The following is a 140304-nucleotide window of genomic DNA, read 5'->3' as shown; positions in this document are numbered from 1 at the left end:
TAAATATGAGGCAACTCATTATTAAAAAAAAAAAAAAAAAAGGCTACTCATGTGAAATAAACAATACAATGTACATAAGAAAAATGAAGTACTAAGGCCAAAATTATTAATATTAAAATTGACAAAAAAGAATTGTTTATTAGTTGTGTTTAAAATTTCTAAAAGTAGTATACATTATATTACATTAATGATACATGTTTTTCTCAATAAAACTATACAACACACTTCCAAAAAAATAAGTTAAGGAGAATAACAAAAAAAAATAATAAATTAATTAAATTAAAGATGACATCATATATTATTTTAACGGGAAATTTTTTCATGACAGCTTGATATATGTCAAAAATGATGCAAGCATGTTCTGTTTTAGTATTAGTTAATAGATTTGTTATTAGTTGTGTATATTGTCTTGCATTTCAACATTTAGTATTGCACATTTTTATGGTGGGTAAAGTATGATTTGTGAATATTGCATAGCATAAAGGGGGAGTTGAATTGAATCTTTATTATATATGTAGTAATTGTATTGGGTTGGATAGGATTGTAATTGGGTTGTTGAAAGTTAAAGGTTGAAAGGCTAATTTTTAATTAGTATTATGTACACCATGGTGCACCTTGAAATAGGTGCACCACGTCTATTCTTTTCAACATTTAGTAAAAAAAAATTGAACATTTTACAGAAAATGAACATTTAGTAAAAAAAATATGAACATGTAACAAAAACTGAACATAAACATACAATTTTTATGTTCATATTTTTTAAAGAAATGTTCATTTTGTATACAGTAAATGTTCAGTTTATATTACAAAATTATTGAATTATTACGAGTCAGACAAACTTCTTTCAAAATTTGTTTGACTCGTAATAATTTAAAATTTGCGATTGTTCACATTTTTTGCTAAAATGTTCAAAATTTGTTATTGTTCAAATTTTTTTACTAAATGTTCAAAAGTATAGGCGTGATGCATTACAATTGTTCAGATTTTTTTAACTAAATGTTCAAAATTTGCGATGTTCAAACTTTTTTACTAAAATGTTCAAAATTCACGGTTGTTAAGATTTTTTTACTAAATGTTCAGAAGTATAGGCGTGCTACACCTATGTGCATCTTAAAATTTGCGCCTAATTTCTAGTGGAAGCCCAAAACAGATGGGCCAATAGCCCAATATGGTAGTATGTTTTTATGTTTTACATTTAAGAATGTGCTCCCTATTAAATAAGTTGTTCATCTCTAAAAATCATACCTAGTATAAACTTACCTCTCCTCTAAATAATTTTCTCACTCCTATAGAATTCGATTACCCCTTTAGAATTTGCTCACCCCTAAAATATTATATACAATTATTTAGCTAGGGGAAATCCAAGTAGTAGAATGTGATATTAACGATAATGATGGGGTTACGATTGTAACACCCTAGAAATTCATTTCTCTTAAAATACCTGTTTTGCCCTGTTTAAAACTTTAAATAGGAAATTCTAAGACATTACCGCCACCGTGAAAACGGCTAAGGCAATTATCAAAGACACACATAGCGGAAGACTCTTCTTTAAAATATTTAAAACGACTCAACTTAAAAAGTCAACCAACAAAAGTAAAGTTAACCAAAGTAAAACAAAGTCAAAACTACAACTTGAAACCATTGTAGTCCCTTAACAAAACCAAACCAAATTCAAAACTGTTGCATTAGTCTCACAAACAATAATATCATAAAATAATTAAAGCAATAAACATATCATAAACTTATGGAAACTAGCATGATTCGCACTTCGCTCATGCCCATCATGAATATGCTTCATCACCTGAAAAGCTTCTCCCTACTTGTTTCCACTACTCTCCATTAAAAATGGGTCATCATAGGGCCAAGGTAAAAACAAGGCCAACAAACACACAAATACACAATCAGCAAAGCTGAGTACATAAGTTTAGTTAAACACACTAACATGCTTTTACCTATTAACACACAACTTACCTTGTTGCACCTGTTTTCAAGCACACAACATACATCAAAACTTCTCAACTAAGTAACTATATAATTTATTTAGTTTTGATTACGCATTGAACGGATTTCCCCCCTAACCTGCCCCAATGAAGGGGTACTAACACGGGAGCTAGCTGTGCCAGTATAAAAGAACTACTCGTAAGTGGCGGAATTCCTGCGCATAATAATAAAAGGAAAATACAGTGTCCTGTACTCCCAGTAGAAGTTATGGTTAAATATAAAACCTCATAACTCCCCCCATATGTTCATACTGAAGGTATATACGTTCTAAGAGTTTTGGTGCGTAATCTCTTTCACTTTACTTATTTACATATTATTAAACTTGGTAATGACTCTCAAATCATAATAACATCAAACATTATAATTATTCAAACAATTAAACACTCCAATTTAATTCTTGAATAATTAGTGACTACATAATATTTAATGTTGAACCCTTTTTAAATATACCTCGGTGTCAAAGACGCCTTAAATGCTTAATGCGCCACAAATCCTATCCCTCAGTGTTAAAAACACCTTAAATGCACTAAGACACCAACATACAATTTATTCCTCGTGTACATAGACACTTACATAGCTCCTTTCCCATACTTATAGCATCAATAAAAATTATATGAACCATAATAAAATTCCCTTTTAATATTCCAAACCAAATTAAACATTTAGTTTAATTAAACATGCTTTCTATCATACCATAAATAAAAGTGTGGTTCATATTTGTTTAGGGTAAAAATTACCCTAGACAGGTGTTCCAATAAGAGAAAGCCACGTGTCAAGACCAGGCTGACCCAAGTGGTCCCCTAGCCATCTAACACGTGGCTCCTTCAGATAGATTCTGAAATGGCGGCCTTCAAGGGCCCAAATCCCAAGAAAACGCCGTAATTCAGTGCAGCCCACTAAAATCTAGGTCAAGTGACCTAGATAGGGGCACATCTACCAATGACCTTATAAATAGGGAGATATTTCCCCATATTGGGGACACATTCAATCATTTTATTACACCTACTTTCTCTCTCATCAGAGAAACACCTGAGCTTGGAATCCAAGCAGATCCCCACCTAAATTTCCGCACTCTTTATTCTCTTTCAAGTTACTAACTTGATCTTTGGAGGCGGAGCTCCCACCACCTGGAGTCTCCGTTGTTTTTGCAGGTACAGTCAGCCGGACCAGTCTTTGTGACGTAACTCTCCCGAGGGACAAAAACACCCAAAACATTTGGCGCCGTCTGTGGGGAGAGTACCTCAAGGATGTTTCAAGAGTCTGTACCACCTCCTGAGCGTCCGGCAGACCAACCGGAAGTCTTTACTGACCAAGAGGACGACGATCCTTAGGTCGAAACTTATATAGCCAGTGATGGCTCTCTAATAACCAAGCGCATCCGGCCCAGAGACACTCTGGAGCGGGGTGCCAGCCAGGCGGGTACAAACCGACCCCTTGGACAGCCGGAAGGGGAAACCCATACGACCAGTGGATCTGCTCCCGTCACTCGAGACGAACTCATGAAATTCATGACTAGTTTCAAGGGTGAAATTAAGGATCTGATCGCCAAGAGCCGGGCTGGCCCAAGTAGGGGTCAGTCGGCAAGGAAGACTCCTTTGGATAAGGGGAAGTCAGTTAGAGATTGGCATCCAACTCCGCATCCAAAGGAGAAGGCAGCCGGGACCATTGATTGGTCCAAGATTCTTCTGCCTAAGAGGAACACCAACAATACCCACCGGAGTGAACATCCGGTGGGAAACAAAAAATCACCTCTTGATGCCCGGGAGATCATCACCCGTAGGAGGAATCAACAGTTGTCTGAGTCAGCTTCTACATCAAGCTTTTCAGACAGCTTTAAGAATACATCTACAGGGAATGTGCAATCCTTGCATGAGAGCCATACAGGCGGTAATCCCGTCCATTATGGCCCTCAGATGATTGGGAATGCACCGTATGTGCCACCTATGGTCTACGGTCCGTATTCTCCTCATTACATGCAGCCGGCCCTCTTCGGAGGTTAGGTGGCATTCAGCAATGTCCAGCCACTGGACTGGCAGCTTCGTCTACTCCGCCTGGGTGAACAACCTTCTGCGTTCACCCGGGAAATAACCGAGGCGGCACAGCCGGCCAAGGTTAAAAATGTGTTGGTGGGTACTTATGATGGTACCTCCAACCCGGAAGATCACCTCATGGCTTACACCAACCTCATGTATTTACAGGGGTTGGATGATGCCACTTGGTGTCGATGCTTTCCGGCTACATTGAAAGGCATTGCCCAACAATGGTTTGGCAACCTGCCAACCGGCTCCATCGATAGTTTCAAGAAGCTTGTCTTCTTGTTTGCTTCCAACTTCTCAATGAACATCTCTGCGAAGAAAACAAGTCTTAACTTGAGCACCATTAAGCAGGGAGAGAAAGAAGGATTGCGCTCCTACGTCAGGCGGTTCAATCTGACCAGAATTCAGATTCAAGGACTGTTTGATGAGGTAGCTTTTACAGACTTCTTTAAGGGTCTGAAAGACGGGTCAACCTTTAAGTTCGACCTTGTTAGAAAAGGGGCTTTTACTTTGCAGGCGGCCCTGAGGGAGGCGGAAAGCTATATTCAAGCAACCGACCTCTGCTCGCCTGGTAGCCAGTCGGACTCCAAGAAGTCTGACAGGAAAAAAGACAGCCGGCCTGCTCAGCCGGCCAAGAAAAAAGACGAGAGCAAAAAGAGAAAAGAAGTCTGGGTGGTGAGTGATTCTGACCAGCCGTCCAAGAAGAAAAAGAAAGAATTTAAACCATACGTCCCCAGGTACGAGTTTAACAAGGACTGCAACTCCATCCTCATGGAGATCAAGGACCGACTGTCTCTAGAGAAGCCGAATCCAATGAAAAGTTCCATTCAATCAAGGAACAAAAATAAATTCTGCCAATACCATGAGGAAGTTGGCCATGACACTAACGACTGCTTCAGCCTTCAACGGGCGTTGGATCGTCTGGCTGACAAGGGGATGTTAAAGTCCTACATTTCTAAGTCCAAAGGGACTAATAAGAAGAACCCGGGGCAGTCATCTAAGACACCCCAGCCTGCTAGTAGTTCGGACACCGATAAGGAGCCGGTCTACACCATAGTAGGCGGGTTCTCATGCGGTGGCCCTACCATCCGGGGCACCAAGAGCCATCTTCGAAAGATGGACAATGATGATGATGATGATGATGATCAGGCGGCAGGTAGTTCCTCCTTCCCAGACGTACTGATCACTAAGAAGGACAGGGGCACTGTACGTCGTCCGCATGACGATCTGGTCGTCATTGAATGTAAGGTCGCCAACCAGCTGGTTGGTCGAATCCTTATTGACACCGGCAGCTCGTTGGAAATTATCGGTCTCCGGTGCTTGCAAAAGCTGAAATACAACCTCAGCAGCATGCATCCGGTTACCCACCCCTTGGTTGGTTTTGGGGGTGGGATGGTTTACCCAGTCGGTAGGATCGACTTACTTATCCGGCTGGGTGATAAAGGAAAAGGACGACACCTGGTCGTCAAATTCTTGGTCGTTGAGGAACTTACCGCCTATAACATCATCCTAGGCCGTCCAACCCTCAACGAAGCCAAGGCTGTAATCATCCCTTCTCTCATGCTCATTAAGTATGAGAGGGATGATGGCTTTGTTGGTTCCTTGAATGGGGACCAAAAGACAGCCCGAGAGTGCTACCTCTTAGCCGTCAAGGATACTGTGACCCTAGACAGCCAAGGGCAGGAACCAATAGACCTTGACAATGTCAAGGACGCCGGCCCAGCCCCACCAGCAGCCGGGAAGAAAAGAAAAGCACCGGCTCCTCAGCTGGTGGAGGTGAAGAAAGAGAAAAAATAGCAATCACTGACCGGGGAACGGTCAGATAAGCTCCGTCCCCAACCGGCTGGAGAACATATTGATATACCTCTGGACGACAGCCGTCCAGAGCGTACTGTTAAGGTTGGGACGACTGCTTATGCTAAGCTGGGTGCAAACCTACAACTATTGCTAAAAGAATTCAAAGACATTTTTGCCTTTGAAGTGGAAGAGATGCCAAGCGTCAGCCCGAATCTTGCTGTCCACAAACTCGCCGTGGATCCAAAAAAGAAGCCCATCCGGCAAAAGAAAAGAAATCACAGCGAGGAAAGAAGTCAGGCAGTTGCTGCCGAAGTAAAAAAGCTGCTAGATGCTGGGTTCATTCGATCATGTAATTTCCCCAACTGGGTGGAGAATGTTGTGCTTGTAAAGAAGCCGAATGGTACCTGGCGTATGTGTGTTGATTACACAGACCTCAACAAGGCATGTCCAAAGGACAGTTATCCGCTTCCAAAGATCGACAGTCTGGTCGATTCTACAGTCGGGCATGCCTTGATGAGCTTTATGGATGCCTATTTCGGCTTCCATCAGATACCCCTGTGGAAAAAAGATCAAGAGAAGACGGCCTTCGTCACGGATCAGGGGTTATTCTATTACACTGTGATGCCGTTTGGCTTGAAAAATGAGCCGGCTACATTCCAACAGATGATTAATATGGTCTTCATTAATCAAATTGGGAGGAATGTGGAGGCATACATAGATGACATGATAGTCAAATCCAAGCAGCAGGCGGAGTACCTTGCTGATCTCCGAGAAACCTTCACCACACTCAGGCGGCATAAGGTCATGTTAAATCCTAAGAAATGCGTCTTTGGTGTTGAGTCTGGGAAGTTTCTCGGATTCCTGATTGATCAAAGGGGGATAGAGGCTAACCCTGAGAAGATACAGGCGGTAATTGACATGAAGTCACCCCGCACTGTTAAGGAAATACAGAGACTAACTGGTTGTCTGGCGGCACTGGGGAGGTTCCTCAGCCGGTCAGGTGACAAATGCCTTTACTTCTTCCAAGCAATCAGGAAGAAGACCATATTTGAATAGGGGGATGATGCTGAGGCGGCCTTTCAAAAGCTGAAAGAACACCTGCACTCTTTGCCAAGGCTTGTTAGCCCTCTACCCAAAGAGACGTTATACATGTACCTAGCCGTCTCAGTGCTCTCGGTGCTGTTCTCCTTGCTGAGAGAGACGGCATCCAGCTCCCGGTCTATTTCATTAGCCATGTGCTAAAAAATGCTGAATTCCGATACCCCATGGTTGAAAATTTTGGCCTTGCTCTATATATGGCATTCAAGAAATTGAAGCCGTACTTTCTGGCACATCCGGTTGTAATTTACACCGATCAGCCCCTCAAGCGGCCAATGTCTACCTTGGAGTCATCTGGCAGAATGTTGAAATGGGCTATTGAAATGCAAAGTCTTGAAATCACTTTTGAACCCAGAAAGGCGGTGAAGGGTCAGGCATTTGCCGACTTCATTGTTGAAATGACACGACCGGTACCACCGGATAACATTGATCAGGTTTGGAAAGTGTATGTAGACGGGAGCTCGACGAAGAACGGCTGCCGTGCAGGAATTATATATGAGTCCCCTGAGGGGGACAGATTTGAATATGCACTGCGGTTTAAGTTCCAGGCCTCGAATAACGAGGCAAAATACGAAGCCCTGCTAGCCGGAATCCGCATGTGTAAGGCAGCAGGGGCAACAAAACTTGACACCTACTTTGATTCACAGTTGGTCGTAAGCCAGTATGAGGGAAAATATGAGGCAACTCATCCGGCTATGATCAAGTATCTTCAGGCAGTCAAAGAAGAGGCTGGGGCACTTGAAGAATTCTGTCTGAGTCAAGTGCCCAGGTCAGATAACAACCAGGCGGATGCATTGTCCAAACTGGCATCCTCCGCCTACTGTGATACGCCTCGGTCAGTCTTTTGGGAAGTTCTGGAAAAAAGAAGTATATATGAAGAGCCCATTGGAATCCTGGACCGAAGCTCTACCTAGATGTATGGCATACGGGCATATTTAACAGACGACATGCTTCCTGATTCACCACAGGAGGCAGACGTCATGAAGAAACGAGCAGCAAATTTCGAGATGAGAAATGGAGAGCTCTTCAAGGCGGGTTTCCTTAAACCTCTATTGAAGTGTGTTACCCCAAAAAAGGGTAAAGAAGTTCTCGAAGAATTGCATGCGGGATACTGCGCCTCTCATATAGGCGGCATGTCCCTAGCCGTCAGAGCCAGGCGGCACTATTTTTGGCTTACTCTTGAAGCAGATGCTAAAGAGTTGGTGAAAAGGTGTGACAAATGCCAGAGGTTTGGCAAGCTTATACACCGTCCGGCTACTGATCTAACGACAATCCACAGCCCAGTCCCGTTTGCTAAGTAGGGCATGGATATCTTGGATCCTTATACGCCTGCACCAGGCGGAAAGCGTTATATTTTGGTGGCTGTGGATTACTTCACTAAATGGGTAGAGGCTGAGCCGGTAAAGAACATCAAGACAAAGGATGTCATCTCTTTCATTTGGAAGAACATCATCACCCGGTTTGGGGTACCTATGTCTATGGTGTTCGACAATGGCCCTCAATTTGAAACGCCTCACCTTAAGACTTGGTTGGGAGATCAGGGAATCTTACATTATTTTGCATCAGTCGGTCGACCCCAAGCAAACGACCAAGTTGAAGCCTTCAACAAGCTTATCTCAGACGGCATATAAAAGAAAATTGAAAGAGCCGGTGGCTTATGGGCAGAAGAACTGATTCACGTCCTATGGGCCATCCAGACAAATGCCAAAGGGGCAACTAGTGAAACCCCATTTCTCATGGTGTACGGTGCTGAAGCCGTCTTGCCCATTGAGCATTATGAGTCGACTCTTAGAGTCATGCTTTCTGATGAAGAGGCAAATTGGGAGGCAATGCGGCTGGCATTGGACTCCCTCCCGGAACGCAGGGGCAATGCTGCCCAGCCTCATGAGATATACCGTCTGAGAATGACGATAGCCTACAACAAGAAGGTACGCAAGCGCCCTTTGAAAGCTGGCGACTTTTTGTTACGGAAAATGGAGGCAACCGGTAGGGCCAATGAGCTTGGAAAGCTAACCCCCAATTGGGAAGGCCCCTACCCGATCTATGAAGAATTCAGGGATGGCACCTACTGTCTGGAAACCCCATACAGCAGACGCCTACCTAGAACTTGGAATGTAGATAACTTAAAAAAGTACTACTTCTGAGAATTGTAAATTTTTGTAAACAAAGAGTCTATTAATGAGAAATAAGGCTTTGTTTTCAAAATTGTTTTGTTATCTTTACAATTACTTATCCGTCTGGGTAATACCCAGACGGCTTATTTGCTTAACCAACTAAGTTTGATACTTAGTGTTAAATTCAATGATCAAATAACACGCGGCCAATGGCCAGATTGAATAAACTAAGCACAAAAACGATTAGTAGCTATACGACCGGTCTCAAACAAGACCAAAGGCCAATGGCCGGATGGTTGCTTAATTTAAAAAATCGCCTGTCCCGACATGGACAATGGTGTCCGGCGACACCCCTCCGGGTGCAATCGTCGCAGAAAGCAGACTCTTTGTCAGCTCTACGTACCTATGCAGACGGCAAAGATTGAACGACCAAATTGGTCAACTCATAGCCGTCTGACCAGAGTAGTCTACAAGAACGATTAAGTTTCCAAATACCGGATGCCCTGAGGCATCAGTCGGTTACCAGCTGAAGTTCTTAAATTATTTATTCCAAAATTACACACTCTCTCCCAGTCGGGGCAAAAGAGTTTTGTGTAATGGCTATGCAATAATCCCAGACGGAATATTACCGCCTGGGAAAGAGGCTCGAAGCACCCGTTTTAATGGCCGGCTGTGCACTTGGTTTGGGGCAATCACCATTGTGATTGATTGGCCTTAAAACACCTCATACTTTTCCAAGTATCAAGTGTTTTCAAGCCAATCAATCAATATTGAAATGAAACCAACCACACAGCCGTCCAAGGGCAAGAACAGCCGGAATGCAAATTGCCGCATGCTTTTTTAAGTTAGGAAAAATATCAAAGAATTGCAGTATATACGCAAAATTCAAAAAAGCAAAAATTCAAACACAAACATGTATAAACAACCGACTGAGTCGGAATACTTCATATAAATATTAAAAATGGCACTAAGGCCATAATAACTGTTAACCGGAATCACATCCGGTGAGGAAGAAAGGAAATGATTGTTAACCCAACTCCACAATTGGTAAAATAACAATATACTCATCTTACAAGCCGGAAAAGAAAGAAACTAGGCATACTGCCGCTGAATTTGGGGAAGCTGGCCTAAGGCTGAGGTGGAGGCTGCTGCTCCGGCTGGTTCTGACTGGTTGGGAGGGTTTCTGATTGGTTATCAGGCTGGCCGCCGTCATTCTACTCATCCTTCGCCGGCTCCTCCTCATTATCTGATACATCATATCCCAGCTCTGCAGCCCATTCCTTGAAGCGAGGCGGAGCTGCTTCTCCCAACACTTGGGCATCATACACCGCAGTGGCGTAATCATACCTAAGTTTATAGATTTCAAAGTCTATACCTGGATAGAGGAGACCCCAAGTGATCTTCAGGCGGGCTGCATTGTCCCGCTCATTCTCTTCCATCAGCCGCATCTGCTCCTTGGAAATTTCATCTGCATGTTAACTCCGCATGTTGATAATTTCCAGCCCCAACCGGATGACATCTGCCAGGAGCCTCGTGTTCTCTTTGTCAGCGTCTTCTAATGCCTTGAGTTCAGCCTTAGCATCCTTCAGTTTTTTTATCAAGGTCATTAGCCCGGCTGGTAGCTTCATCGTTCGCAGCCGTCAAACTCCGGATCAGCTCCTCATGTTCCAACTCTACTGCTTTAATCTTTAAATCACACATATAATTAGCATATTCAACAGATTTGAGGTTTTCAAGGGTCCTCCTTTCGGCGTCATTTACCTCTTCTTGTTTCCGCCTGAAGGGGCCCCGGAGCCCATCCACCCTCAGCATTACCTGAGAAAAGGGCAGCCGGATTATGAAACACTTGGTGAAAAAATAAAGAAAAAATATCAGAATTGAGTTGAATAATCTTTTACCTCAGCCAGTTGGCCCATTATCCGGTCAAAGTCCACCACCTACAGATCAGGTATGGAATTCTTCTCAGACCGGGTGAAGGTCCTCACCATCCGCTTGGTAAACCCGGGAAGATCCGGCTCATCGGATGTCAGATTTGCACCAAAAGAAGTACTTGGTGAGAGGGATGCAGTGTAATTGTCGGCTGCTGACTGAACCCCCTGAAGGGTCAACCTTAGTCTTGACTCTTATAAAGTCAAGTGGCCAAGGTATTTCAATCTTGTTCTTACCTTGGGTCTCCGGATGGGGCTTAGAGGTATCCTCCTCCCCATTTGTTGCAGCACCGGTAGCAACATTGGGTGGCTGGCCACCCTTCGATGCCGTAGAGGCATCCGGCGCTTTCTTCTGCGAGCGTTCTGAGCTTTCGCTCAGAATTTTCAGGGCAGAAGGGGACTTGCCACCAGTCGTAGGACGATCCGGATTGGCAGTAGGAGTTGTCTGGGAAGGATTCCTTTTGGCGACCTTGGCAGTCGGAGTTTTGTCCAGCTCCTCCCCTGGCCTTTTGAAAAGCTTGGAGACGGAGCGTGGAACACGTTTAGCGGCATCTTGCAAATCAAGAACCAAATGTTATCAGCCGGCAAAAAACTTTTGCAAGAAATTTAAAGAAAAACTGAAGTCAGGCGGTCTTACCCCGCCTTTCTTGGCCTCAACGGCTGCTCTCTTGGAGAGCGCACTTTCCTTGTGCAGCTGCGCTGCTGACTTAGCCTGAGTCTTAGCCGGGTCAACCATTCTCAAGGCGTCGGCTGCAAGAAGAAAACAAAAGGTTGAGAAAATCATAAAAAGTTGGAAGTACAAAATAAAAACTACAGAAAAGCCGGATGCAAGTGGATCTACCCTTGGGAAACATGGGGCTTAACCCACAGGCGGACAAAAAGCATTCATCTTTGAAATAGTCCAGGTGGGGGATCTAGTTCTTTGGAACAATAATGTGAGTCCCATCCCCCAAGGGCTTAGTAGTGGTTTCGAAGAAACCCGGCTCCATTATTTGCTCCCGGGCCCTAGTAAAGAGTGCCGGGAGAGGGCATTTCCTGCCAAAGAGAACCAGTTCTTGATTATACCGACGCAGTGTCCGGTTGTGTCTCGGGGTTGGTGAGGAGATTAAATAAAATTTGTCCTTCCACCCAGATCACTTGGACACCTTGTCCAAGGTCATCAAATATTGTGGCAAGGTGGTAATAGTATACCATGCCCCATGACCGCCTGGTGTCTTGCTCAAATAGTGCATATGAGCAAAGGCAGAGAAACTGGGAGCAAGGTTCTGGAGCTTGTAGGCGGCAATATAGCTTAAAATGTTCACCCACGAGTTTGGGGTGAGCTGCCAGACTCCCAGATCATACCCCTTTAGGATTTTCCTAATCCCAGTATGGAGGGGGAACCGGAGGCCGGCTTCTATTACCGCCTCGTAGCAGACAAAATAGTTGTCTGCGTTTTCTATTTTGTCGTCCCAAGCCATCACTGCGTCCCCAGGCGGAACGATAATATCCCACCCCTTTCCAAAGGGATGCTTTTCTTTAAAAGCCCTGAAACCACTCTTCAGCAGGGCTATGTCACCCGGAAGCATCCTAATTTTCTTCAGGTCAGGGTTGTCAGCAACTTTCGCCGGCTGCTGATAGTCAGCCGCGAAATTATCTTAATCGGAGCTAGAAGCCTCGGCTCCTGATCTTTCAATGGCCTCAGTACCGCCTGATCCTTCCCTGGATCCATTAGAGGAGGCGGCCTCTTCACCGTCTACCTCTCGTACGCTTGAGCTCCCGGAAGAATAGGGAGCCTCTTTATCAGAATTGCTGCTCTCCTCCAAACCCTCATGTTCCGAAACAACCTCGTCGGCAGGCACTTCCATAGTGCGCCGGCTCCTAGACCTTCTGGCCGTCTGTTTGACTCTGGCCATTGTGTCCTACACAGACACAGAGAGGGAGGAATTCGGGGATGAGCACAGCAGTTCCGACAGTCCAGAAAAGGCACCCCCTGTTCTAAACTCAGCCGTTCCGGGAGACCGGCTGAGTGTCCTAGGCAGTGCCGAGTGTGTGGATTGAGAGCTCATTTTATTCTTAAAAACTATGTATACAGACGGAAAAAAGAATGTATACAAGCTGAAAAAGAAAAGCTAAAAATGGTACAGGCGGTTACCTTGCGTTTAACTCTGGAAACTCTGAAAACTGCTACAAACGGTGACCGGGTGTTGCAAGGTTAGCACACGGAAATCTTGAGAATTTGATGCAGACAAAATCAGAGAATCTCTCTAAAAAATCTCTCTTTCTCTCTCTAGAAAGTCAAATGAAAATGAAGTGAGAGAAGGGGGGGGGGGGTAAACTTCTATTTATAGAAGGTGAAAACGGGGGCATCCCATTTGAATTTTAAATTTTACTAGCTGTTGTTACTGTTCACCTTTGATAGGTGGACACGTGTCACAAGTCCCACGTGACATCCACGTGACCCCTGTGAGGGGCAAATGTTTAGGGTAAAAATTACCCTAGACAGGTGTCCCAATAAGAGAAGGCCACGTGTCAAGACCAGGCTGACCCAAGTGGTCCCCTAGCCATCTGACACGTGGCTCCTTCAGATAGATTCTGAAATGGCGGCCTTCAAGGGCCCAAATCCCAAGAAAACGCTGTAATTCGGCGCAACCCACTAAAATCTAAGTCAAGTGACCTAGATAGGGGCACACCTACCAATGACCCTATAAATAGGGAGATATTTCCCCATTTTTGGGACACATTCAATCATTTTATTACACCTACTTTCTCTCTCATCAGAGAAACACCTGAGCTCGGAATCCAAGCAGATCCCCACCTAAATTTCCGCACTCTTTATTCTCTTTGAAGTTACTAACTTGATCTTCACATGCGGAGCTCCCACCACCCGGAGTCTCCGTTGTTTTTGCAGGTATAGTCAGCCGGACCAATCTTTGTGACGTAACTCTCCCGAGGGACAAAAACACCCAAAACAATATTCAACATGCCAAACGATTATTTCCAATCAATAATCCATCACAAATAAATCATACTTCATAATTCAATCACCAATAACAACCAAATAAAATTTCCAATCATAACCTAGCATGATACTATTTGGAATTAATTAATCACATCTGGCATGCTACTACATCATCAAAAATATGCTAAGTTCGTGAACGTACCTTGAATACGATCTTAATATCGCCACGACTAATAGAAATCACTCACTTCAAAGTTTCCTACAAACCAAAATCATAATAGAGTATAAGTGTAATACCCCCGTATTTTTATACGTGTTTTATTTAAAATAAGTATTTTGTGGGGTATTTAAATAATTTGAAATGAATTATTTATGATATTTTAATTATTTATTTTAAACAAGTTTGGAAATATTTTATAAAAGGAAAGTTTTAATTTAAAATTAATTATTTTATTAAGTTGGAATTTAATTTAAGAAAGTTTTATTTTAGTAAAGTTTTATTAGGAAAGAGATTAGGAAAGATTAAAAAAGGGAAGTTTAGGTAAGAAGGGTTTTTAGAGAAAGGGGTATTAATATTCAACACTTTTGCCTAGAGTGGAGAAAACCCAAGGTAAAAACTTTTTCCCCCTTCTCCTAAATTTTCTTTTCTTTTTCTTTCTTTTTCCCCTTTCCCTTTTATTTTGCACGGCTGCCTCCACCACCACACACTACCGGCCGCCACCACAACCACCGGCGCAAGCGCCAGCAATCGCAGTGGCACCGGCAGGGCGCAGCAACAGCCCAGCCGTGCCGTGGTGGCTGCTATCTTGCGGACTGCCGAAAAAAAAAGTTAATCTTTGTTTTTAATTTTTGTTTAAACCTTAGATCTAATTATAAATCAAGGGTTTTGTGTTAATTTTATGATGATTGATATTATGTATGGTGCAATTTAATTTTCAGATCTTAATTCTAATTAAAAAGCCCCAATTTTAAAACCCTAGATTCATAAATAATTGATTATTGAAGGATTATGATTTAGGGTGGTTTAAACCTTTAATTTAAGTGTTTTAAAGCATAATTACAGCAAGTTTTTATTAATATATATTACTGGAATTTTCGGTAGTATACTAAAAATCAAGTTTTTTTAAGGAATTTTAATTACCCATTAATTGGGATTAAAGTAAGAGGTTTTAAATAAAATTTCAGCTTGTTTTAATTAAATTATGAGTGGTTTAATAAGAGTATATATTGCTGGAAATTTGTATAGGGTGGATTTTAATGCTTTATTATTATTTTAATTTGTAGGAGATTTTGAAGTGAGTGATTTCTATTAGTCGTGGCGATATTAAGATTGTATTCAAGGTACGTTCGCGTACTTAGCATATTTTTGATGATGTACTAGCATGCTAGATGTGATTAATTGATTCCAACTAGTATCATGCTAGATTATGGTTGAAATTGTGGTTTGGTTATTATTGGTGATTAAATTATGAAGCATGATTTATTTGTGATGGATTATTGATTTGGAAATAATCACTTGGCATGTTGAATATGAACTACACTTTTATTTATGGCATGATAGAAAGCATGTTTAATTAAACTAAATGTTTAATTTGGATTGGAATATTAAAAGGAAATTTTATTATGGTTCATATAATTTTTAACACCTGTTTTTAACACCGAGGGATAGGATTTTTGGCGCATTAAGCGTTTAAGGTGTCTTTGACACCAAGGTAGATCTAAAAAGGATTCAACATTAAATATTATGTGGTCACTAATTATTCAAGAATTAAATTGGAATGTTTATTTTTTTGAATAATTATTATGATTGTATGATTATAGTTTGAGAGTCATCACCAAGTTTAATAATATGTAAATAACGTAAAATGAAAGAGATTACGCACCAAAACTCTTGGAACGTATACACCTTGAGTATGAACATATGGGGGGAGTTATGGGGTTTTATATTTAACCATAACTTCTACTGGGAGTACAGGACGCTGTATTTTCCTTTTATTATTATGCGCAGGAATTCCGCCACTTACGAGTGGTTCTTTTATACTGGCACGGTTAGCTCCCGTGTTAGTACCCCTTTATTAGAGCAGGTTAGGGGGGAAACCTATTTGATGCGTAATCAAAACAAAATAAATTATTTAGTTATTTAGTTGAGAAGTTTTGTTGTATGTTGTGTGCTTGAAAACAGGTGCAACAAGGTAAGTTGTGTGTTGATAGGTAAAAGCATGTTAGTGTGTTTAAGTACGCTTATGTACTCAGCTTTGCTGATTGTGTGTTTGTGTGTTTGTTGGCCTTGTCTTTACCTTGGCCCTATGAAGACCCATTTTTAATGGTGAGTAGTGGAAATAAGTAGAGAGAAGCTTTTCAAGTGATGAAGCATATTCATGATGGGCATGAGGGAAGAGCGAATCATGCTAGTTTCCATAAGTTTATGATGTGTTATTGCTTTAATTATATTATGATATTATTGTTGCGAGACTAACGTAAAGATTTTGGAATTGATTTGGTTTTGTTAAGGGCCTATAATGTTTCCAAGTTGTAGGTTTGACTTTACTTTAGTTGGTTGACTTTTTAAGTTGAGTCTTTTTTAAATATTTTCAAGGAGAGTCTTCCGCTCTGTGTCTTTGATAGTTGCCTACGGTAATGTCTTAGATTTCCCTATTTAAAGTTTTAAACAGGGCAAAACAGGTATTTCAAAAGAAAGGAATTTCTAGGGTGTTACAATTAAAATCCACTCTACACAAATTTCCAGCAATATATACTCTTATTATACCGCACATAATTTAATTAAAACAAGCTGAAATTTTATTTAAAACCTCATACTTTAATCCCAATTAATGGGTAATTAAAATTCTTTAAAGAAACTTGATTTTTAGCATACTACCAAAAATTCCAGCAAAATATATTAATAAAAACTTGTTGTAATTATGCTTTAAAACACTTAAATTAAAGGTTTAAACCACCTTAAATCATAATACTTCAATAATCAATTATTTATGAATCTAGGGTTTCAAAATTGGGGCTTTTTAATTAGAATTAAAATCTGAAAATTAAATTGCACCATACATAATATCAATCATCATAAAATTAATACAAAACCCTTAATTTATAATTAGATCTAGGATTTAAACAAAAATAAAAACAAAAGATTAAATTTTTTTTTTTCGAGAATAGGGTGGCCGGACAGCAGCCGGCTGCAGCCAGCCTGCTGGTGGCGCCGCAGCTGCTGCCGGCTGGTACTGGTGACAGCCGGCGGCCCACCGGTGGTAGTGGTGGCCGATGGTGGTGATCCGAAAAAGGGGAAGGGGAAAATCGAAATAAAAAGAGAGAAAACTAAAGGAGAAGGGATAGAAAATTTACCTTAGGTATTCTCCACTCTGGGCAAAGTTTAATTTGCCCAAGTGTTGAATATTTATACCCCTTTCTCTAGAAACCCTTCTTACCTAAACTTTCCCTTTTTACTCTTTCCTAATCCCTTTCCTAATTAAACTTTACTACAATAAAACTTTCCTAAATTAAATTCCAACTTAATAAAATAATTAATTAAATAAAAATTTCCTTTTATAAAATATTTCCTAACTTGTTTAAAATTAATAATTAAAATATCATAAATAATTCGTTTCAAATTACTTTTATACCCCACAAAATACTTATTTTATATAAAATATGTATAAAAATACGGGGTATTACAACGATGTTATTTTATTTGGGCATATCGAAGTTGCTAAGAGTGTATGAATTTAATTTGTACAGTGATAATATGAACGGATGTTTGAAATTATATTAGGGACGTAAAATCATATCATATAACTATCATATCATAAAACTAATATATAAAGCTAAATTTTTAGCCAGGTCACGAGACAGCGACACTTGGCGTTCCAATTTTTCGCCAAGTGTCACGCCACATAAGCAATTATCATATTATACATTGACACCTCATGCTAGATAAGCAAATTTAAGATATATTTTTTAGGATAAAAAAGTTATTTAGAGTTTTATTTCTGATAGGATTTTTAATTTTTCATAGGAATAAAATAGATTGTAACTTTTAAAAAATATCTTATAAATAATATTTGATAAACAATTTTATTACTACTTCGTGGCCAGGCGGGATCAAACCTGGATCACCCGAATGACAGGCTTGGATACTTACTACTATACTACAACGACCATGATGAAGCTGTTAAAGACTTCAAAATAATTGTTGATGTATGGAAGTTTAACATTTCTCAAAGTGAAATTGAGAAATTAGTGTATAGTTGACTTTTTTTTTATTTTTTTATTTTTTTTATGGTAATAGTTTTCTTACCAAACCAATTTTTATGAAACTCGTGCAAGAAATAAGTGACATCATGTCACTATTAGCAAAACTGAGGTTAAGAATGTCTTTTTTTTAAAAGACTATGCTAAAGTCTGCACAACTGTACAAGCTATACTACATACTTAAAAATCATTAAGCAAGTTCATATGTCACGAGGGCTCATGTAACAATAATATTTCGTATGTACAAATTAAATTAAAACTTTCAATAGATAGTTTATAAGTCTGTTACAGAATATTTTTATATAATGAAAATTGTTTTAAAATGTCTTATCCTAGAAATATCATTCAATTACATGAAAATAGGTGCAACTCTAAATTGATTTCTTTAATTGCTTTGACTATGTTGTCTGCGTCATTTTCAAGAACTACCAGATGATTATTAATCCATGAGTAGAAAATTTGAATAATATAGATATTTTTTTTTATATAAAATGTATATTTAATTTCAATAATATATATTGCACACTTACAAAAATAAATGGTATCTTACGTTAAAATATACTAGATCAAAAGAAATATTTACCTTTTTTTTTTTTGAAAGAAGTAAGTGGACTTCCTTCAGAACCCCTAAAACTCATATACAATTACCTCTATATTTTTTTCCACCTCTAAATAATTTGCTAAACCTTGAAAAATCATAAAAATCACATATGATTACCCTACCGTTAAAAAAATTGCTCACCCCTAAATAATTTGCCCGCCTTTATAAACATACGAAGTATACAATTACCTCACTTCAAAATAAATTGCACCATCTTCACACTTCATTCATTTGAACGTTGATTTTTTTCCCCTTTTTTGATTTCTTTTGAAAAAAATAAAATGGTCACCGCCCCTTAATAATTTTCTCTCCTATAAATAATTTGATCACCCCTAAAAATCACATACAATTACCTTACTAATAAATAATTTGCTCAATCCTAAAAATACTATAGTTTTCGAAAATAACATGATTAGTGAGTTTGAATACTTTTCTAATCATATATTTTAAAATGAAAAACTGAAAATTGAAGATGATACTTGGAAAAAAATTGAAAAAAAATTATTGTAGTCGAATTGAAAATACGCAAATTCTATGCTACTCTTGGAGTACTGTGTGCATGGTACTCCAGGTTTATAAAATTTATGTTATTTTAATATGAATTTCTTGTTATTTTAATTTATATACATGTTATTTTAAAATAAGTATATGTTATGTTATATTTGCATGTTGTTTTTTTTTCAACATTAATCCTTTCAGTGTATTCTAGGTTTTTAAAATTTATGTTATTTTGATGTGAACCTCTTATTATTTCAATTTATATATATGCTGTTTTTCAAAAAAGTACATGCTATTTTTATAAATGCAATATTATTTTAGCAAAATAACACGAGGTTTTAAACAAAATAACGTAAGACTTAGGAACTGTTCACATTTACTGAACTGAGCTGAACTGAACTAACTGATTGGAGCTGAACTAAACTGAACGGAAATGAATATTTTATGAGAGGGAAATTAGGAGCTGAACTGAACTAAATTGATTGGAGCTGAACTGAACTGGTTAGAGCTGAACTGAACTGAAATGAAATTAAGTAAATGTGAACAGACTCTTAGGCAAAATTCTTGATTTACGGAGTAATCTTCTAGCTATATACTAAAACAAAGGGCGTCTAAATGCAAATTTGCAGTAGTAAGGCTTCAAGACGTTGCTTAGATTCTTGATTTACGGAGTAATTTTCATCATAAGAATAGATAAGTTTACAAGTTGTTTGACCAAATTAGAGGTAAACCATTACCTGAAAGAAGTAAAGAACCACTACAAATACAAGTAATTTGGTATATGAACACAAGTTTTTTTTTTTTTTTTTTTTTTTTTTTTTTAGAAAGGGTAAGAAAAAATTATTGATTTGTTTACAATTTTACCCCTTCATAAGTAAAATGATAAATTGGGACTTCCTACATAATTTGACGGTATAAGCTAAGATACTTTTCCCCAAACCCATTCAAAAAACCAATTGCTCAACTGGCTTGACTACTTATGAAGACTTACTGACTTTGCTTAAAAATCACTTTAAAAATAAACATAAAAATATACGTACGTAGGAAATTATATTAATCGTCCAGATTCAATGAACCTGAGCTAGATATGGTAGTTGACCCAGTGGTCTCATGCAAGGGTTGCAACAGGTAATTATGTCAAAGATATTGTGGTACAAAAGCGATTAATTACGCAGATAACGATAGATGCTCCATGCTACCCGAACTAATATAGACACAATCCATGTCTTGGTTCATTCATTCACTAATTATGTACTTTTTCTAATGATAATGAACAAGTCAAGGTAGTAGTAATACTCCGTAGCATTGTCCTCAATCTGCTCCTTCACTTCTTTCATCTCTTATTTTATGGTGTAGTTTGTGTACCTAGACCGTAACATACTAATATAGGAAATTACCAGGCTAAATTTGATTTAGTGGGATAGATTGCACGTTCTACTTCTAACCTTGAGGTTTGAGAGTTCAATTCCTACTTAAAATTGATTTTTAATTAAATATTTACTCTGTATGTATTTAAGATGAAGAGAACAAATTCTAAGTGATTTTCTAATGAAAATTTCTTACATTTGGTGAATAAAAAATATCTCCCTACTTTTAATCATTTGTAAACTAAATTACTTTGTGGATTGTATTATTTACATTCCCCATTTCATTTGGGGATGTTTAATAAACTCACACTATCACAATACTATATTACAACAATTGGCTCATTTTTATCAAAATTTAATCACAAGTTTCCATTAATATTACATTATTTATTTTGTTGGTATGTGGTGAGAAGAATTTTATGGAATGGATTACATTGATAAACATGAAATGATACACGAAACAACGTAACAATTTTAGTGCATAAACTACAAAAATGATCTTGGCGTGATATTCAACAACAAAAATTCACAAGTTGCATGATTTTCAAGATGAACTGACGCCAATTTAACAAGCTTATGATATGGCTCAAAAAGCCAGTTTTAGTGTTGCTTGGTTTGTTCCCTTGTCACACATCTTTTTATATACACCGGTTATTCGGGTGTATATAGAAATAAGTGCATCTAAAAGTGGTTTTTTATTTATTTGAATGTATTTTTTTTATATTAAATGAGCTAAAAAAAAATAGATACATCTTGTATACTATAGTGGTATAAGTAATTTTTTTTTTATGTCATCGTCATCCGTAACCTCTCCTTATATCCAAGATTCATGTGTCTTTGAGTTCCTCATTCGTTGGATTCTATATTCATGTGCCTTTGAGTTCCGCTCTTTCGTTGGATTGTCTTGGAATATTTCACGTGACAAGCTGCCTAAGAGAAGGTTAGCTTCAAAGACGTTGATCCATTTTGGCACTATTTGAAGACCCTCCTTTATTAGGAAAAAAAAAAAGTGTCAATGAAGATAAAAAAAAAAAAGTGTCAATGAAGATAAGATTAAGCCTTTCAATATATTTTAATCCACGTAGTGTTTTTCGTTGCATACAATAAAAATATTAGTATAATTTGTATTTGGCTTAACCATGCACTAACTGTTGTTTTTGTTGTCAGCTTGCAACAAAGTCTATTGCGTTACATACAAGTATATTGTAAGAATTGAATAAAAAAGAATGCAAGGACGTAATGTTACTTTCAAGAAATAATCAAGTACGAGTACTTTTAGACGTTTTATTTTATTAATATTTAATAATTTGGCCATTTCATTAAAATGTAAGTAGTTAAGAACCAAAAAAGAAAAAGAAAAAGTTAAGGTCGTATTTGAATTGGTAAATGCCTATTTGTCTACGTTCTAGCTAAGTTGGTGTTTAATACTCCTATATATTTTCATATGAAAATCAAAATTTGACATAAAAAAGTATTAAAAGTGTTAATATTTATTGAAAAAAGGTTGTCAACATTTTGATGATACGTTAATGAACATGTAACAATGTAACAAACGATAATGTTATAACATTGTACTGTGTTTATAAATATTTATAACCACATTATTACATCATGTAGCCGACACACTATTTCTACGTTTCTACGTAGTATAATTCTACCCCTTACTTGATCTTTGATCATAGCAAAATGTATAATGTAGTCTTCTAGATAGTTTAAGATGGTTTATTGGACTTTTTCTTTTTTTTTTTTTTTTTAATTTTTTTTTATTATTTTTTTTTCAGACCATCAATCATCTAGACTAAATATAAGTGCTCAATATTATTTGCATGCTTTAATTAAAATTACATAATCGTTCTATATTATAATGTAATTTGGTAGTATGGTGACTATTTTTTTTTATATAATTATTATTACTAATTTGATTGGTATGAAAGATTGATTTTTTTGGGTACAAAAACTTAGGGCCTGTTCTCTTCAGCTTAAATTAATTTCAGTTCAGTTTCTAATTTTCTTCTATCATAAACAATTTATTTCAGCTCAGTGCAGTTCAATTCAGTAAATGAGAACATACCCTTAGTTGATTAATTCACACGATCACAATGGCATGGCCAAAAAATTCTAACTTTTACATGAATATGTGTTCGATATATATTTTATTGAGTGTATATTTTTTTTATTGAGTGTATATTACACATGAGAGTGTATAAAATTCTAATACACATCAAACACTAACAAAAACAATTAACATTCATCAATATTTTTTAAAAAAATTTCCCAATTCACAAATTTGTGCTTCGTAATACAAACTAATTAATTACAATGCAGTTGGATAAAATAAATTTGACATGTAGAGAATTGATTTTCATATAAATGCTGAGATATATATATATATATTTCCATTCAACTAATTGAAGAAAAAAAACTTTATTTTACAATTTTTTCCTCTAACAATATGCACATTACAATGTATCTGGATTGATTTAACATTTAAGTACATCATAGTTTACACCTATTAACCCTAGATCAATCAAGATCTTTTTTCCTATTTTATCATAACAACCCAAGATTCAATGCAAGAACAACATTAAGAAAATACAAAGAAAATGAACCTAGACATTTACAATAAAAAAATCTCATATCATCCAAATCAAAATCTATTTTTTCCCATTTACCCCCATAACTACACTATGCCATGTCTATTTCTTTATTTATTCCTATACACAAGCTAAATTAAAATTATAATCAAACCTTATATTATACATAAATAAATACTCGTATATTCGATTTATTCAATATTAATTAACTAATTAAGTAACGTAATTTGACATATTAGACCTACCTTACCAAATACGTGTGCACGTGGCACAAACAATAAAAACCTCCTTTATTTTTTTCCTTTTTTTTTTTTGTATGTTTTCTAGTAATATAAATACTTGACCACCCCTGCAATATTTCCTCCTTCACAAAAAAACACCATTGCAGCGTAGAGAGAGAAAGAGGGTGCAAATCACCATTTTTAGAGAGAGAAACTTCAAGGGAAACCTATTTATTCGCTGAAATACGAACAAATTAGGGTTTTCCGTTTCTCTCACTCACAAATCCACTCTCTTTCTTTCTCTCTCTTCATCTCTAATCTGTTGCCCTAATTTACCGCTGATCAGATTTCAATTTGTTCGAATTTGATCGCATTGTGTTTCTCTGCTCATTTTCAGGTAATTTTTTTGAATTAATTTGAAATTTCGATCCTTTTTGTTTTTGATTTATAATTTTATTTGTTATTTTGATTGTTTTGATTTAGCTAGGTTTCTTCAGAAATTGGTTTTGTTAGTGTGATTTATCAATAGTTTTAAATTGCACCGACTATTGTTTAGTGTTATGATTATCATCGTCTTCTATAGATACAAAATCACGCGTCGATTAGTGTTATTAATGTTTTCGCTTTTAGCACCGAATCTCACCAAAACAACCGTTATTGCACCGATGATTTGATGGTTGTTCAAGGTATTGTATTGTGGGCCTGAAGTATTGAACCCTAAATTTCATGTGTATCTGAGTACTTGTTTAGATTCTCTGGAATTTTCCCCTTTACTTTGTAGTATTATTTTATTATTGATATTTTAATCTAATGCTAAAACGGTGTTGGGAGGTGTAAATTGTAATTAGGTAAATTGTTTTTCTATTTGGAGTCACGTGACAAGCTGTTGCTGGGTTTTATTTTTACATTAAAGAATTTTGTGTGGATATGCTAGTTGCAATTCTTGCAAAACCAAATTTATGTGAGTTGTTGTGGGGTTGATAGTTTTAGGGATAAGATTGCTTAGGTTGTGTTTGACTCAGATGTACACCTTTTGTGCGAAGTTCATGTGCACGAACTTTATAATTAGACGTTTCTATCAAAAAGTATAAAATTTTCACATTTTTGTTTGGTGAAATTGATGAGTGTAAACGTTAGTGGGTTCAAATGTAACGAATGTGATAGTAAAGTAGTATATTATAAAAGTTTCACTCTTTGGTTTGGTGAAATTGATGAGTGTAAACGTTAGTGGGTTCAAATGTAACGAATGTGATAGTAAAGTAGTATATTATAAAAGTTTCACTCTTTGGTTTGGTGAAATTGATGAGTGTAAACGTTAGTGGGTTCAAATGTAGCAAATATGATTGTAAAGTGTGGACTATTATGAAGTTGTGATCGATTATTGTATGAGAAAAATTCATATGGAATACTCAAATAGTAAGAGTGTTCTAGGGCCAACTGATAGGAGATGTGTGGAGATTTGTTCACCAAAATATAATGACTGAATATGGTCTTAGAAGTATTGGTTCATGGCTATTTTTAAGTGCTAGATATTTGTTTAGATAGTGTGATTAGATTGTTGTAAGGTAATATGATGACATTCTACATATTGAGATAAAGGGTTTACAATCTTTAGATAAGATATAGATTGCTTTGTTTCAGTTAATAGATTAGAGTTGTAGTCATTGTAAAACTTTGTGGTACTGAAAAGTCTACTTGTCTTCCCAATTAAGGAGGCAAATTTTGTACAACTCTAATTGTGAACAATCAATTAAATGTGTGTGTTTGTACCTGTTGAAAAATTATTAAGATGTTGAAAAGATAGAGTAAAAATTTCTTTTGAATATAAGAAAAACATGGGGATTGTATTTTTGTTTTAAGCATATTCTATTATTTTGAGGATGATACATGGAAAGATTCCTCTCTTTTAGTCCTTTTTAAGGACTGTTATAAATCATAAATGGGGTAACCACTCTTTAGTCTTTAATGTAGAAATTTTCATTTGAGTGTATGACAGAATTATAGACATAAGGAATGTATCAAGTTAACAACTTAGCAAGCCATAGAATTTGACATGTTATAGATTATTGTTACAATTCTTGCAAATACTATTAAAAATGGTCACCAAGCATGTGCAAAATGAGATGTCCAATGGGCCACATTAGTGGTCCACTTGACTCTTGAAAACTGTGTTGGTCATATTTGAACTATTCTTGTTGACACGCAAGGCCGGCCATTTTGACACCTTTATACAACTGTTTGCTTATAAAATGTTTTCAATTTTTCTTTTTTTAAAAGTTGGATCAAAAATTGTTTGCAATTCCTCTATCCCTCATTGCACCTTCTCTTTGCCACCCTTCCCTGTTAACCTCAAAAGGAATTGAAATTTAATATCCCGCAATCATTTTGATTGACTACTTTTTGTTATTAAGTTACATTTACCTTTTGTCAGATTATCAGCCATGGTGTTCTGGATTTTTGGCTATGGTTCATTGGTGTGGAACCCAGGTTTTCAATACGATGAGAAAGTGATTGGTTATGTAAAGGACTACAAGCGGGTATTTGATCTTGGTAAGTTATCTGTTGCACTCTAGTATTTTTGAGGTATAGACTATGATTCTGATTTTGCTTACATGGTTGCTAATATCCTGCAGCATGCATTGATCACCGGGGTACACCTGAACACCCAGCCAGAACTTGTACATTGGAATACAGTGAAGGAACTTTATGTGTAAGTGATAGCCGAAATATAATCATCTTAATCAATTTTAATGTTTCTATATTCTCTAGGGCGCTATTAGTATGTATCTAGGACATTGTCTAAAATTTTGCTGCCCGTCTCAACTGCTGTACTGTGTCAAAGTACTTGCTTTTGTCTGAATCATTGAACCACTACGTTCCTTTTGATGTAGTCAAGTTTTGGGTTCATAGCTGTATTAAACTGTAGTGTGAAATGTAGTGCTATTTTATTTGTATTTTGATGTGCAGCATCATTGATTTTAAATTTTATTCTGTGTTCCAGTGGGGGGCTGCTTATTGTGTAAGAGGTGGTCCTGAAATAGAAGCTGCTGCAATGCAGGTACTGTTTCCTCTTTATGGCTACAATATCTCTGTAGCTTAATGATTTCTTTTATCAATTTTGATTATGATATGTTTTTTTCCTGACCAATGTGCTGTTGCTATATGCAGTATTTGGAGCGTAGGGAGTGTGAATATGATCACAAGATAACTGTGGATTTTTACAAGGTAAGAGAATGTTTTGGTGGATTGCTTCTATAATCTACATACGTTTGTGGATTTATTCTGATGTGGAATTTTTTGGAGTTCAGGAAGGGGAGGATCTCGAGCCTCTAGTCACTGGAGTGATTGTGTAAGTTGCTTTTTTATTCAAGTGAATTGAGCATGGCTTCTTGAATCCATACTTCGGAGTAATAATTTTGTGTTTTTGAATCCTCTTTCTTTTCTTATGTATTGCAGCTTCATGTCCACTCCTGATCCAATATCTAATAAATACTATCTGGGGCCAGCTCCACTGGATAAGATGGCCTGGTAAGGAACCTTTTTTTTTTTCTTTATTCCCCATTTACAATATTAATTTTTGGGTACTTTGAAGAATGATGATGAATTGGTTAATGTGGTTTACCAATTTAGCGTGTGCTGATTAGTTTGTTTTTATAATGTAGGCAAATTGCAACTGCTATTGGGCCATGTGGTAACAACAGAGAGTATCTTTTCTTGCTTGAAAAGGCCATGCGTGAGATTGGTAAAGCTCCTTGAGCCTTTTGTCTAACTGCTATTTACAATAAGATACTGATGATTTTAAATGTTTTGGATATATTTTTCATTTGATTGAATAACTGATGTCTTTAAAAGAAAAGAATGACCCAATGGACTTTGGAGATATATTTTAGCCAACATTCGTAAAGGCAAAATAATGGATCGGAGTAATTTCTTGTCCAAAAAAAAAAATGGTTTTTTTTGCAAGTAATGAAGCTTCTGCTAGAGTGAATTATTGCTGCAATGGAATAAACTTTTAGGAGATTTTTGGTTCATTCCACACTTCGGTGATGGATGAAGAGTGCTTGTATGAAATACCAACCCTAATCCTAGAAGAATTTGACTACCAATACCCTCAGTAAAGTTGAAGTGATAATATGTGCATCTGGGAAAACATTAGTAATATCTTGCATTTAAGTGATAATATGTGCATTTCTTTCAAAAAAAAAAAAAAGGTGATAATATGTGCATATTATGCATACTTTTCCGTTTTAACATCTGTGTGATTCTATAGTAGACAAATGACATCTGCTTATAAGTTTACAGACAGATGGGTGAGTGAAATTACACGTGTGACTGAGCGTACTTTCGTTCTCTTCATATTGTTTGTTTTTGAAAGAGTTGGACACCATTTTATTCCTTCCTCACATGCAATTCTTATTCTTTTTGTCTGAGATGTTCTGTCCATTTCGTATCTTTGGATGTTGCCTATTGTTTTGTCATGACCGTAGCTTTCTTATCCATGTAATATGCTCTTTTACACCAAGGTCTAATATCAACTTTTGATTTCCTGGACAGATCATGAAGACGACTATGTAATTGAGCTAGCCAACGAGGTGAGGAAGGTACTCGACATTGTAAAAGGAGCTACCAAAGATACAAAACTCATTGCAGCACCACACGTCACTGTCAAGGATCATATACCATCCCTTCAACTTCTTCCACGCCAAGAAGCTGTAGCAATGGACTCATAATAACAAGACCCACAGGAAATAAATTGATTGTAGGAACTAAAAGGTGCTCTTAGTCTTCTCTTACTGTAGGCAAAGAGTTACTTGGTATCAAACCCTAACATGGAAGAGACATATTAGCGGCTCTGTTGTCAGTCTGTTAGAAGTGTTAGCCTTTTGCTTTGACCACAATGAGGCGATTATGTACTACTGTTAGACAATCGACATGGAAGTAATGTTTACCCAGAATTTGGGCTTATGAATTTTACATGAGTTAACTACATCATAGTTTAGTAACATTGCTAAAATTGTTTCATCTTCAGAGAAAATTGTGCTAACTTCTAAGTGATTAAATTTTTCTCTTATGATTTCGAGGAGCATCTTGAATTCTTGATTGCCTCTGAAGCCAACTTGTTGAGGGATATAAATTTTTTAATTTAGTCTTTATTCTAATTCCAGAAATTATAGCACAATTTTAATCTCTGTAGAAAAAATGTAGCCATTAGTATTACGAAGAAACCTTAATAGGAGGCAACTTTTTTCTATTCATGACAATTGCACCCTCTTCAATTTTATTACAAGAGGCCGGAAGTCCCATCTACATAGACGACCATTCCCTACCACTGATTTTAACCTATGCAATTTTCACATTGTTCACAAACACCATAGTGCCTAAGGACGGAGAAGAGGAACTAGGGAAGGAGCAAATAGGGGTTTAAACAAGTCGAACTGAAACAACTCTTTCCTTTATCTTTTCCACCTTGGTTTGTTTAGAAAGTTATGAAAGTTTGCCAAGTTATAAATTTTTTTTTCCCATAAAGAGGTTTTCTCATAAGTACATATGCGATTTTGACATTTGATTATTTCAAAAATGTCAAGTTCAAGCATAATACTCAAATCCTAATGTATTCTTATATGAAACCAAAGTAGTTTATGTAATTGTGAATAAATGGAGCTTTGAGCTTTTCTTATAAGTGAGCTTGTTTATGAACACACGTAAACAAGTTATTAATGAGCTTATTATATGAACAAGTATATCTATGTTCATTATTCAGTCCATTTATTAAATTAGATTAACTAATTGCTCGATCTCACTTCATTTTGTAATAAACGAACGTACATGGGAACCAACATCTTTGGAGTTTTTGGAAATAGTATACACATCGCAATTAGTGAATCAATACATATTCAAACTTAGAACTACCAAGTTCTTCATAGCAAAAGTTAAAACTCTCCACAACAATATTCATTGTGCTCTCGAGCATGAAATTAGAAACATTCATATTGATGGTGATAATCTCTAAGCAACCACCTCTGCTAAAGGCATTTGGTCAATCCCATGACAAGTTGAGCATATTATCATTAACATTTGATCTCTTCTCAACAAGTATTCTGAGAGACAAATTGAACTGCAAACTAGATTGTTAATGTTAGTCAGTCATTTAGTTAGTTATAGCATGAAAATTATACCTTGTAATGCAAATCTTCTTTAATTCTCATTTTCTTTTTCGGATGGATTAGAGTTTCCCCCTCATGAGAATATTTTAAGTATCTAACCTTTTTTTTTTTTTTTTTGAGGGAACCTAATTTTTTTTTCTTTAAAAAAACAAATTTATCTTTCTCTTACCTTTATCACAAAAAAAAAAAAAAAAAAAAAAAAAGAGCCCTAAAATTTTCCTATAGGACCTCTTATAGTACTAAGCAAAGGGGTTACACAAATTCTTGTATATGACTGGCCACACCGTGTGGCAAGCCATAATAGAGGTTATTTCATTAGTGTTATTGGGTTACTCGAATTGTGTATTTGTGTTATAAGGTTACTTCCTCAACGTTATAGCGGTTACTCGGTTAACGTTAAAGGATTACTCGGTCAATATTGTAGGGATTACTTTATTATTTTATGATCGATCATGATGAGGTCAACCATACACCAGAGTACCAAACGGGCTAAATTGGTAATTATGGAGTATATAAAATCAAATTAATTTAGTGCTAATCCAGGAAATAAAAAAGTTAAGTAAAAAAGTAGTCACATTTGCTTTTTCATACGTTTGTGCCTTGCTCAATAAGTCAGTGTTCTCTGCAATCTCCATCTATACTCTCCTCCTTTCTCACTTCCCCCCTTCACTTCGCAAAATCCACTGCAAATCTTTGTCTCTCTCTCCTCTTCATCCTTAAACAAAAATGGAGGATCTCGGTCTCAACTCCCCTCATTCTATGGGAACCACCATTATTGGTGTCACTTACAAGGACGGTGTTATTCTCGGCGCCGATTCTCGTACTAGCACTGGTAATTACTACGTTTCCGGCGATGATTTTCACGATTTCTCACTTACCCTAATCTTCATTTTGCATCAATTTTATTGGGTTTCATTTGATTTTGAATTTGAGGTTGTAACAAAATTTGGGGTTATTGATTCTAGGGTTTTAGCGAAATCAATTATGAGCTTGATTTTTTCTGCTGTATTTTGCAGGTGTTTATGTTGCGAATCGTGCATCGGACAAGATCACTCAACTTACTGACAATGTTTATGTTTGTCGTTCTGGATCGGTAATGCCATCTTAATTAAACTTTTTGTTTTTGTTTAAATTTTGATTCTTGTGTATAATATTAGCCTGTTTATATTTTCTGTTTGATGTATCATATGCTTTTTTACTACATTGGAGTTGTTTATTCTTTGCAATGCTTACATTTGGAGGACATTTCTGGGGTTCTAGTGGATAAATGTTTGTCAAATGACTGATTTTACTGGGGAAGTTTTGTGGCACTGTCGTTTATCCGATGCGGTTTTTGTTAAGACTTGTAAGCTCTTGGGCATGCTGCTTATGATTCTGTACATGGTAACAGGAATATTGGATGTGCTGTTTACTTGTGGGATGATTTTAGATTACATAATACGATAACTTTTATATGGAAATAGTTTGACATTTGAGTATGTATGGTAGGCTTGTTTAATCTGTGTGAGTTTCTAGTATTGGCTTTTGTGGATACTGGACTATTGCTTCAGTTTTCTGACTATTGAGTAATTGACTATGCCGTTCAAACTCCCTGTATATTATATTGCTGGTAGAAAGTGGGATCAGGACAAATTTGAGATTGTAACTCTTTTTTTTCCCTCCCGCTTCTTCATACCAAACGTGTAGTTATGGTCTCCAAAATCATCTTGTGAATGTTGAAATGTTGTTGACTATTAGTAAGATGAGTATTAACTTTGTGGATGTTTAGTCAGTTTATTTTTATTATGCTAGCTAGCTGTCTGATATTTCCTATGGTAATGTAAACATGTTTGACCATGTGCTGCTGGAAGAGCCTGGAACATGATGGAGGGTGTGATTTTTTTGTTAGAAAGACTTTTGTGTCTTAATCAAGATGTTCAATTTTTCTTAATTTGTTTAGACTGGGGGTGGGGAGGAAGATTTTTGTGGATGACTATATAGAATAATCACTTTTGGTTCATGTAGCCAACTCCACTTATGGGATTAAGGCTTTGATTGATTTATTGATTGTTTAGACTGGGGTGGGTAAGTGACTGCAGGGTAAAGGTAGTGTTCTTGGGGCTACTGTGAACATTTTCTCAGATGTCATTTCTTGGAGTATATCATTTGTGAAATGGTGGTGCTTTCATATTGGTTGGTGCTGGTTCAAAATGAGTTTTGGATATCCAATACAGTTTAGTTTTAAAAATATAGGGGTAATTAAGGTGTAAGGGTGTGGGGGCCTCTCCTTCCATGTTTTGGATGTCCAATACAGTTTATTTTCGTATATCATGTGAGTAAAAGGAATGTGGATGTTCCAAAAGTATGTGTTCGAAACCTGTTTTGGAGTATAAGCTTAGTTTTAAGCCCTTCAAAGAATGAGTGAATATACGTTATAATAGTTTATGGTGTAGATTTTATATGGTGTCATCTTTCTGCTTTAGCAGTGCACTACTGCAGTAGTTCTCTTTTCTGTTTCCGCTTAGAAGGTATTTTATTAAACTATGACGGAGCCAAGGAGTAAGAATGTTTTAGTACTCACTGTTTAATCAGTCACAGATAAGCAGCGATACCAGAGAATTGTTTTCCTTCTGTGTAGTCTCTTGGAGTTTTAGCTTTAGACTGTTAATGGAGAGTGTGTTGGTTATTCAGTTATAGCTGAATGAACTTTTAAATGCTTTTGTATTCCTGATGTGTAGAGAACTTGAATTGTGTTATTTTCTCTGTTCCGCAATAAATTATAAAAAAATATGAAAAGACAATAAGGGGATGTCATTCACTATATGCTAATATATGTGTTTAATTCCAAACTTAGCTATTCCTTGGTTTGTATGAATTGTATCTAGTGTCTAGTATTACTATTATGTATCCTAAAGCAATGAGTGTAGATGGAAGATGCATTGATGTTGCTGACGTGTTAATTCACTGATGTAAGTATGGGCAATTTGCAGGCTGCAGACTCCCAGATTGTATCTGATTATGTACGATATTTTCTTCATCAGCACACGTAAGGCTACTAATTCAACTTTTAGCTTTATGCTATTGTTTGTGGTAATTGAGGTCTTGGTAATTAGGAATTTTTGAACTTCATCAATGGTTTCCTTTTCTATTAGCCAGCATAAAATGCCAATAATATAATTTTTAAGCTTTGTGGATGGTGTTAATACACTATACTTGCGGGATGCTTTTAGAAGTGGAGCATTCGCATTCCCTATTGTCATAGTGAAAGTGCTATTATCTCTCTTGCTTTTGACGAGTGATCTTTCAGTTTCCTTTTTCTGCCTATGCCCAAGGCCCCTGACACTTCTGTAAAGGGAGACATCATTTTCTGCAAATATATCATGTTTATGCAAAGGCTCTTGCTCGTTTCCCGTTGCTAATTGAGTGTCTGCAATTCTGAATTTTAGAATTGCCGTGACTCCAACTGTTGTCAATCATTGCAAGCAATGCTTTAAAATTTTTGAACAAAGTTTTTTTAGCTTAGGAAAGGATCTATTTTATGAATCAAATTAAATTCCTACGGTGCTCTGCTGTTAATCATTCTCGTGCACTTCCTATAAGGGTACCTTTAATTTGTGATGACTGGTTTCATATAAGTGATAGTGGTGAGATATTGAAGAGTTGAGCTAAATAACCTCATCTTATCGAGGAAAGTTTTAGACCCCCCCCCCCCCCCCCCCCCCCAACCCCAATGATTACGTGGTTTTGACTTTTGAGTCTTTCGACACATGGACCTAAACATGAAGGCCAAGTTACGCACTGCAGAAGAGTGAGCCACATATATGATACTCTCTGTAATGTGCAAATAAAATAATCCCCCTGTGGGAGTAAGGCTTCAATTTTTCTGTTGTATAGTAAAATAATCCCTAGTTTTCCAAGCGAGGCTCCCACTTTTGTGGGGTGGGGGTGATGGAAATCTGATGTATGCACCCGTACCTTTAATCTATAGAGGCATTTTTCTTGATCTTCTTAAATATTGTTAATTTTGGCTCTGTTAGCTCAACTGGAATAGGAAAGGAAATAACATGGACAATAATTACAGTATCCTAAAGCCCTTAAGAGTAGTATCTTTGGTTCACCAAATTCCAACTCACGGAACAATTAATCCGCCAATAAAGAGCGTCTGCTACTTTCCTGTTATATCTCCTAATCTTCCTAAATTCCTAAATAATTTTTCTCATTTTGTTTGATGGGGATCAAGGGTAATTAAAACTCTTGTTGCATGATGTAGATTAGAACTTCCATTAGAGTAATAACGAAATTGTTTATCTTAATGGATAAGTAATAATGAAATTAAGGGGGTGTCACACTGTCACAGATTTAACATAATATTAATATTTAATGTGAGTCCTTTCCACCCATCTTTTCCTTTCTTTCTTTTTATCTTATGTTACTTAAAATTCTGTATTACAGGATACAGTTGGGACAGCCTGCTACTGTCAAAGTTGCTGCTAATCTTGTCAGACTATTATCATATGGAAATAAGGTTTGTTTTATTTTATAGTTTGTATGATTTGCATGTGTCCTATTCACATTGTCATACCTTGTATTGAGTATACTCTGACTGGTCATTTCAACTCTTAGTCTACCTTTTTTGAATTTTATTTGAGTCATCAAATCGAGCTTCTCTGCCAATCTTGTCTATGTAGTGACAAGACTGATAACCTTGTGTAAACTGTACACTTTGAATTCCCTTGAGTATGATATTGGAATGCATTTTCGTTTCCCCCCCTTTTCTCTTTCACCTGATAAATTAATGTGTGTGTGTGTGTGTGTGTTAAGGCAGATCTCGATTGGGGAGTTTAGAGGGAATTTATTTTTTCTATTACTTGGACTTTCAGCTGGTGATGTATAAATTATAATGTTAACCAACTAAAATTGTATATCGGTATACATAAGAAATTCATGAAGAGATTACCAAATGCTGGATTGGTGGTTCTAATTCGGATGAAAGTAGGTTTTTATTCCTGAGATGCTGGCTACAATAACCAGAAAGTACACCTTGGTTTTAATTTTTTATTTTCTATCTAGTTTTATTCTTGTGTAAATCTCTTAAAACCCCTATGAAAGGAAAAGGATAAAGTGCATAACTGAAAAGGAAACTTCTTCTCTAATAGGTTTATCATACTATGTATCTAGGCTCTCTGCTTTATCTTCAGTACTTAAGTATGAAAGAACATATATTATGAAATTATAGGGGATATTTTCATATCATCCTCTTCTCTCTTTTTTTAACTTAGATTATATGCAAATTTCATAGTATTCTATATCGTTTCTGATTGTTTCTATTTAAACCCAGGCAATGGATGTTACTATGCCTTTTATCTGCTTGTGACTTTTTTGTTTCCTGTCCATAATATTTATCATTTGTCTTATCATGCATCAAAACTTTTTAGATTGCTCTTGCTCTGTTGCTCCATGATAAACAAATATTTTTTGAACTTCTACAGGACATGCTACAAACAGGCATGATTGTTGGAGGATGGGACAAATATGAAGGAGGTAAAATATTTGGAATTCCACTTGGTGGAACAATCATTGAACAGCCTTTTTCCATTGGAGGTATGTCTTTTTTGAGCCAACTCTTCCATGCTTGACATTGAGCTTATACTTTTCCAGTTTTTTATACTTAATTATTACTTTTGTTGGTGTATCACTTGTCATAATGATTGATTTGCTGCTGCTTGCGACTAGTAATTCATGTTCATGAATTTCTTTTTTTATTAATGTTTAAACTTTTTTTTTGCATTGACAAATTTTGTGTGTAAGAATTTGTGGGTGTATAATTGTGGCCATGATCATTATGATATAATTCAAAATTTTGGTCACATGAATCTGTCTCTCATCCCCATTCTAGTAAGATGATTACAATAAGATTTTGATTTCTGTGTATAAGAGTCAATTGTTTCGTCATGAATACTGGAACAGTAATAGATCTATTTAGCAGAAGTTGCTATGCTGAAGGATGTGTCATTGTGATTTGTTGGAAGTCTTGGATATTCAAATTGTGTTTGTTGGATGGCTTTAGTATAGTTGAATTACTAAGGGATGGATGATGATGTGATTAATGTTGGTTAATCCTTACTGTAATTTTGGTTTATCGCCCTTAATTGAGTGGCGAGTTTCCCAAGGAAGGTTCTGAGAAAGTTCATCTTATTTTTCTGGCCAAGTGTTTCAGTCTTCCGACTTTCTATTATTGGTTATAGCTTCTTATGCTCTATACCTAGTGATCTTTAGGTTTTAAAACATGTCAAACATGCCCATGTTCTTATAAGTTTTATGCTGCCCTTTAGTCATGCATATGCTTAACTTGCTAAAGCATTCTCTTACAGGATCTGGCTCCTCGTATTTGTATGGATTCCTTGATCAAGCATGGAAAGATGGAATGACCAAGGAGGAAGCTGAGGTACTTTGAATTGTTGTGCTACATTCATATCTGTGTTACCTGCATTGAGGAAACTCTCTATCTGCCATCATGAATAAGTTAGAGCTTGGCTTTTTACTGATCTGGATTTACTTGGTACTTGGTAGTGCTGTTCTTTGAATAATACTTAGATGATAATTTATGCTCTGTTTGTTTCAGCCTATTTTGTCTTAAGTTATTTTAACTTATCTGAAATTATTTTGTGAGATAAAAATTTGTTTGTGATTTTGTCAAAAAAAAAAAAAAAAAAAAAAAAACTTATTTTATCAGAACTTAATATGTACGGTATAATATTTGTTGCACTAATCTAAACTTATTTTGTCTAGAACAAGTTAATTTAAGTTTAAATAAGATGAAACAAACAGATCCTTAGTTGAGTGTCTGGAATAAGTCAATGTAAGTTTAAATAAGAAGGCTAAGAGAGTAAGAATGCTTTGCTTTCTTCATTCCAACTCCATTTGCATCTCATTGCTTTGGTTGTATATGTGCATACTTCATCTATTCCTTGGAAATTGTCAATATTTTCATTCTTAATATAGTCTAAAAACGGAAAGAAACATTTGTGTCGTCTTACCATCATAAGACCACTTTTGTGAATCATGGTAAGCATGTGACTCTATCCCAATTTCTTTCTCCCCTTGGACAACACACCTACAAGGTTGTTATAACGATTAAACTGTCTTATTTAATAGTTTGTTAAAAACTGATCAATTGCATCTTATTAAATGATTTCCCCTGTTCTTTCCCCTTTAAATCTGAGATGTAGCTAGCATATGCTGTACTGTGAAGAGCCAACTATTTTGTTATTTCTTAATAAATTCTGTCAATCTTTTCAGGATCTAGTGAAGAAAGCAGTCTCCCTTGCCATTGCCCGAGATGGTGCCAGTGGTGGTGTCGTTCGAACTGTCATTGTAAGACCTCTTTCCTATTTTCCCCTCTCTTACATTCATTTTCTGCTGGTTGAGTAGAGTGTCCCATGTAATCTCATCACAAATACAGAATGCTAATGAAATCGAACTCTGAGCGTATTGTTTCAGATCAATGAAGAGGGAGTGACCAGAAATTTCTACCCAGGTGACCAACTTCCACTGTGGCATGAAGAATTGGCGCCACAAGATTCCTTGTTGGATATTTGGGGAACTGCTGCAAGCCCTGAGCCAATGACCACCGAATAGACCTAGCTTTAAACATTCATGCAAACTTAAAATTTCGAATGCCTAAATGTATGGGTTGACAGTTTGAAGTCTTAAAACAACAGTGTTTGTAGTATTCAGCCTTAACAGCTTTAGATTTGTTCAAAGGGTTTGGAAGCAAACATTCATCCTATTTGGTGGCCCTAGCTTATGGGTATGGCCCTTTGTTTTGGAAATGGGAAGCTCTTATATGCATGGATGTCTCTCCCTCTCTAAAGAATTACAGGCTATGCATACCAAACAATAGACTCCTCTCCTTTTCCTTCCATTACTAATATCAAACCAAAGTAACAAACATTGAACAATATAGTTTCTTTTCTTTCCTTTTCCTTTTAAGGTATTTATACTAGAAAATATAATACTTTCTCCGTTTCTTTTTAGTTGACACGTTTCTTTAGTTACGTTTGCCAATGCACAAATTCAATCATTCATATCTTAATTTTTTTTTTTTTTTTTTTTTTTTTTTTTTTTTTTTTTTTTGACGGGGAGCAAAAGCTCAAACATTCATAATAAGAGTATCCATGAGTACATAAGGAGAGACCTCATCCGGGACTCTATTTTCCCAAACTTGTTCTACATTAAAAGGAATAAAACGTGCAAGGTTGTGAGCTACTTCGTTCCCCTCACGTCGAACATGAGACCAAACAACTTGGTCGAAAGCTGTACCAAGCCTAATGGCGTCGCAAAGGATGGCATCAAGGTCCGTTAAATGCGAGGCCCCCTTAGACAACCTGTTAGTGACAATTTGACAATCAGATTCAATTATCACCCTTGAAAAACCAAAGTTTCTCCCAAGTTTAAGAGCTAGGATGATAGCTTTTGATTCCGCAACTTCGACCTGCCACCATGCTTTCCACCTCCTGCACGCCGAGAACAAGACATTGCCAAGGTTGTCACGAGCTACCACACCAACACCCACCCACCCTTCTTCAGTCAGAGATGCATCAGAGTTGATTTTCACCCACCCAGGAGGAGGGGGAACCCAGACCTTCGAGCTACTGCAGGGGGCAACAGCAGGGGACGAATATATTGCTTTATTATATTTCTCATTCTCCTCCTTCCACCTTAGAACTCTGGCAATTAACACTGAGTTTGGGGTGCTTTTACCCTGGAAAACTCTCACGTTTCGATCCTGCCAGATGCCCCACATAAGGTAGATCCCAAGCACTTTTTTCTCAGCATTGCATTTCCTCCAGCTTTCTATCAAGTTGCAAGCCGAGTCCATCTTCTCAAAAATCAGCAACTCACTACACTCAAGCTTTGACCATAACTCCTTCACTCTGTCACAAAGAAAGAAAGCATGTTTCCATGTTTCTTCCTCTTTCTCGCACCACGGACACAGGGCATCATCAGTCAAGTGCCGAAATTTCAGAAGGCTCCTAACAGGCAGTGTTTCAGTACAGAATCTCCACAGAAAATTGCGAGCTTTGGGACGGACATTAAATCTCCATATATCAACCCAGGCATTGTGAAAGGCATCTAGATCACACCCTTTCCCAATCATATAAGCTGATTTCACATCATATTCACCATTTTTCGAGAAAGCCCAAGTTAATTCATCCTTTATACTGCTCTCTTTCAACGGAATGGACAGAATACAACGCATATTGAAATTCTCTCGGATGACATCCATGTCCCAGTCTCCAGTCTCAGTGATGAGGTCGCTGACCCTTGAAATACAATCGTTCTGATCACTTGTAGCAAAACGGCCCCCATCATCCACTAGCCACGGCTCCGACCACACCTTAATATCATGACCATTTCCTACCCTCCAGATTATTCCCTCCTTAACAAGAGCTTTCGAGCTCCAAATACTCCGCCACGAGAAACTACCCCCTTGACCAAGATACGAATCAACAAAATCGCAATTGGGGTAATATTTTGCTTTCAACACTCGGCTGAGGAGAGAGGTGGGGTAGCGGATAAGTCTCCAGGCCTGCTTACCCAAAAGGGCCTCATTAAACACCGATAAGTCGCGGAAACCCATACCACCCAGGCATTTTAAAGTGCAAAGATACTCCCAGCTCTTCCAATGGATGCGCCTTTTTGCTTCACTGTGCCCCCACCAAAATTTGGCCATGGCCGAATGGATTTTTTGAATGACCTCACTCGGGAACTTGTACACCCCCATTAGGTACGTAGGAATGGCTTGGATGACTGCTTTCAAGAGAACTTCCTTCCCAGCTTGAGATAACAATTTTTCTTTCCAACCTTGCAGTTTTTTCCAGATTCTATCAAGAACGGCCTCAAAAATAACTCTTTTTGATCTTCCCAAAATATTCGGAATCCCAAGGTATTTCTCATGCTTATCAACGTGTCTTATATTCAAGATACTCAAAATCTCCTCCTTTTGCTCTTCCCGTACTCCTCCACTGGAGGACACTTCCGATTTTTCGTAATTAATTTTTTGCCCCGAAGCTACTTCATACTGGTTGAGAATGTCAACAATGACTGAGCACTCTGTTCGGTTTGCCCTAGAAAAAAGAAGGCTGTCATCTGCAAAAAGGAGGTGAGAAACACCCGGCCCATTCCTGCTAGCCTTAGCACCATGAATTTTACTCTCCGACACCTTATTTTGGATCATATGGGAAAAAGCATCCGCTACAATAATAAAGAGGTACGGAGATAGCGGGTCTCCTTGGCGTAAGCCCCTAGTTGGAGCAACCGAACCACCAACTTCACCATTAATGATGAAAGAATACCTCACCGAACTCACTAAAGACATCACCATATTAACCCATCTTCCATCAAATCCCATTTTCAGCATTAATTGTCTCAAGAAACCCCATTCGACCCTATCATAAGCCTTACTCATATCAAGCTTCATGGCCATGAAACCTTTTCGACCCTTACTTCTAGACTTCATGGTATGGAAAAGTTCCATTGCAATCAAGGCATTATCCGTGATCAGTCTTCCCGGGACAAAAGCACTTTGGTTTTCCGAAATAATATCACAAAGAATATCTTTCAATCTCAACACTAAGCACTTTGAAATCAGTTTGTAAATCACATTGCAAAGACTAATTGGTCGAAAATCAGCAGGAACTTGGGGATCTTTAACTTTCGGGATTAAAGCAATATTAGTCCGATTAATATGATCAGGAAGAGAGTTACCATTCAAGATACCACACACAAAGCTAGCCACATCATCACCTACAATGTGCCAAAATCGCTGGTAGAAGACAGCATGCATTCCATCCGGACCAGGGGCCTTACTCGGGTGCATATGCTTTAGAGCTACAAGAACCTCATCCTTTGTATATGGTCGAAGCAAGCTTGCGTTCATATCGCTAGTCACAGTTGTACTAACACATTGAAGCACTGGGTCAAAAGCAAGATAAGTGGGATTTGAGGATCTGAAGATATCATTAAAATGTCCACTCATAATTCCCAGAAAGTCTTCTTCATTATCATGCCAATTCCCAAAACTATCACGCAGCCCTTTAATGTTGTTCTTCCTCTGTCTTTGAGATGCTTTATGGTGGAAATAAGAGGTGTTCTTATCTCCATCTTTGACTTCAGCGACTCTCGATCTCAAGTGCCAGTATGCCTCATTTTTCTCGTTCAAATCATCAAGCTGACTTTCTAGCTTTGCACTCTCCTCACAATTTTCTAAAGTGCTTGGGCGCCCTTGGACCTCTTTGAGAGCTGCTTCTGTACTAGCAATCTGCTTACGAAGATTATGACAAGTTTCATCACCCCACTTTGCTAAGCTTCTACTAACAGCGGCCACCTTCGTTAGAACATCACCCCTCACTCCAGCACCCCAAGCATCACGCACAACCTCCTCGCATCCCTCCTCAAGCAGCCAACAGGTTTCAAATTTATACTCCTTCTTTTTCTTCTTCTTTTTTGTATTCTCAGGGGAACTAGACAGCAACAAAGGAGTATGATCAGACTTATATCTCAAAAGGTGCTCAACCGTTGCATAACGAAACATCGAACACCATTTCTCTGAGCCAAAGAAACGATCGAGTCTTTCACGCACCCGGGTTGCCGGGGTTCGTCCTCTCTCCCAAGTGTACCAAACCCCCTTATAACCCAAGTCACGCAAATCACACTCATCAACCACCCCCCTGAAATTTTCAAGTTCTCTTCTCTCTCCCTCCGCCCCTCCTTCTCTCTCATTATAGGCAAGAATCTCATTGAAATCCCCCCCTAATAAAATTGGTAACTCAGTGTCGCAAAGCTTTCTCATAAGCTCCCAAGTGCGAGCTTTCTCCTCAGTTTTAGGCCACCCATATACACCTGCAAATCGCCAACTCTCCTCACCATCCACCCAAACGCCACCACACACATGATGGTTAGAAAAAGAAACCAGCCTGAAATCAACATTATCGCCCCAAAACAAACAAAGTCCCCCAGAATTTCCTCTACTCGACACCCCAAAAGCACCCTCGAAACCAAGAGTACTTTTCAAATCCTCCATCGCCTTGCCATTCATCATGGTCTCCGAAAGAAACAGTAACCCAGGCTTATACTTACGACTCCATTTACGGAGTTCACGAACTGCACTGGGGTTGCCCATGCCCCTGCAGTTCCAGGTTAAAATATTCATTGGGTCCGGCGGGGTTGGTCATCTCCAACCTCCGCCAATGGTCCCACACCAATCAATGAAACAGGAACAATGTACTTTTTTGAAGCTTGCACCTCACCATCTTCTAGAGTAACATGCTCTCTGCCACGTTTCTTCACTTCCCCTTCAATATTAGTAACTTGATCGGATCCCCCTCCCTTTCTTGCAACTCTCTTCCAAGTACGACCCTTTGCTTGCTCTAACTTATTTGGCTCTTGCCCCACTTCACTCACATTCTGCGGCTCTGTTGTTACATTAATTTTATCATGAACACTTTCTTCCCCCTTCTCATTATTTGCACATGAAACAGGAGCTTGTGTAGTGGGACTTACAGTATCAGAAGTAGGATCTGAGAGACCAGGCTGGTCTCTTCTTATAGAGTCGTTCTCAATTGACACATTTTTTAACTTGTCTGCTACTTCAGTCAAAGAGACCTCCTCTACTCTCTTCCCCTGTTTCTTTGTAACAAACAAGCGCCTGGCTGCAGAATTACCATCTTCAGAATCACTATCATCTTTCTTAGTGGCTTTCCAGGGAGTCATAACTCTCAATTTTTCATTAAACTTCCTCGCACTATGCTCATCATCACAATCCTTTTCGCCATGGCCTAGCAAACCGCACCTATAGCAAAACACTGGAAGCTTCTCATACTTGATTGTCACTGCAATGCTTCCACCACTTGTTCTCAACTCAATTGTGGCTTGCAAAGGTTTTGTAACATCCAGTAGCACACGAAGTCGCAGGGATTTATTGATTCCAATAGCATCAGAGGAGTCCATGGCAATGAACGTGCCTATTTTGTCACAATTCTTCTCGCATTTGCTTCATTGTGTCTGCCCTTGAAAGGTAGGTCATAAACACGAACCCAAAAGGGGACCTTATTGAGAGGTAATTCTGAAGGTTTTACATTGCCTGAAACGTCCTCGAGGACAAGTACATGGTGATCAAAGTGCCAGGGTTGTGATTCCATAACAGATTGTTTGTCCTTCCAATGATGGAATTGAAAATAAAAGATTTTATTGCCGATGTCATTCGCTTCGCAACCATGTCTAGGGTTCCAAAGGTTTATCATCGTAGAAATTAGAGCCTTTGAATTAACATTGCGAGAAGTCCAAATCTTTCCAACTACTGCTAATTCAATTTGATCATCCACCTCCTCTTCCACATCATCAACCCAATCAAGATCGTCCTCGACTTCCTGTTGGGGTTTTTCGTTGCTCTCTTTATCGATAACAGCGATTTCTTTGATTTTTGAAGCCATTACACAAACTCAACCGAAAAAAAAACAAGCAAAAACTTCGAAATTGAAGCAGGAGACTAGCAGAACCGCTAGAGAGAGGCCCTCCCAAGTGCAAACCCTAAAGTCGCTCTAGAGGGAAAAAAAGTTTTTTTATTCATATCTTTAATTAGCGATAAGCAAAAATTATAAAAAGTTGATATTTGGAAAATATACATTGTGACGAATCTAACAAGATCTCACTTGACTATATTTTTATGCACATATAAATCACAAAATATAGTCAAAAGGAGATGTGTGAATAGTGCTAAACTCAAAACGTGTCAACTAATAAAAAACAGAGGTAGTAGGTTTTTTTGAAGAAAGATAATATCAAATTAAAGCTTCTAAATATACTCCCTAATATTTTATAAATTAACATGTCCAAGTTAATAATACCTTAGTGTGTTTTTTTTAGAAAGATAATATCAAATCTTCTAAATATAAAGTTAATATGGATAATACGGAATACTCTATATATCACAAACATCATGGTTTTAGAAAACTTTGGTTTTAATAATCCTAACTTTTTATTATTCTAGAATAATCTTAACTTTAGAGTGCGTTTTCTGCTAGTAGTCCTAAATTAGTCAACATAAGTCAACAATCTATTATACCAGATTACTTGACACTCATCAAGCCGTGATTAGTACAAAAAAAGAGTTAAAAAAAAAAATTAGAAAACCCCAGCCCCCTCCCCTTCTCCCATCGGACCACCCCAACATTAGCCCTATCAGAAAAACTTCCCTCCCCTCCCCATGCGGATACGACTGACCACCCTTCCCCTAAACCGGATAAAATCGGCCACCCTTACCCCATGTCGAAAACCGCCCTCCTTCCCTTCCCCTGCCTTTCCCCACCTTGGAAAACGACCCCCTTTCTTCCCAGGTGGGGAAAGGGAGGGGGAGGTTTCAAGGGTTTGGGGTGGGCTGGCTAGCCGTCTTTAAGGGCTAAGGTGGGGAGGTTGGCCGGTTTCGAGGCTTAAGGTGGTTGGCCGATCACGGTAGTCAAGGGATGGGGATGGGGATGGGGATGGGGATGGGGTTGGGGTTAGAAGATAGGGGTGGGTAGGCTTTTTTATTACCTTTTTTTTATTTTTATTTTTTTGACCAATTACTTTGTGATACATGAAATTGTCAATTATTATTATTTTTTGACAAATAGTTTATTTAAATTTTGATTTACTATACTTAATTTCTTTACTGCTAGAAAGACTAAGTTAGGAATTTCCTATGTTTAATCTATGCATCCTTTGAGTTATTTGAGTTATTTAATTACATGTCCTATGTTTGTGCTGCGATGCTGGTCATTTGAGTTATTTAATTACATTGCTCCATACTATTAATTCTATGTTTTTGCAAAAAAGAAATATTGTTAAATTAGAAATTTGGATGATCTAAAATATGAATGTGCCTTTAAATTTAATTAGAGTATGAGACTATCTTCTTAAATTTCCTATGAGACATGAAAAGTGACCCACCCCCCAATTCTTGAAGAAATCAAAATTCCCATGTTAATTTCTCTACGAATGCCTTATACATACCAACCTACGAAGTATCTAACAAGAGTGAATATGTAGTTTCCTAGGAAGTTACACGTTAAATAACTTTTAGTTAAAATTTTAATTCCTATTTGACTCAAAGAAACACTTGAAAGTTCAAAGTTCTAAAACATGCCTACAAAAGCATACCAAAAATTATACAAATTACAAAAGAAAATGCATCTAGTCAATGAGTAATTTCAGAAAGAACCAAAATTTTTTAGTAAGGTTGGTCTACCTTGTACAATTGCATGTGGCAAAAGAACAAGATGCTCGCTGGGTGCCTGCGTCAGTGAGGAAATAATTGAGATGTGGAATTAATTGAAACCCCATTGAAAGTTTGCTCCCCTCATTTTTTAATTGATACATTCAAGTAATTTCTTGCACGATTCACACTTATTATTAGATTTTTCTTTTACTTAACTATTATATTTAATGTTATATTGTATAATATGTTCATTTTGTTATAATTGATATTTTCATAATATCAATATGTATCATTAATTCATTATTGTTTCACGATTAACCCTTAGCGCATAGCTCCTATGGGTTTAGCAAACATATAAGATGAAAAATGTACCATTACATGTATAATAGGTGATAGGTGGTAAATATTTTGGGAGAAAATATTCAACGTATACGAGGGTAAAAAGTACCACTATATGCATAATAATACACAAAAAGTACCATTCAGACAATTTATATTTTAATAATACATTATACTTGCATAATGATACATTATAATGTACCAGCCTACTTGCACTTTCACATATATCAATTGGGTTGGCTTAAATTCTATGAACCTATTAAAAGTGAAAGTTCAAAGAAATTACAACTTACTGAATACTGATAAAACTGTCACCATTCATCAGTAATATCACTAGTGTGAAAATGAAAAAGCAACTTTAAACATGGAAAAGATGAAGCAATAACAACATGGGTGGTCAGTGACTTTATTATTTCAATAATTGAGATGTCAATAATATCAACCAATTATTGTACGGAACTTTGTTGAAATACAATTACTTGGATGGTATTTGGTTATCACCCCATTTTCACTCTTCTCTTCTCTTGCTCACACAAATTTCTGCAATCAATTCAAAAATGGACGTTGGAACAATCCTTTCTGTTGCTCAAACTTTGTTAGCAGCACTGGATTGTGATCAGCTCAAAGAGATCTGCTCCATCGCCGGCTACAAATCCCAACTTGACGGACTCCGTGAAACCGTCGTAAGGATCAAGGCTGTGCTTAAGGATGCTGAGTCCAAGCAAGAGTTGTCTGAGCAAGACCAGCTCTATATTGAACAACTCAAGGATGCTGTTTATGAAGCCGATGATCTCTTTGATGAGTTTGTCACTCTTGCTGAGCGCAATAAGCTCTCCAAGGGTGTCAAGGTTCGTGTCCTTTCTCTTTTTACCAAGTTTGGTACTGCTTACAATATGGCTCAAGGGGTTAAGAAGATCAAGAATGAGTTGGATGCTATTGCTTATAATAGTCAGTTCAGCTTAAATATTGATCCTAAGCCTATTCAGAATCGTAGGCTTGAGACCTGTTCTTATGTCTATGAAGCTGATATCATTGGAAGAGAGCTTGATTTAGAGAAGATTGTTGGTGTGTTGCTTGATTCTAATGTTCAACAAAATGTTTCCTTCCTTTCTATTGTGGGGATTGGTGGGTTGGGGAAGACGGCTCTTGCCCAGCTTGTGTATAACGATGTGAGAGTCACAGCTGCATTTCCGGTGAGGCTGTGGACTTGCGTTGCAGATGAAAATCAGGAGCCACTGGACGTAAAAGGGGTTCTTGTTAAGATTCTAGCTTCAACTACGGGGCATATGATGAATGAGGGTTATACCATGGATGGGTTACAAATCAAACTTCGAGAAAATCTTGCTGGAAAAAAATTCTTGCTTGTTTTGGATGACGTGTGGACTGAAAATCCTAATTGTTGGCATAATTTGACACAATTTTTGATGGGAGGTCAGAAGGGAAGTTGGATTGTAGTAACTACACGTTCTAAGGAGACAGCGAGAATTGTTGGAGATGGTTTAGTGCACGATTTGCAAGGCTTGTCAAAGGAAAATTCATGGTGTTTATTTAGAAAAGTAGCATTTGGATCACATCTCTCAGACCTTCCCGAAGACTTGGTCAAAATTGGTGAAAATATTGTAGAGGAATGTGCTAACGTCCCTCTTGCCATTAGAGTGGTGGGAAGTCTTCTGTATGGCCAAGATAAACAAAAGTGGCATTCAATTCAGAAGTTCGGATTAGCACAAGCTAAAGAAAGCCAAAACAGCATCATGTCTATATTGAAGCTTAGTTACTATAAGCTTGAATCTCCATTAAAGAGTTGCTTTAGCTACTGTGCAATTTTCCCCAAAGATTATGTGATGAAGAAGGATACATTGATAAGGCTTTGGATGGCACATGGCTACATTCCATTGAATGATCATCCGAGTCCAGAAGAGCTAGGTGAGGAATATTTCTCAATCTTGTTACGGAGATGTTTCTTCCAAGATGTGATGAAAGATGAAGAAGGTAATATTAGATCATGTAAGATACATGATTTAATGCATGATCTTGCTCAACAAGTTATGGGAAAGGAGATTTGCAGGGTGGAAACCATGAATGGGGTTGTACACAAAAAAGTTCGTCATCTCTCTCTTATTACTAATACAAATAACTTTTCTTTTACTAATAATAAGAGTCATCTACGTTCATTTCTTCAAGCTAATAATGTGCCTTATTGGGCTTTACAATTGAAGATGGATCAGCTTTGTGTGGATGCATTAGTAGGTAATTGGAAGTATTTAAGGTCATTGGACTTGCATGAGTCAAGAATCAAGAGTTTGCCGGGCTCAATAGGTGATCAGATACATCTGAGGTATCTAGACCTCTCATGCACTGGTATAGAAGTTCTCCCAAGATCTATTACAAAACTATATAATCTCCAAACTTTAAACTTAAGAAGTTCTAGAAATTTGAAAGAATTGCCAAAAGATTTGAGCAAGTTGGTGAAGTTGAGGGTCTTGGATTTATATGGTTCTTATGAGCTGAGGTATATGCCAAGGGGCATGCGTAAGTTGAGTTGCCTTCACACTCTCAATAGGTTTGTGTTGGGAGACATGAGTTCAAGTAAGAACAACTTACTTGAAGGGCTGGAAGATCTAAAATCTCTAAGTAACCTGAAAGGTTCTCTTGTTATCAAGGTTCGACATATGAAGACAGGTTATAAAACAAATGGTGGAAAGGAAGGTGGGTCCCTGGTGAACAAGGAACATTTGAAAGAAGTGATCATTGATTTCTTGACGAATGAAAGAAATGAGTATGAAGAAGCAGTGATGGAAGAGTTGCAGCCTCATTCTAATCTCAAGATATTTAGAATGAGTGGATATGAAGGTGTGAGAATGCCAAGTTGGGCAAGGGACAATTATAACTTGGCAACCTCTCTCCCTAATCTTGTTGATATATATTTTTATGAGTGTAAGAAATTGCAGCATTTGGGACAATTACGACTTCCTCAATTGAAAATATTTGAGTTGTATGATTGTCCAAACCTAACAGCTATATTGGAGTGTCCTGCATTGGAAGTGCTACGATTAAAGTCATTCAATGAAAGATTGAAAATAATAGCAAAATCAGGGGGAGAGGCCTCATCTTATGAAATTGGTCCCAATTTAAGGAAGGTTGAAATCGATAATGTGGCATGGCTTAATTCGCTGCCCATCAACTCTTTTCATGATTGTAAAGAATTGACAATTGGGGACAACAAGGTGGAAAGTTTGGGAGAAGCTATGGAGGTGTGTCAATTAATGGCTTCCCTGAAAAAGTTGACAATTAGAAGTTGCTCCAAATTGAAGAGTGTAGTACGTGGAGGTTTAGAGCATCTCTCTGCCTTGGAGGAGTTACTAATTATCAGTTGCAATAATTTGAGTGAATCAGAAGAAGTAGAGAGAGTATCCTTTTGTCAATCCCTTCGCAAATTGACATTGAATTCTCTTAGTGAGATGGTAGAAGTGCCGAATTGGATACAGTACTTGTCTGCCCTCCAAACCCTTCATATTTTCTTTTGCAAAAAAGTGGAAACAATGCCGAATTGGATGTCCAAACTCACCTCTCTTAGAGAACTTAAAGTCTGGTACTGTTCAGAACGCCTAAAAGAAAGATGCCAAGAACCAACTGGAGAGGATTGGCCCCACATTCAACACATTCCTTCCATTGAATTCTGATGATTGTTAGCTCCTCTGGTTTGATAATGATCAGGTGAACTTTTCAAATTTTTCATCTCTGTTGTGAAATTAGTTTAACCAATCAGATAATTAGTGTATTTTTAGACTTAAGGATTGCATTGCTTAGTCAGTTTGTCAATGATGAAGAATTACTAATTCCTGTGTCCTGTGATTTTCACTATCCTTTTTGCACACCACCTATTCGATGAAATGACTTTGTTTGCTACTAATTCCTGTTTCCTGTGATTTTATTACTCTTACGAATCTAGGATGAAATGGGTTTATTATATAGTCTTGAGAACTAACTTACCTAACAACAACATTGTTACCATTCTGAGTGATGCTCTTATGTTTTTGTTCTTTTTTTTTCTATTATTATTATTATTATTATTATTATTATTATTATTATTATTATTATGGTACTTGGGAGTGACCTGAGAATCTTCCTTATTATGTATTGATGCTCTGGTTTTTCTCAGGAAGGAAATGGTGTCCAGGAATCCTGTACTTACATCTCAATCAAGGACCCTGACTTGCTATGTAATGCCGTTTCTTGAAAACGGAGTTGCTACGCTACTAGAAAGCCATTCTCCTATCAGAAAATTGTAATGTTTTACTTTTGAAGTTTTGAATTATTACACTCAAATGTTCTTGAGATCTTTTCTTTTTTTCTTCTTTCCCGGCTAGATTGTATGAGATTATGTCACAATGTGTACTAAGTTTTCCACATGCACTCTTGTGTGATTATGAAACAGTTGAGATGCTGATGAATTTTATATTCTTCATGCTAATGTTGTCATTCTAGTAATTTGCTTCGACGTGTAGGGCTAACCCAACATATGTGCTGTTATCATTCATATACTACCTGAAGGTCCATGGGGTTGTTTGTTTCTGAACCACTAGACCTCGTGAAGAATTTTCATATATTAGATTAGCTTACATTGTTAGCTCCACCAGTGAAACCGAACCTCTACGGCTCTACCAGCTTTATTAGGCTGTAAGTGTTTCGATCATAAGCATCAGTCCTGCATTTCTTGTTATTTTTGAAATAAAAAAATAAAATAAAAAAAAAATAAATAAATAAAAAATTGACTGAGAAGCACATTGCACATATAGTTTACTCATACAACTGGCATTGAGAGGGAAGCAACCGTCCCTCCAACTGGCATTTAGAATAATTAGTGTATTTGTGTTCTAATTATGTTGCTCTACTAGTTTGTGATGAAGAAGAATCACTCAATCTTTGATTCCTGTGATCCTCACTTATCATTCAATATGTAATCTTAATCCAATGAAGAAATTAATTCTTCTGATGGACAAAAATTTGGTTGATGGCACTTCTATGATGTCAAATACACAAACTTTCATCCTAAAAATACCTACATGGTATGAGCAGCTTCTTAAGATGAAGTCAAGAGAAAATACTCAAACAAACAGTATAAGGATCGTAAGGAGAAAACTACATGACACTAGTACGCTACAACAAAGCATCCACAAACCCTATCACTGGCCTTCAGGTCTCCCTACCCCTCAGCACAGCTGAGTTCGTTAGCCCACCCTTATAGGCAAAGTGATAGCACGAGCATTACAGTAAAATATATAAATTCATTAAAAAAGCATAGCACGAAAAGCAAATTCATCAGCATTTTGCAACTATCTCAATCACAAAGACAATAAAATGAATATTCTACTTATCTGTCTATTGAATGAGCGGTAGAAATGGAATTCAACATCCTCACGCAGCTTCATCACTGCAATAAGGCGAGACAACGCTCTCCATGAAGGTCCCTACAGCACAGAAACTTTTCGGGATTCCATGAATTACAATATCCTTGAAAGTTCATCTTTCCAAATTGTACATTACAAAACTCTCATAAGTCATCTCCTCATTCTTAACCATCACCAGTTGCTCCTCTCCTACAAAGAGGCCTAAAATCTGAATAATCTGTGTTAAAGATTCTGATTTTAGTCCAAGACTTCTCGACACCATATTCCTTCATCATCCAAACATCTGCTGCATTACCGGCAAACCCGAACAACACTTACAACACTTAAAATACGAGCTGATTACTTTCACTGAAAGTCTGAAACCATTTACATTCCTACTGTGTTCACGTTGGTATGTTATTTAACTCTAACACATACGGAGTACTAACATTGAAATTACTAAACGTATTTAAATGTTTTTCTAAGGGTCTCTAATGGGGATTTAACCCTCAACCTCAAGTTTGTAAGGTACAATCTTTCTCATTAGACCAAACTTAGTTTGGTGTATTTAAATGTTTTTAGGTAGTTACTCGTATCAAATTGCTGAAAATTGGCCTATTTGCTAAATTACTATAGTAATATTAATTATTTATTTGCTAATCTCAAATCATTGTGAGACTAAAATTTGCATGTCGTGTGTTGTTTGTTTATAATTAATTTAATAAAACAAATTCAAAACATATTATACTAGTTCATAATCAAAAAAGCATGGATGTGTTGCAAGTTTGCAACGAATATAAAGTATAACAACATACTCTTAATTCAAACCCAAATAATATAGGGTGTTATCTTGACCAGATCCACCATCTAATTTGCAAGTCCTAATACTCCGTATTCTTTTTACCCTTAATTGTGCCCTTTTCATCTTCTACTTGTATGTCTTTATCTATTTATATTAATGTTACAGCTTGTAAGGAAAGGGAAAGGCTAATTGGCAGAGTTATCACATGTAAAGAGAAACCAGCTTGATGAGCAAAAGACCAAAAGTTGAGATTATTCGTGTAAAATTTTCATTTAAATTAAGATTAAAGAGTTCTTCAAGCTTCCAAGTGTTGGACTAATCATTGAGAGGTTAAATCATGTGGGAAGTTATCCCATTAACTACACAAACCATCATGTAAATTAAGCACTCTACTGAGATACAAATTGCCCACTACAAGGACCTATAATTACCGCGATTGGACTGATTGGAGGCTGATAAATTACTGCTACAAGTCCGCTTCAAAGTTCAAACCCTACAGATGCTCTCTATCTGCGTTAAGATTACGTCTACACTAGCATACAAGGCATGATCAAATGGAGTTACAATTTGGAGTCAGCAGTTCATTTACCCTTTCCTCTGCCTCTCCGTGTGTAACCTCTCGATTTTCTCTCCTTTTGTGTGTCCTTCACTTTGGATGCTGGGCTATCTCCTGCAACCGGCTGGCTAAAATTTTGTGACAGTTCCTCCTATTGCATGCTAGAGCTGTTTTGGGAACCATTAACCACACCGTCAGTAGGTATGTCAATAACCGGCTCCTCTTGAGGGTTTACGTTATCTTCCATATGAATATCACTTCTGCTTGGCTTGAATCAACCAAATTCCAATTCTCTCTTTCTGATGGCCTTGCGTCATTAGCAGTGTCCTGTGCTTGAGCCAAACTGCCCAAAAGATGAGGTATGAATATGATAAGGTTTTCTTTCCATTATAATTCTTTTTTGAACATAGATAAGTTTTTATCAAGAAAGTGTACAAGTTACGCCTGCCATTTTCTGCTGTTGTGTCCTTCAACTGCTTCACTTCATCATTATCATTCTGCATCAACTCTAACACATGTAGCATAACAAAAGAGTTAGCTGATGACAGACAACAGATTATCAATATTCTTCTACTTTAATAAGCATGGTGGACTGCTGTCCAAAAAAGGGGGAGTGGGAGAAAGTTTGAACCATGGAAGCAGCTTCTAAAAGCTAACATCCTTATCACAATATTATACCAGTTCCAAATTATAGTTAACGGAACTTTGCTACTACCAAATATACCAATACTTTTATCATTACATAAAATCTCATCACTAGTAGATTAATCGCACAAGTGAGTATGTCAGGAACAAGTCAAATGTCCTCATATGAAGATTGTATACAAGGGGTAAAAAGTCGGAAATTGTAAAACTGAAGGAGAAGAAGAAACCAAAAATAATCTCCTATGTCCTAACTTTAATACCTATAAGCACAACTACAAGATCATTTATTTCTCTCATAGAGGCTTTCAGAAGAAAATATCCTGATCCATCTAAAGCTGGAAATGCCAGACATAATGTTTATGCAAGTCCAAACTCAAGTTTAGAATGGAAATTCAAAGGAGCAGAAGACATATAGAGAAAAGATACTTCGCTATTAACTAGGCATTAAAAGAGAGACAGAGAGAGAGGGGGAGAGAGAGAGACTAGGATAGTTTAACATGAACATTTCCCAAAGGTATAAAGCTGTATTCAAAATATGGGTTGAGTACATAATTTTCTCGTAACAAGTTGCAATATCATAATTAAGGAAAGGGTATGATTTGGAGTACTTAAAACTACGGAAACAAAGATCTCAACTGAAGGTCAGTCAGCACAATGAAAAGGAGTTCAAACTCAAGTATACTCCATAATTAGAATAATGGGGCAAATGTCACTTGCCAAACATTGATAAGAAACTAGCCTACTAGGCATCAAATTTAATGAGGCCAATGGCGTAGACCTCCAACACCGTCCCCAAAGAGAGAAGAAAAAAAAAGATAATGTAGTCCCTCCTATTTCATATTCAGCATAACACACTAGGGATATGAAATATATAATTTGTACACCCAGCCTGAATCCATGTGTATAATTGTATAAATCTAAAGCACAAAATGGCAATCACTTGAGAGAGTAACCAGCAAGCAAAATGTTCTTAGCAAAAAAAATTAAAGATCATCAGCATCAAAAAAGAGAAAAACACCGCCACAAAATGAAAAATCACCCAAAGGAAAACCTAACAGCTCATTCTGTCTCTTCAAGCAAATAAAGTCACTCCTAAAGTATGAGAAATACAAGAAAACAAGATTATACAAAACATTTTCAAAATATAATAGTCAAAGTAGCAACATAAAGTAACTGGATAATGAGTACCTTTAAAAGAATCAGGACATTGAACAAAAATCTAATATATTACCCTCAGAACTGCGTAAAATTGAGATCAGTGTTTCTTCCTTGAAATGTAGCATGCCCAACGGTGATGAAGATCCAGCCTCAGCTAGCTTCAAAGTCGGAGATGCTCAGGAAGGAGAATTCTGCATATATGATCTTGCCATATCCGCAGAGGAGCCCTTCTCACTTCTGAGATCTAGTTCAATAAAAAAAATATGATAGCATGTTACCAATGAATGGCATATACATAGCCGGTATAAAAAATCATAATAACAAGCCTTAAAACAAGTTGTTGTGTGCTCATATAGACAGCCGATATAGTAATTCACATTATATAAGACAACATTCTGTCTGAGTAACATGTATAAAGCAATCCTCCAGACATCACAGCAGTTCCCCTCCTCCAAACTTGGAATGGTACTGACTACACAAACTTTTTCTTTAAGCCTGATCTTTTCTCCTGCTGCCATTTGCTGGCTTCCATAATTGCTGGGGTTCGCATTCTTGGAGTAGTTTCACCTTGAGGATATAAATCAGGGAAAAACAAAAAACAATTAAATCAGGCAATTAAATAGACATTGCTGTCAATTATCAGGATCAAAATTATGCAAAGCAGTTTACCAAAAGTTCCATTTCTGTCCACTGTAAGAGATCTGACAAGTTTTATCAATACATTTTGTTCCTTCCTGGTTAGAGAAAGCATCTACTGACATGAACATACAACTCCAGATTGAAATATAGCAAATTAGATGGTATGACTATCATCACAGAATTAAATGTCAAGCAAATTGATCAAAAGACTGTAGATGCCAGACAGCAAGAATGAGGAATAAGTTGATTCAGTTAATTGTTGCCCTGCAGCCACTGTCCAGTACCAATTATATATGTGATATGTGATATCCTTGAGTATGCTTATAAAGTAATTGCATTGCTATTTTGAGATAAACTTTTCTTAAGCTTGCTAATATAGTAGTGTTGTAGAACAAGTTCAAATGTTAGACATCATAGACCTAATAAAGGCAGTGAGCGGAAAAAAACAAAAAAAAACAAAAAATAATGAAAGAACAGGGAACTGTCAAGCCTAATCCAGTAGAGAATGATAGATTATGTTAATAATTTTTTATATTATTTAGTTTGTATATTACTAATGTACCCCTAACCCAAAAATCCTTTTGTAATCAATGAGCTGAGAAAGGTACGGCAAATAACCTCACATTCTTATAGAGAAGCATTTAAAGTCCCATAAGGCCAACAGAAAAATCACCATTTTAATACCTCAAAATATTGTAGGGAAGGCATTTTCCAAAACTTGTCAAATTTTAAAAAAAAAAAAAAAAATTATCAGCATTCAGTGGCGTGTACCAATGCAAAGAACAGACCAATCCATGATCCATTCGTCCACCATTAATGCTGTCCCTCTTATACTTCATTACATAGTATATCAGCACATACCCTTGAGCATACGTATAGTGTAAAGTCTAGCTGTAGGATCCTATGATGTCAACTCTAATTTATTGAGTATGGCCCTAAAACATTGGACTAAGTTATTTTATACTTGGCGTACATGGATATGAGTCAATGAAATGAAATGACCTTCAAAAAAGCTACAATCAAATACTACTCTCCATAGTCATACATAAACCACATTCACTTCATGAAGAACTTAATTGTGTCAGTAATAAATATGATCCTACTCACCAATTGAAATTAATAGATATTGTGGAAAGAAAGGGTGGGGGATAGAGGATAAATGAAGAGTGAACAAAAAGGGAGGTTAGGGCAGGAAGGATGTGAATTTACATATTTCTTCCAAATCTTTCCAGCATTAATATGATTTGGTTAATTAAAAAGGAAGGAAAATGGAGCCCTTCCAATTTTGCACCCTTCACCTTCCCTTCCCCTAAATCATTCCCAAAGGTCCCAGAAAGGGAAGATGAATCCCTCACTTTTGTACCCTCCCTTTCCCTTCAAATTATCCTTATCCAAACACTGTACATGTGGACAAAGAAGCTTCAGATAGAAAAATAAGCAGAATTCTACAAATTTTTAGTACCTTGAGTATGTCTCTTCAGTCATAACTGTTCTATTGCACACTTATTATCACTCTTGCTGGATGGTGACAACACCTAGAAATGAAATACAACACGTCACTCTCATGTTAGCCATAAATTTTAGTACCGCTAGAGGCTGCAATGCCTCATGAAAGGTAACAAGAGGCAAAATTAAGGACAGTAGAAGGCACCCATTCAAGTAGATGCGCACTATAGCTCAAAGTAAGCAAAGTACAAACCCTTACTAACTTGAAGCAACCTAAATTTGATTGCTAAATGTTGTGCCAAAACCTCAGCCAGAATATATGTATACCCTACCCCCCCCCCCCCCCCCCCCAAACACACACACACACGCACACCTAAAAAAAGTATGGGCAATTAAGCTCAAACCAGCATATGGATATATACAAAATCAAAGCGCGCTCGCACACACAAGGTGTCAATTTACAAACCTAATAAAAACATGGCCAATGAAACTCAAACCCCCATAAGGATATATATACAAAATCAAAGCTGTAGCTTTATCTAAATAAAGGCTGTAGCTTTATCTAAATAAAGGCTATAACTGCACAACCATCCTTCATAGGTTACAAAAATAGAAAAACTACCTTCCACTGTGGATGAAATGATTATTAGACAAGAACACAGCTTACATAATATATTTAGACAGCTATAAAAAAATTGAATCAAGGCTAATGACTTGCAAAAACAAAGGAATTAAACAGAATCTAACCTTATCTATTCTATCATCCTCTTGAAATCAGATGTCATTCGTCATCTGAAATCAAACAAACCTCATGGTTCTAATTGCAAATAATAGAGACAAAGAAAAACAATCAACTCCTCAAAAACTTCAGAATAAAATCACACTACTTAGCAGTTAGCACTAGTTAATGCAGAGAATAAGAAAGTAGCCGCCATAATGATATAGCTGCATCAATATGAAGACTGATGTACATAACAGTATATATGTAGCTTATACAATTATACTTATGCTAAGAGATTCAGGCATGCTTGGCCAGTAAAAAATTATAAAAAAAAAAAAAAGACTCCAATTTTACAGAACTGGAAGCCATAATCATTCAGAAGAATCAAAATGTAGAAAATATCAACTGGTGGAAGCATCAGAAAAATAAAAATAATTATAATAATCAATGCCTCTTTTATAATAAATGTACTTTGTTTGCACCAATTTAACAACATACGAGAAATTTTAAACAAAAGAATTGTTGAATAATTTAGAGTATTTAAGATAAATCCCATGTTGTTTAATTAATTGCTTAGGATATGGTGTTGTAATTAATTAAACAAAAAATAGAGCATGAACAAAGCAACGAAGCTCCATTGAAGCTCTCTCGATCGAGCTATAGCAGCCCGATCGAGCGCGAGAGTGAAGATGGAAAACGCTGATTCACCGCCCGATCGGGCCACCTCAATTCGATCGGGCCCGCGTGATGAACTGGAAATTACAGTCTCGTGGTTCGATCGGGCAGTCGTCATTCGATCGGGCCCGAGTGCTTGTGATTTCTGAGAAATGTATTCGCCCGATCGGGCGACTGTTAGCACGATCTGGCCCGACCAATTTCTGGGTTGGAGTTGCTTTGATGGACGGTTATTCTTGGTGGTTTCTTTACTCTATAATTATGTAATATATATAGGTTGGAAGTTGGGAATGAATGGGGACGTACAGTAACTCCATTTTCATTCTCATAATTTTGCAAAAGTTTTGAATTAATTATCATCACAATTCCAAAGGCTTATATACATTGTTTTGTAATCATCCTACTTGTGATTGCAATTGTTCTTCGTTGTATCTCCTTAGTAAATTTTCGTGACACCCGGTTGTAGTATAGGGTCGGAATTATACTATTGGAAAAGTGATTCCGTTCACGCCTCGAAAATTTTCCGTTCTAATTTGTTTGCTATTTTTGTGACCCTTGTTTATGCACAATTCCCCAACAATCCAAAAGTATAATTAACAAAGATGGCAAATGTTAAGGAATTGATGACCAACATTCAAAAGTTGGACAAATTCGAGAGAGTTGATTTCCGAAGGTGGCAGAAGAAGATGCATTTCTTCTTGACTACAGAATAGAGGTCAATGTTTACAAAAATAAATAAATACGACGTAATAATATATAGATTTGTCAACTGCAATAAAGGATACATTCAAGCATTGTTTAACAAATGAATTTTCCAATTTGGCCAACTTTAATGTTGGTTTCTGGGAATTATATTAGTGACATAATCATACATTCATAAAAATAGATAATACTTGAATACTCACTAGAATAGCCTCGTTGTCGAGTTAACCAACAACATATTGCTATCCTCGTCACAAACATTCAAACAAAAACTAAACCATCAAAAGGGTCGAACCAAAACAGTGATCACCAAAACAGAGCTTAGTAGCAAAAGTGGTAATTTCGTCGAACAGGTGGTGGGCATCATTCAACTGAGTAGAATACAGGTAATTGGATTCTTCAGAAACAAGGATTAGTGATTGTTGTTGGTTAGGAAGATGTTTGGTTCGATAAAGGTGGGTTTTGATGAAGTGGGGTTGGGTTAGAACTAAAAAGAGATTTCCATGGCCAATGGAGGTAGTTGTGAAAGTATGTCAAAGATGGAAAAAATTGGTTGTTTTACCGGTAATTTAAGGGCATGTTCGGCAAAATATAGCTGTGAAGGTAGCTGTTAACTGTGCAGGTAGGTGTTAGCTGTCAACAAACTGTTAGATGTGAAGATAAATAATTTAAATACGAGTGTTCGGTAAAATTGCGGTTGATTAGCTGTTACATATAAAAATTAATATTTTATTTTTAAAACTATAGATTAAATTCTCAAAAGCTACCTCTAATTTCAAAAGCTAATCTTTCTAACTTTTTATAAAAGCTACCTCCACCACTAAAAGCTATCCTAACCACTACTTTGCCAAACACTCGCATGTTTTGTTAAGTAGTGATTTGACCAAGTCAAACCACTAAAAGCTAACTAAAAGCTAGTGCCGAACACGCCCTAAATTGGGTGAGCTTCCAAGATTTTATACTCAGAATCTATAACTAATACTAAAGTAGCAACCGCTGACATCATTCATTTATCCATATTGTACACGTGTCAACTTCTCCTTTAATTTTTTCCCACCAAAACTTTTTTTTCTCTTTTACGTTTTTTTTTATGGAAATAACTAAATATTGACTACAAAATAATTTAATACATAATATTATACAAATAACTCTTCACAATTTTTTTTTCTTTTGAACGGTTTCACAATTTTTTTTAATAAACCTTTTGACAACCATTTATCCAATGAAATATTAATTTAAGTTTTTTTTTTAATAGAGTATTGTTTTATATAGCTCTTTTTTTTTGGTTTAAAATACACGTGTCACTGCATAATTTGTCTAAAATTTTAAATTAAAAAAATTTTGATTTTTTTTTAAAAAAAAGGCCAGCCACCCAGCCATTCCCTCCCCCAGCCCCAGCCACCGTGAGATCAGAACAACAACTGTGAGATTGAAGCTTGCGTCACCGTCACGCTATTGTGGGTAGTCTAGGTAGCCGAAATCGGGGGCGGGGGAAAAGGAGGAATGTTGAACTTGAGCGTTGGGGTTGGGGTTGGAGCCTGCATGGGTGGCAAGAGCCTCGAAGCAGGGGAGTCAGGAGTGGCGGGGTAGGGTGGCTAGGGCAGGTAGGTGGTTTTTAAAATTTTTTATTTTTTTTATTTTTTCTTCAAAAAAATTTAGCTTTTTTTATTTTATATCGTTGTATTTTATTTTTATTATTTTGACAAACCAAATGCCGACATGTGTTAAGTAACTTGTTATAACTTTTTTTTTTTTAATATCATTGTATTTTATTTTTATTACTCTCTCCGTCCCTTTATTTATTTTTCCCCATTTGACTATGCGTGGTCTACAAGACATGTGTTAATACATTTATATCTCCATTTTTATATGCGAAAAAATTATAAAAAGTTGATAATAAATTTAGGAAATTTTAGGAAATAATACCACAAATTTCTCAAAAAATGAATTATAACACCACAAAATCTCAAACATTTATTATAACACCATAAAAAAAATTAAAAAAAAAAAAAAAAAACCCCAAAATTGGATTTCACCACCATCTAACGGATTGTTAGATGGAATCCGTTAGTAAGGCCTATTCTGGACATGTGTCAATAAGACATTGGTTTAAAAAAAAGATAAAAAAAATTGAAAAAAAAAATAAACCCTAACCTAGCCCAGCCCCACCACCGGCAACCTGGACTCATACCGCCGACAGCCTAACTCCTGTCGCCGGCAACCCCAACCCCTACCATATCCGTCGAAACCAGCCGAAAACCACCCCAGCCACTTCGAACCATCACAAAAACCACGCAACCCCTCAACATTCTCGCACACAACCCACTGCAAACCACCACGAAACCACTGCATATCACAACCAATTCAAACCCAACCCACAATTCCCTAAACCCTAAACAACCAAAATCGCACACAACCCTCATTCCACCACCAAAAACGGCCACAAGCGGTTGAAATTGGTCGGTTTAGGGACCGAATGGTCAAATTTGACCCTAAATATAATACCCTAAATTTTTAAACTTAAGTTTCGGGGACAAAACTTGTTTTAAGGAGGGTAGATTGTAATACCCGTGTATTTGATGATTTTATAAAATATAAAATTATAGTTTTTATAAAATTTGAAAAACATATATATTGGATAATTTTATAAAACCCTGTATATCTTTCACGGCATACGAGTGCAGCCAAAATAAAAGAAAGAAACTTGTTTTTCTTATATTGATTTCTACAATTTAGAATTGCTTTTGCGCATCATTATCATCATCACTTATTAGCATTATGATATAAATGCTTTTGATTAATCTAAAAACCAACATTTTATGGGATGATATAGCAATTATGCAGATGTGTGGTCTTGTATTGCTATTTTTGTTAAGAGTGACCGTTTTTGCAAGGTAATCACACGACCTTAATTAATTTTTGGATTTGTTAATTGTACTTCGTATTTTTTTTGTGTAAATTTTATAATTTGTGAATTATATATGATCATGATTTATATATATACATGATTAGTGTGTGGTATAATATGATTCAAATTGCCGTATTATTTTTGTGGTTTTGATTGATTGTGTTATTTTTCTAGGGTTTTTAATGTTGTTGCTATAAGGAGTATTGTTTTATCAAGGTTTAGGGTTATTAATGCAGAGTATTATTTTGGGTTGAGAATTAACTAATTTTGGGTACTAGTTTGATTTTCCTAAGATCGAGTTGAGATATTTATGAATTGAATTATTATGTTATTTGGGAACATGTGTCATTGTTGAAATTTTATTTATTATCATGTAAATAGTTATTTGATCGATGTATGAGATCAAAAGGTTGAGAATTATATTTTATTCTTGGTTTGAGGCTCGGCGTTATAGACCTTAGTCCTTGGCGTGTTGGTAATGAGATGATAATCATGAGTTAAGAATGAGGTACAATCTTTATTATTTATTTTTCAATGGTCCCCTACAGTGGGATTTGGCCCGTATGTGGTCTGGTTTAAGGTGTTTTCATGTTATTGAGAATATTCAAGTTTTTACACTTGTTGGTTTGTTATTCGAATTACTCATGTCCAAGACTAGGTATAGAACAAAGAGCATGACACACTTATGCGATAGATGAGTTAATTGAGTAAAAGATCGTATTATTATTATTCGAGGTTGAGTCTGACAAAGGTCATTTTCAGAGTACAACATGTAATGTAGTTTTGAACTACATTGTTTAATTGAGCTAGTAATGTTGGTTATTTTGTTATACTATGTATTTTGATATGTGGTGATTACTCAGCCTTTTGCTGACGTGTGTGTTTGTATGTTGTGCTATTTGTGTTTGCGGCCATGTCTTTTTCTTATGGTGGCCCTGCGACGACCTATTTTGAAACTTGTCCTTAATGGTGAGTAGTCAAGATTTTCTAAGCAGGTTTAACAAGTGATCGTAGCTAAAGGAGCTCAAGTGTTTCGATTAGTATGCTGTAACGAGTTTGTAAAGTTGTACTAATGGCTCACCTAGTTTTTTGAGTTGTAATTATTGAGATTTTGTAAGCCTTAACACTTGACAGGTTGTTGAGTGTGGCGATGATACCTTCGATTTAGGTGTATACTTCCACAATTTTATTTAAAGGTTGTCTATCTTTCCTTTATTTATTGTTTATTATTAGTTAGTAAATCGGGGTGTTACACTAAATTGATCGATTTTGACCTCTAGCTGCTGTTTTATTTTTGGGAAGTCAAAAAACGGTGGTGGCTGTCGGTGAAGGAGGGGGGTTTCGGTGGCTGTGGGAATGTCGGAAGTGTTGTGGCTGTGGGTGTGTTGGAAGTGGTGCGGTGGCTGCAGGTGTGTCGGAGAGAGGGTTTCGGCGTGGAAGAAGGTACCGGGGGTGGGAATGGGGTGGCTAGTATCGTTTTGGGATTTTATTTTGTTTTTTTTTTATTTTTTAAAACCAATAATATGGTGATATGTGGCAGCGTGGCCCCCACTTAACGGATTCCATCCAAGAATCCGTTAAGTGGTGGTGAAATCCAATTTTTGGGTTTTTATGTGGTGTTATAATAAAAGTTTGAAAATATATGGTGTTATAATCCATTTTTTGAGAAATTTGTGGTGTTATTTTCTAAAATCTTAAATTTAAAATGAGACGAACCAAACAAGATCTCACATGACTATACTTCCTTTATAAACAATGAGAATTTATGGTCAAAGTTTATAAAGTTTGACTACATTTCGGCAATGGGGCAAAAAAAAAGGGACAGAGGAAGTACATGACCGATTGGGACCATTTTGAGCGAATTAGATATAAAGGTCGGATTATTTAAAATTAATCTAAAGGTGAGATTATTTTTAGCAGATGCCCCAAAGTTGAAATTATTCCGGGCAATTTTTCCTTATATTTTTTTAAAAAATTTACCGGTTTTTTATTTTTTTCATTGAGTTAAAATTATTCACTAAACTAGATTAATTTCTAGTTAATTTATTGTTTTAAGGTAAAGTAAACAGGACCTAATAGTTGTAACATCCTATAAATTTATTTCCATTAAAATACCTGTTTTACTCTTTTTAAAATACGAATCAGGAAAATCTAAGACATTACCGCCACCGTGAAAACGATTAAGGCAAATATCAAAGACACACAACGGAAGACTCTTTTCAAGACTATTCAAAACAAGTCAACTTAAAAGTCAAACCCAACAAAAGTAAAGTCAAACCAATGTCAAAAGTAATCAACCTACAACTTGGAACATCGTAGGCCCCTTATTAAAACCAAACAAATACTTAAAATCCTTTGCGTTAGTCTCTCAATCATAACATATAATAATAATAATTAAAGCGATAAACCACATCATAAACTTATGGAAACTAAACATGATTCGCTGTTCACTCATGCCCATCATGAAAACGCTTCATCACCTGAAAAGCTTCTCTCTACTTGTCCCCATTACTCGCCATTAGAAATGGGTCGTCGTAGGGCCAATGTAAAGACAAGGCCAAACAAACATACAATCAGCAAAGCTGAGTACATAAGCGTTAAGAAACACACTATCATGCTTTAGTCCTATCAATCACAGGACTTACCTTGTTGCACCTGTTTTCAAGCATACAACATACAACACGAACATTCGTTACATAACTAAATTATTTATTTAGTTTGATTACGCATCGAACGGGTTTCCTCCTAACCTGCCCCAATAAAGGGGTACTAACACGGGATCTAACCGTGCTACTATAAAATAAATCACTCGTAAGTGGCGAAATTCCTGCGCATAATAAAAAGGAATATACAGCGTCCTGTAGTCCCAGTAGAAATTATGATCAAATATAAAATCGCATAACCACCCCCATATGTTCATACTCAAGGTATATACGTTCCAAGAGTTTTGGTGCATAGTCTATTTCACTTTACATTATTTACATATTATTTTACTTGGTGATTACTCACAAACTATAGCAATAACCAAACATTATAATTATACAAGCAATCAATTATACCAAATTAATTATTGAATAATTAGTGACCACATATCTTTTAATGTTGAATCCTTTTTAATCTACATCGGTGTCAAAGACACCTTAAACACATAATGCGCCGCAAATCCTATCCCTCGATGTTGGAAACACCTTAAGTGCATATAGGCACCACGATGTAATTTAATCCTCGTGCCTTTAGACACTTAAATAGCTCTTTCCTCATGCTCATAGCATCAATAAAAATTATATGAACCATAATAAAATTCCCTCTTTATATTCCAAACCAAATTAATTAAATATTTAGTTTAATTAAACATGCTTTCAATCATGCCAATAATAAAAGTGTTGTTCATACTCAACATGCCAATATAATTATTTTCAATCACTAATCCATCACAAATAATCTATGCTTCATAATTCAATCACCAACATCAACCAAGTAACAAATTCCAATCAAAACATATCATGATACTACTTGGAATTTATTATTCAAAGCCTCATGTTCCTATATCATCAAATAAATACCAAGTACGCGAACGTACCTTGAATACGATCTCAAAATCGACACGATTACACAAAATCACTCACTTGGAAATCTCCTACAATCCAAAATTACAAAGAGGTATTAATATCTACTTTACACAAATTTCCAGCAATATATACACTCCTTAATTCACTCATAAATGATTTAAACAAGCTGAAATTTAATTTAAAACCCCTTATTTTAATCCCAATTAATGGGTAGTCAAAAATCCCTTCAAGAAACTTAATTATGGCTTACTAATAATAAAATTTTCAGCTTTATTAAATCATCAAAACTTGCTATAAATGTGTTTTAAAATACATATTTCAATAATTTAAACCACCCATAATCAAATTCCTTCAACATACAATAATTTAGAAACCTAGGGTTTTCAATTTGGAGCTTTTTAATTCAAAATCAAAACTGAAAATTTATTTACATTACACTTATAATTAAACATCATAAAATCATCACAAAACCCAAAATAATTAATTAGATGAAGGATTAAAGCAAAAAGATATTTTTTTTGTTTGATGCACGAAAAGGAGAATAAGGGGGAGGGTGGTCGGCGCCACCTCCCCCACGGCGGCTGCTGCTGCCGCGCCATGCTGGCGGGTGGCGGCGGTCGGCTGTGGTGGTGGCAGCTGGCCACCGGTGATTGTGGTGGTGGTGTGTGGTGTGTTTTTTTTTTTAAAAAAAAAAGGAAAGGGAGAGAGAAAGAGAAAATAAGAGGAGAGATAGAGAGTTACCTTTGGGTATTCTCCACCTTGTGCAAAGTTTGATTTTGCTCATATGGTGGGTATTTATACCTTCTCTCAAAACCCTCCTTCCTAAAATTCCCTTCCTACCCTTAAATGATCCCTTTCCTATTCAAATTACAATTTGACTTTCCTTTAAAAGTCACTGATTTCCAAAAATTACCTTTTATAAAATCATATGTCCTAATATTTTTAAATTATAAAATGAAGTATTTCAAAATTATTAAATAAATAAATAAATTGGACTTTTAATAAAACTCTTTAAATTAATTAAAACCCCATAAGTAATTGATTTTAACTTATTTAAATACTTTGAGAAATACTATTTAAATTAGAAATATGTATAAAAATACGGTATTACAATAGTGGGCTCCACTAAGGACGTTTAGAGTACAATCTAGATCCGCCAAACCGTCAACTAATAATTTTTTTTTTTTGTTTTTTTTTTTTTTTGCGGTTTCAATTTTGTTGTGCAGTTTGGAACCTCGACCAAACCAAGGTTAGCAATTTAGGTGCAGTTTCCTAATTTTTTGAAACGAAACTAATCCACATTGTAAGGTTTAAGACGAGTACGTTTTGTAATTCAAACCACAAACCAAAAATTATATAAAGGATATATAAAGTTTTTTAAAAATAGTATAGTGCTACCATAATTTAACACTAATGTTATGTAATTATGATATTAATTTTTGCATTATTATAAATTTATTATGATAAAAAAATATAGGTAAAATTGGTCACAATGATTACCACGTATAAAGATGGGCAACGGACCGTGCCGTGCCGCTTCGGGCCGTGTCTGGCCGTGCCGTGCCATGCCGGCTCCGCGGCGGGCCGTGCCTAAATTTGGCACACCCCAGCCCACGGCACGGCACATGTGCCGTGCCGGGCCGCGGGCCAAACCGTACCACTTTTTTTTTTAATTAATAAATGTAAATAAAAAACGATATATATATATATATATATATATATATATATATATATATATATATATATATATATATATATATATATATATATATATTAGTAACACTTAATTTTATATAAATAATGTTATTAATTTATGTTTATGTTAATGTTAATATATTTTGTTTTGAACAACTTTATATTTTAATTAAGGTTATATAAATTATTTATTTAATTATATTTAAGTTTATATAAATAATTCTATTAATTTAGCAAAAAAACAACAATATATATAATAAAAAAAAATTACGAGTGTCGTGCCGAGCCGTGCCGTGCCGGGCCCGTGCCGCCCGCATGCCGTAGTATTAAAGAAGTGCATACAAAAGCATAACATATAGTCTTAGCTCTTAGGTAGTTAGGTGCATACAACACCCGACATAGCCTTAGGTCCATACAATAAATGAGGCTAGAAGTTGGAGATTCCACCGAAAAAATTAGCATGTGACATATATATTGAATACGACTATACGAGTATTAAATTTTTTTTTAATAATTTATAATAATTGATACATAAGATATATATACTATTATTCAAAATCTAATATTGCAAATGCCCAATCAAAATGAAACAGTTAAAACCAATTGGTTGTTGGTATAGTGGTGATTGAGACTACACTTGATAGGGAGGACTCGTGTTCAATCCCCCGTAACAACAATTATGAGGAAATTGAAACCTAATCACCCAGAACTGATCCTCTAATCTGGATTAGCCCAAAGGGGGAAGCGGGTGAAATACCAAAAAAAAAAAAAAAATGAAACACTTAAAATTAAAGAGGAAGTATATCATATGATGGAGGCAACTTAACACATTCATTTATCACAATTTTTTTTTTTTTTTATTAAGGCATACTTTCATTAACTTATTGTAAGACGGATTATGATTACCCTACAAGTATTTAGAATTACCTTTATTACTACAAAAGTTTTAATGTAATGTATTAGATTAATCATATTAGCCTTTGCATGTATTTATTAGAAATTACACATTAAAGTGCAAACAAACTTCTTACCATTAAAAGTTATCCTTAAAGTGATTAAAGTTATCATCAAATTTGTTAAAGTTACTCGTAATTTGACCGTATTACAATAAAATTAAGTACTGTGTGCCCCGGGTGATGCCCCGGATTGCTAGTTTGTGTATTTCTTAAATTTGATAATTATTTTCAACTATTTGTATATAGTGTGTAGTTCAACATTATTGTCTCGGTTGTCATTTTTTTTTACCTCATATGTATTTATATTCTAGTCTTGTGAAAAATAAATGAATTATATTATCTTTAATTTTCTTAATAAATGAAAGGAATATATAATATTATATGAAATTTGAAATATTAATGTAAGTTGGTTGAGATGGTAAATGTATTACCTTTATGTAGTGGAGGTTCAGGGTTCAAATCTAGCTTAAAGCATATTTTATTTTGTTAAATGAGAAATAGCAAGCTTATGTGATAGTGATGTGGCATTACGACATGGCGAATATGATATGATTAGTGCCACGTGGCAGGTTTCCTTTGAAAGGAACGCTTATTTTGTTAAATGAGAAATAGCAAGCTTACGTAATAGTGAAGATATAAGCTCACCTTGCCTTACACAAGGTTTACTGTTCAGATCAAGTCAGACCGTCAGATGACATTTTACATTCTCTTCTTATTTGCGTTTAGTTTTTGTTAAAATATCATTAATATCGTTAGTAAAATAAATTATGAAAGTGTAATGTGAATGATGCGGTAAATGATTTCTTAAAAAATAAAAATACTTCTATATTTTTCATTTTGGTCACTCCACTCACTTCAAACAAAAATGGACATGTTTTCCAACAAAAAAAAATTAAAAAAAAAAATGGACATGATAATCCCTATTTATTCAAATCCAATTCATCATCAAAACTAGAGGTGTCCGTTCAGACTTTAGATTGGACTGAAGCCTAGTCAAATCCATTCCGAAATATATTTGGACTCTCATTTTTTAGTCCAAATCCAAATTCAAAGTTTTCAAAATCCAATCCAATCCAATCCAAATTAAAATCTCATAGTCCGAATTCAGTTCGATCCAATTCGAATTTATAATAATAAAAAAAATTCCTAAATAACTCATAAGATTCATAACTCTGATAAACAAAACAAATTCGAATTAATAATAAAAAAAAATTCCTAAAAACTCATAATGAGCTATTGGGTTTGGGCTTACTAATGTTATATGGGTTGGGGTTTATATTATTGTTACTGTTATTGTTATTATTTATTTTATGTATTAATATATTTATTTATTTATTCATGCATTGCTAAATTCGGACTATTTGGACTGGATTGGACTTTTTTGACTTAAAACATTTGATTCCAAATCCAATCCGAAAATCCAAATTTCAAAATTTTTGAGTCCAAATCCAATCCAAATTAAAAAATGTCCTATCCGAATAGCTTATTGGACGGAATTGGATTGAATTTCGGACTAGAGTCCGAATAATGGACACCCCTAATCAAAACTCACCCGAATCGAATTCATACTAATTTTCCCAATTCACATCACTGTTGGACAAAATAACAACATTTGCCACCAAGCTCAGTTTATTTGCTTTAACTTCCATTGCTCCATTAGTCCATCCTATTTATTCTTGAAGGAGGTTTTCACAAAAAAAAAAAAAAAAAAAATTATTGAAGGAAAAACACTAAAAAAATTTCCTCAGAAAAAAAAAAAACACTAAAAATCTAATATCTAATATATATATATGTAAATAAAGTAGGCATTTCAGGAGAGCATTCGACGCGCCACATAAACAAAGGTATATTTTTGACCAATTAAAAAATAGATTTCTATTTTATTTTAGAATTAAAAAATTCACTTGCCACCTAAACAAAAGTGACGAATGAGATTTAAGAATTTTGCCACGTAGTAAAAAATAACGAATAGTGATTTATAAGGATTTAACTTATTTAAAAAACTAAAAATTATCTTTTAAGAAAACAATCATCTTTAGATATAGGATTTATATATCTAAGATAATCTTGATAGTGTTTATGATAAGAAATAAAAATTATTCATTAATAATAATTAAATTAAAAATTTTGATGCCTACCACTATAAATTAACACATCCTACAACACCAATAAAATTTCATATCAATACAAAACCAAATCAAGCGAATTTTGTGTCATAATTTTGTGTCAGTTTTAGGTCATCAGTGGCTGCGTAATTCTTAGTTTTATTTTTAAAATCCATGTTTAAATGTATATTTGTGATTATTGTTTACATTGTGTTTATTTGGAATGCTTAATGATTATATGTTTATGTTTTGTTTACTATATTTTGTTTTTATACGCAGATCTAATTTAATTAATCAAGGAATTAAATTCGAGCAAAAATGATTGGAAAAACAAAGTATGATAAGGTATTATATCTATATAAATCGTTTACATTTATTAAATTTTTTTTATAAACCTTTTTAGTTTTTATTAATTAATTTTATGATTAAAACAATTCTTTTGTGATATAGGTAGCTTAATCAAGTCATCAAATTAACTTAATTGAACAAATTTTACGTTCATGCCTCAATTAAAGCCAACTTTGTACAGTTTCGTCCAAAAATAATTGAAAGAAAAGTTTACTCCATTAGTTACTTTTCAATCGCTACAAATAAGAAGCGGCGACTGCGGACGATTATAAAATTCCAATGCATAGATTTGATTTTGTACAATTACAATTTTTAGATCAATTTTACAAAATTTTTATTGATTTATTTTATAAGACTATAAAGATTAATTTTATATAAATTTTATTTTTGCTAACATGTTTTATTTATCCAGTTTTATTAGATGAAGAAATAGAAGATAAATAGTATACATATTTTTATTATTTTTTAATATTTCTATTTTTAAAAAAATCAACTAATAATGATTTAGGATTTAAATATGTAAAAAATAAAAAATAAAATCTTTTCACATTAAATATTTTATTCTTATATAACCGATAAATTATCATATTTACAATTTTTTTTTTGAAAGATATCATATTTACAATTTATTTATATTTTTAAATTCAATTGTCATATAACTAACAACCACAAATAAAATACATAACAACAATAAATAAAGTTGCATTATAAATTACATTAAAAAAAAATAATACTTTTGTAATAGGCAATAACACTTTAAATTAAATTATTATGTTTATTTTTTGTCTGAAATTATTAAATAGAAAAAAAAATCAAATACGAAAATATCTTTTCTTGAAATTAATATATGGAAAATCGTGCATCGCACGGGCTTTCATCTAGTATATAAATAAAGTAGACATTTTTCGGGAGCATTTGGCGCGCCACATAAGAAAATGTATTACTTTGTCCAATGAAAAATTAGATTAATAATTTATTTTAGAATTAAAAAATTTACTCGCCACCTAAGAAAAAGTGACGAATAAGATTTTAGAATTTTGACACATAGGTAAAACAACGAATAGAGAATAATTAAAATTTAAATTATTTTTAAAAACCAATAATTATCTTCTCAAAAAAAAAAAGTAATAATTATCTTTTTTTACATATATGGATGCAAATTTTTTATCGCAAATATCTTTAATCTCTCCCTAACAAATATTATAAAAGTTTGATTTTAATAATGTACTCATCGAGACAAATAAAACTATATCTCATATGACTAATTCCCCATAATTTTTAATAGTTAAACGATTATAAATGAGACTAACATTTTAAATAGAACGAGTATATTAAATTAACGTATAGGCAAAAGACTTATTTTGATCAATAAGAAAACGAGATTTGTCATTTCTTTTTTGAATTAAAAATATAAATTGTCACATAAGCAAAATTAGTGAATAAGATTTGGGATTTTAAATTCAAGCATCACATAAAATAAATAAAACAACGAAAGAAACTTTAGGGATAAAATTAAAATATTATCTTATGATTTTAGGAATTTTATCCATATATTTAATGAATGATCTTCATAAATTTACAAAATTTTAAATTAAATAAAATAATTTACTAAAACCGTGCATCGCACGGGGTTACATCTAGTTGGAATTATAGAGATAGTTAAGATAATTTTTTCCTTTAAAAAAAAAGTTAAGATAATTTACAGTAATTTATTTATTTATTTTTTTTAAAACAATTTAAAGTAAATTGCTCAAAACCAAATTTTCTATATTTTTGTGCCATTCATTTTTCTATTTTTCCCATAATATTTTTACTATCTTTCTTGCGGAGAGTGAAAATTAGAACAATGGAATATGATGAAGGTACTGCCATTGGTGAATTTGGTGAACAAGTTATTCATCAACAAAAACAACTTCCAGACGATCTAATTCGCCACTATATTCTTCCAAAACTCCCCATCAAATCCCTCATACAATTCAAACTCGTTTCCAAACAATGGTATTCTACTCTCTCTTCTCATCAATTTGCTCTTTTTTACTCTCAATTATCTCCTCCTTTTCACCCTTCTTCCCCAATTCAATTCTTGTTCATTCAAAATCGGAAAAATTATTACATTTTTTCTCATGATGATGATGTTGAAGTAGATGAGATTGATATTAACAATAACAAGAATTTAGTGAAATTAGGGTTTGATTTTGATGAAGAGCTTGATTTGTTGGTTCATGTAATGGATTAGTATGTTTAGCTTCTTGTTCTGGTAAATTCTTTGTTTTATGGAACCCTGTTATTGTCAAATTTAGAAAATATTTTGATGATGAACTTGAAAGTTATTTATCTAACCCTTTTCGGGTTTCGTGGGGATTTGGGTATGTTCCTATTGTTGATGATTATAAGGTTATTAGGATTATTGAATTGGGTGCTACCCTAGAGATTAGGGTTCATGTTTTCTCATTGAAATCCAACAAGTGGACAAGAATTGCTGATGAACTCTATCAAGATATCTTTTCATTGAATGTTATAACTGAAAGATTTGATTTTCATCGTAATGGGGTTTCTAGATCGTTACCCTATTCATTCCACTCGATGCAAGGAGTTCTGGTTAATGAGACTCTATATTGGATTGTGTCTAAGGTTATAATGATCGGGGTATACAAGTAGTTTCATTTGATTTAGTTTGTGAGGAGTTTCGCGTTGTTTTGAACATTAGTGTTGATTCCAATTATATGTGTGAAGATAGATTTTTATGTGTAATGGGAGGGTGTTTGTCTAAATTTGGGGTTAATTTGCGGCATGATATTTCTGTAATACGTATGTTGAAGTATCCTGGGATGATCGAAACTATTTGTCTCTCCAGCAACTTTAATTTAAAAGTTCTGCGAAAACATTGTTGGATTCACTAGGACTGGCAAGTTTTTCTTGGTGTTGAGAAATTCAACATTTGGACTTGTAGACCCAAACTCAAAACCAGTTAAGTGCACGCGACTTGCAAGATTTGATAGCCTTGGAGGTTCTCGTATTGCTAGTTATGTTCCAAGCCTAACATTACCTTACACCACGAATGAGTTGTAAGGTATGTGTCCTTGCTTTGTTTGCTACTTGATATGCTGTGTGTTTGTTTGCTGTAAAGCTAATTGCTGTTGTTTTGGACCCTTTTGGTGTTTATACGCAATTCTAATGCTGTAGCATTTCTTCAAGCTCTAAGAATGGCTTTCAAAAGAATTTTTGTAAAGGCAATGCATTATGATAAGAAAAAAGTGGAAACTTTCAGCTTCTGTTGATTGTGTACTCAATTCTACTTGTATGAGTTATTGGGTTTAGTGGGGCTTTATATAAGATGCACCTGTACTCCATGTAGAGCGGAACGTTTGTGCCTGAGTTTTGAGTTAAACTCTATTGCATTTACTAACTATGATGCTTAGTAGCTCAATTATGATGCATCTGATGTAATGTCATACAATTGGAATTTTTTCATATAGTAAAATATTGATATGAAGTAGGGTGACTGTAAAATTATACAGAGAACTTTGTACTTAAATGGGATAATTGTAGAAATAGGAAGAGGGGAAGGAAGGAGGGTCAGCAAGTTGCTGAGTGAGCGATTCATTTTCCGTTGGTGAAAGAATAATGAAATAGTTCGGCTAAGAGAAGATAGGGATTGGATTGGGTTGGGTTGATCCATTCTTTTGCTCTCTAATAAACTAATTAATTACTCTCTCCGTCCCTAAATTAAAAGCCTCTTTCTCTTTATTATGTGACTAATAAATGCTAGAAAGAGGTTTGTATTAAGGGACGAAGGGAGTAATGTTTATTGCACTCCTGTTTCTTTGCCTCGTCTTTTTCACCCTTCATATATGAGATAAATTTTCTTCTTCATCTCCTCCCTTTTACTCCTTTTCCACTCCCTTCCCCCTTACATTAATATTTATTTAAGCTAACACTAATAATGAGCCAGGATTTGAACCTGTTTGTATTCGGCTTTACCTATTCTCCTTGCCATTAATAGAAGAAAAGTGAAATAAACTCTCATTCGAATCTAAGTCTAACTCTTAAGAAACTGAAGTTGGAAGACTAAATTTCTACATTATATCAGAAAAAGAATGGAGATGTTTTAGATAAATTCATTGATTTTTTTTGGTTAACTGTAAATACAAATAACGATTACATATTTTTACAGGAAATCATCTCACATCTCAAGATGAATCATCTTGAATCAATCTACTACCGACACTGGACATCCTGAAAACGGTTAAGTTTGTAATTATATACTGTCAATAATATATCATGGATGGCATGGGCTAAAGCAGGTTATTGTACTCCAAAGGCATTATTCATGGAATACATTGAGAAATGAGAATGAGGTCCAGCAGTGAGTTAGTATGTCGGTGATAATATCGACTACACGATCATTATTCAGTATTCACTAAAGGTTCGAACATGAAACGGCATTTTGCTGCAACAGACTTTCCATGGAGGAGGCCGGAGTGAAAGATAATGTAGTCTCACTGGAAGATGAAGACTAGACTTAGGCATACAAATTAATCTTTATAATTTCGTAACTAGCATGAGTTTTTTTGCTGATGACGTTAAACTTGTAACATTTCAGAGAAATTTGATAGTATTTGCTCTCAACAGGCATACAGATTTACAGATTGATCTTTACTTTATTCTTTTTGTGCATTGGCTTTTATGGTTTCTTTTGCACAATTTTTTTTAGGAAACGTTAGGCAGACGTTTTATTATAAATCATAATCAGCTAAAATTACAAGACTTTGTGGGAGCAAATCCATACAGACAAACTCCGAACAACCATAAGTTTCCCATCTTGCCACAAGGTGGCTACAAGTGTTACTTATCCTCCGTTCATGTGAAAAAATAAAAGCATCAAAAGATTGATAAAAAGTCCCTACCCTATAAGTCCATAAACTATTTATTGTTAAATGATAGAAAGTCTTTTAATCACTGAAAGGAGAAGTAAAGAAGGAGTAAAAGGGGATGAGTGAAATTGTAGTGTAGTAGTAGTATTGCATCGTAATATTTGCTTGCATGACATCCTACGGGGGCACCCCAGTTTCTCTTCTTGAGAAACAAGAAGTGTTTCTCTAATGGCAGTTTTGAAATTTTTGTGCTTTGGGAATTGTAAACTAATACTATTTCTTGCTGATTGTAAAAACCACTCAACTTGCTTATGTGGACCCTAGTATACGGTGTTAACTTCTTAAAAAACTGCCGTCAGATCTCATTCCTCAATATCCATCCAAGCACTGTAATTTGAAGGGACGATCCAGTAGCAAAGTCGGAGGATTCCGTCGGAAAACTTGAACGAAAGTGAAGTTTAGTTCGTATCACTATATGTAGTTGTCTCCAGATCTCGTATCCACTCAACTTGTTGATGTGAAGCCCTTCTTCAACCTCCTTAGCCTTTTCGGCGGCTTCGCCGCCGAATCAAACGAAAAACCCATAGAAATAATGGAGAAATAAGGGCTTGGTTAACCCTTAAGGGTAGGGTCTGACTTCCACCTCCATTGAAGAAGTGCGTGTATTTTAATTTCTCCATTGAAGGGTTTTATTCTATTGATGGAGGTATGAGAATGGATGGAGAAATTCGTCGCATACAAATACACCGCTACTCGTACATCGCCGGACATGTTATGAATTGCCTTCAAAACCTCGCTATGTTTACCGAACGCCGAATTGGCTTTTGAGGAATTCCCCGGAGAAAACTCATGTGGTGGGTAAACTGGGCACTGACAGAGGTAAGTTGTAAGGAGGAAACTTGGTTAACAGTAGCATTAACTCCGTCAAAAGGTAGACTTTAAGCTTAGCAACTTCCAAATTGGCATATTCTAGAAAAAGTCACTCTTACTGATGTGTTCATTTTATATATATATTTATCCCCGTCCTTTGGTCGTAATTAGTAGTGTTTTTGGCTCCTACGAGCCACTTTTATTACTAATTTGTGTTTTCCAGTGCTTTGGTAGTTTTGCTTGAGTTTTGTAGGAATTTGCGTACTTGGAGCATTTTCTCGGGTTTTTCGAGGAGCATCTACAAGTATTGAAAGACCGCGACCACGTTCGATAGCCCAAGACCGATTGGAGGTAGCAAATCGGTGACTAAGGGCTCAGTTTTGGAGATATGAGGCGTTTGGGCCAAGTTGGAGAGCCCAAGGAAGAGCCTCGAGGCCCAAGAAGCCTCGCCCGGACCACTAGAGCTCCGCCCGATGGCGCGCCCGGCCGGGCGGGGCGGAGCAATACCTTGAAGGGACCCGCGCCCGACCGGGCGCGAGAAGATATCTAAGGCAAGGGAGGCGGGCCCGGTCGGGCGAGCCACTGCCCGGCCGGGCGCGAGAAGACATTTGAAGAGGAAGAGGCGGGCCCGGTCGGGCGAGCCACTGCCCGACCGGGCGCGTGTTTTCTTTAGGGAGTTTAGTTTTCCGTTTTACTTTTGTTTTAGCGGAAATCTTCTTGCTTAGTATTAATGCAATTTTAGGAGACAAAATTGGGGACTTCTTCATAATTCTCTTACTCTAGTTTTTATTCTCTTCCTTCTCTCTACTCAACTTTCTCTCTCTAGACTTTTATTCTCTTTCTTGTTCCTCAACTCTATTGTAGTTCCGCCGTCTTGGTACGATTTCTCTCTTAATTAATCTCAGTATTTTATTCATTCTATTTTTCTTTCATGTTTTGTTTAATTATTATGTTTTGCTTAATTTTAATTATGTCTGAGTAGTTTTCCTTCTAGGGTTTTTGGGGATCTAATAAATAATATGAAAGGGTAATTTTATGATTGTTGATCATTAATGCTTAATTGATTTCCTATTGATTGTTTATTTGCTATGCAATTAGATTTGGCCAGGTTTAATTGTGTGAGTTTAGCAATATTGATTCGAGATTCGAGAGATGAGAATTGATGTTTAGGCTTAGTTTCGATAGGCAGATTAATTTATAAATGGTTAGGTCGAGATTCGAGAGATGAGATTTAATACCGGTAAATTAATTCTGTGATTGTAATACGTAGCGAAAGCCCTTTATGATCTGATTAATTAATGCATTGATGATTGATTATTGTGTTTTACCCTGGAATATTGTTTATTAGTGAACCTATGCCCTAGGCTTTATTATTATTGATTTCTTCCTTAATTATTCTCTTTACTCATAATCTTCGTAGTATAGTTTATAATCACAACAAATATTGGTTACTTTAATAATTTGGATTATAATAATTAATTAGGAATAGAAAGACCAGTTTCCCTGTGGATTCGACCCTACTTCCCTATCTACTTTAGTTAGAGGACTTAGGTAATTACTTTTGATTAGGTGATACGACTTTAGCTTGTCAAAATTTGGCGCCGTTGCCGGGGAGACGGTTTTATTTGGAGTGCCTAGAGCCATAATCAGTGACGGAGGATCCCACTTTCATGAGCGGAAGTTAGATACCCTCCTAAAGAAGTATGGTGTTTACCATAGGACAGGGCTAGCCTACCATCCCCAAACTAGTGGCCAAGTCGAAGTGTCTAATCGCGAGATTAAGGTCATCTTAGAAAAGGTGGTAGCAAAATCTAGGAAAGATTGGAGCGATAAGTTGGATGACACCCTTTGGGCATATAGAACCGCATTTAAGACCCCTATAGGTACCACTCCCTATAGACTTGTGTATGGTAAAGCATGTCATCTTCCGGTGGAGTTAGAGTACAAGGCATATTGGGCTATTAAAGAGCTCAATTTGGACGCTAAGCTAGCGGCAGAAAAGAGGCTTCTACAACTTAACCAGCTTGATGAGTTTAGGTTGATGGCCTATGATAGTGCGCGAGTCTACAAGGAGAAGACTAGGAGATGGCACGACAAGATGATCTTTCCGAGAGAATTCAAAGAGGGTGACAAGGTGTTGTTGTTCAACTCCAGGCTTAAACTTTTCCCAGGAAAGTTGAAGTCAAGGTGGTCGGGTCCTTTCACAGTGAAAAGGGCCAACAAGTTCGGTTTTGTAGAGTTGTTTGACGAGCATGGTAACGAGTTCAAGGTAAATGGTCAGAGGCTTAAGATATATCACGAAGGGGCTACAATTGGTGCAGTTGAACTACTACACCTAACTAGTTCCAGTTCACCTTGAGAAAACTATGGTAAGTAGGTCGTGCGGGACCTAGATAAACCAGCGCTTTGCGGGAGGCAACCCGTATTTTATTTGTTTTTATTTTTGTTTTTCTTCTTTTTCTTATGAGAGGAGAGAGGAGGGAATTTAATGAGTTTTACGAGTTTTTTTGTATAGTTTACAGGAAAAGAGTTAGCCAAATTTGAAGAAAGTAGAATCGTCAAACCTTACTCTCGGGCCCGGCCGGGCGGAGTTTCGCCCGACCGGGCGCGAGAGTTGACGTATACGGGCATTTATTTGGCCCGGCCGGGCGGAGCTTCGCCCGACCGGGCGCGAGAGTTGGGTTCGAATTTGTTTAATAATCACCCGACCGGGCGAAGGAACGCCCGACCGGGCGCGAGAAAATTTTTTGGAGAAGAATTGATCGCCCGACCGGGCGGTATTGGCGCCCGACCGGGCGCGATTGGAAAAAACAGGCGCGACAATCTCACCGTCTTTCTTTTCTTCTTCTTCTTTCCTTCATTTTCTTTCTTTTCCTTCACTTTCTCTCTCTAAAACTCTTATTTTTCTCTGACTTCTCTCTAAGATTTCTCCTTCATCTCTTACCCAAATCCAAAACTTTTCACATATTTTTACTCCTCTCTTCATCCTCTACACTCCTACATCAAAAATTTTCAAACTCCACAAAATTTAATTTTTGACCACTCATAATGGCGGCTAAAAGGGCGAGAAATTTTCTCGGGGGAAGCTCAAGCGGGTCATCCCAACAATATGACCCGGCTCTTCAACTCGTTCAGTGGCCGACGATCAAGATCGCGACGGCAGAGCAACGGGAGAAATTTGAGGTGCTCTACGGACGAGAGGTAATTCCCTCACGGTGGTTACACCGTCCCACTTTAGAGGCTTTAGGTATTTATGGCTTTGTTAAGAGATTTTTGAATGATATTGGTATGCGCAAATTTGTAGATATGCATTATTCGACATACCGTGAATTAACCTGTGAATTCTTGTCATCTCTTGTTATTCAAAACCATAAAAGTGGTCCAAAATTAATTTTTAGGCTTAACAATAAAAACATCACTCTTTCTTTTGCGGAATTTTGTAAATTGTTTGAACTGGAACCGGAATTAAACAGACAATGGCATGCTGAGTTTAAAATGGAGGATGTGTATTTAGCTTTGACTGGTATTCCTCATGTTTCTGCACAACATGCTAGTGCTAGGCCTATCCACCACCCCATCCCTAAAATGTGGCAAAGATTTGCCGGTGTATGTTTCCTAGGTAGGAATGAACCCCATAACTGTCAGACCAATGAACTAGCTGTAATTGGCCATTACATGTTTGGGTATGAGAAATTGAACATAGCCCGGTATATCATCCACCACCTAGGTAGGCATGCTACGGCCAGCAACCACCACACTACCCCCATCCGTCTTGGTGGCCTTATCACTAGGATAGCCATCAAGAAGGCCGGTTTTGTAGAGAGTGGACCCCACCGGATGACTAACATGGGACCCGACACCTACATGACCTCTAGGTACCTTGAGGAGCTTGGGTGGTTGCGGGTAGACGAGAACCAGGTCACCCATTGGTGCATTAGGACAGGGACTGAACAACCCTTGCCCATTTTTCCTTTGCCCAACCCAGACCTGACCGCCTTTCCCCCAGGGCAAGAGTCCTACACTTATGCCCTGTTAGTTGCCCATGCTAGGGGTGAGGATCCACAGCAGGCCCAGGCCCAACCACAGCTTGTAGTTCAACCCATTCCACAGCCACCATCACCACCCCGACAGTCCCATTCCGTCCCTCACGGTGACTCTGACCCAGTTTGGGACTTGCAGAGTATTGGCCAGGCCATAGGTCGCATAGAGCAAACCCAGACCGAGTTCAGACAGATGATTGGTTCTGTCGACCAGAGGCTAGGCTACCTAGAGAGGAACCAGGGTAGGGGACTCTACCCCATTTATGATGATTATGCTCGTCGGGGCAACATTCCCGACGATGCTGTTTACCCAGACTGGTTCCAGCCCCCACCTCAGGGATACGATAGGGATCCCACTGCCCATGGTATTTACACAGACTATTCCTCGTTCCATGGGTACGGCCAGGACATTCCTTTTGGGGGACCGCCGGGGGGGACTTTTCAAGCTAACTATTTTGGTGGTAGCTCTTTTGGTGCAGATGGCGCAGGTTCCAGTGGTGGAGCAGGTGGGTCCTCTCGGATGGACCAGGATGAGGATGAGTAGCCAGCTGGGCTACTTTCGAGCCAATGAGGACATTGTCCGATCTTGGCTTGGGGGAGATTTTTGGATTTGGTATATATTTTTTTTTTCTTCTTCTTCCTTTTTCTTTATTTTTGTTTATTTTTGATGTGTTTTGTTAGTTTAGATTTATTGCTTTGTAGATTAGTTTATTGCTTTCCTTATATGAAAAATACAAAAAAATTGAAAAAATAAAAAAAATACGAACCAATGAACTGTAAATCATGCTTCCCTGTGCCCCATACTTGAAAAAAATTGTTTTGATTCTTGGTATTTGATTTTGAGCATTGTGGATTAGTTGATCATGATTTGAAGTTTAGTTACTTGGATTCCTAAACATGCGTCAATTTTGTCCAACTACTTGTGAATATAGTGCTTGACTAGTTGATTTGGTTAGGAATGTGTGATTAGTTCCTGGTATGTCAATGAATTTGAGTATTGGTTTGCAACTATGAGTAGTGTTTCATAACTCACTATTATGCGCATGTGGATCGGAGGACGAAGGCATTTGTTCTTTTAGGTAGCCTTCAGATTTATTTAGATACATTTGTTCCCTTCTTGCTACCCATGTTGTTGCCTTGACTTTTTATTGTTTTTAGCCACATTACAAGCCATGTCTGCCCCATTGGTTACTAGTCCCAAGCTTGGCTTGGGGGAGCTATTAGTGAGTGAGGTAAGGGAGTTCGTAGTGTGCACATTATTTGCACAATTTGGGTGGGTTATGAGAAGTTATTTTGTTCTTGATCATGGTTTATTTTTGAAGATGTTTGAAACTTAAATTATCTTGAGAAAAAATAAAGTATGATGATGTGAAAAAAAAGAAAGTGAACTTCTGAAAAAAAAATGAAAAAAAGAGCAAAAGAGAAGAAAAAAATGTTTCATGTTCAAATTATCTAAGTGAAGGTTTATCAAAAGAAAAGAAAGAAAAAAAATTTTGATTTTCATTGTAAATATTTGAGTTTGATTTTGTTTATTCGCTCTAGTTTATATTATCATATTTTTATGAGTGAATTTTGTAAGTATTGAGTTTGGTTTTTATGATTGGAGTATATTTGGTGGATTTGTGTTGGAGTTAGTTTTGTTGGAGATGTGTATGATCATTATATTTGGTCATGGGTTTATTAGGATATGGCTCCCTTTTAGCAAGGCTTTTCTCTCACATATTCCCAAATTTATCCTACCCTTTCACCCTAGCCTTACATTACAAGCTTTAAAGACCTTCCGACCTTGTGCATAGAGTTGTGTAAATGTGAAAGTGTTGTTTATCAATGCAAGTTATGATTTGACATATTCCGAGTCGACTATAGGGTTGAGTGTATGTCTTTTCAAACACACGAGTGTTGTGAGTTTGGGAGGGCACTGTTCACATTAAAGGGGTTGGGATGGAGAGCGATCGAGTACATCTTTTACTCGCCACATAAATGAGAGTTGAGTGTGTGAGCACTAGTCTTGAATTCTATATGCTCTTGTGGTTTGCTCTATTTGACAATTGTTGGGGAGGAAGGGCGATTAGATGGATAGGATTGGTTGGTTTTGAAGCATGCTCACTTTATTTGCCTTGAATCGTTTGTGCTTGATTTTTATATTGGGGTGAGGCATGTTTTATTGTCCATTGAGGAGCTCTTTGCTTAGGGACAAGCAAAGGTTTGGCTTGGGGGAGTTTGATGTGTTCATTTTATATATATATTTATCCCCGTCCTTTGGTCGTAATTAGTAGTGCTTTTGGCTCCTACGAGCCACTTTTATTACTAATTTGTGTTTTCCAGTGCTTTGGTAGTTTTGCTTGAGTTTTGTAGGAATTTGCGTACTTGGAGCATTTTCCCGGGTTTTTCGAGGAGCATCTACAAGTATTGAAAGACCGCGACCACGTTCGATAGCCCAAGACCGATTGGAGGTAGCAAATCGGTGACTAAGGGCTCAGTTTTGGAGATATGAGGCGTTTGGGCCAAGTTGGAGAGCCCAAGGAAGAGCCTCGAGGCCCAAGAAGCCTCGCCCGGACCACTAGAGCTCCGCCCGATGGCGCGCCCGGCCGGGCGGGGCGGAGCAATACCTTGAAGGGACCCGCGCCCGACCGGGCGCGAGAAGATATCTAAGGCAAGGGAGGCGGGCCCGGTCGGGCGAGCCACTGCCCGGCCGGGCGCGAGAAGACATTTGAAGAGGAAGAGGCGGGCCCGGTCGGGCGAGCCACTGCCCGACCGGGCGCGTGTTTTCTTTAGGGAGTTTAGTTTTCCGTTTTACTTTTGTTTTAGCGGAAATCTTCTTGCTTAGTATTAATGCAATTTTAGGAGACAAAATTGGGGACTTCTTCATAATTCTCTTACTCTAGTTTTTATTCTCTTCCTTCTCTCTACTCAACTTTCTCTCTCTAGACTTTTATTCTCTTTCTTGTTCCTCAACTCTATTGTAGTTCCGCCGTCTTGGTACGATTTCTCTCTTAATTAATCTCAGTATTTTATTCATTCTATTTTTCTTTCATGTTTTGTTTAATTATTATGTTTTGCTTAATTTTAATTATGTCTGAGTAGTTTTCCTTCTAGGGTTTTTGGGGATCTAATAAATAATATGAAAGGGTAATTTTATGATTGTTGATCATTAATGCTTAATTGATTTCCTATTGATTGTTTATTTGCTATGCAATTAGATTTGGCCAGGTTTAATTGTATGAGTTTAGCAATATTGATTCGAGATTCGAGAGATGAGAATTGATGTTTAGGCTTAGTTTCGATAGGCAGATTAATTTATAAATGGTTAGGTCGAGATTCGAGAGATGAGATTTAATACCGGTAAATTAATTCTGTGATTGTAATACGTAGCGAAAGCCCTTTATGATCTGATTAATTAATGCATTGATGATTGATTATTGTGTTTTACCCTGGAATATTGTTTATTAGTGAACCTATGCCCTAGGCTTTATTATTATTGATTTCTTCCTTAATTATTCTCTTTACTCATAATCTTCGTAGTATAGTTTATAATCACAACAAATATTGGTTACTTTAATAATTTGGATTATAATAATTAATTAGGAATAGAAAGACCAGTTTCCCTGTGGATTCGACCCTACTTCCCTATCTACTTTAGTTAGAGGACTTAGGTAATTACTTTTGATTAGGTGATACGACTTTAGCCTGTCACTTACCCTTAGATGTACATAGGACAATTCCAAATTTAACCTCATGAGATACAAACTTTGTTTCTCAAGAAGAGAAAGTGGGAATTACCCACATCCTACATATATATATATAGCCAAGAGTCCTACACTAAGAGTACAATCATACTCATATATTGCCATATAAGTTCACAAGTCTTTGGACTTATATGGACATTGTAAAATCAAATCAATAATTGGTAATTTGGCATTCACCTTATTTTCTAACACTCCCCCTTGAATGCCCATACTAATACAGAAAAGGTATATTTTGCCTCATTAAAAACCTCGCTAGGTAAAACCCTATGGGATAAAAATCATAGCTAGGAAAAAGAGTACAACGATATTATATTATATGTTTTCAAGGGTACACGGTGCATTTTTCAAAAACTCAGGCATACACGAAACAATTTCATTTTATTTAATTGCTATGAAACCAAAGCAATTTTATTTTATTTAATTGCTATGTAACTAGAGCAAGGTCATTGGAACTGCTATTTGAGTTTCAATAAGGCATACTTTTATTAAGCTTATTGAAATACCCTCAATTATTTGAGGGTAATTGTGCTCAGTAATAATTTTTATGTTAAATTTAACCCATTTAAAGGTAGCTTTTAATTGGTACTCCATAATGAATTTGATTGTTTATCTTCTAACGTAGTATTTTGATGGATTGCACGTTTGTTTGTTTGTTTTATTGTTATTATTTTCTTAATGATAAGATACAGGAAGAGGATGAGGATGAGGAGTCGAACTCATGTCACAATGTCACATTCGGGGGATTTTGCGTTTATTTACAAGTACTACATATGTCATTTGCTAAACACTTTCTAAAGCTTGGTTCGTGGAGGCGGATGCACGATCCGCATGGTGCATCCGCTCCAAAGTACAAAAAGGCGGAATGAACATGTAGGTATATACTAATGTACATGGGCATATAAAAGAACATAGTGTTCATTTATAATGTACATGGACATATACATAAAAGAACATAATGTTAATTTATAATGTACATCAGATTTTTGTGCAACAATTTTGTATATTATTTTTGTATAATAATATAATTATTTTTTTTGTATAATGAAATAGATAAATAGTACTATAATTATTTTTTTTTACCATACATCAATTACAAATCATTTCAATTTTTTTTTACCAAAAGTTCACTTTCTCTCTCCAAACAAAACTTCAAACCTATTTAAATTCCTCAAACCTCAAGCAAAATTTCAAGAAATTCGAAATTTTGAATCCAAAATTGTTCAAGATGACAAATAAAAACGAAATGTAAGACCAAACTCGACATTCATACTTGTTTATTTGACATTCATACTTGTTTATTTTGAGTTTGAGTGTTTGTTTTTTATAAATTTGATTGAAAATTGTAATATTTGATTTTATTGGGAATTAATTGTGATTTTGATGTTATTTTGTTGTTGCAATGAGAAACAAAATGAAGTTCTTGAAGAAGATTGATCGATTAATACATTTTGGAAGAAGAAAGCAAGCAAATAGACAATTTTAGAAAAAGTTGTAGATTCAAATAATACGATGTACATTAAAATACAGTAAAATGTTCTTTTTTTCATATACTTACATGATGCAAATAATATAATGTACATTAAACATGTAACCAACATTATAACATATATGTTCATTAGAATATAATACAATGTACATTATAATACAGTAAAATGTACTTTTTTATATACATACATGATCATTTATATCAAATGTACATTTACTATATGAATAATGTTCTTTAATATTATCATATTCTTTACTAATATTACAAATGCTCTTTAGATTTACCAAAAAAAAATATATATATATATATATATAAAACTAAATGTTCTTTATAAAATAGGTATATGTTATTTACAAAATAACTATATGTTCTTTACTGAACAACTAAATGTTCATTCCGCTTTTTTTTTAAAGAAAACCGGATGTGCATCTCCCTCCACAAAAAAAATTTCAAACACTTTGTATACTGCCAAAAAAAAAAAAAAAAAAAAAAAAAACCTACAGTTGCAAAAATTTCCTTGAGTGAGAGCTGTTCCACCACCACTTGTTCCGACTTCACCACCACTCTGCAACTGAGGTTTACAGAAATGGAGGATGAAGATTCTGCCATGGCTGAACAATTTCTCAAGCTCCCACCCGATCTTATTTTCTATCACATTCTCACTAAGCTGCCCATCAAAACCCTAATGCAGTTCAAACTAGTTTCCAAACTATGGTATTCTACTCTCTCTTCTCCCCAATTTGCGCTTGCTTTCGTTCGATCATCTCCCTCTTTTCACCCTTCTTCCCCAATTCAATACTTGTTCATGAAAAATGGGGATAATTATTATCTTTATTCTCATGATGATGCTGTTGAAGATGAAATTAGTACTAACAACAACAAGAATTTAGCGAAATTAGGGTTTGATTTTGGTGTTGATTCTGATGAAAACCTGGTTTTGATTGGCACATGTAATGGACTAGTATGTTTAGCTTCTGAATCTGGTAGTTTCTTCATTTTGTGGAATCCTATTATTGGCAAATTTAGAAAATATTCAGACCATGATTTTGTAATTGATTGGTCTAACCCTATTCGGGTTTCTTGGGGATTTGGGTATGTTTCTAATGTTGATGATTATAAGGTTATTAGGGTTACTGAATTGGGTGCTACTCTAGAGATTAGGGTGCATGTTTTCTCATTGAAATCCAATAAGTGGACAAGAATCGCTGATCAACTTTATCAAGATATCTTTTCATTGCGGAGTATGTCAGATGAAAGATTTGAATTTTGTAGTAATGGAATTTCTAGTTGGTTTCCCTATTCATTCCACTTGACGCGAGGAGTTTTGGTTAATGAAACTCTGTATTGGATCGCGGCTAAGATTAATAGTCACAATGTACAAATTGTTTCCTTTGATTTAGTTTATGAGGTGTTTCACAACTATATGGACTTGAATTTGGATTCCGGTCATAATTTTGAAGATTATTGTTTGTGTGTCATGGGAGGGTGTTTTTCTGAGTATGTGGATTATATGGGTGGTAATGGCGCTGCAATACATATATTTAAGTGGCCCGGGATGGTAGAAACTATTCTACTCGACAGAGACAGATCACAAGACATCGACATTGTTGCATTGAGTGGATTCACAAGGACTGGCAAGTTTTTCATTTTTGTGGGAAGTGCAACACTTGGACTTGTTGACCCAAGCTCAAATCCAGTCAAGTACATCCAACTTGCAACACTTGATAGACCGGGGAACTCTTGGATTGCTAGTTATGTTCCAAGCCTAACTTTACCTTACACCACCGACCAGTCGTCAGGTACGTGTCCATACTTTGTTTGCTCTGTACAATTTCTATAAATCTGAATGCTGTTGTTTTGGTAATTATATGCAATGCTAATGCTGTTGCATTTGAAGATTTTTATTTTTTAAATCACTGGATTGTAGAACAAAAAAGTGGCAAACTTTCGGCTTCTGTTGATGGTGTATACATTTCTATAAGTTTATTGGGTTATAGTGGTTATTATAATATGCCATGCCTGTGTTTGAGAGCTGTCGTACAATTCAAACTTATTTGCATAGGTAGAAGAAGGGTGACTGTTAAATTATACGAAGTATTACTATGTATTTGTATGACAGAATTTCACAAAGAAGAAGAGGGAAGAGAGAGTTCGAGTTGCCTCTTCTTATAATTGTTTGTCTTCAGCTTTATCTATTTTTTTTTGCCATCAAGAGAAGAAAAAAAAAACGGCTATTTCACCAAATGCCACTGAGTAATCTAAAAATTCACCAAATGCCATCGGACTTTTCAGAATTCACCAAATGCCACTGAGTTTTTAAAAAAAATTCACCGAGTGCCATTAATGACTAACGGCAGTTAACTCCGTTAGTCATTAAGGCTAATTATGCCACGTGGTGTATTCTAATTGGTTCACTTTATTATTTTTATTTTATTTATCAAAAAAATTTAAAATCAGAAGTTTTCAAAAAAAAAAAAGTTAAAATCAGAAACAAACAAAAAAAAAACCCCAGCCACTCTTCCCACCGCACCACGGCACCACCGCCCCTACGCCAGCCTAACCCCTTGCCCCCACCTCCACCGACGACCAATATCCTCTTTGGTGTCGGCGGCTACCCTTCCCCCTACCCCTACCATCTCCATCCACTTCCCCCCCTTAAACCACCATCCTCGACACCCTAAAACCCCAAAATTGAAATCTCCAAAATCGAAACCCTAAATTTCGATTTTAAGGTTTTCGATTTTGGGGTTTGAGTGAGGTGGTTCAGGGGGTGGAGATGGGAGGGGAAGGGCTGTTTTGGGTTCGCCGAAGCGGGGAAGGGGCTTCGAATTAAGGGAAATCGATATTGGGGGTTTAAGGTGTCGAAAGCCTAGATTTCGATTTTTGGGGTTTTTAATTAAGGGATCCGGCATGATGGTTGAAAGAGTGGAGCTCGGAGGGGATGAACTGATTTGGGTTCTCCGGTGTGGGGGGGGGGGGAAGTTTGGTCATCGGCGGTGGGGAGGGGAGGGATTGTCGAGGAAGAAAGAGAGTTTGTGAATCGCGGCTGGGTTGCGTCGTCGGCGTGGGTTGGCTAGGCTGGGTTGCGTCGTCGGCGTGGGTTGCGTCGTTGGCGCGGGTTAGCTAGGTTGGGTTGCGTCGTCGCCGGTGCGGTTGTTCAGGGCTGGATTGCGCCGCGGTGGGGACTGGCTGGAGGTGGAGATATGGTGGTGGCAGTGACAGACGGTGGTTGGGGCTGGGTCATGGTGGGTGTTATTTTTTTATTTTAAAGTTTTTTATTAAGTAATTAATTTACTAATTTAATAAGCAACCAATTAGAATACACCACGTGGCATAATTAGCCTTAATGACTAACGGAGTTAACTGCCATTAGTCATTAATGGCACTCGGTGAATTTTTTAAAAACTCAGTGGCATTTGGTGAATTCTGAAAAGTCCGATGGCATTTGGTGAATTTTTAAATTACTCAGTGGCATTTGGTGAAATAGCCGAAAAAAAAACATCGTATGTCAATGTAAGCTCAATTCTTAAGACAACTGAAATTGTAAATTCAAATTAACAGTGATTTTGGCCTAGTTCATTTTGAAAAATTGAATTTTGTTTTATTTCTGAAAAAGGGACTGGAAATGTTTTTTTTTTTTTCAACTTTAAATTTCTTGTAAACTTCTTTTTTACCATTTCTATGCCTGCATACTAATAAATTACAATGAGACATGTTTTAACCGGATATCATCTAACCTCTAGGTGAACTATCATGAATAATTTTCTATCAAAAGTGATTATTTACTAATTGCTGTATCAAGCGACTCCCTATGTCAATTATTGCAGGGATCAGCTGCAGCAGCAACCTAGCATAAGCCTGATTTATGAATATTGAAGGAGCAACATTGTGGCAGACATTTTGGCCAAGGAGGCAAGATGCAATCTGGATACCATGTATCAATCATGTAATTTGAGTACCCCTCCCCCGGTCTGTAGTAAAGCTTTTGCTAGTGACTGAAAACTCTGCCAATTTCTGAGAGTGCACCTGGATTATCTATACCAGGAAACTCTACTACTACTCTGTACTATTACTAAACTAAGTTAATGTGGTCCTTCGGTTTTGTAAAGAAAAATTGGTTGTATCAAGCAACGACATCTTGCTGCAACATACTTTCCTACGGAAGGTCAGAAGGGGAAATAATCTTATATACTCCAATATATGATAGAATGGTTTTGATGCACTCTCACCAAAGGTATACAGTTTGATTCCTCTGTGTGCTGTAGCTTGTACTGATTCTTCTGCAATTTATCATCCCTTTGAGCAGATTATTTTTATTTTTTATTCTTATGCTTCAACTCCTCTGGTTCTGTCTGTCCTACAATATTTGTTTTAGTTTCATTCTTCAGTAAAATCAATGTTGGACATTAGAGGCTGATCCTCCATGGACAGTAGCCACGAAGAGCTTCCATTAGCTAGAATTTCTAGAGTTAAAATTATCTGCATGGGAGTTACTGAAGTAGAAGTTGTCACTAGCAGTAGCCGCTCTCTATATGCCGGAGTGAGCCATTGAGCAACTAGATCAGAGGCTAAACAGAAAATGTTGGTTTATTTTGGGTGATAACTTTACCGGCTGTATTAAAAATTAGGAGGAGAATGACATGTTTGAAGAACTCTTGGCTCTCTATAACCTAGCTTTGTTGGGCTCGTGATAATCTCAAGCAAAGTTCGAATAGCTCGCAAGTTGGCTAAACTCACTACTCGTATCTCCCAAGATATGAGGTTTAAAAATTCTCAAAGAGAGACATTATTGATATCACATACTTCCACTGTTTCTATTTACTTGACTCATAGCTTTTTGGCACACTGTTTTAGGAGAAGAGAGAGAAATTTTAGTTTGTAGCCCTTGTTGCAGATGACTCACCTTTTAACCCCTAAAAGTTGTCTCAATATGCACTTTATGAGGGTAATATAGAGAATTTATCTACCAAAATTTACCAAATATAATATGGGCCAAGTAATATGATGATTTACCAAAGTTTGGTTATTTGAAAACTTATTTACACTTTTGCGTCGGAATTGTCCACGTAGGCTCGGATAAGTTTATTTATTTATTTATTTTTGATTTTTCAGAGTAAAACCGCTACCTCTAGTAGCGGTTTATGCGGTTTTACCCTTTATAAATTGCTACTCCGTATCCTTACTTGTAGTACTAAAGACAAACCGCTACTTAAAGGAAAAAATACCTTAAACGTATTCCCGAGTCTACGTGAACTGTATTTTCGTAAATAAGTTTCATTCCAACGCAAAATTGTGAATAAGTTTTTAAAAAGCTATACTTTTGTAAATCATCCAAGTAATATGACATTTTCATTTTAAGAATGTTAGTCAAGTAAATAGAAACGGAGGAAATACAATTTTATACGGAGTAAGAGTTATTTTTTTAAAAAAACAGAAATATTGTCCATCCCGTATTCCCATTCCAATATTTACTTTAGTGTATCACATTTGATTTTGAATGCATTCCAACTTATCAAACTAACGCACCCTAAGAAGCTGAACAAGTGAGAGGGCATGATATATTGATAATTTGATATACACCATTTGTTCGGAAGTACTGGTAAGGGTTTGATTTGAGCTCTTTTAGTATGTTTTAAATTTTATTACAATATTTAGTTACTCTTGACTTTATACAATTTGGTTTTTTTATACTTATAATAATTTGACTTTTATATTATTTATTTTGACTAAAATTATAGTCTTGCAGAAATCTTATTATATTCGTTCCGATATATATTATGTTAATGTTTAATGTTTATTATTTTTAAATATTGATAAATAAAAATATTAATATAATATATCGCGTGAAAAGAAAAGTGTAACAAGGAAAACCGAAGGAAGTATTATTTCAATCTGTAAATCTGTTCACTTTACTTTTGTCATCCTAAAATCTTTTTTTTTTTTTTTTTTTTGACACAAATCATCCTAGAATCTTTGAAGCACCCGACATTTGGCAACAACAAATACGCAGTACATCAGAGAACAACGTCCTCCTCCTTGTTGTTGTGCTCAAAACTGAACCTCCCAATTTGAGGGAGAAGATGGCGATGAGCATGACTGCAGGAGGGACTTCTCAAGGATACCACAACGTTTTCGTTTATGGTAGTCTTTTGGCGGATGAAGTCGTTCAAGTCTTACTCAATCGTGTCCCTTCCTCCACTCCTGCTACCCTCCCTGATTAGTCAGTTTCTCTCTCTTCCCCTTTAATTATTCCACTTAATTGCATGTTTTATGCTTTCAATTATATTCTTATTTATGATTTAATTGCATGTTTTGATGATTTGATCAATTGGGTTTACTTGTTTTTATATTTTGTGATATGGGTATTTGCTTAATTTTATTTTTGTGCCCTGTAATTGAATGTCTCTTGATGGATTTGTGATCAAAGATTGGAAATTGACTCTTAATCTATTACAAGTATGTAATATTGCTGAATTGGATATGTTCAATTTGTGATTAAATGGAAATTGGATGAAAATATATGTTATTTCATGTGTAATCTTGTCTGTTATTATACTTTGTTGATTGTATCTTGTTTTTCTGGGGTTTTTTGGTAAATGCTGACATGCCCTTTGTGCAGCCAGCGGTTTAGTATCAAAGGTCGGGTTTATCCAGCAATTCTGCCTGTTGAGAACAAGAAAGTGCTTGGCAGGGTATGAGTTTTTTTTTTTTTTTTTTTTTTCAAGGTGTCCATCCTATATTCGGGTGTAATCTGCATTTCATATGTAATTATTCCTGGTAATGATGTTGCTACAGGTTTTGAGTGGCATCACAAATCTTGAGTTGGATATTCTTGATATATTTGAGGATATTGAGTATGTTAGAGATTCAGTAGAAGTTACTCTTGTGGTAAATTCTTGATTCTTCTACTTTTAATATGAATCTTGAGTTTTGAAATGCTTATGATGGTACGCAGTGGCGGATCCAGGATTTTTAAGGTGCTGGGTCACTGTCACCTATATCGATCATCACTCATCGACCGCATATCGGAGGTGGATGAATTTTGTGATAGACGATGAGTTTGTGGAGGAGGATGCTTGGGACTAAAGAAACTTGTTATATCATATGTTTTTTTATGAAAATTAAGTCACAATTTCAATTTAATTACAAAATCCAATATTGTCAAAAATAGATTAATTCAATCTTTTTGCAACTTATCTATTCTACCCAAGTGGTTTTAGAATATTATAGCCAATTAAGTCACAATACCCAATTTAATTATACAAACATAATATATACAACACAAATTAGAAAAACCACTTAATGTAATGTCTCAACAACACAAAACATAACAACATTGAAGGATAATCAAATTAATCACATGATAATCAAATATCATAAGTTCATTATCATTTCAAAAGGAAAACCAAAAAAAAAAAATATTCTATTTCTAGCTAATGCTACTACAATGAATTAAATGAAAAAAGAAGGAAAAAATTGAAATAATCACATGAAAATCAATAAATCACATAACCATAACATAGGAAGGAAAAAAAACAAAAAAACAAAAAGATAAAAGGAATTCCAAAAAAAAAAAAAAAAAAAAAAAAACAAAAACAAAAAAACAAAAAGATAAAAGGAATACAAAAATTACAAGTAATAGGGCTCACAAGGAATTCCAAAAAAAAAAAAAAACAAAAACAAAAACAAAAAAACAAAAAGATAAAAGGAATACAAAAATTACAAGTAATAGGGCTCGAACTCAAGACTTGTGTGGCTAGGGCCTTGCTAATTGGGCTTTGTCCCAATCCCTCCAACCACTAAGCTACAAGATTGTATTGCTAACTTATAACCAAAAATAATGCTTATATCTTATTTTCCAATAGGTGTCATTTTAAAAAAAAAAAAAAAAAAAAAAAAAAAAAATTTTTTTTTTTTTTCCTGCTAGGTCACGTGACCTAGCAGGACCAAGGCTAGATCCGCCACTGATGGTACGTCTAGATTATTTTGATGGGTGTATGATGGAAACCAGGATTTAGTTTCTGTTGATACACCATCTAAGAAATTAACTCATCCTTTGATCTTACAAGAAAAGACTATATAATTATATGAGAATTTTTAAAGAGAAGTTCCGATCACATTTCTTCTGATCGTTTACTGCCCTTAGTGCGCTAAACTCTTAAATATCTTCTTGTTATCAGCTGAGCTGCAGCGTTTTCCAAATGATAAATTGTTTGATACTTTGATTGCTGATATATAAAAGTTAGTTCATTTTTGTTTGTTCAACAGTTTAACTTGGACATATGCGTAATGTTTCAAACTTGTAATATCATCTGAAATAATGAATCTATATAACATTATTACTGTGTTGCTAATAGGGCTGTACACAGTTTGGTCTGAACCGTAACCACACCAGACCAAACCGTATTTTAGCGGTTTGGTTTGGTTTACGGTTTATAAAAATACAGTTTGGTTTCGAATTTTTTGTAAATACGGTTTACGGTTTGGTTTGGTTTTTCAAATTTTATAAACCAAACCAAACCGTAAACCAATAAACCGTGTTTTAATATTCATATAATTTTTAAAAAAATAAAAGTAATTATAATATATTAAAAAATAATAATAATTGTTATTTTTATTGTAAATTTGTAATACAATTTAATCCGTTGGGCTAATTATTTAAACTTTATTATAAGTTAATGTAGTATTATTTGGGATTTTTAAGAAAAAATGTCGTCTCAACATAAACCGCAAACCAAACCGCACCAAACCGTATTATTGTGGTATGGTTTGGTTCGTTTCAATACTATTACGGTTTGGTTTGGTTTGAAAATTTGGCCAAACCGTATTTTGTGGTTTGGACTCAAACCGCACCAAACCAAACCATGTTCACCCCTTGCTATGTGTGTATAATTAGACAATCTTACATGTGTGACAAAATGGATGTATAATAAGATGAATGTTTGTTTGTAGGATAACTTGGAGAAGTTGCAGACATATGCATATGTGTGGGATAATAAAAACGATCCAGACCTGTATGGAGATTGGGATTTTGAGGTATCCTCCCCCCCTTTTTTTTTTTTTCCATGTCTGTTATTTATTTATCTATTACTCTGTAGTTATAATTCACTCTTGTTATTTATGAGGTATAGTTCTACATTTTTCAATTTTTTCTTTCTGTCAGTGTAGATGTATGCATTTTTGTATATATGTGTGTTGGTGGGGGGTGGGGAGCTGTGTTATACCCATGTACCTGTTTTTGTTGGTGAAATATATTCTTGTGGGTGAAGCTAATGACTCTGGAATTTATAGCTTATCTGTATTGTGTTATCTGATACATCGTATAATATTGTAGAACTCTTAAAAAGTGACCCTTACAGAGATCTAAGCACTTTGATCTACTTCTAAGGAACACAATCTTACTAACTTCACTTATCGCATATGCAGATGCATATTTAGATGTAGTACATTCTGGTCTGCAATTTCGTTCTTTGGTTTGGTAAGACATACCGAGGTCTAGCGTTGTTTTGTTCTACTTTGATGTTTTCCTGGCTTAAGTATAAGAATATGCAAATGAGTTATTTTAATGCAATTGGGTGTTGTTTGTTTAAAAGAGAGTAACATATGCCTCGCCCTCTGGCTTGGAGTGTTGCTTTTTATAATATGACTAAAAGTTGATTACAAGTAGTTTGATCTTAGAACATCCACTAGTGGAGATCCATGCTCTATTGCTCATATACGCTGCTGCAGTAAATTTAGATGTATACTATGTATAACATGGATTGTGTCATCCATCCTTACATGAATGTTATTGTGCTGGTAATCATTTATTAACATCATTGCTTTTGCCTTACCAAGGATTTGAGTGTTTGATGTATTATGCGAGCCCCTATGTTGGAGCCTAATTGGTGGTCCTTTCTTGCTTAACTCTTTTAGCAAGAGTTCCTTTCACTCTTCTTGTTCCTTCTGGCAAAGGTTGTTGTTGCTGTTGTGTGTGTGTGTGTGGGGGGGGGGGGAAGGGTCAAGCAAGGGAAAAATCCTGACCATTCTGCTCTCAGAAAACGAATCCAGGCCCAAAATCATTATCCTACTCTTTCCACATTAAGCGTTGAACCACAATGATTCTAGTTCTGTACATTAATCCTACCACTATAACAATGTTTACAGCTTAGCAGGACACTTTTCAACGATCTGTTATATACTACCAATAAGGTTTGTTTGGGTTACCTTGGTTGATTCACCAATTGGAATGGATGATTAGAATCATTGGACGGTGAATTACAACTTGAAACATATAGTATCAAAATCCATGTTACAACTGGTTGTATCATCTAGTACCTCACCTATTTTTACGCTCAATTCTTCATTTGGAAGCTTGGAGCTTTCCAAACAAGCTAGTAAGGAAATAGAGTAATCATGTTTGTACCTTACAACTGGCTGTATAATAATTATTGTCATAGTGGCACTGGCATAGCAAGATAAACTGGTCTCATATTTTGTATTCCATGAATGCAACAGGCCTAGTCTATATATACATCCTTAGCGTGGACTAATCTGTGAGTAATTAGGGAGAGAGTTGATAGTATTGACTTGTGGCCAATGTGCAAGGTCCCTGGAACATGCTGATTTCAGATTTACCATGAAGGAGAGAAGTACAAGTGTTTAAGGATTGAGTTTACTGACTACTATTTTAAGATTTAACCCTATCCATATATTCTCGAAATCCATAACTATTAAAGCCTCTTTTTATAGGATAACTTCCAAATGTCTCATTGTTGGTGTTCGCAAAAAGTAATTTGTATTCAATTAAATATCATTTTTGAAATCTATGATGGTGAACTACTTCTCTTCTCTCAAAAAATATTGAGCCCTTTTCGACCGTGACTTGTGCAATGTCATGGGTACTTGCGTAGTGATGAGAGAAATTTAGATAACCTGTAAGGAATATTGTTGTGAAAAGGGAAGAGAGAGAAAGTTCAATAGGAGCCTCATGCTTCTAATCTGATTTATTTGATCAACATAGCCTACCTTATTCTTTGGATTATATCAGAATATTACGTGTATGAATGGGGTGAGAGTGCAATTTACTAGGTACAGCCTAGTATGTGCTTGTACCTTGTGCATGGTGTATTGGTGTGTGCTTGTACCTTGTGAGCACACAGGCAAATACAAGTAGCCATGGTTGTACCTTGGTACAATTGGTTGTATGGTGAAAATCCTTGGGTTGGGAGGTCTTGGGAGCTGAGTCGAAAGGATAATAATTGAGGATTTGACCTGCTTTAGAAATAATAACTTAACCTTTGTTTGAAATAAAGAGAACATTCACCATTAGCCCTGATGTAGGAGGTCCAAAATCATCTTGTTTGGTTTAACATCTAACATCTAGAACACTCAGATGTCATCTTAGCCTGTCAATTTCTCTTCTAGGCTTATGGTCTAACCAGCACAATATACTTCATACGTGGAGTTTACCTGCGAACTCTGCAGAATTTACGATGGATGTATGCTTTTCTTGGTATGCTTTTCTATGAAATAATTTTAATCAGTGTGCACTTCCTCCACTTTGCTCAAATATGGAGTTATTGACTGTGATTATCTTAAACTTTCATTTCTTACACGCTGTTATGTTCTTTTAAAAGGTTTAGGATGTCTCTAAATTCGTTTCCCTTGCGCATTTTCAGAAATGGAAATCTGCTCATATGAAGGATTTTATCGAGATGACTAAGGAATTCGTGGAAGAACTTGAGCTTCCTGAATCAAAGTCAAGAGTGGAGACATATAATTCTTTTTACCAATCTGGTGATGGCGGCAAGTCATCCATGCCCTGATCTGCCATTGGTTCAAGCCTGTGTTCTGCTTCACAGCTTCGCCATCTTCTCTTAGTATTGCAACTCTGTACAGTAATTATCATCATGGTCCTCTTGTACTGCCATCAGCTCTCCAGTTCTTGTCATTTATCGTCAGAATGCCATCACAGAATGGTAGAGCTATGGTTTCTAATTGAACATGAAACTGCTGGAACTTATTCAATGGTGTAACATATACTTGCAATTGATGGAATTTGGTTAATTCTAGCAAATGAGCTCATGATCATATATATTATAGCAATGCCAATACTTGTGTGCTCACAGACTGCAGATATTCCTTATTATTGCTGGATAAGGTTGGCTACGAAGTGGCTACATATCAGAACCACCATCACCACCCACCTTTATGATAGGTCATTCTATCTAATAGAGCTTCTAAGCTGGCTATATTTTGCAGTTGCTATTTTACCATGCTTCCTTTATTCTGTCTTGACTTATGTCAGACAATTCAGGCAATTTTAACAGTATCTTCTACATGAGGTCATTAGGAAGGCTGACCATGTTTACATCCTTGTTGCTATTCAAATGTTAACAAAAGCAAAGGGTGAACCGGGTGGAACACCAAAAAAAAAAAAAAAAAAGTTAACAAAAGCGGGCGATTGCTACTCTGTAGTAGTTGCAATTTTCGTCAGTTATCAACAATTTGCTTTTACCTATAAATGTCTACTTCTCCTACCTTTATACGTTTCGTTTTTATGCGTTTTGATCAGTTGCTTCCTGAGGAAAGGTATACAAGAGCAAAAAAGGGTACAAGTAAATGGAGAAAAATCAGGAATTGAGTTTTTAAAATTTGAGGGAAAAAGGGACAATGTAATTGCTAGCTTGGTCCCGATTTGTAATTATTATTTTTCAATTTTTCTTTTGAAGGTGCAACCTGGTAAATGAGCTACAAGGACAATACAAACGGGGATGTGGAAATTAAGACTCTTGATAAACCATGATATTTTTCAATTCGTGAATACATATCCTTGTACGCGTCTAGATATAGAGACAATGTCTTGTATCTAAAGCTATAATAATAATAATTTGAGCTATGATGTGTGTGACACCAAGTCACCAATTGTATTAGACACTAGTTCTTCAAACAACCATGCAAATCAGAGAAAAAAACTAAAAGGGTGAGTCCATTGCTAAATTGATGCACTTTTCATGGAAAATTACTTGGAATTTGTTATGCATGCATCTTTTCCATGAAAAATGCATCAATTTAGCATTGGACTCACCCTTTTAGTTTTATTCCTGATTTGGCCGTTTGAAGAATTAGTCTCTAATAATACAATTGGTCATGCATGCATAACAAATTTCAAGTAATTTTCTCTTTTTAATTATTTTATAGAATTTTTTTCAATACATCTATATTATTTGAAACCTTTTTCAATATATTATAGGTCTAATTTAACTTTATTAATTACGACATAATCTAATTTTTTTTTTCTCTTTTTGTTTTCTCTTTTTTTTTTTTTTTTTGATAAATATGAAATAATCTGACTTAAATTTATTTAAACTCATACAGACAAATTAAATAAAACAATGGCGTTAAAATATGGTCAACTAAACGTAGCCTTATCTATTCTTAGCTAGGAAGTTGAGTGCGGGTTTTTCTTACCTTATTAGCTTATAAAACCGTAGAAAACATACGTGCATGATTTCCATGACACCACCAACTATATGTTATATATATGTGGTATGTTCTCTCAAGAAATATAAAAAAAAGGTTCATATAAAATTATAGAAATGAGGGTTTGTTACAAAAGAAATTGTTTTTCTGGTGTTATCACATTAATTATGCTGTGTTTTACGGCTAAGGCATGGAACTCATCAATACAAGTAGACATGGAAGTGGATGTACCTTGTATCTTCGTATTTGGGGATTCATTGGTTGATAATGGTAACAACAACAATATTTTCACTATTGTCAAATCTAATTTTTGGCCTTATGGTATCGATTTCCCTCTAGGGCCTACGGGTCGATTTACCAATGGTCGAACTTTTGTTGATGTTTTGGGTAAGCGGAATGAACTCTCTCAATTTGCATGTACTATGTTATTTATTTTAAAACAGCGAGTTGGATTCTCTCTAATTTTATACCGAATTTTATTTTTAGAAGTTTTGTGGTTTAGATGATGTTTATAGTACGTTTTATGAGCACCAAATTAGATGTGTATGATGCATAGAAAAATGGTTTAAAAAGAATGTTGTTTTCATGACAAATAAGTACTTTTATTTCATATGTTTATTTGATATTTTTTTTATTAATAACATTTTGTAACTAACTATGTATTTATTAATCGGGTGGTGTTACAGCTGAAATTCTAGGATTTGTGGATTACATTCCTCCATTTTCAGGATCATCAAGTTATGTTGGTGACTTCATTAAGGGAGCTAATTTTGCATCAGGAGCAGCTGGAATTAGAGATGAGACTGGGAATTATCTGGTACTAAATTTTCGATTTTGTTTGCAAATTACATCTTTGATCATAATTTGTTTTTTTTTTCTTTTTTTTGCACGTTGTTTTCACTCAGATTAGGCTCATACTTTAACTTAAAAAAATAATACATAGTTTCACTAAAATTCTCAGTTTTAATTTTTTTTTTTTGAAAGAAAATTTCAGTTTTAATAAGTTAAAATTGATTGTAATCTGTAGAATTTAATATTCATAAATTATTTCTTAGAGTATAATTTTATATCAGTAACCTCACTTCATTATTTAATTTTTAAAAAGATCACACACTAAAAGTCAATTATAGGTCACGTTTAATTCATAGGATCTCTACAAAAGTTTAATTTTATTAAATAAACTAAATTTTATTGATTAAAACTTTAATAAAAACTTATACTTACTAAAACTAATTCTTACTAATTCAATTTAGTAAAAAATAATAATAATAATTACACTTCACCTTATATTTGCTGAACTGAAATTATTTTTACTGAATTGAAATTATTTTTTCTGATTTTATGTTATAATTTTTCTTTAAAATTACTGATTTTACTGAATGAACTTATTTTTAATGAACTGAAATTATTTTTATTGAATTGAAATTATTTTTACTGATTTTATGTTATAATTTTTCTTTAAAGTTACTGATTTTTACTGAGCTGAAATTATTTTTACTGAACTAAGCTAATTTTTACTGAATTGAACTTATTTTTGCTGAAATAAAATTATTATTACTGAATATTTTTTTTAAGGTGAAATAAACATGGATTAGGCCCCATTCACTTCACCTTATTTTTGCAAAACTGAAACTACTTTTATTGAATTGAAATTATTTTTGCTGAACTTAAATTATTTTTCCTGAATTGAAATTATTTTTCCTGAACTGAAATTAATTTTACTGAACTGAAATTATTTTAGCTGAACTGAAATAATTTTCACTGATTTTTAAATATATTTCTTCTTTATAGTTATTGAATTTTACTAAACTGAAATTATTTTTACTGAACATAACTTATTTTTACTGAACTGAACTTATTTTTACTGATCTGAAATTATTTTTTACTTAACATTACTTTTTTTAAGGTGAAGTGAATAGGGCCTTAGTAGTATTACAATTGTACAAATCAAGTCATGCAAATTCGATGGACATGTAGGCATGTAGCTAGTCTCTAATAGACTTGATTAACATTCGACTAATCATTAGAACTCAGTTCTAGCTAGATTAGCGTAAACATCATGCATGTTATTATATAAGTTTAATTACAAATTAGAAAGGTTTATTCAATTCTTATATATGCAGGGAATTAATGTACCAATGAATGAACAAATAAGGAACTTCGAAAAGGTGATTGAACAAATAAGGGAGCATTTTAGAAGAGATGAGAAAGCCGTCCAAGATTATTTAAGCAAATGTATCATTTATTCTGGAATGGGAAACAATGACTACCTCAACAATTACTTATTGCCTTGGCAATATCCTACTTCTGCTCTTTTAACACCACCACAGTTTGCTAGATCCCTTCTTCAAGATTACGAGCGTCAGCTTACGGTTTGTCTAATTTCTACTATCGATATAAGTAAAATATCTAACGCCAAACTCTAAACTCAGCCATGATTATCTAGTAAAATATGATATATGTAAGAACTGGTGTGATTTTAATACTCTATCTGTCTCAATGTACTTGCCCCATGAATAGTTGCATAAGATTTTATGCAAGTGAAATAATAGTGGCCATCACATATAGGCAAATAGTGCAAGTAATTAAATTGGGAGCTAGTAAGAATAAGCAACAAGTTTCCAAAATAAGGCGAAAACAACGTAGATTGATCTTATATAATTCCATCAACATATATAGTTAGCATAAGTACTAACCTAGTTTTGCATTCACTATGCATATATATAACTTGTTTTGCTCAACATATATATATATATATATATATATATATATATATATATATATATATATATATTAATCAATTGGATCGAAATATATTACATGCAGGCTTTGTACAATCTTGGAGTTAGGAAGATGGTATTACCAGGAATTGGGAAAATGGGGTGCATTCCTATCAATAGATTGAAGGATAACGTGACAGGAGAAAGACCTTGTAATGAAGATCAAAACAATCTTGTCAACCTCTTCAATATCGGCCTTCGAAACCTGGTTGATACTTTTAACAATGGTCGTTTGCCTGGAGCCAAATCTGTCTACTTAGATTATTTTGGAGAATGCACCGATTTCGAATCTAACAGGCAATTTTACGGTATATATTCTTTTTCTTACGTAATTTAACCTCAACCTTCACGGTTTTTTTGCTCTAGTATTTGCGAGTCAGGTACTTGAAAGTGAGGGGGAAAGGTAAAGGACCTCACTCCCAAGTACCGTAGTTGGGAGGATTTGACCTAATGACCTCAAGGTTACTAATAGAGTATAAAACATATTTGTGGGACTCAACCATTAGCTTAACCTTTTACGTAGTTGACCTGGTTCACTAACATGGTATCAGAGCCAACGTAACACAAAGGTCATGGGTTCGAATCTCATCCACCCTTCCTTGGCCTATGTTATATCCACACTTCAAGGCCAACGGACTCTCGTATGAGGGGGAGTGATAGAGTATAAAACATATTATTGAGCCTTAATGTGAATACCAGATCAATTAAATATTTTAATATGGCGTGTATGTTTTTATTTTCAGGGTTTAAGGTGATAGATGTAGGATGTTGTGGAGCAGGGAATTACTCGAATGGCGGCGAGATTACATGCCTTCCATTCCAGACTCCTTGTGCAGATCGCAAGAAGTACTTGTATTGGGATGCCTTTCATCCATCTGAATTGGTTCATATTATACTTGCTAAGAAGGCTTACAACGACGACTCGCATTCGTATGCATACCCTATTGACATTAAGCAGCTAGCAATGCTCTAATTAATAAGGTTTTGTATATGTAGGATACATTATTTTGTACACCTAATTAAGATAACAATTCAAGGATAGTAGATAATTTATGCTTAACATCTTAAATTATAGTTCGTTATCATGGTAATTATTTTAAGGCTAGGATACAATATTACCCTTGATTATAGCTAGCTTGAAACTAACAAATACTCACAAATTAAAATTACTAAACTTTTTGAGGTTGAAGTTTGAAAACTGTCCAAATACTATCATGTATACCAGAACAAAAAATCAAAATTTTATCATATGAGCATTTGTTTAATTCGTCTTAATAATTTTCTTAAAATTAAAATTCGCTAATTATAGTCTCTTACTATATGCTATTATAAGATGACCTGATTTCCATAAACTATTGTATTGTATTTTATCATTGGACAAGCAATAAAATGCAACCAGCCAACCAAATTATACAAAATTATAGATTAAAAAAAAGGTGCAATTATTAATATTAAAGGTAAAACATAAACAATCAAATTAAAACTAAATATATTGGAAAACAAAGGTAATTAACTAATTGATTACTACCTCCGTTTCTTTAAGTACCAAAGTCGGATAACATAAAGAACTTTAAGAAACAAAGGGGGTACATTCAAACGTACGTAATAGTAGACTTAAATTAAAACTCCATGTGATGAACGAGGTTAACAGCATTAGTAGCAAGTTCGTTAAGTGGTTGCAAAATCTCTTCAACTCTTCTAACCACAATCATCCCACCTTTGGATTTCGCGCAATGATCAATAGCATTAACCACAGATTTGACGCTGTTCTCCATGTTTAGCCTCTTCGACTCCTTATCATCCTTCGAGCCACCACCCAAGTGATTAGTTTCCTCCAATGCAGTGTACAACCCAACGACTGAATCAGCGATATCAGTATGACAGTTTTCGAGGGACTCGACTTCGTGAGTCCATCTTCGGGGTAGTAGATCAGCGTAGTGTTGAATGTTGTTTGAGGCGGATTGAACCTCAGTTACGGTGGCCATGATGGCGAGGCGTGTGGCCTTTTTGGTGTTGCCGTTGATGCGGTCTGCGTTGGGTAGGAGGGTGTTTAAGCAACGGGTTGTGTAAGTTGTTTCGTTGCAGATTTTTTGGATGAAGGATGTAGCAGGAGTGTCTGTTGCTACGCAAAAGGATGAAGAAATTGAGAGAACGAAAGTTGTTGCTAAGAGAACAAGAAGAAAACGAGCCATTGTTTTTTTTTTTTTTTGGGTTGTGTTTGTTCTAGTTTGGTTGATGGAATAATAGTTTGTATGAACCCATATATATAGTGTATTTGACTTTAGGTCGAATTCGTATCGAGGTAGAAAAAGGTTTTTTTTTTTTTTCGATATGATAAGATAAAAGGAATATTAGTAGATTTTGTTTACGAGGGGATCATCTAATTTGGATAAAATTTTGAGTTAATTAGAAGGTTGTTGCGACGGGAGTAAAATGTATTCTAGTAGAAGAAGGATTTGAAACTTGCTAGAATTTATACGAAGTACAGACTAAAGTTTTGTTAACTTTAGATTAAGGGAAGAGGTTAAGAGGGCTTAAACCTCTCAATTCTATGGACAATTCCTAAGTTTTAAATTTCAGTTGTTATTATTAGCTGATTATGGTAGATTAGGTCTTTAAGCTTGTATTTTAATGAAAATTAGTTGGTTGAGGGTGGTCTGGTAATATGTTAATGAATATTAGGTCTACATAAAAAAAATAAAAAAAATAAAAAATAAAACCTTTTTACCTAATAAAATTTGTATTGGACTTGAAATAAACACTAGAAACAAGAATTATGTTTCTTAAGGTTTCACGAAGATATTAACACTTTGCAATTCATAATAATGTCAACACTTTCTATTTCATAATATTGTTCACTTTATTCTATTTTTGTCAAATGATATTTTATAGATCGACTATCATTTGGCCCACCACAACTTATACATTTGTTAAATTATCCTTACCCTTGCACTCTTTCTTGTTGGCTTAATTGTTATGCAAATAGTAAATGTTACCTTACATCCTAACATTCATGATGCCTCATCTCATTGTCTCGTACTCTCGTGCTTAAAATAGGTATATGAAACAAAATGAAGTGTTGAAGAAGTAACATAGGTTCCAATGTGCAAATATGTTTAATCAGACAATGTTTTCTAATCGAAGAACAATAAGGTTTTTGTTTGAATCTAAATTTAGAATCCTACAACTTATTAAGTATCCCTTTTATGCAATTCCACATATGAGAGATAACAACCAAATAATCAAGAAAGGAAATACTACGTAAGAAGTTGTTGCTAATATTATTTCAAAGATCGACGACGGCGGACTTTTAAATAGCCAAACATCCCTGCACCTGGTGATGAACCTTCAAATAAAAATGGCATATATCCAGTTGCTTTTTTGTATCTCTGCTGAATCTGCAACAGAAACGAGTTGATGTTCAATTAGAACAGCTACAGAAAGTCGAAATATAGATAACTTATTTCTAAGGTGCCTGGTTTGTACAGGGGGTATAAGGCTTATCCCTACTCTGAATCTGTCACAAGCTAATTCTTACTAGCTGGTGTAGGACGAAGAGATTTAAGTTCAAAGCAAAGAAATGGAGTGCATAAAAAATGGATAATAAAAAAGAGGTGTGGGATATGGCTTGGGGAAGGGAGATGGAGCGATTACATCCTAGTCAAATTTTCAGTTACCTCGAGTATTTCTTGGCTACTCCTCATGGAGTTCCTTCCAATTACACATACGGTTCCTCCAGAGCCACCACCGGTTATTTTTGCCCCATAGAGTGCTGGATCCTCTGACCCAGATGATCTGCTATGCTGCATTTGCTGCACCAATTCTACAATCCTATCTGTACCATCCGAGCCCAAACCACAGGCATTGTAGCTGTAGTGACACTGCAAATGAGTTTGTGGTCAGACAAGGCAGAAGTCAAGTGTAATTAAGTAAAGCTTTGTTTTTACCGAATCTTAATAGTGTGTGTTTCCTAAACAGAGTTCTAGCAAAATTGTTTCCTAATACTAGTAGAATTAATTTGGATGTTAATCATTATAAAGGGGGATAGTATACACTTGAGAAAGAGCTCCATGCAAAAATGTCGTGAGAGTAATCGTAATTGTCAGACAGTCAGAGCAAATTTGAGTGTTCTGAAACATGTGTTATTTGTACTTATTGTTGCTTATATGATGATAGTATAAGTCAGGATATTACTCTAAGGGGTTTGTTCACATTTACTGAACTAAGCTGAACTGAACTGAACTAATTGGAGCTGAATTGAACTGAATTAAAATGAATATTTTACGAGAGAGAGAAATTAAGAGCTGAAGTGAACTAATTGGAGCTGAACTGAACTGAAATTAAGTAAATGTGAATAGGCCCTAAGTATGCATTTTTACGTTGCCAAACTTGTGTTTCCTAACAATAACTTGCTACAAAAGAAGGTTATGATAACTAATAGTGAGTGGTTGACTATTACCTGATAAATCAGCTCCCCCAAAGCAGTCAACTGGTCATCAGAGGGCGCGGATGTCAGGAGTGCCTTGAAGGCCTAATGTCAATGAGTGAGAGAAGAGTTTAGTGTCAGCATGAAACAAGAAGATGACAAAACAGTACTAGGCAAATATAATATACATGATACAGCTTATTTAAGCAATCCAACAAAAACTTTACTAGCATCTTAAAATAATTGAGGCAATACTTGGGGACTAGAGCTGTGGCGGATTCAATATGGGTTAGAAAAACCTGTACTCTTAAAAATTAATCAAATAACAATCTTAATAATGGCAATGGTTCAGTGGTTTCAGACTCACGTGCAAGACTTGCACATTACAATTGAGGGCAGGATCAAACCCTCGCTGGAACTTTGTAGCTCCATTTAATTTTATATTACTCCATTGTACAAAAGTCTTATTACATTCATTATTATTTAGTTGCGACATAAGGTATTATTTATGAGATATAAAAAATTCATTTGCTTTAATTAAAAATTAACGGAGGTAGTAATATTATTTTATTTTGACTTGATTGACTAATTTTGATGAACCAATTTATTTAGATGTTTGTACATTGTACCTCAATTTTTATAACTCCGAATTTGTCACTACCATATTCCATGGTAATCTTTTACTAAACAATTGTTTTTTTTTTTTTTTTTTTTTTTTTTTTTTTGCTTTTGCTGAAGCAAATGCATTTAATCAAATAACTGTAGATTCAAATATGCATGAATGACACCACCAAATTATGGTTGTATTTGGGAATTAAGACAAATTTATTTGATATCAACTAACAATATCATCTTATGTTCAAAAACTCTAAACCCATAAGCATAAATTCCTAAGGTCAGACACTAGATTGGAGCTGAATAAACCAAGATCTTGACAACAATTGTAGAGCTATATCTCTATGTACACACTTAACAGTGACACAAATAAAAACATTTTGGAAAAATTATAATCAAAACATATTTTTTCCACACTACTAATGTCTTTAATCTTATGATTTACGACGTACTTTCTAATTAGATCTTTTGAATACATAGCAGTAATATCTTACTCAATTTATCCACCTACACATCAAGGCTTTTTAGCTAGGGCTATTTATTCAATTATCCTTATTACTTTTATTACTATTATAAATCAAACCAGATTAGACAAAACAAGCCAGACCTTATTTTGTTTGTATATCGCCAAACATTTTAAACTTTGTATTGATAAAAATTATGAAAATTAGACTCTTGGAAAATACACATTAACGTAAACGTAACAAGAATTCACTTGATAAATTAGTGTACAAATACAGTAAATAAGGAAAACGGATCAAACTAGACCACACTAGCCTTCAAAAAAACTCATACAAAAACACCTTAATTTAGGCGAAGAGAACATAGCCTATGGGCAATTATTTGCAGTTGCAAAGAAAAAACATAACTACATGAGGAAAATCATTGATCACTTCATCCAAGGACTGTTCAAAGGAAAGAAAAGGCCTCAAGAGAAAAGGCAATATCAATGTTAAATACAAACCTTCACTCGGAAATTTTCATATATAGGGTGCCTTGCAGCTGCTCTGACAGCGTAAGAGCTCTTTGAATCAATTACAGTGACAGGATCATTGTGGTTTCCATATATTTCAAGAAAGGTTTCCCCATCTATACTCTCAGGGAGAACATTAGCATAAGCAGCTTCATATCTGTTAAAATAAAGATGATCAATCAAGCTGGATTTTCAACCAACGCAGAGGTGTATTTTTGGTATTTGGGAAGCAATAAGAGACATGCTAGAGGTGACAAGTACAGAAAAAATACAATAAAGCTCTCCAACTCGTGCATATCGTTATTTGAAAAGACATCAAATGACCCTGAGCATAGAACACACTAGAATTGGCAACTAGAAGTAGAATGAGTGAACATATATGATAAAAAGAAGCTAATGCTAGTGTTTATGACTTGATTGTTTAATCCCACTCTTAATAGCTTCTTTTAATAAGTCGAGAAGGTGTAGCACTACAAAAGCATATATCACCCAAGATGTTCCAAGAGCTGAGGGAGGCACATAAATGAATGCATACACGTGCGTAAGTGCATATATTGAAAGCAAGCATGCATATGGAGAAAATGTTGGTGCATATCAAAGAACCTACAATTGCCATACTATATTCCATTTCTAACAAACACGTAGCAGGAACACAAGAAGACCTACCTATGAGGCGTTAGATTGCATAGATACTCCAAATTAGCTTCAGTTACAATTAATTCAGAGCCATTGACATCATCACTTGAGTTTGCCACATCATTGATTGATTGTGAATGAGATAATGTATCAGATGCTGAAGACTTTATCATCTCCCGCCCCATGAATGCACCTACTCTAACTGATCCATAGTCCGCACCTCCAACACTGTAAGGCAGATAGGTGTTTATATAATGATCTTTATTATGCTTCAGAGTAATATGGAATACAAATCATATACTGGAGTATTCATTTTTAAGAAGGTACATATAGTATTTTTCGCAAGGTGTTAAGGCATTTCACACAAACTGTCAGCCTTAAAGATTCTTTCAATAGTAGTTCTAAAATAAAAGATTTACAAATTTCAATTATTCTTTGTACCAAAGAAATAGATATAGGTAGTAGATCTTTCATTATAGAGAGAAGACCAAAAGAATGCGAAAAGATAATTAGTCGCCAACTTTTCTCAAGCTTCTTCAACAGATATTACGTTATAATAAGAGGAAAGGATCATCCATCCACCTGAATGCACTTCTGCAAATGCTTCACAATCATAACAATGCAATACAAAACATGTTTCCTAATTGCTTTTCATATGATAAGGTAAGACATGGGATAGAGATTTTCATGTGATACTTGAGATTTGAAGGACCCATTGCCCAAACACGATAAAAACAGCATGTACATTCCAATGTAGAATTGACCTTTATAGTGCTTGCCAAATATTAAGAATATCCAAAATTTTATCACTCAGAAAAGTATACTTTACACCTTCCTATATCTGAATCTCAATTAGTTCATAAATCAAAAGCAAAATAATTTAAGATATCAAGGACCAAAAGAAACAAAATGAACCCGAACAGTGTGTATTTAATTTAGCTAGGAATCAGGACATCCTATTAAAACATTAGTCAGTTGTATCCATTTCATTCCTCTTTCAAGGTTAGCTTCACCATCTCATAAACATTCAAAGTGGCATCTTTGTTTAGCTCTAGTATGCCAATTCAACTTAAAAAGCACAAGAGTGTATCCAAGGCTTATAAGGAGTGCTTACCTGTGTCGTATTCCTGAATCAATACCCCAGAAACGTATATGGTTTGGAATTTCCACCAATCCTAAGACCTCAGCAGGCTGCACAGTTGAAAGTAGCAGAGTCATACCAACATGTCAGAAGAATGTAAATTAAACTATTTAAGCCTTAACTTGAGCATAAGTTACCTGGCAAACCATTGCTAAAAGTTTATTTGCTTCACCACATGCCGAAGCCATCTGATCCATCACACCACATGGGGCTCCAACAACACTATTCTCAACCTAAAATAGATCAGAAGCGGCTATCAGAATAAGGTGGCATTAGGAATCCAAGATATATTTACTACAGGATCTCAAGGCATTCAAAGCTTAAATGTAGCAGAACCTTTTGGCAGAGCAATGCAAGGTCTCTTGGAGATATATCTAACCCTGCAATTTTCACAAAAGAAACAGAATTAATCTTCAGTATTTCTAAAACACAAAAACCAAAGAAAACAGATAATAACAGATACTCTGTATTTGGCAATATTACACAAATACAACAAAACCAAAGCCTTGATCCCAAAAGGATGGTTGACATTTGGAGTTCAGCTGTGTATGATAAGGATTATTTATGATTATGAGCAAGAAATATTGACAGATATATATTATAAAGCTAAGAAAAGGTGAAATGGTGAAACCTACCAAATCCATATAAAGGTTTTAATCCTAGTACAGATTGAGAGAGCATCAATGGAGCATACCATTGTTCCATAATCCATATCAAACACATTAATAAGTGCTTTGTCTGTCCCATAGCAATGTTAAGAATTTCATCAAGTATAAGAAATGGTAATATCAAAATTAAACGTACTTTCAAATACTAATTTATAGCTGAAGCTTGTGGAAAGCTAAAAAGTTACAGACTTGCAAATGAAACAAAGCAAACATATTGGGAAACCCAAAAAGGAATTTTTTTTTTTTTTCAAGCACCAAGGGGTAATATGGAAAACACAAACATGCCACAAAAGCATCACCTAGTTCCATATGGTAAGGAACAATTCAAACCAACATGAGTTCAGCATAAATTGGAATCTATTTTAAATACCAATGTTTAAGTAGAAGTACATATACTAGTAAGCAAGTAATTCATTACCGTGAGCAGCTGCAACAGCTGACATGCTAGCAACCTCCACAGAGGCAGATGATGAAACACCTTTACCTTCGGGAACAGCAGAAGAAACCTGTAAGTTCACTCCAAATATAAGTCCAATTAGATTTTTCGCCCATGAAAAAAATTCAAACCAAGCAAGAGTAATAAAAGCAACGACGCCCTAAACTCATGATACAAATATATGGGAGAGCCCATCCCAAAAGCTAGTTCAAATATAAGGAAAGGAGAGTTCATAAACCTATATAGGCTTCGCACAAATCCCCGCGTATGACAGCTTAATATGGATTGTTAACTACCACACAACAACCCACTTGCCTTAACACAATGATATGACAAGCTTTATGTTGGGATTTTCCTAGCCCATGCTCCCATGACAATGTGGGGGATGATGGATGACTAAAATACCATTGGTCCAGGTTTATGTGATTACACAACCTAAAGCTAAATTTAAGGGGAAGGAGAGCCCATAAACCAATAAAAGCACTACATTATCCCCCCCCCCCCCCCAAATAAACGATGTGAAACTCAAGTACAATACCTTGTAATAAATCATAGTAATTCATGTGACTCCTCCCTAAGCAAGGTCTCCTAGGGTCAGAAGGACTCAAGTCCTATACTCGGTCATTCATACTTGTCAAAATAAAAAGGAGGAAAAGGTAAAAAAAATAAAAAAATAAAAAAAATAAAAAAAATAAAAAAATAAAAAAAAAATACTCGTTTGTTCAAAATTATAAATTATAGAACTCGGAAAGTTGTTAAATTAATTTATAGAAGATTTTGTACACCAATTAGGATCTTAATTATCAGACACAATTTTTATTCATTGATCGGTGACTATTGAAAGCTTCATGCTTGTGGGCTTGAAGATTCTGCATCCCTATCTTCATGGATTTAACTTCTAATGGTCCCAATACGCATTTGTTGGCCTATGTCAATTTGTAAATTGTAATGAATTCGGAAAAGAGACTGTGATTGTTCATGGTCAAAAAAAGCCCTAGTTGAAATAAAAATTCCCTACGACCAAAGCAATATGAAGTACCCAATTGATTTTGGTAAAATGAACGTCATTCTACACTATCGATGCAACGTTTATTATCAATTATTATATTTATATAAGATTATAGGGAATGGTACACTGAAGCTATTAGTATAATGGTCAAAACAAGCCCCACTTGAAAAGAAATCTCAGGACCAGTAGTCATCAAGCAACCAATTTCTTGTTGCTATTTAGAAAGTGAGTTACACAGTCAGTATAGGCATTTCTAACTTCCCAATTTGGTCTCAATAAAAATGCAAATAATTTTCACATTCTATGTGATGGTGAACTGGTATTTCAGCTCATAACCTACATACTCATGGTTGACTTTTTATATTCTATATCCTCCAGAGTCTAAACAGTATTCTCAACTATTTATGATCATAATTTCACATGATACACACAGCCAATTCCAGCAAATCAAGTATACAGCAACAAAGTTCAATATGATCACTAAAAGAAGAAAGCTGTACCAGCATACTGATACTATTCTCAAATCGTACGCCCAACTCAGTCATCAAAACCAGAATTGTTCCTGCCACATAAGCTGCCCACCTACATTAAATCATAAATTTTAGCTATTGAATTTAACGAGGGGGGACATAAATTTGGCAAGTGGACGATTTTAACTGACTTCTGTGAAGGGTCTCGGGAGAAGTACTGCTGTGCCTTCTCATATGAGATTGGCTTGTCTCCTTCCATAAAGTCAGACAAATCCATGTCAAAAGTTGGACCACGATTGCTCAGCTCTGCTCCAAAAGATACCTGTGGTGAGAGAAAAAAAATAGAGGATATTTAGAATGTCGTCCATCTTTAGGATAACTGTTAAAATTCAGCCTACTGAATTTTTAATATAATACCCGAATTAATGAAATCAACTAATCAAGTTACCAATCAAGAGCTACACAGCTTATTAGCATTTACTTTGAAAAACTTTACCATATGACATGGTATTAAATCTCAGCTGTAACACAGCATCGTGGGCGCATGAAAAAAGATTTTGAGCTTACCGTGACCGAGATAACAGTCAAAATCATCCATATTGCCCTCGAAAGTTGCAACCGTTTGTGACCACATCCAAGATTTAAAACCATGCCACATGAGTGCATGACTATCTAGGAAACAAAACTTACACCAAAGAAAGATGCTTGCTACTTACAATTTGAAGGACAGGTGTTGGTCCCTGTCCTTTATCTTGCTGCCGAGCCTGCGCATGCTTCCATAGCTTGTGTTTATTAGGGTGGTTTTTTTGCAATGCAACATGGCATGCTTCTTTTATAGGCATCTGCAAGTAAATATAGAAAAAGAGAGACAAAAAATCAACTAAAGCATCAATCAGGCTTCATAAAATAAGACACCATCCCAGCATACTTCCAAGAAAATGATTTCAAAACCATATCCAAAATACTAACAAGAGAATAATAACATTTTCAACATAGAGAACTTTAGTAGTAAATATATAATTAATAATTCTGTACATAATATAGCCCCCACAGTCACAGAGCGGCCAAGAAAAATTAGAATGTTGTGACATTCAGCATTTCTGCAACTTCGGAACATAAATTAGAATTTAATAACTCCATCAGTAGACACCCAGTCACAAAAGATCCTAACATTTCTCAGGTTCAAGGATCTCTTCCAAAATCCCACATTTGTTTTCAGATGCACACAGAGGATTGAATGTTCCATGTGTTTAGTATCAAAGGGTATTTAATCCCCAATTGCTTAGGGCAAAAAAAAGTCATTCTGCAATATCGATGCAACATTTACTATCTTAAAATAATATGAATATAAGAATATAGGTGATGGTACACAGTGAAAGACGTTTTAACTAAATTTTTTTCTAACTGGATTTTTACTTGCAGGAATTGTGAAAGTAGCTAAATGAGCTGGTTGGATCAAAGTGAGTAGATCTGTGGTAATTAGTTATATGTAAAATATATAATAACACACAGAATCCTTTTCGTGGCATATTAGAAGGATAAATGTTCAAACAGATAGAACAAGTGGGAAGAGAATTTGGCATCCTGGTGCTGATCAAAAGCTGAAAAGAATAAATGACAGACTTCAAAACACATTGTCTAATAAACTTACAATAAGATAGAAACTGCTATCAAAGACTGAAATGAATTACCTGCAAAACAAGGCTTCCTGAATAGTCAGCAACACCTCCCATTACATCCAGCCTTCCAGGTGCTCTAGCCACAAATATTTCTTCCTGTAAGCCAGACAAACAAATTCCCACAAAATAAAAAACTGTTAATTTTTCCTAAATAAGGGAGGAAGAACTTATATCAACAGTTATCTATAAAGCAAAGTTCAAAAATTCAGCTTATCTACCAAATAGCAAAATCTTAAATAATTGTAAATTGTCTAAAACACAGCAATAATAAAACTTAATAGGGCAACTGATTGTTTAATTTGCATACTAAAATGAGAATTAATAATTTGCATTCAAAATGAGCAATTATTAGATACCATTCATGCCCAAAAACAATTAGGATTTGCATAAAATACTTGGCATTCCATAGCTAAACAATGCAACAATATGATTGCAGAAGTGGCTCTTAAGCTAAAAGAAACCAACCTCCCAATTAAAGAATGCTGTTGCAGCTTTGTACTCCCGGGCATGATGCTTCACATCCTTCTCAAAATCTTTAGCAAGATCTGCTAAACTATTCAAGAAACTCTTCGTATCATGAAGATCACGAAGATCACCGTGAAGAATTTCAAAGCTTTCTGTGTATCTAAAAAACAAAACACAGAAAACATAAGTGTAACACATCGATGAAGTCTATATGAATAAACATGTAGTCATAAATAAAAAAAAAATAGTAGAAGCTCACAAGCTCTCAGAATTCTCTAACGCTCCATCAGCACCAAGCTTTGGAGAACCAGAACGACGACCCATTTCATTTTGAGCATTGGCATACCATTCAGGAACACAGAGATCAGGATCTCTACCTGGCATTCTTTGAAGCTGGTAACCAAGAACAATTGCATCGCGTAATCTTCTAGCACCACTCAGCTATATTCACATCCAAAAGTGACACAAAAATCAGAATAAAAGTAGATGACACGGAGTTTTCTGGAAAACTGATTAGCAATTGGAGAGCAGGGCAAGCCCTATTGTAGACCCTGCCACCTTAGTGTGTATTGTCTGGTGACAGAGTCACACAATTTAGTGGCTTCAAGGTACTTCCACTCACTTTATCTGAGACATAGTATTTTCCAACAGCAGCATCTTGCAAAATGCGAGCAGCTACCTGCAATCCAGTAGTAGTGATGTCATGCCTTAAATCAATTTCATAGTGACACAAAAGACACAAGTATCTATAATTAAGATCATCACAAATAAACGACCCTTTATTAAACATAAAACAGTTTCCTATTACCATTCTTCAGTAAATTTTCCATCTATTTAGGAAACCTTGAGAAATCTTGAGAAATGGCACTTAAAATAAAATGGATGACGGGATGACCAATACAGACACTCCCTCTGTGCAGATTTAGTTGGACCAGCGCAAGATTTTATGCAGAACAATTGGCTTCTTATTTTATAGTGATCTAGTTGGTATATAATTAGTATGAAGTGGGCCATTGCTTTTTGAGGAATGCAAAAGAGAGTTTTAACGTTCTTTAAGTGGATCCTTTTGAATTATACAAGTGTTGCAAGTAATGTAAGAAGACTTTATAAGGAAAGCAGTGCAACTAAATCCAAGACAGAGGGAGTACTTGAATTTCCTTGGTAATACCTGTTCCAAAATGTCAGTAGAACCGTGCTAATAGTTAGGAAATTGCATTCAAGGAACTACATCAATATTGACTAAATGAATTTATAAGGTTTGAAATATATATAAACAAAGCAAGGCAGGAAGATTTTTTTAAAAGGATGCAATAAACCAGCAAAGCAGGTTTTCAAGGTTGATTCTTGGTTATAACGATGTTGAAGAGGCTGTGCAGAAGTGTTCTCGTTAGTAGATTGGAAGAAGAATTTAGTGTTGGTGTCTTAGAGACTCCGCTGTCTTGAGATGATAAACATGGTAGATGTTGGTGGGTTTTCATCAATGAAAGTTTTACTACTAAAATCGAAACAAAATGTAAAGTTTAGTAGAAAAAATCTTCATATTTTCCTCACTGATTTTCTTAAATCCTAGCCCTGTGCAGATGAATTGTATTCTCTATTCTAATAACTTTTCCTCGCATGTGTTAGGAGCTTCCCCATTTTCTGTTTGGTGTAATTCCAATTATTCCGCTGCAGAGGAGGTGTTAGCAATGAAATAAGTTCTGACACCAAGGCTTAAATATTATGGATATCCCATATTTGACAAGATTAGGTGCTTATTTAGTCAATTAAGACAGGCAATGAGATAAGTTTAGGACCTGCATGCTTTTTGTAGTATAGTTAGCTATCCATAGGGTGTTATTCCCATGGCTTGTTATATTGAAGGCCCGTATAGCCCAGTTATCTTTCACTAATAGACTTTAGTACCTCAAATTAGGAAACAAGCAGATATGGCAGGAAAAACAGCTAACCACTCAAGGTACCTACTTGAACAGGAGATATGTAGATCACAAAGCTTTAACAACCACAGGCGGATCTAGTAAGGGTCTAAGGTGGCACATTCCCTAATATTTAAAAAAAAAAAAAACCTAATAAAAAAGATAAAATGTGACTATTGAATTGACAATTAGCTGTGTCCCCACCAACTTAGTAATCCTAAATCATTCACAACCACTGCAAACACACACACGCAAGCAAACGAAAAAATATATAATGGTTATGGTTATACCTCTCCACCATTTACACCACCAGCATAACATGGCTTCAAGCTCATAGCACGATCAATGTAGGGCTTCCAGTGTCCAGTCAGTAAATCTCTCCGTATCATCTCAACTCCACATTGATAGAACTGCATCCCACAATTGGTACAATATAACAGTGTAGAGGAGAATAATTGAAAGGAACTCTACCCTAAGAATGAGTAGGAATTATAAAAACAAGCACCTCTAACAGATGTCTCAAGAAGGGTTCCTCGTTAAAATAATCTCTGCGTACAAAGACAAAGGGTAATTTGTATGCCAAGGCTTCACTTGCTGTCCCATATCCAATTTTTCCTGAAATACAAAAGGATGAAAATTATACTTGAATTCCAAAATAAAATACGAAGTATAAGTTTTTCATATGCTATCAAATTTTGTGCCCACCAAGCATGCAGTCAGAAGCTGCTATTAAATCAGGTGTGTATGCATCTCTTGCTAGCTTTATAAAGCCTGGTGGAAGTTCATCCTTATCAGAGGCTCCACAGACCTATAGTGGAGTACAAATGACATTGATACAATAGGTAAATAGATAAAATAGTGATAGAAAGACAAAGATCAAAACAAATAACTAAAGAAGTTCCAAAAAAGAAAATTTCAGTTTAACTTGAGAAAGAAAAATGCAACATAACATATTTCATACCAGGCATTTCCATCCAGGAGGTAAATGATCTTCCGTCAGTTTCAAGCCTGATGGCTGCCATAAGCAAATAAATGACGATGATAAAGGTAATGGAGCAAAAATAAATTAATAAATATAATACTCAAATAAAAAACTGAAGAGGTAGATATAACATTATAACCTATGTTACTCAAATAAGTTATGCCACAAGAACCCTTTCCAAAATTATCTTATCTGAAATATACATAAAGATAGCAATCTTTTCTTTCATAAAATATACCCTCCGTTCTCTTTTAATCGCAATTTTTTCACTATTCACACACATTCCTTTGACCGTCTTTTGTGATATAGTCATGTAGGATCTTAATAAATTGGTCATGAAATATTGTTTCAAAACATTAGCTTTTGATTACTTTTACTAAAATATAATAACAGATATTAATGGTATAAGATATGAATAGTGAGCGTGAAATGCCCAATGTTGCAACTAAAAGAGAACAAAGGAAGTATATAGCTGTCTTTTTTGATCCATTTAAACATATTCGAAAAGATTAATTTATTGAACTGATATAATCATGGGGATAGAAAACAAATAGCCCCAAACAGCCATATGAAGCTAACCATCATAGGAATGTGGCTTAAAGAAGGTCACATAATGTTAGTTTGCTCTCTAATAAACTCCTGATAAAGACCAAGAAAGTAATCACTAAGACATCCAGAAAAGGGACACATAATTATAGTCTCTGGTAGCTGCGATAGAATTGCAAGCTTACTTAATCTTGTTTTCTTTTGTTATCAGATGATATCCTGTCTTCATCATTATTGTATATTCACTTCTAATAAACTAATCTGAAAGATATAGGTAACTCATTAAAAGTCATATGAGCCTCAATAATTTTCTTACTCACCTGCCCACCAAAATTAAGGATCAGCAACTTCACATCATCCTCAATTCCAAGCTCTTTTCTCACCTACACAAAAGAGAACACAGCTGCATTAAAACAAGTAAATAGCATTTGAAATTAGAGAGATATGATAGAATCACAAACAGACCTCCTTGCGAGATCTGTGTAACCTCCTAACAACCAGAGGTACATCGATAACATCACGAAAAGCAGGCACTGCCAAAACAGAAATAATGTTACAATTGCAATATTTAAGAGAACAATTTGAATCATATATATGATTGTACATGAGTCGTGATATACTTGGACAATATCCTGGAAGACGAATCAGGAACTCTGAATGAGAATAGTCCTCTGCGATCTGCATGATTTTAGGATCTTAAGTTAGGCTGACTCAGTGAGAAAGCCAGGTTATTAGCAACATTCAACAAGAAACACAAGTCTCCAACTTCTCTAGGGAGCCATTGTACCTTTTGCCAGTCAGGGTTTCATTAGATAAAAAAAAATGACAAGCTAGCTAGATTCTAGGAACTTTTCAGCTAGCTTATAAACGTTTAAAGCTGCATACCAAACATAGCCAATAGTTTCTCCATGTATTATAGCAATAAGGTAATAATGAGATGTAAGCATGTACTACTCAGCCATATTTAAAACTTACAACCTAGGCATCAGCTTCAACTCAAGCAACAAGTCATTGAGAATACAGAGCACAAGCATCATTTTGGCATAATTTTATCACATAGGAACTTATCTAATCAATTTTGGTTTCAAGCATGAAGATTAAATGTAGAACAAATGAATAATCGGCAAAGGGGTTGAATTAATTTTCTATTCTTCCCACTGACGGACTTCATACAGGGACATAATATACTGTAGAAGATCATGTGAAATAGCCAAATACACAACTGTTAAATCGGTAGTGAATTAAAATAATATAATTCCTTGGCTGGCTATCATTTCCATAAAATTACAAGTGTATGGAGAATCTATTATATCCTTATACTTGTGAGCTGTGACAATGTTCACACAGAGGAATTTTGTTAGATTAAGAGACATTTATCCAAGAAAGATTGAATGTCGTGAAAAGAATAATAATTACATCTAATTAGAACAGGAGGTCCTCTCAAAAAACTAATGGAACATTTAAGTATGTCAATGATGGCAAAGAATAATTAGAGCAAAACCAAGCTATAAGATAATAGCAATTGTGCAAAGGGTGGTAATCAAGAATTTCAATATACCTGCCAAACTATGGAACGGTGATGATGTCCAGCAGCCAAAACATAATCTGCATATATAAAATCCCAACTGCAAAAAGAAACATGTTAGAAATTTTTTTGAAAAAAAATAGATAAAATATTTTTATTTTTTTAAAAAAAAATAGATAAAATAATAATTATTCAGCAAAATTTGGCATCAAATTATGTGCTTCAAAGAAATACTTTTTGAATAAAAAAGATCTCCAAAACATTTCAAATACCATGCCTATGGAAGTTTACAGTTGTATAAGGCAACTGACAACTACAGCATTTAAAAAAAAATAAAAAATAAAACATTAATCAAGCACATAGTAAGAGAGCAACATGACATCTGCAAAAAGTAGAATTGCTAATTAGAAGATATCCAAGCACCAGTTTACTCACTCAAACAACTTAAATCGCAAGTAATTTTGATCATCTCAGCTAATACAGGTCCACGAATGTAAGCAATGATATATTAACACTGAAAAGAAACCAACCAACATTATAGTAGAGCACTATAAGGACCTCTGTACCTAAAATTGGTGACACAGACACAACGAATTCCAGCATCTGCAGCAGCACGACATGCGACTGGAACAACATCTGAAACCTGATCAACGACAAAGTAGTTATATGCCATTATATATTACAATTGTGACAGAAAATTATGCAAAGGAAAACCTTTCCCTTCATTAAAATAGCAATTAGAAAAGAGTGGGTAATAAAGGTCTTTGGAGACCCAATAGATCAAAGAGGAGCAAAGTATTTTTACCACTAAATCTGCCTTGATTGAATTCAGCCACTCAACTTCAGTCTTTAATATGGAATTCCGGGGAACAACAGCTGTCTCATGATACTAAAAAGTAAACCAAACAGAAACATGATTAGTAATCCATTGTTCATGTCCATTAGCAAAGAATAATCAAATACACTAGTAAAAGAAAGTGTTAATAATATCCTATGAACAATATAACTTCAACAGCCCATGTAGACATTAATAGATGGTGGTAATTACTATGAGTTTAAAAGTGATTGTGCAAGGAAAGTCTTACGACAATGTTCGAAATGATGTTTCTTGGTAACTATAAATGTTTTTCTACGAAAAAAATTCAACCACCAATCAATTTCACCTCTAGATGTGGTATTGACTAGTAAGATAAAGAGCAAGAGCATGCACTTGGGGCCAGGGGGTTCCTTAGGATAGATTTGCAATAACATAGACATAGGCATGAGCCTTTTTTTACAAAAATACATAAGATTCTATTATAACCAACGTTATTTATTAAACCATATCACCTACCAAATGAAACATAATAGCAGAAAAAACTCCATACAAACTAATTATACTCCCCCCTGAAGAGTACACAATACAGTTTCCTAGCTGGCACTATATTGTATTGGGAGTTTATTCTGCTTTTCTGTTAGTCAAACAATTACTGCCAAGTCTCAGATGTTCTCTAAGCAATCACATAATTCACAAGTTTGCATGCTACCTTTTCCAGAGAGGCTAGACGATCAACTGTCAAGGCATCTGCCTGAACAGCTCCACAGTCCAAGAGCACCTGTAAATCAAAATAGATCTCTATAAATAAAAAATGAAAATCTAGAGTGTAAAAGTTAAACAGCTAAAATTAACAAAGGTATATCTCTTAAGAGTATTACAGATTGTCCTCTTGTCTAGTGTATACTGATGTTATCTATAGAAAACAAGCTAGATCCAGCAGCAAACAGGAGAGTAGGTGTTTCTGGAATGCTCCAAAAATGTACCATGCTCCCCTGCTCTTTGTATTCTGCAGAACTTTGAACACGCCCTTGTAGGAAAACACATCAGCTTGGTCTCAGTCAAGCCTGATAATGCTCCCTCCGTTCCTAAATACTCGCAACAGTTTAACTTTGATACTATTCATATATTAACTTGAATAGTATACTAAATTTTTACTTATATATAAAAATCAATTGTTATCGATCCTTAGTGTGTAATATGTTGTTGAATTAGCCTCGGTATATATTTTCAAATAATATATTACTATAACTTTTATTCATATATAATTGTATGTATATAAAGCCAAACTTGTGCATTAACCCGTGTGGCCATGTGCTAGTCAAACTATTGCGAGTATTTAAGAACAGAGGGAGTATATCAATGCTTTGACTCACTTCTACACTTACACTCTGATTGGATATTAGAAAATGAAAAGGTGGAGGACAATTTCTCTTGTTTGGGTAAAGAATTGGGAGAAAGAAGGGGAAGGACAAGAAGGAATCCATCTTTCCTCACTTTAATAAGCATAATTCCTCCAAAATTGGAGAAAGAATTGGAGGGAAAATAGAGCTCACCTTTCCCCTTCCTCCTCTTTCCCTCCCCCTTCCTTTCTTTCCTTCTTGCTATCCTAAGCAATTGTAAACTCTAGTAATATGGCTACCTACACATTCTATGTGCTAGCTTTAATAAAAAAAAATAATAAAAAAAAAAATTGTCCTTTTGACAAGCATAAAATATGTATACGAATTCTAATACTCCCTCCCTTCTAAGTAATTGTTAAATTACCATACAGTTAATTTAAATCTTGTTTTGCAAAGAGGTGATTGATGAGATTATACCCTTTTAGGAGAACTAGATGGATTGACCACAAAATCATCTAAATTTAGTGTTTAGAAAATGGATGATTTTAAAAAACTTAATGGAGTTCTATAAGTTAATTTCAAAAGGCTACTCAACCCAGCTTTGAACAATTCTTGCAATAAATTATATTGGTATTTCCAAACAAGGAAGGATGGATCCTCTTTTCTCTTCTCTTCCTTTCCCTCCAATTCTCTCAAACCAATTTTCTTATTGTCTTGGCCTGCTATGAAATATTGAATATCTTAATTGAATCTCCTAGAAATGATAATGATTTATTCCTTTTAGTTATAGAATTAGTTCAAGCAACCAAGAGTTGCACAAACTGTTATGACAATTTGAAAACTTGTAGCAACTTTTGTGCCTACACAACATACTTGAAATGATTTCTAGTAAATCATGCAACCACTACTTTAACCAGGAAAAGGAAATTCAAGGTAGGATATATATACTTTACGAATGTGAAGACGAGGTGACTGGATTTCTGTAGTGTAAACGAAGTCAGGTGCTGCCGAAACCAAGTGCACGTCATGCCCGGCAAGAATCAAGTGTCTAGCAACCTGCAGAATAAAGAAAAGATTCAGAAAGTATAATATACAAAAACAATTTTTAATAACAGATAACTTGAAAAATTCGCCATATCTTGGCATGTGTGTTTGGTCAAACTGCAGCCTTAACAAACCGAAAGAGTACAATACTCCTACTACAATAGGATACATCCTATCAACACATCACTTTATCCCAAAAAAAAACAAACCACTTTATAGGAACACATTACACAGAATTAACAAAAGATTCCAAATTCGAATTTACCCAAATTTTTAAAATTCTACTAAACTTATTAGATCACGTAAAATGACAAAAATTCGAACGAAGTGTATTCTCTATCACATCCTTTTACCCTGTCATAGCGGGAGAAGGCCGTACGCTAACGTGATCATGATCAATAATAAACAAAAACAAATCAAACCCAGAACAATGTAGCACAAAATCAACCAATTAAAAAGTTAGAATTACCTCAACAACACGAGTGGCATGCCCAAATCCATGACCAGTAACATAATAAGCAAACACAAGATGCTTTGGCGGAGCGGATACATCTTCTCCTTCATTCTCAATCCTCATTTTTCTCTCTCGTATTCAATCAATTCTTCAATTTCGCACAATTTTTTTTGCAGCTTCGACAAATTTTTCAAATGATTCAATTGAATTTTAAATTCAATTAAGCAATCCGAATATCAATTTGATAAATAAAAAAAATAAATAATTGAAATCAATTGAAAATCATTTTCTGAAACAGAATTGGGAAAATTTGTTGGAGTTATAAAAAGAGGTAGCACGTGATTTCTTGAATTTATAGGTGAATTTTTTTTGGAATTTAGTTGAAAAAAAGATTAACACTGAATTTTTTTTTGTTACACTCTATCTTATCACTCTAATTATTGGGTATATCCAAAAAAACCGTAAATTAAAAACTAGTAATAAAATTTTTTGAAGGAGAACTAATACAGTAATTTCTATGAGTTAATTACACGTTATTTTAGATATGGGTAAATAAAGGATTACTTGAAAAGTTGGATAAAAAATAAAAAAATTCAAAAAAAATTATTGTTACATGTTAATTATCATGAATATGAATATGACATGAGATATGATTTATATATATATAAAGTAATGTACATCTAGTTATCCATATTAATAGCTTTAAGTGATGTAACAATAATACTCTATCTTAATTTGATACAGATATCTACGGAGATGATAAGGATAGACAATTAGTCAATTAGTCATTCTACTACTCTTAATTATTGATTTTGCTTTGTGATACACTTGCTTATTGGATAAAGTACGCAATACACAAGTTCCTTACTCAATTGTCCATTTTTTTCATTTTAGGTTGATTATAAATGTTGCTCTATCTTAGAAATGTTTTAGCCGTATTCTCTAATTATAGGCTAATAAGTTTAGATAATATTAGATTATTCAAATAAGTTTTAATTAGTTTCAATACAATTCAATAAGTTTCTAGCTGATTCAATAAGTTCAAACTAGATTGATAAATATAAATAAGAACTATGCACCTTGTACAAAATTAATTTATAATTTTATACATCAAATTATGGTTTAATACTTGTTCAACATTGCCTAAGTCACATTTCAATATAAGAGTCCATTTATTAGTGTGCTATTTACAATTGTATCATTTTTAAATAATAAAATGATAGGTTAAGCATGGTAGCACTAAAAAAAACATCATCCTTGCATTTTGGTGAGAAAATATTTATTATATGAGTGACATGTGGACAATGATGACATCAACAACGTTTTGTTTAATTAATAGTTTTTTCTTAGGGAAAACAAATCAAGCTCCACAAGATCTAATAAACCTTGCAGGAAATAGTTAAGGCATACACATTCAGCACAATTATGCGTATCCCACCTTACAACAAGAGGGGCAAGAGTGTTTCCTACTCTACGTAAATGAGAAAGATTAAAAACATGAAAAGTTTGACATGTTTGTATAATTTTTCTAGATGACTATTATATATTATATGAAAAAAAAAATTAAAAATATTCGTAGTCTATCATCCTTAAATAAAAGTAGCATTATAGTATATATCATTACTTTTATTATTTATTTACTCTATAAAGTAGAACCAATTGGAAAGATCGACTTTCATTATTATTATTGTTATAGGTGCATCTATTAAATAGGAGGGAGTCTTACATAGTCAATCACTTTGGATAATTATTTCCTTTAATATTCACACCTATCATCACAATTATATAAGAGAGAATTTTACGAAGTACTATAATAATCTAATCTAATCTTTAATCTTTAACCAATAATAATCTAATCTTTAACCAATTCATTTTTAATGATTCAACCTTTTGATTATTATACAATAATTTAAGCTTTATACCCCATTCTTTTTAATTAGGCCACAAGTCACCAAGATGAGTAGATGACCACTTATCTGATGAACCGATTTTTTTTTTTTAAACACCTTTTTTTTTTTTGCAAACTTAACGAAAAAAAAAACTTGATATCTTCTCCTTCGCTCTTACCGGCCTTCCCCAGCGTTGCCCACCTCCCCATGGCCACCTACTCCGCCACCACCGCCCAGCCTGCCCACAACCAACGGTAGCCGCAATAGCCACCTCTAAACCATCGCAAGCAGCCACCAATTACAACAACAACACTAATATCAATACATTCTTCAATAAGCTTCAATCCGATTTAATTTAAAGATTTCAGGCGTGGGTTCGATCGCGGTCGCGCAACGATTGTTTTGTGGGTGGGGATTTTCATGGTTTTTGTGAGGGTCTGTTCACTTTTACAGAACTGAGCTAAACTGAACTGAACTGATTGGAGTTGAACCAAACTGAACCGAACTGAACTGATTGAAGCTGAACTGAACTGAGCTGAAATGAATATTTTATGAGAGAGGGAAATTAAGAGCTGAACTGAATTAAACTGAACTGAATTGATTGGAATTGAACTGAACTGATTGGAGCTGAACTGAACTGAACTGAAATTAAGTAAATGTGAACAGGCCCTGAGTTTGGGGTTTTTGTTGCCGGAATTAATGGGTGAACTCACTTCTATCAAACAAAACCAAAATTAGTTTAGTTATCAATTTATAAAAGGGAAATAATAGAAAAGGAAAAGGAGAGGAGAAAGGGAAAATAAAGGAAAGAGGTTGCCGGAAAGGAAGGGTTGACTAGATTCATGGAGAGGGGGGGGGGGGAAGAAAGGGAAAGGGGGAAAGAATCGGGAAAGCAGAAAAAATTAAAAGTTTTATGAAAAAAAAAAAACAATCCCAACACAACACCTGGCAAGGTAACTTGCTATTGTAGGTTGGTGATCGATTCGTCCTAATAAAAAGAATGGAGTATAAAGGTTGGATTATTGTAAAATAATCAAAAAGTTTGATTAATAAAAATAAATTGGCTAAAGGTTGGATTATTCAAATTAATTTTTTTTTTATTTACACTTATAATTACAACGTGAATACAATTCATAAGGAAGTCACGTACGAATAACATGGATGTTTGTTATAAAAAAATGAACTAATTTATAAGTATGCATATAGTTTGATTACATCAGATTGACTTTCATTTTTACATTTTGTTACTTAGTAATTTATGATGAAAGATATGTTATTATGATCTAACTTATAAGGACTTATTCTCTTCAACTTAATTCCACTTCAGTTCAATTCCTAATATCCTAATTCAATTCAATTTAATAAATTAGAACAGGCCCTAAGTATGTACGGGGAAATAAGTAATAGAAACAATTTATTTAATTTTAATAATTTTTTAAATTTGTACATCGCACGTGCCTAATTTAGTTGAGGCTAAAAGTAAATCAATTTTGGATTTCAAAATAAAAAGTCTTGATAGTTTCCGTATTATAGGTTATAGCTTATTTTTAAACACAGAGTCTTATATGTGGCTGGCCACACCGTGTGGCAGGGGTTACCTTATCAGTGTAATAGGGGTTACTTGATCAGTGTTAAAGGGGTTACTTCGTCAGTGCTATAGGGTTACTCAGTTAGTGTTATAGGGGTTACTCAATTAGTATTACAGGGGTTACTTGGTCATTTTTATATGGATTACTTTGTTATTTTATAAGTGGTCACACGGTGTGGCTAGCCACACACAAGACGGGCTGATTTTTAAAATGGATCGATATTAGTTATCTTATGCACTTTGATAGTTTCCGTATTTATAGACCAACAATGGTAGTAGACCAGTATTATGCATTATTATATAGTATGTAGACATGTAGTGTATAGTGTATAGTGTATATGATAGGAAATTTTTATAATCAATATGCAGTAATATTATATGAATTAAAAGATTTTGCATTATCTTGTTCAGCAGATAGGATATTTTTAAAAGACAATTTATTATCAATTAAGTAAAATATTTATGTTGATCACAACATCATATGATTCATATAATTGTTACTCGTATTTATTTTGGCAATTGATTGCTGCACATAATTAGTAAGCATAATAATGGGAATAAACTAGGTTTAACTTAACATTGCAACAAAAATAAATAATTATAATTAAAAATATAGAAAATTTCTAAGTTATATAGAAAAATTGAAATCAAAATAAACATAACCCATGAATAAACGCAAATGATTAAAACAAAAACCATAAAATAGAGTACTAATTGTTTAAATTATTTTATTACCACTCCTAATCCTTTTCTATCTTAACTTCAAACTTCTTCTTTTTGGTAGCAGACATTTCTTCTCGTGGGATAATTGAATCAACTTCTAACGAATGTTTTTTGGAAGAACATAAGGGTGCATGATAACTCAGAAAGTTGATCGTTGTCTCCCATGCATGAAATTGCTTCCTACAAAAACGTAAAAAAATATTCAACATAAAGAGTATCATTATTATATTTTAAAATAACAATTTTAACCACGTAGTTGAATAAGTGAAAAACCTTTTCAGCTTTATTGGTTGTCCTTAATTTGTCATTGTAAATTGAGGCCAGGTAACATCTGAATTGAGATCATGTTTAACAATTGTAAGTAATGTTGTTAGACAATAAATAAATGCATTGTGACTGTTTAACACTTTAACTTACGTTGTATACCTTGTTTGAAGCAAAATATCTACTTAAATAATTTTGTATTAAATATTCATTATCGATCATTTTAGTAATAGTGTAAACGGGCCAATTTTGCTTGATATTATAATTTGACACCTCGACCTTAAACAAAAATCTCTTTCCCCACAAGATTATCAAGCTCTTTCGAAAATCGTCAGTCTGAAATGTATTTAAGTATTTAATTAGCAATAGACAATAAAGCATCAAACAAACATGTACGTAGTTTCCCTCTTTTACCTTTGTCATTGACAACTTTAAAGTGTAAGCTGATTTGTGCACAATCGACACAACTTCTCGATCAAACATGAGAAACGATGCACTCCCACTTTCATCAATTACTCGAACTTGAAACTTTAACTTATATAATATCAAATATAAAAGGGTTACAATGAAATCAATTGGATTAATTATATAATGTGAACTTATGCTATATCCACCTTGGTATGACTTTATCACCATCGATCAATTTATCATATTTCTTGCACAAGAACTTAGTGCCTTTGGTTTTAGTATCTTGGTCATCTTGGTTAGTACTTAGTAGCATCATCTTCTTTGACCTTTTTATTGCATTTCTTGCACGCTATATAATACCATCCATGTTCCAACTCAATGCAATTAATGGTTGCTAGAGTTATGCAATAAGTTGCCTTGTCAATCTCACGTATATCATCCACAGATTTTCGTTCATGTCGTTGGAGAAACTATTGTGTTTGGAGAAACTCTTCTGTTATAGAAACTGAACTTGTTATTGACATGTCAGATCACATGACAGTAGAAGCATTTGACACTAACCTGATAAAATAGGTCCCATAATAATTTGGTATGAGTAGCAAAAAAGTAAAATTAATTGCAATAGTTACATAAATGAAAATTATGAACTTTGAATTGATGACAATCTGTTCTTGAATGATGCAACCTCATCAATGTCTTCATCAAAGAAAGTATTGTGGAAAATAGTGAGTTTGACAAAGTAACTTGTCCTACGATGTATAAAATTAGAGTATGTTAGATAATCAAATCAAAAATGAAATTAAAATCATTCTTTTATATATTTTCCACAATTTGACATAAAGTAAAGAGAAAAAATGTCTAATCGTTGCAAATAATATGAAACGGAGGTAGTATATATATTCTTTGATTTTTGTCTACTGTATGATTAAAATAATGGGTTCTAAGTTCCTTTCCGTAAGATGGTTTGAGACTTCAATAGCATACATATCCCAAAATGTGCACATGAGTTTTACACCACTAGACCAAAAAAAAAAATGGTGTTAAAACTTCATATTAATTATACAATTTTTTAATACGATTACTGAGGTATGTTTATACCTGTAGGGAATAATTTCAAACATCCCACACTTGAGCCCTACTGTGATCATACACTTAAGCATGGTGGCGTCCAAAGGGAAGGAAGCTAGAGCAAAAGAGTCGCCAACAAATTTTAGGAACTTGTAAACCGTTCACAGGGTGAAGGTTATACCCCTTCACGATTCATGAGATCGCTAACTCCATAGTGGTCTTGAACCATGACTGGATATTCGGGGATGAAGGTACAAATCCAACCTAAAAGAGATTGAACTTGCCCTAAAAATAGGTCTCTACTTTATTCTTCTCATATTCATGTGCGCTTTCTGACTAACATACAACCAATATATTAATCCTAAACCTGTTTAATCTATGTTAGTTGAATATTAATGCATAAACAAATCTATTATTGGCGATCACTTAAATTATAATCATATTAGCCTAAACAAGATTATTAATTATCTTATTAAGCGTGATTACAAATAAAATTCCCTTTAAACCTGCAAGAGAGGGCGTGATCAAGCAATAACAATAATATATTATATCAAGCAACATAATAACAATAATCATTATCATAACAATCTCAATCTCATCAAAGCATAATAATATTAGCAAGATCCTAGGCATAATACTAACAAGATTAATAACAAATCCTAGCATGTCACTAAACATTAAAGATCAAAGCTTTAGCCTTAACATGATAGAAGAAAATAGGAAGCAACCTAAACATGATACTAGAAAGCAATAAAAGCATCCTAACATGATATTAGGAATTAAAATAACATAAGCATGCTTTCCAAAGATATAAAAGTATAACAATAAAACAACTTACTTGGTTGCCTCGTATCTCTTTCTAATAACAAAATACACACGTTAGTAACTTCAAAGAAAATATTAAATCAAACAATTAATTTAAATAATTGAAATAGGGATTTCGGACCAAACCCTCAAAAGTTATCCACCTTTCACGTCTACGACTGTAGACACCCAAATGTGTCTCCCCAAAACCAAACCCAGTGATAAATACCTTTCACGTCATTTGATTGTCGAATAAGGTGAAAGTGTGAAAAGTCTAGTAATGTGGTTGTTTTTATTAAAATATCTTTTCTTTCTGTTTTTGAAAACATTTCCTTTATTACTCTATTTATGAAAATAGCCAGTCCGATTTAGTTTGGTCCATGATAAGGGTCCAATAATAGTTTAATTGGGTTGGGCTCGAAAAGAACTTTCCAACGATATATTATAAGCCCAATTCCGATGAATAATGAGGAAGTTATGGATTAAATACTAAATTGGGCTCGAAATGAATTTTATATGTGGCCTAATGATGTAGAGGAGGGCCTATTAATTATTATTCCTAAAGTTATTAGGATTGATTTTAATCTTCTAGAATATTTAGAAGGTTCCTTTTAATTCTAATAGTGTTAGAATTAATAATTATATTTTAAAGAGTTTTATTTAGAATAAAATAGGTGTTTTATGATAAACCTGATTTTAATTTGATAAACATGGAATTTGTTGCTTAATCATATTAAGAAGAGGATTCCGTACAAAAGCGCGTTTTATCTTTTAATTAGCGCCAAACGACAAAGTCTGTCACCTGACGCTAACATCTGTTGCTTGGCGTTGGTCTTGTCGCCTAGCGCTGATGTCTGTAGCCTGGCGACAGATGCCAGTTTTATTCCGTATAGAACTTGAAGTATTTTCTATCGTTTCCGGACTGTTTTCTTATAAATAGGGGTTGTATTTCCTCCGTTTTCCATCATCGATAATCAATCATCATCTTTCTTTCTCTCTCTCTTTAAAAGCTAGAAGCTTTCTCTCTCTCTTTTTCTAAGCCTTTCCCTCTTACAAAATTCCTCATACATTAGTTCTAGACACACCTAGCCAAGTTCGAAGTTGCCTTCGCCCTATACGTGAGAGGTTGATAATTTCTGAGGGTTTGGTCCCTAATCCCTATTTTCAATTATTTAATTGTTTGTTTATTTTCCTTGAAGTTACTAACGTGTGTATTTTGTTATTAGAAAGAGGTACGAGGCATCGAAGTAAGTACTTTAATTGTTTTATTGATCTTTTGATATAGAAATCATGCTTTAATTATTTTGTTGATCCCTAGTATCATGTTAGGATGTTATATTGCTTCCTAGTATCATGTTTAGGATTAACTAATATTTCTGATATTATTATGAATTTATGATGCTTCCTATTTCTTTCTTAATATCATGTTAGTATCATGCTAGGAATAAAGATTTGATTTTAATTGTTTAGTGACATGCTAGGATTTGTTATTAATCATGTTAGTATCATGCCTAGGATCTTGCTAATATTATTATGCTTTGAGATTGAGAATATTATTATTATGATGATGATTGTTATTATGTTGCTTGATATTATATTTATATTATTGTTATTGCTTGATCACGCCTTTTATGCAGGTTTAAAGGGAATTTGTACTTGTAATCACGCTTAATAAGATAATTAATAATCTTGTTTAGGCTAATTTGATTATAATTCAAGTGATCGCCAATAATAGTTTTGTTTGTGCATTAATATTCAACCAACATAGATTAAACAGGTTTAGGGTTAACCTAATGATTGTATGTTAGTCAGAAAGCGCACATGAATACGAGAAGAATAAAGTAGAGGCCTATTTAGGACAGGTTCAATTTCTTTTAAGTTGGATTTGTACCTTCATCCCCGAACTTCCAGTCATGGTTCCAGACCTATTGGAGTTAACGATCTCCTGGATCGTTAAGGGGTGTAACCTTCACCCTGTGAACGGTTTACAAGTTCCTAAAACTTGTTGGCGACTCTTTTTGCTCTAGCTTCCTTCCATTTGGACGCCACCATGCTTAAGTGTATGATCACAGTGGGGCTCAAATGTGGGATGCTTGAAATATTCCCTACAAGGGCGAAGGCAACTTCGAGTTTGGCTTGGTGTGTCTAAAACTCGTGAACGTGGTATTTTATTTGAAAAGGGAAGGCTTAGAAAGAGGGAGAAAGAATAGCTATTAGCTTAAGAGAGAGAAGAGAATAGAAAATTGTTGATGATTGTGAATGATTAAAAACGGGAAAATACGACCCTATTTATAGAGAAAATAGCCCGAAAACGATCAGAAAAAGACTGAATCCTATTAGGAATAAAACTGCTGTCTAGCGCGACACGACAGCCCTGTCGATGTGCGACAAGCTTGTCGCGGCGCGCCAGCTTTGTCGTTTCGCGCTGATTCACGCGTTTTCTAAAAACTCGAACGGAATCATTAATCTAATTAAATTCGATTAACAACGTCCGTACTTATCTTTTAAAATCATATTTAATCTCTTTAAAAACACTTGAATAGAATTCTTTATTTTCATAAAAGATATAATTATTAATCCTAATCTCATTAGAACTCAAAACAACTTTCTAGATTATTCTAGAGGATTAAAATCAATCCTAATAACTTAGGAATATTAATTAATGGGCCCTCCACTAGATCATTGGGCTATAAAACCACTTCAGACCTAATTTAGTATTTTGGCCATAACTTCCTCATTATTCATTGGAATTGGGCTTATAATATATCGTTGGAAAGATCTTTTCGAGCCCAATCCAAGTACACTATTATTGGACCTTTATCATGCACCAAACTAAATTGGACTGGACATTTTCATAAATAGAGTTCATTTTCGAAAACAGAAAGGAGAGTTATTTTTATTAAAACAACCGCATCACAAGACTTTTCACACTTTCACTTCGTTTGATAATCAAATGACGTGAAAAGTACTCATCACTAGGTTTGGTTTTGGGGAGACACCATTAGGGGTCTACAATACTATGTAAAAATACTAATCTAACATCATTTAATTCCACCATAAGCTTTTAACCCTGCTTTTTATCTATTGTAGTGTCTTCAAGAGCCCTATAAGCACCGAATTTTCCAATAATATATGTTATATGAATTCCTTCTATAGACAATTACAAAAAACTTGGAGGGTGAGTGAAAATAGTAACTTTTAGAAATAAAACATACCTATTAAGAAGGAAGCGTCTAAATTTCTATATAGTATGTCATCAAATAATGTAAAATTAAATGCATGTAGGGACATATGCAAGTTGTCCTCACAATAATTGACCATAGTTGAGTAGAAGAAATTGATTTTGGAAGGGTGTTGCGTTGGCTTGAAGTTTTCAATATTCTGCGCAACACCCACTTTGAAATGATATACAATTTGTAATATATAATTTTAAAATTTGAAGTTTCCATTAGCACCTCCAATTGTAAGTTTTTTTTTTTTTTTTTTTTTTTTTTTCAATTAAGGGTTATTTATTTGTTTTGATTTATGATTTGTTTCGATTTTGGGGATTTCGTTTTTTCTTAGTATTATTATTTTGGTTTCATAGGTGGTGGAAGGATGAAGTAACGGGATTTTGCAATTGGTGGAAGGATAGAGTAAGGATGCCGCTGCCGCATGAAAGTCCGCAACCAGTAGTTTGTGAAATAAAAATTATAAAAGTTCAATATATGAATCTATTAATTATTACTAAAACAAAACATACCGATGTCATCAATTTCTAAAATGTTTTATGTGTCAAGCTTTCAATAAAAACTTTCCCTCTAAATTTACATATAATGTCATCAATTTTTTATTCTTATTTTATTTTTAGGCCTTTTTATTTTACTTGCTAGAAACTGAGACCAAATATATATGTATGAAACTAAAAATCCAGAACTTGACTTTGACATCAATATTGTTGCGCTTCCACTCTAAACGTAATGCGTGCGTGTGCAATATAGTAATCTATTAAGCTTGATTCCTCTCTTCTTTTTTTCCACGTACATATTATCTCCTTAATTATTCTAATAAATAATTATTAGTGGTTTTAAAAATTGTTGATAAAAAAAAAAAATGTTATTGAAAAGAATGTTGATGATTCATGTAGGCTAAATATAAAATTTGACTTCCCTCAAAGAAAAAATTTTAAAAGAAAACCTGGATTTTTTTTTTTTTTTTTTTTTTTTGGAACAAATATGGTAGTTCAATGGTAGTTTTCTTTTTTAAAAAAATAAAATAAAATGAGAGGGGTACACTTTGGGAAAGTAAAATTTATCACCCTAAATCCCATTTCACTTTATTATACAAATAAGCTCATTTGATAATGCGATTTTAAATATAATTTGTTTTACCATCACTTTAGTATATTTTCAATAACATAGTAAATATATCCTACGACGTAGCATTAAATAATAACCATTTTAAAAAAAAATTAAAAAAAAGAAAGAATAATGTACATGTTTTTTTCATATTAGTATAACAAACTATATATATATATATATATATATATATATATATATATATATATATATATATATATATATATATATATATATATATATATATATATATATATATATATATATATATATATATATATATGAGCCAAGTCATGTTAAAAAGTTATCAACAACAAAAGATATACAAGAAATATGTAAAAAGTGGCCCTATGATGGCTTTCTTCTAGTTTTGTTTGTGTTTTTTGAGTATAGTATGGTACAAGTTGTTTCATGGTTAAAGATTTGTGCGGTATTGAAAAAGAAGTTAATCCTTCGATTACAATAAGATGAATCAAACGAAAATTTTCTTCACAAATACAACAGATCGATAGACTCCTTGTCGAAAAAGGCTGTAAATCACAGCGATATAAAAGAGGGTATGGAGAAGGTATGATTTGCAACAATGATCATAGTTCTGCTGAATGGAAGCTTTTATTTGATTCAATTGTCATGTATTTATTAAGAGCCTATTCACATTTACCTAATTTCAGTTCAGTTCAGTTCAGCTCCAATTAGTTTAGTTCAGTTAAATTTAGCTCCAATCAGTTTAGTTCAGTTCAGCTTAGCTCCGAATTTACCTCTCTCATAAAATATTCAGTTCAGCTCCAATCAGTTCAGCTCAGTTCCGTAAATGTGAACATGCCCTAAATTTAAATCTCTTTGTAGATGACGTATGACTTTTTAATAATTTATGAATCAATCTTTATTAAAAAAAAATATGAAAAAATAACTTATCACCATCGTACAACGCATGGGTACTAATCTAGTTAAATAAATATTTTATATATTAGGATTTTTTTTAAACCATTATTTTAAATATTATTTTTTGATTATAAATCTAACATTATTGACAAGTTTCCACGACAAAGTTTAATTTTCTAAAAATACTAATTTTAACCCCGTGCAATGCACCGATTCATAAAATTAATTTAGTATTAATGATAGTCAATTAAAACTAAATGACTTATATAACACTTTTTTTTTTATTTGATTTCATTTAATGTCTAGTATTAAAATTCTTATGCTACATGTATATAATAAAAATTAACTAGAAGTATTTTTGATTTTATTTTTTTTAAAAAAAAACATATAAATAGCATTTTGGAGATGAAGTTTTTCACAAAATTATGCCAAGTGTCCTATATGGGATTATTTTAGTATAGCATAGATTGCAAAATATCTTCAATATCAACCCTAGCAAACATTTCAACTTCTATAAATGTTACTGTATCAAACAATGATTTAACTAGTGATCAACCATTCAATTATAAAGTTTGTTCTTGACATATTCCGTGGAAGCAAGAAAAAACTCTTTCAATAATGTTTTTGTTGTAACCGGTAGCTTTAGTGCTAATTTCAATAGCAAAAACACCAATGGATAAATAACATGCTTCCCAACCTCTTTTAGATTAGTAGAATGAGACACCAATTCCGCTCTAATCACACAATTCCTCTTAAAGCGCATATCAATAATGTAATGACCAAGAAATCACTTCTAAATTTTTTTTTTATCTAATAATCGTGCAAATTTAAGTAATTTTTGTTTATCGAAAGCTTGAAATGAATTAATGGGACTCATTAAATAAGCAACACACAAAAGACTGTCAATTATTGCCCGATTGAGATTTGTGATTTTTAAGTGTCTTACACTTTAACTTTTCCTTTGTTTGTATTTATTCAATCTCTAGCATTGATTCCAATTAACACAACCATAAATCCTGATAATCAAAATATATTGTGTGCTTGTGGAGTAAGGTTCATATCAATATATCATTACCATAAAAATAGTCATACATATTAGGAACAAAAATTTAATGTATTTTACAAAATGATGATATATAATTCATTAATAATTCAATTTTCAACCTTCACCTCTCATTATTTGTAGGGGTATTCTTGAAAGAAATTTGTTGGAGTTAAAAAAAGAGGTAACACGTGATTTCTTGAATTTATAGGTGAATTTTTTGTAATTTAGTTGAAGTAATTTTTTTTTGGGTGATGCTTTATCTCATCACTTCAATATTTTGGTATATCCGAAAAAAAAACCGTAATTTAAAGACGACTAATAATTTTTATGAGTCAATTACGCATCATTTTAGATATGGGTAAATAACAGGTTACTTGAGAAGCTAGATAAAAAAAAAAATTGTTTCTTAAAAAAAATAAATAAATAAAATTGTTGCATGTTAATTTGATGAATGTGACCTGAGATATGATTTGTATATGAAGTAATGGATATCTAGTTATCTATTTGCTTTAATGATGTAACAATAATGATCTATCTTAATTTGATATAAATGACAAGGATAGTCAATTAGTCATACTTATACTCTTAATTATTGCATTTTCTTTGTGATACACTTGCTTAGTGGATAAAGTACACAATACACAAATCCCTTAATCAATTGTCCATTTTTTCATTTTAGGTTGATTATAAATGTTACTCGATCTTACAAATGTTTAAGTCGGGTTCTTTTCACTTTAAAAACTAAATAATTTGTAGGTAAATAATTTTAGATAATATTAGAAAATTCAAATAAGTTTCAATCAGGTTCAATAAAATTCAATAAGTTTCAAGCTCTTGTCAAAAAAAAAAAAAAAAAAAAAGTTTCAAGCTGATTCAATAAGTTCAATTCAGATTTTAAAAGCTTCAATACGTTTTTAATCGAGTCTAATATATATATTAAACACTTTTTTTTAATAATAAAATATTAAACACTATACATTTAATTAATTGTACTAAAGTGTACTTGACACAATCAATAAATATAAATAAACTTATATTAAAGGCGAATCTCAAATGACACATGTCATTTTGTGATAAAATATTTTCCCGCCTAATTTTACTTTCCAAAATTTTCTTTTTAGTGCGGTTGTTACTAAATCTTACCATAACTTAAATCATCATTTTCAAGGATAAGTATATACACGATATTTCATTGCCTATTTCATTAACTATTAATTTCCTTTTTATATTACAACAAATCTAAAGTTGGAAAAACATTATTAAATTAAATCAATAATTTATAAAATTTCTACTAATTAACAAATAAGGAAAATGTATAAACTATAATCAATTTTTTTAAAAAAATATTATTCATAATAATTTCTTAAAAAATTAATGTTAGTACTATAAATTCAAAGGCGAGACATATTCATGTATCAATTAATTTCCTTAAAGTTTAATTATGATAATCTTTGAATTAATAAGTTAAATAAAAATCTTAGTACTATCTGTGCATGCACAGGATCTACACTAGTTTTGCCTCTATAATTAAATTGACACCAAATTGTTCACTAAAGACCATAATTTACATTTTGGTGACTAGAGTACATTCTAGTCGCTAAAATTCAACTAAAAAAAAGTAATTATTTCTTAAAAGCTAAAAAAAAAAATAGTTTATTTATAGTAATAAATATATATTTTATTTAACATTAATATCTTAAATTTTGGTAGCTAAAGCATCTTTTGATCATCGAAATGTCATTGATGGTCTTTAATGACCAAGTTGGTGACAATTTATTTTTAGAAATTTCAATTTGGTTCAAAAGTTCCAATCAAGTTCTAGTAAATTTAATTAGATCAAATAAATTCTAATCAGATTCAGATAACTTATAGTAAATTCAGATTTATTTAGATGAAAAGAACACACGCTAAGATAAATCATAGTTTTATTCTAATAAAAAATGTTTCATGTTCCACTAAAGATTTTAATGTAAAATATGGCTTAGAAATAAACAATTAGTTTACCGAGATAAGGACGGGATAGGGAGAGATTATATTAGAGATTAATAAAAAAATGGTATTTGTATAAGAGGATTAGTCAGAAAAAGACAATACCACCCTTAAAAAAATGATGGAGTAAGAGTAAACTACTAATTTTAATATTTATCTCTATTAACACTCATACTATTTTTCCTTATCTTTATCCTTACTTTATAATATATGCCTTACTGGAAATTGAATAAGGATGATGAACAGGGTGGTATGCATGGGTGTAAATACCCTTTCACCGTATCCACACTTATCTAAAATTTCTATATCCTCTCCATCATGGGAACATTTTCAACATCCACATTAGTCACATCTATTAGTTAAGTATATATGTATAAATCCAAATTCATCCTTACTCCAACATCAAAGTGGATATCCATTACCTGGCTATAATCTGAAAATACTACACTAAAGGGAAAATGGATCCCTCCCTCTCCTTTCCCTTCCTTCCCCCCAATCCTTTATCCAAACAAGAGAGTTTATGCCCCTCCCTTTCTCTTCCCTCTATTTCCTTCTATTTAAACAAGGTGTAAAGTATAAAATTACACATAACCCCAAAAAAATTTTAAAAAAATTATGTATAAGTTGGAATTGGAGTCAGATTACGGATCAAATTATCTTGAAATCGGATTTTTTTTTTCAGATTTTTTGTAAAATCCGACTCTGACCCTCCTCCAACTCGGAGTCGAATTATTTTAACGGATTCGGACTCGAATTACCTTTTTCTTGAACTCAGAGCAGATATTTTTCCTCGGATTGGGGCTGAGTAGGGTTGGATGCGAACTGGATTGCTAATCCCTAATTAGGAGGTAAAAAGTAACGGTTTGAGGTTTGGGCTGGAGTTGGCAGGTTTGGGCCGTTTGGCATGGGCTTTTGGTTCACATTAATAGTTAATGTAGACCAGTCCACATAAGAATTTTCGGAAAATAAAAATCCAATAAAATGGGCTGAGCATATAAAATCCTAATCCTGTAAGTGTTGGAAATTTGGAATTAAAAAATCCCCTATCTTTATCTGTCCTCCCTAAATAAATTATATTCAGCAAAACTTTCAGAAGCAGTGAACAAATAATACCTGAACAACCTTTCAGAGGTAAAGTTGAGCAAAATTTATTTTATTTTTGGATTCAAAAGTATGTATGCATGTTTTAATTTTGTTATTGCTGAGATGAATTACGGAGTAATTGTTTAGAATTGAATATTATTGCTCGCTAAAGATGAAATTTGCTTGCTTAAGATGAAATTTGCTAAATCTCAACTTATATTTGTGTTTAGAATTGATTATTATTGCTTAAGATGAAATTTGCTAAATCTCAACTATTTGCGTCTTACATTAGTTGATCAATTGATTAAATCATCCGTTGGATTAATTTGTAATCGTAAATTGCAAATAATGTTGTTCTCTTTTGATTGGTAGCAGATATTTGTTTGAATAAACCAAAAACAAAAAAACTGCGCTAATGCCTGCTAAGCGTAAGAGATCTGAATTAAGTCAATTAGCCGCGGAATTAGCTAAGCGTAAGACTAATAATAAGACAGCTACAGGAACATGGCAACCATTACCATTACCATTGCGAAAGGTGAACTTGTCGTTGTTTTATAAATACGTGTCATTGCTGGTATGTCTTTTAGTATATAGTTATTGCTGGTATGTCTTTTAGTATATAGTTATTGATTGATTGATTTCATGTGTAGTGTTCGAGTGTAGTCGACAATTTCAGCCGGTTGAGCGATGATATTATTGTGTGTCATATATTGTCTCGATTGTCCTTGAGGGAAGCCGTGGCAACAAGTGCCCTTTCCCGTAGATGGCGCAACTTGTGGACTGAAAGCATTGGCTCCAAATTGATCTTTTCATATCCCGCTACACATGATTATGATTTTAGACTAAGGTTAAGACAACCCATCCTAGCAAAGGGAATAAGTCGTATTTTGGAAGTTGTTAAGCCAACATTCGATGAGCTAGCTATTCGTTTCAATTTCAATTCCTTTACTGGTAGTAGTTATCAAGCCGTCAATAGGTGGGTTCAAATTGCGCTTACAAACAAGGTTACTCGCCTTCATCTGGACTTTTCATCATTGGGTGCTAGTCTCAAAAATTACACTTTTCCAGCTATACATAAGTATTCTGAAATACATAACCTTAGAGATGTTTGCTTTAAGTCTATAAATGTTTCGGGGGAGGTTATCGACTGTATTCTGTCAAACTGTCCATCTCTTGAGCGCTTAGCTGTGTGGGAATCAAGTTTGGTGCATAATATTAGAGTCTGCACACAAACACAATATTAAGATATATTAAGGAAATATCATAAGATTTAGTGAATATATTTAGATTTACTAGGATAATATTTGATTACTTGTTTATGTTTATTTCCCTAAGCTAGCAGGACATGTTTCCGTATAGGAATAGGATTCTTCTGCCTTGTATTATAAATATGCTACTTATGATTTCAATAAGATCAAGCCAAAGTTTACGGTTTTACATGGTATCAGGCGAAAGGTTTTAATACACTTCATAAATCATGGCCGGAGGTGATGATCAACCACCATCACCACCACCACCGCCTCCAAAAATTGAACCAAATTCTCCATATTACCTCGATTCTCAAGACCGACCGGGGGATTTCATCACTCCTACTCGCTTTGTAGGAATTTAATCCGTGAGTAGTATTATTGCTTTGCATTGTTTATATACAGAGTATAAGCTTCCTAGGTAATACATCAAGTCCTAGGGAATGAATACATGTTTAATTACATTAACCTAATATAGACAAACATTGGATATAGTCTAATATCGGCTTACTTTTTCACGAACGAAGTGGATGTCCATTTCTATGTGTTTTGTGCGTTGGTGTTGAACGGGATTGCCGGAGAGATACACCGCACTTACATTATCACAATAGACCACCGTTGCTTTCTTAATTGGACATCGAAGCTCAAGTAGCAAGTTGCGTAACCAGCAGGACTCAGCTACAACATTAGCCACGCCACGGTACTCGGCTTCGGCACTAGAGCGAGAGAGAGTAGGCTGCCTTTTAGCAGACCAAGATAGCAGATTGTCTCCAAGAAAAATACAATATCCGAAGGTGGAGCGGCGCGTATCGGGGCAGCCACCCCAATCCGCGTCGGTATAGGAGAGTAGGCCCGCAAGAGAGGTAGGATATAGGTGCAGCCCGAGTTTGAGAGTACCTTGCAAATATCGGAGGATGCGACGGAGGGCTTGCAAATGCTCTTTGCGTGGATCATGCATGAAGAGACAAATTTGCTGGACGGCGTATGAGATATCGGGCCTAGTGAAAGTCAAATATTGCAAGGCTCCGGCGAGGCTTCGATAGAGAGTGGGGTCTTCCACTGGCGGTCC

The 140304-nt window shown here is 34.8% G+C and overlaps 8 protein-coding genes and 1 pseudogene across 8 annotated transcripts; 7 read left to right on the top strand and 2 right to left on the bottom strand.

Annotated features, from left to right (window-relative positions):
- Nucleotides 1-23608: 23608 nt before the first annotated feature.
- LOC145591511 (gamma-glutamylcyclotransferase 2-1-like) lies at nucleotides 23609-28443 on the top strand. The gene is made up of 9 exons (XM_081647986.1): nucleotides 23609-23853; nucleotides 25888-26006; nucleotides 26090-26166; nucleotides 26458-26514; nucleotides 26625-26681; nucleotides 26765-26805; nucleotides 26913-26984; nucleotides 27119-27198; nucleotides 28011-28443. Exons 2-9 carry the CDS (start codon nucleotides 25898-25900, stop codon nucleotides 28184-28186), a joined length of 669 nt encoding a protein of 222 aa, XP_081504112.1. The 5' UTR covers nucleotides 23609-23853; nucleotides 25888-25897; the 3' UTR covers nucleotides 28187-28443.
- A 1793-nt stretch (nucleotides 28444-30236) lies between these two features.
- LOC145591510 (proteasome subunit beta type-6) lies at nucleotides 30237-37450 on the top strand. The gene is made up of 8 exons (XM_081647985.1): nucleotides 30237-30452; nucleotides 30637-30713; nucleotides 32590-32645; nucleotides 34052-34124; nucleotides 35089-35200; nucleotides 35971-36044; nucleotides 36899-36973; nucleotides 37100-37450. Exons 1-8 carry the CDS (start codon nucleotides 30347-30349, stop codon nucleotides 37235-37237), a joined length of 711 nt encoding a protein of 236 aa, XP_081504111.1. The 5' UTR covers nucleotides 30237-30346; the 3' UTR covers nucleotides 37238-37450.
- An 8245-nt stretch (nucleotides 37451-45695) lies between these two features.
- On the top strand, nucleotides 45696-49659 carry LOC145593116 (disease resistance protein RGA2-like). Its single transcript, XM_081649627.1, has 2 exons — nucleotides 45696-48908; nucleotides 49354-49659. The coding sequence occupies exon 1, from the start codon at nucleotides 45752-45754 to the stop codon at nucleotides 48872-48874; it is 3123 nt and encodes a 1040-aa protein (XP_081505753.1). The 5' UTR covers nucleotides 45696-45751; the 3' UTR covers nucleotides 48875-48908; nucleotides 49354-49659.
- Nucleotides 49660-71339: 21680 nt separating this feature from the next.
- Nucleotides 71340-72164, top strand: LOC145591833 (F-box/kelch-repeat protein At3g23880-like; annotated as a pseudogene).
- Nucleotides 72165-85151: 12987 nt separating this feature from the next.
- On the top strand, nucleotides 85152-88694 carry LOC145593115 (uncharacterized). Its single transcript, XM_081649625.1, has 2 exons — nucleotides 85152-86321; nucleotides 88350-88694. The coding sequence occupies exons 1-2, from the start codon at nucleotides 85208-85210 to the stop codon at nucleotides 88376-88378; spliced, it is 1143 nt and encodes a 380-aa protein (XP_081505751.1). The 5' UTR covers nucleotides 85152-85207; the 3' UTR covers nucleotides 88379-88694.
- A 1833-nt stretch (nucleotides 88695-90527) lies between these two features.
- Nucleotides 90528-96629, top strand: LOC145593114 (AIG2-like protein D). Its single transcript, XM_081649624.1, has 5 exons — nucleotides 90528-90742; nucleotides 91142-91214; nucleotides 91318-91410; nucleotides 93475-93558; nucleotides 96183-96629. The coding sequence occupies exons 1-5, from the start codon at nucleotides 90603-90605 to the stop codon at nucleotides 96327-96329; spliced, it is 537 nt and encodes a 178-aa protein (XP_081505750.1). The 5' UTR covers nucleotides 90528-90602; the 3' UTR covers nucleotides 96330-96629.
- Nucleotides 96630-98102: 1473 nt separating this feature from the next.
- Nucleotides 98103-101739, top strand: LOC145591832 (GDSL esterase/lipase At1g33811-like). Its single transcript, XM_081648326.1, has 5 exons — nucleotides 98103-98373; nucleotides 98673-98803; nucleotides 100110-100358; nucleotides 100813-101074; nucleotides 101510-101739. Exons 1-5 carry the CDS (start codon nucleotides 98103-98105, stop codon nucleotides 101737-101739), a joined length of 1143 nt encoding a protein of 380 aa, XP_081504452.1.
- A 646-nt stretch (nucleotides 101740-102385) lies between these two features.
- Nucleotides 102386-102958, bottom strand: LOC145591831 (pectinesterase inhibitor 11-like). Its single transcript, XM_081648325.1, has one exon. It carries the CDS (start codon nucleotides 102956-102958, stop codon nucleotides 102386-102388), a length of 573 nt encoding a protein of 190 aa, XP_081504451.1.
- Nucleotides 102959-103838: 880 nt separating this feature from the next.
- On the bottom strand, nucleotides 103839-122308 carry LOC145591509 (L-arabinokinase-like). The gene is made up of 29 exons (XM_081647984.1): nucleotides 121924-122308; nucleotides 121359-121466; nucleotides 119780-119848; nucleotides 119059-119142; nucleotides 118820-118896; nucleotides 118287-118353; nucleotides 117349-117406; nucleotides 117194-117261; nucleotides 117049-117111; nucleotides 116162-116215; nucleotides 115906-116008; nucleotides 115706-115815; nucleotides 115491-115610; nucleotides 113907-113963; nucleotides 113544-113725; nucleotides 113285-113444; nucleotides 112832-112915; nucleotides 111857-111982; nucleotides 111332-111462; nucleotides 111171-111252; nucleotides 109644-109731; nucleotides 108894-108937; nucleotides 108695-108790; nucleotides 108531-108607; nucleotides 107447-107644; nucleotides 106772-106937; nucleotides 105226-105297; nucleotides 104444-104647; nucleotides 103839-104164 (listed from the first exon to the last, which is right to left on the bottom strand). Exons 1-29 carry the CDS (start codon nucleotides 122029-122031, stop codon nucleotides 104048-104050), a joined length of 2973 nt encoding a protein of 990 aa, XP_081504110.1. The 5' UTR covers nucleotides 122032-122308; the 3' UTR covers nucleotides 103839-104047.
- Between the last annotated feature and the right edge of the window lie 17996 nt (nucleotides 122309-140304).

The sequence above is a fragment of the Chenopodium album genome, chromosome 18 (genome assembly GCF_948465745.1).
Source record: "Chenopodium album chromosome 18, dcCheAlbu1.1, whole genome shotgun sequence".
Classification (NCBI taxonomy): domain Eukaryota; kingdom Viridiplantae; phylum Streptophyta; class Magnoliopsida; order Caryophyllales; family Amaranthaceae; genus Chenopodium; species Chenopodium album.
This window is presented reverse-complemented; position numbering and strand designations above follow the sequence as displayed.

Bases quoted from the DNA above. Each gene is read 5' to 3' on its own strand.
- LOC145591511 (XM_081647986.1), top strand. From the start codon at position 25,898: ATGGTGTTCTGGATTTTTGGCTATGGTTCATTGGTGTGGAACCCAGGT. The intron at 26,682-26,764 runs GTAAGAGAATGT...TTTGGAGTTCAG, and splicing joins TAACTGTGGATTTTTACAAG to GAAGGGGAGGATCTCGAGCC. The intron at 26,985-27,118 runs GTAAGGAACCTT...TTTATAATGTAG, and splicing joins CCACTGGATAAGATGGCCTG to GCAAATTGCAACTGCTATTG.
- LOC145591510 (XM_081647985.1), top strand. From the start codon at position 30,347: ATGGAGGATCTCGGTCTCAACTCCCCTCATTCTATGGGAACCACCATT. The intron at 30,453-30,636 runs GTAATTACTACG...TGTATTTTGCAG, and splicing joins CGATTCTCGTACTAGCACTG to GTGTTTATGTTGCGAATCGT. The intron at 32,646-34,051 runs GTAAGGCTACTA...TCTGTATTACAG, and splicing joins TATTTTCTTCATCAGCACAC to GATACAGTTGGGACAGCCTG.
- LOC145593116 (XM_081649627.1), top strand. From the start codon at position 45,752: ATGGACGTTGGAACAATCCTTTCTGTTGCTCAAACTTTGTTAGCAGCA.
- LOC145593115 (XM_081649625.1), top strand. From the start codon at position 85,208: ATGCAGTTCAAACTAGTTTCCAAACTATGGTATTCTACTCTCTCTTCT. The intron at 86,322-88,349 runs GTACGTGTCCAT...CAATTATTGCAG, and splicing joins CACCACCGACCAGTCGTCAG to GGATCAGCTGCAGCAGCAAC.
- LOC145593114 (XM_081649624.1), top strand. From the start codon at position 90,603: ATGGCGATGAGCATGACTGCAGGAGGGACTTCTCAAGGATACCACAAC. The intron at 91,215-91,317 runs GTATGAGTTTTT...ATGTTGCTACAG, and splicing joins ACAAGAAAGTGCTTGGCAGG to GTTTTGAGTGGCATCACAAA. The intron at 91,411-93,474 runs GTAAATTCTTGA...GTTTGTTTGTAG, and splicing joins CAGTAGAAGTTACTCTTGTG to GATAACTTGGAGAAGTTGCA.
- LOC145591832 (XM_081648326.1), top strand. From the start codon at position 98,103: ATGAGGGTTTGTTACAAAAGAAATTGTTTTTCTGGTGTTATCACATTA. The intron at 98,374-98,672 runs GTAAGCGGAATG...GTGGTGTTACAG, and splicing joins AACTTTTGTTGATGTTTTGG to CTGAAATTCTAGGATTTGTG. The intron at 98,804-100,109 runs GTACTAAATTTT...TTATATATGCAG, and splicing joins ATGAGACTGGGAATTATCTG to GGAATTAATGTACCAATGAA.
- LOC145591831 (XM_081648325.1), bottom strand. From the start codon at position 102,958: ATGGCTCGTTTTCTTCTTGTTCTCTTAGCAACAACTTTCGTTCTCTCA.
- LOC145591509 (XM_081647984.1), bottom strand. From the start codon at position 122,031: ATGAGGATTGAGAATGAAGGAGAAGATGTATCCGCTCCGCCAAAGCAT. The intron at 116,216-117,048 runs GTGAGTAAGAAA...TGCTTATGGCAG, and splicing joins TCCTTAATTTTGGTGGGCAG to CCATCAGGCTTGAAACTGAC. The intron at 111,253-111,331 runs GTCAGTTAAAAT...GATTTAATGTAG, and splicing joins TCCCGAGACCCTTCACAGAA to GTGGGCAGCTTATGTGGCAG.